The following is a 144,179-nucleotide window of genomic DNA, read 5'->3' on the forward strand; positions in this document are numbered from 1 at the left end:
CACTACGTTATTTATTTCGCCTGTTTTATTCTTAGTTCGTACCTACGCCGCGAAAGCAAATAAAGAAATGTATAACAAGCAGCTGAAAAAAAAAGGGACGCATTCTTCTTTTTTCATTAGTTTCGTCTGTGCTTCCGCTTTGTTTGTCGTGAACTCAACACCAGTGGCGACCACCAGCTATTCATTTGCTTCTTTCCATTTTCTTTCTTTTTTTCTATAAGCACCGCAACGATCGTCGTCGTTGAAAGTTTTTTGCTAGCTTCTTTGTTTTATTCGCCGTTGTTCGCTTCTCTTTCCCGTTTCTTTTTATTTTCGTCGGGAATGGCGACACCACTTTTTCTGCAAAGTTCGGTAAGTGTTTGCACGGTCATTTTTATCCTTACTTTTTGTTTTGCTTTTATGCTCCAGCAGCTCGTGCGCTTGCTCTGGTAATATTAACATGTTGTTTTTGCATGTTTTAATGATTACGACGTAGTTCGAGTAGCTAAACGCCTTTTTTCCGCTTCCCAGACGCGTTCCAAAAGCGTGTGACCCCTGAGAGGCGTTTGAGACCGCTAAATAAACTGCTCTATCTTTGTTTATGCGCGCGTTGTTATTCGACTGTCGTTGCAGTTGCGATCAGTGGATTCCCCTTTGCAAGCGGACTGACCGTAATAAATTGTTTCTTCTGTTAGGGTGACGAAACGGGGCTTGTAATGCTCGAGGACGTCGCGGAGCCTATACTTTTCCATTGCGTCGACTGCTTCCGTAGACTCCGAGTCCGCTAGAGGCGCCACTGTCACGTTCGCCGCCGCTCCTATGGCTGTGTTCCAAAATTTACTCGATCCGACTCCGGAGTAAAAGTTTCGTACCGTGGCGTTCCAAAACTTACTCGAGCTTACTCGATGACGTCAGAACTCGCGTTCCAGAAGCGGGTTGTTTACTCCGGAGTAATTACTCGCGCTACCCTCCTCGATCGGGGGGTGAAGTTGGATAAAATCGAGTAAATACGTCACGTGATCTGTTCGTCGTCTGCTTTCTGCGCCGACAGCCGTCAAAGCTCGCTTGCTCCGTAGGTTTTGGTGGCGGACGTTCGAAATGACAAAGAATTAGGTGCAGCATGTGTGGTTATTGCGATTTGCTGTTTTCAACGCAGGAATTGACTGCATTACATCCAGACCGTCAACCTTCCCCGGGAATTGGTTTCTTGTTATTATCTGAGTGCGAGCGTAAACAGGAGCGTCTCCGGATCCTCGTCCTCGGCGTTGGGGGAATGCCATATTCTCACGTTCAAGGCCAAAAATGTTTGAACTGGGTATATGATAATGTAGTATTTTTGTTTCCTCCTGAGTGTGTGTAATGAGAGGATAACGTTTATAAAGCAGTGAAGGCTTCGAAAATTTCACTGTAATCACATTCGCGTCAAACCGAACGTGAGTTTCATATCATCCTGGAGAAAGCACCCTCGCGCTGTACCGCTACACCGTGTGGAATATATTTCTGCAAAACATAATTGGTGCAAATTACAATGCGTGGAATATTTGTGTTTAGGGCACCGTGACTAGAATTGCAGCGATCGCGCTGATTAATAAAAACACATTTTTTTATGTCTAGCTATAAGGAGTAAGTAATTTTGATCTCAATATACAGCTCAAAACGAAGGTGAGTAAAAGGAGCTGGTAGATCCACCTCAAAAAACACCGCGTCGTCATTAATATTACCGTTCTTCGCGTGCTTTCTCCATGATCAAAAGGATCGTCTGCTATTTTCTGCCATCGCTGCTGGGTTTTCTTTTTGCCGTCGCCCAAGACTAAGCCAATCCGCGTAGTATCCAGGTGATTATCCTGGCCGTTCCAAAATCGAGTCGCGGATCGTTTACTCGCGATGTCACGTGGTATTACCCGCTGACGTAGGAGGCAGGTTACTCGGGTAAGATTTGGAACATAGCCTATGTGTTTTCAGAGGAGTTTATATCGTATTTGGTGTCATGCTGTCGCCGGTCGCGACCCTGGCGGCGTTCCAACAGTTGTGGTAAATGTAGCAGACGCCTGTTCTGCTGCAGGTCGCTTTTCACTGTGACAGTTCACGGAAGCCAGAGAAGCCGGAAGTTGGGACGCCTAAAGCGACGCTGTGACGACAGCGACACTCGCGTTCGCTCGTGCTTTTCGCCAGCATTTCTATGGCCAACCGCCAGGATCGCGACAGGCAACAGCATGACACTCGCGTCATTTGTTGCCACCTTGGGACCACTTTTGATGTATGGGGGTATGGGCGGGATAGGGCGCTAAACACACCAGTCGAAGACGCGATCGAGGCACCATAGTCACACCATGGTGTCCATAAACCACGTGACCATGAACGCTCTCATTTTAGGCGCCCCCTTGATCGCCCAAGCTCTCCTCGCCGCGGTACGATCAAAACCGCTCACGCAACTCGGTAACCCGAAAGCTATAGCCTATTCTCGCTCTCGCCCCCGGCCCGTTGACCTTCCACCGTGCATGCACCTGCGAGATATTTCCGGACGACGGTGACCACGGCGAGTGTCCGTAGATCGCCGTCACTAGAGCTGGCCGCCAGCGGGTCGAAGTCAAAATGAACACCTTCCAACATCTTTTGATAGCAATCACCCTCATCGCTGCTGCGATCAATGTCGAACACTTTGACAAGGCGAGCGATGCCGTAGACGTAATCGTCACGGACCGCGTGCTCGAAACGTGGAAGGTAAACGGGGAAGCTGAGGCTGGAGACGCCAAAAGAGCCAAGTCTGTGAGTGCGTGCAAGGAGACACCGCGCTAGAGGCTGACTACGTAGCCAGCCTCCAGCTCCGCCCGGATCTGCCCCTCCGAGGGACCCGCATATAAAACCGATTTATCCACGAAACTATCGCGCCATTTTCAAAACAAATTTAGCAGGAATATAGGAATGTGCAATGGGTCCTAACAGTATAGTTATCTCATATTTTATTTTTGGCGTGTCATAACCCCTTTAAGGACTGGCTGCGACCAGTCACCGGAGACGATAAAAAAGCAGCGTGCAAGTGCGAGATCCGCGCTCATCATGCCGGCCTCGTTCAGCACATGGCAACAAAACAACACGTGAGGAATTCTTTTGGCCAGTTTCCAGTGCACGTTTGACTACCATAGGTTAAACCTATGGTAGTCAAAGCTCAAGCTGGCATGTTACTCAGCGTGCCATGCCACTATTCGGCGGATAGTGGCATGGCACCCTGACTTCGATACCAGAACTGGAGCTCAAGCTGGCATGTTACTCAGCATGCCATGCCACTATCCGCCAGATAGTGGCATGGCACCCTGACTTCGTATTTGAGCGAGTTCGCCTTCGTATTTGAGCCAGTTCCCTTCCTCATTTTATTATTAATAAACTATTTTCAAGAACGCATACATTTATTGAACTTCCGCTTTTTGGGGCTTCTTCACGAAGGTCACGCCTTTTTTTGGGCTTGGTTGGGGATGACTATTTGCTTATTCGCTCGGCCGCATCTGGCCACCCTGCCGTATACGTGCGCTGCGAACATGCAAAGAACGAGAGACGTCAAGAAGCTAACGCCGCATCGATGAAAGAGAGAGAAAGAGAAATGTCGTCTAGACATCCAAATAAAAAAAGAGTGTCGACGAAATGTAGCATGCTCTGTCGAGCATCGACTGTCGAAGAATTGATAGCCTGACAAAGAGACGCACGGGGACAACCCCAAACCACTCCAAACCAAACCAAGCAAAGCCATGCCAAACCAATCCAAAAGAAACCAATGGACCTTTTCCAAATACCGACGGCACCAGGCGGTGGCTCCACAAACTAAAAATCGAGGAAGTGACCTACCTGCGCTACCAATCGATAATGGGAGCTACGCTACCAGTTGCTTCGCTCTCTGAGCAGCGTCGCGTGCCCAACGCGACTTTAGAGAGGAAAATCCGCAGCGTCCACCCAAACGTCGTGTTTTTCTCTTCATCCACTTTCTTTTTTTGTGTAACACAATTATATATATGCTGCAATTAAATGTTTTAATCGTCGATTTACAGCCTCATTCCGAATTTCCTCGATTTTTCGTGCAGACTTCCACCGCTTGGCATCGGGCGCTCGCGCGTGCGCAGAACGCTTCTCGGAAGAGGTCCATTCAAGGACGGCTGCATGTGTCAAGGTAATAAATGCTGACAGTATTTTATAAAGGCCGAGATGACTGAAAAACAATGCCGGCCGATGATTCCTTAAATCGCACCCTACTCCGGCAAGCACAGTCGATCAACAAAAGCAGAAGCAACTCGAGTGAGAAGAAAAACTGCTTCCGCGGCCTCTGCTCATAGAATAGCATACGACTGACGGACACCACTGCCAGCAGGGCTTGTGATGAGATTTCACACCAGAAGTATGTCACGTGAAACCACCACCCTACCTAATATTAACGCCCTCTCAAAACAGAAAAAATAAAAAGGTCGATGCATATGTTTACTATATATATATATGCTGCATAAACCTCCGTAAAACAATGTGTGGGTGGAACAAAAAAAAAAAAGAAACGGGGGTCATGAATGTAGTAATAGTTTGTGTACAAATGAGCGAGGTATACACAGCGAGGCGATGCTCTAATCATTGCGACGTTGTTTGTGTAACCTGTCGGAAGGCGCGTTTGTGTTTTACCGCCGCCCTTGTCAGCAGGGGAATGTTCAACACACCCACTTTCGTCCGCTTGCATTTAGTTTCTTTTGTAATTAATTCAGGTTAACGAAATTTGGTAGAAATGTGCGGAGCATAAACATAAACATAGCACATTTCTTTCGTATTGAATAAGCGGTTCAGAAGTTTACTGTTTTGGGATAGTTTCCCCGCCGCACGACTCACGCGAAAACTAACCGACGGCTTGCGAGAAAAAAAAAACACGAAGAAAGCAACCTGTAAGCGTGATGACTTGCGAGTGTGAGGACCTGTGAGTAAGACGAGCTTGAAGACCTGTGTGAGTGTGAGGACCGTGAGGGGCTGCGAGTCTGAGGACCTGTGAGTGTCAGGACCGTGATGTGCGAGGACATGCGAGTGTGAGGACCGTGATGTGTGAGGACATGTGAGTGAGATAAGCATGATAACCTGCGAGTGTGAGGACCGCGAGGAGCTGCGAGTGTGAGTGCCGCGAGGACCGTGATGACCTGTGAGTGTGAGGACCGTGAGGAGCTGTGAGTGTGAGTGCCGTGAGGACCGTGATTACCTGCAAGTGTGAGGACTGTGAGGACCTGAGAGTGTGAGTGCCGCGAGGATTGTGATGACCTGTGAGTGTGAGGACCGTGAGGACCTGTGAGTGTGACGACCTGTGAATCGGATGACCTGCGAGTCTGATGAATCATGATGACCTGTGAGCTGAGCGTGAGGACCTGCGAGTGTAACGACCTGCGAGTCTGATGACCTGCGAGTCTGATGATTTGGGATGACCTGTGAGCGTGATGACCGTGATGATCTGTGAGCGTGACAACCATGATGATGGCAGCAAATGAGTTTTGGTTTTGTGTTGAACCGTGAGGGTGAGTCCGGGTGACGACCCTATTTTGAATAAATCGTGATCGTGAGTGGGCGTGAGCTCCGATTGCCGAAAAAATGGTGATCGTGAGTTTGAGTGAGGACGGCTTAAAATGCCGACCTATGAGTACAACTAGTACAGCTTTGCTGGTCTTCCTTCTTTACCAGAGTGGAAAGACTGAAAGTTTTTTTTATGAATAGTATTGATATTTATAATATAGAAACGCAATCACTTTTTTGTGTTATTTTGTTTTCTAATTAAGGAAAAGGGGGAAACCAATATTTTGCATCCCCTTACTTTATTTATTTGCATTTCATATATTTGTGTCCAAATTGGTTACTATGCAACTTTTAACATAACTTTCATTTTGTTTTAGTTGCACTTCCTTAACTTTGACATTCATTTGATTTTCATATATTGCTGTTAAAAGTTGTTACAATTTTTCTTTCGCATCATTTTCTCTTTGTATATAGATGCTTATTTTGTTGAAGTTGTGTGTATGGAACTTTGTTGTTTGTTTTCCTTTGTATAATGCTGTTAAATGTTGAAAGTATGCACCCTTTTTGTATTTTATTATTCAGCATACCTTTCTTTTTATATGTAGTTCACTGTTGTATCCATGAATAGTCGTCCTGCATGCATGCCAAGCTGCTTCCGGTAGCTTTCTGTCTGGTGCTCCCTTGACTCCGAAGCCATAAATAAAAATGATTAAAAGTGCACGACATCATGACATTCATCCATCAGCCTGTATGTGTTCTTTCATTGGCTAAGCCAATCAAGTGCAGTGAATGTCCCGTGACTTGTGCTTTTACTGTGTTCGTGGTTGTATCCGTTTTAGTCTTCATTTGCGCTCTGACTCAAGGCAAAACAAACTATACGTTGAGTAGGGATCCTTTGAAATACATATTTGTGTCATTTTTCTTTCATCCCACTTCTCCGAATATTAAAGTCGATCAACAATAAAATATTTTAATTTTTTTGCTTCACTCATCTCGGTGCAAGCACGGCGCAACTCTTAGCTAAAACGGCACTTTGGTGCGTTGATTTAGCAAACTTTCGCTTGTGGCGCAATTTGGCACAGCACTTCCGTCCCTGCATCTCGGAGAAGCTCTGGAGCACTGCATACGCAAGTTTGCAGGAATTCGGCGCAGTTTCCCATCACAGTCACCAACAAAATGGGAACGACGGGGAACGTCTTTCAGATGCCTGGCCTCCCGCACGAGGTGCACGCGACGCCCCGGTGTTGCCAAAGGTGCTTACGCCGGAGGTGGGACAACTGAAGCTCCTCCCTGCTTTTTCTCATAATGTCAGCGACTACAGGGGTATGCGGATTGCAAGTTCGCCTGCTTCTTGCGCAGGGGTTGCGGTGACGTCGGAACACCGAGCTCCGATTGGAAGGATAGAGGGTAGGCCTTGAGGCATCTAGCATTGAGGTCGACCCACTATCCTCCGATCAGAGCTAATCGGAGCTCGGTGTTCTTGCATCACCACAACCCCTGCAAGAGAAGCAGACAAACTTCCGCTTTTCATTGACGTACATCCATGTAGTCACTACGGCGCGATTCCCACGGAAACCCCAAGCTGCCCTCTACGACTGTGAAAAGAGTGACACAAACTTGCGTTTTGTTTTATTTGGTGTTACTGAAACAAGGTTAGCAGGTTTGTTGCAGGTGTGCTACCATCATTGACAGGTCGAGGTAGAGTACTAATCCAACCCGATATACAATGGAGGTAAATTAGCACTATGCAGACCTCTTGCACGACACGAAAAATACGGATTTTCTGAACATCACAACTCGTAAAGGCATGCTTTCAGTCAAATATACTATTCACGATGGCACTTCTGGACAACCTCCAACTGTGTAAATATTTAACGTAAAAATTTATTTGCTTTTCCTCGGTCATGATCTAGCTTTCCGAAAATCTGAAACTAGAATGATTTGGTAAACGAAAGCTTAATCTCTAAAAATATTCTGGGTTCTCTAATACATAGACGTTCAATGAGGCCAAGGATTTATGAAATTTGACAAGAAAAATACCCCAATTTGTAACGAAAGGTACCTACCGACCACGCTAACGAAATAAAAAGCATTTGCAAGCAAATTTCCACAAAACAGTTTCTCGCTCCTTCACAAGAGCAAGCAGGAAAACAACATTACTTATGCTTCTTCATCTTCTTCAGTAGTGCCCTTCAAGAAGCCATTGAACTTGACTAAACTATGCTGCGTCAGGGCTGCAAGGTAAAAGTGGTGTCATCATGCAGATGGAATGGCTGCAACAGCGCAGGACATCGGGATTGTACTGTGATGATTCAATTTCACCGAGTTGCAACGGTTGCCAGATGAAAACGAAAACGCTCGCAAAAACCAATTAGTTCACAGGCAATTGCATCGATGCTGGTTGGTGCAGCTATCTATTTTCTTTGCGCACAGTAAGGTGCAGGCAAGCTGAAATTTATCACAATTGCACAAATGATGGTAGTGCAGCTGCCCCATTTGTGCAATTGTGATAAATTTCAGCTGGGGCAGCTGCACTCCCTCCCCCCCCCCCCCCCCCCCCCCGATCACTTGTGAACAATAAAATCTCTGATATTCGAGTCCCTTATTCAGAATAACTTGACAGTAACACTTTATGGACAAATTTATTTGTGCTGAAACATGGTACAATGTGACAACAGCAAGAAAAGCCAAAAAGCAAAGTCCAAAGGGCAGGTCACACAAAAGTGAGGTTACATCAATCTGGCAGATACAACTATGCTATCCTGCACTGCGTAACAAGCTGTCAAAATAGTTCTCTCTGCATTTCGGGGCAAATGCGTGACTTCTGTAGCCGGGTGGGCTATGCAACTATGCAAAAATAAAACTACATACAGTAAACTCCAATTTCTCGGGTCTATATAAAAACTCTGCTGCCTCAATATCGTGCCACTGCAGGGCTAAAAAGCGGCTTTCTTACGGCCTTCGCTCCAGCCTAAGAGCAACATCTTTTTTCTAGCTGTGTGGGGGCGCAACTACGCTGCCCTTTCCAGTGCCACCAGAGCCATCCTGGACAACTATTCCGACCACCACGATTGAAAATTTGTGCCAATGTCCTCGTATAAAATAACTATGATGTGCTAAATTAAAATTTTTGTACTTACTGTAAAAAACGTTTGTTTATAGACTAGCGTCTATTGAGAAGACAAAGAGGTGTTACGCATAAGACTGCAAGCCTGCGGCGTTATGTTCCATGGGCACAACTAGTCTGGAAATTCCTCCGCCTTGATCCCAGAGCGAAGAGGCCAACACGGGGAGATTGTGGTGCCTGGTCAGGAGGAGTTGATGTGCTGCAGTGAGGGTAGGGTCACGATGACCCTACCCTTACTTCTATCGAGCCGCAGTCACGAGCGAAGGCCATAAGAGAGTGCGCGCCTACGCAATCTAGCCCAGCCGTGGTTGCGCAATGGCTTGGACAGGGTATGACAGTGAAAGTCGGTTGAGCGGCCAGCCATCAAACGTAACAGCAACGCAAAACTCACTAGAGCTTGTGGCACAATTCACACGTCATGTAAAGCAGGTGTTGCGATTTCACAGCAACCTAACCATTTTGTTCAGTCTGGCCTTCTGTGCAAATATTGCGGACGCTATCCACAAGCCTCGCCGAGCATCGAGCATCCAATACGGCAAACTGGCCAGTGAGGACCACACACTGATGCTTTTCAAACATTCGATAGTGCGGCTGGCTAGAGACCAGGAGACCACATGCTTGGAGACACTACACCTGATCAAAGCACCTTCATTTCGGGATAATGTTCATCTGGCATGGTCTGGGGACTGAAGCAGTTACAGGTAGAGCAACAATACCAGATCGCAGGATGCTTCAAAATGTTAGTGACGGGTCGCTCTGGTAAGCTAGCGAGTAACGTTTCTCGCTCGACAGGCATGGTATATATTTCATATCAGTATCGGAGCATCAGCAAAACTTGAAGCAACATTGACAGACATATGGCATAACCAGATAGTTTCAGAAAAAGCAAGATATCACATTTGACCAAGTTGCACACTAAGTTCTATTGCAACACAACTTTCTAGAGTATGCTCGAAGCGTGTGCATTGACAGATGAACACTGGTTCAAGGAAAGTTTACAGAACATAAAACATAGCAACATCTCCAACAAAACATGCTGAAATGAACAAGACCGTCGTATGTAAACGAGATTCTCATACAGGAACTCTTTTGGGGAAATATTAGTGAACTTGTAGCGCGGAGGCGACCAGCGACTACAGAAAGATTTCCAAATTCTCTTCGAGAGCACTTGCAGTTGGTGGCTCAGGTGGCTCAGTTCCAGTAAACCTCAAAGAAACAATGAATTCCAATCTAAAAGGTTGTCATTTATAAAAATGACATCTCTATTCGAAAAACAAGAATCTCATTTTAAGTTGGCAAACAAAGGATCAGAAGAATGAAAATCACCAAGGCTCGTCGTACAGTAATGCAAAATGATCATGGAACATGACAAAAGAATGCATTCAGAAATTAGGAAACACTTTTAGATCAAACATTTTACACGAATGGAGCACCGCGTTTCATTGTAAAAGTTCTTGAAAAGACAAAAAATCGGAACCCCACCCTTCAAGTAAAGCAATGCTCAATGCATCCCACTTATACTAGAATAGTACAGTGGCATCTCGGTAATTTGAACCTGAGGGGGACCAAACCTTTGAATAGTAATGCAAACTCTGAATTACCAGGAGTTTCTTCCCTAGAAACAGATAAGATGGGACACGCATGTTAGTTTGAATTAACAGAGTTTGAATTAACGAGATTCCACTGTACAAAGAAACAACATACAATTTGCTTACAGCAAAAAGCTCTAAGTAAGTTTTGCACAATTTTCATGTTGTTTCACTGGTTTGGCAGATGTGGGCTGTCACTTAGAACTCATTTTTAGGAGGGTAAAACTTCAACGATTAATGAAAGGAGTGTCTAAAAAAGAGTAAGATATAAAGAGTGGAATTTCAACATCCAGGTTGCACCACATGGCGTCTACCAAAAGAATGTTTTTAAATTCCCCGATTTTCCCAGGTTTTTGCCGGACTAATTTATCGAAATTCCCCGACAGACCCCTAAGAAGAGAGGGCGTGTGTCTTAAAGTGCAGCTTTTATCTGAAAATATTGTCACACCTGACAGCTTCTCCAGTTTGAACTTTGAAATGTTCTCGCCTGAGCAACAAAAACGAACTCGGCCACCAAGCTAGGAACGGCCAGCAGAAATGGTTTATGTACGAGTAAGGGAGGAAGCTCGAAAGATGATCTCTCGCATCGTGAGGCCATTAGGCGGAGGAGCTGCCCGCACCGTTCAAAGATGCAACGATGGCAAGGGGAGAAGTTAATCTTGGTGCATGTTTCGAGAGATAATTCGGGTCGAATGTCCGGGTGGCCTCAAGACTCTAATTTCTGAGCAGAAGTTTGTTTCAGCAAGCCAACAGAGTCGCCTTCAACGTATGTCACGAAACGCACATATAGATTTCTGTTGCTAAAAGAAAGAAAAGCACAATTTCCCTGTTCATTGCTAACCAGGGTAGAAATAATTCCTCAATTTCTAGATCTGCCGAATTCCTGGTTTTCTAATTGGTAGACACTGTGACTGGATTAATAGGAACGACGTGCATTCGTTTGCTAGCACCTCTCATAAACATACAAGCATGCGAAGAAATAGCTTCCCGAAACTATCGGCAGGTTTTTTCCGCTCTACGCTCGTCACGGTAAATGTTTGGTCACACCGAAGAACCCAGAGAGACAGCACGTGATTCACGAGAGTGACGCGGAGTATCACGCACAGACCCGTGAACATGGCGGTGAATGTGGTAAAAGAGTGAGGGCACACGGCACCTGAGACGATGAACATGCGCGAGAGAAAACGTGTCTCGAAGGGAGGAAAGTATCCGGGTAGGCTTGCAGGGCCGAGGAGACGCTACAGCATTCCGGGGCCGTCTTGTTCCTTGTTGCCAGCCTTCTCAAAGAACATGTAGTCCTGGGGATCAGAGCAGAATTAATGAGGAGAGTTGGGCTAGTTGGTATTCATTGATCATAATGTAAAAACAACGCAAACCAACACGGACGAAGGAGAAGAAACATGCAGATGGTACAAGCGCGGACTTGCAACTGAAACTTTATTACTTGAAAAAAGAAAAAGAAGAAAATAAGGTAAAAATACACACAACAGGAAGACCGAAAAAGGAAAAAGAAGAAAATAAGGTAAAAACACACACACCAGGAAGACCCCTGGGGTCTTCCTGGTGTGTGTGTTTTTACCTTATTTTCCTCTTTTTCCTTTTTCAAGTAATAAAGTTTCAGTTGCGAGTCAGCGCTTGTACCGTCTGCGTGTTTCTTCTCCTTCGTCCGTGTTTGTTTGCGCTGTTTTTACATTATGATGAGAGCAGAGACGAGACACAACACATGTTGCCAGAGTGCTCAGGTTTCGTACAAGGAATGCATTAAAAAAAGGAAAATGCATAAAAGGAACAGAATAGTGCGACGCAAAGGTGTAAATTAAAAGTGTATCTCACTGATTGGTAGACTTCCGCCGAACTAAATTAGTGGGAAACGTTTCACCGCTCAATTTAGCAGAGAGTCTAAGTTGTTTCGGTAAATTCCACGAAATCTAGCAAAATTAGAGAAATGATTATAGAGTAATCCCTCCTTATAACGAAATCGCTTTTTTCAAATTATTGCTTTTATCGAAGTTCAACATGGTCCCGACCGAAATGCATGCATTTCGAACAGGATTATTCCAAGTGCATTGGCGGCCGACCACACTTATTACGAAAGCCAAGATGCCGAAAGCACAAGAGCCTACACAGACGCGTAAGGAAAACGTCAAACAAGTAAACGGAAGAAACGAGTGACGGAGGGCAGGGCGCTGCTTCCGATGCCAATGCGCCGACGCGGGCAGTTAGTAGTGGGAGCAGCGTCTACGTTCCGACGCTACTCACAGCGCACGCAACCAATGCTGCCCAACTCCTATCGGGATCAAGTCAAGGGAGCGGTGGAGTTTGGAGGAAATCGTCCCTTCGGGAGCCCCTAACGCACGCACTTGCACAGGTGCCCCTGCAGCATCCACACGCACACGTGCATCGTATGGGAGTGTTTACCAAAAGTTGCTTAGATCTGCGAGGTGGAAAAAAGAGGCCGGCCCAAGTCTGAAATCACCAAAGAATTCGACATTCTGGACCCGGCTAGTCAACGCTGTCCACCATTTTACGGAACAAGCAAGGCCTACTCGACGGGTTCCAGAAGTTTCTCGTGCAAGAGAGAGCGCGCCCACAAGCCGAAAATGAAAGATTGTCAACTGCTTTGCACACGTCGGTCTTTCTCTGGCGCGCATGCCTGCCGAGCCGGTGCACGATTCCCAGAGCTGCAACGGTCTCTACAGGAGTGTGTGAAAACATGTCGGCGAAGTCACCGAGGAACTCATTTGTTCACGCTTGTTGATGCGGGTGTTCCCGTCGTTGCACCTGCCACGAATGCTGCAATCGTAGACCTTGCGTGCGGCCAGGGAAAACACGAAGTGACGTCAGAAAGGCATTTCGGGAAACGCCGATGAGTGCGGAGACACGAAACGTTTTATGGCTGCTTCGAAACAAGGTGGAGTGCAGCAGCGGTCACAGTGTTTTGGAAATGCCTGGAGCAGTTCGAGGAGTACTGATGCCCGGATGAAATTAGCGGCAAACTCCACTTAATTATTTGTTTTACTCGGTGAAGCTGCCGCTTATTGTTCATAACCAAGGATTGTTTGATTAAATATATGGTCAGAGTGTCCCTCAGTGTTCCAATCCACCTCGAGGGCTGCTGGCACTGTTTTTTTGGCTCTATCCCTTTTATCAAATGACTTACGGTATATTGCACTTTTTTTTCCGCTCCGTTGACTTCGTTATAATGAGGAATTACTGTACGTGCGTGCTTCGGTGTGAAATTGACAGCTGAGTAAAGTGCCAAGTGGAACCTAAGCAACGTCCATGCCTCAAGCTTTTCAATTTCATATCCCTGGAAGAAAATGAGCTACGGCACTCACATAAAACATAGTTTCTCGAGTAAAACCCGCATCAAAATTTACCACGAAATCAAACGCTAAGTAGGGGGCATGGGTTATACACGAATTTCGGTGGGCAGTTCGGCTTCACAGCAACGAGCGCGAAATCGAAAAAATAGATTCCCCAGACTCCCTCTTCTTCGGTCTCTCATAAAAACTTCTTTCTCCAGACTTTCCTTTTTTTTTTTCGTGGGGTAGCCACTTTTTAATTGTTTTTGCGAACCAAACGGCCTTATCGAGCCATCGATACCTTATCGAGCCATCGATTCGACGGCAACGCACGGAGCATCGTTGCCATCGAACGCACGTTACCGTCGATGGCAACAATCTTCGCGGCTTCCAATCTTTTCGGCAATGAATCCAACCGTCGTCAGATCCGTCGCCGAAGAGATCAGAAATTGAGCGGCAGGCCGAAATTACAACTGCTACGACGCTGATGAGTCATGCACGCGAGAATGAAGGAAGAAGAGCCTGCAAACTGCAAGTTGCGACCGAAGATCGTCTTGCTGTCCGAAGACTGGCGCATTCACCGAGCTGGAAAAAGCTCACGAGAATTTCACCGAGGAAAGAAGACGTCACGGTCACGCCGTATCGACTGAGATCCGGCGCAACCGCAAGCTTTCCAGAAGAGATGGTGCGGAACAGTTTCGTAAAGTGCCGCATCAGCAGTCGCCTTGACGGCATGGATTACGACAACGCCTGCGATGGTGAAGGCACTTCGGATAGCTGCAGCGACGAGTGTATTTGAAAAAGGCTTGAGGTACACCTAAGCACTTTTTACGAGTTGTGAATGCAAAAGCATGCAAGCCGCTCGTCCGCTCCCTTGTTTCGTCTGCTGCGTATTTTTCGTTGCCGGTCAGCGTGCGCGCTCCCCTGGGCACGCTGACCTTGGACGCTCCATGTTAACGGTGCACTGACAGACACGCAGCGTCATGGAGCGAGCTCTCGTTGAAACTGATGCGCAGTGATCAATGGGAATCTCGTGGACGCGCGCCACCCAATGGGACTGAAGCCAAAAATCCATCAGCTTTACTCCACTCCTTTGGGATCAGGGAAATTGGGTGCCATTGTCTAGGCTTTTCACGTGGCTTCATGGCTGGGAGCTGGCTTCACTTGGAGAAAGGATTTAAGGTGCCGTTTTCGCGCTTCAAACTGATGATGTTGGCTTGCTCTATGGGACAGTTAATGCTTTTGCATTAATAAAGGTATTGTTTCTAGTGAAATCCAGACACTGCTTTGTGTGGTTAATGTGGGTAACGTGTGAGGTTTTTTGTTTTTTTTCTTAGAGTAGTAAGTTGGGGGTGCGGGTTAGAGGCAGGTGCGGGGCATACGCGCGAAAATACAATAGACGGCACAATGCACCAGCTTTTGTGACGCAAAAAGGAGGCAGACTCACGATGAGGAAGAGGGCCCCCAGCAGGACGGCCTTCATGTGCACGTCCAGGTCCATGGGGAAGCTGATGCCGAAGTTGTCCGTGTCGGTGAAAGCCTCCTTGAGCAGCCCCGCCCACTGCTTGCTGATCTTGCCCACCTCCACCGACCCGTCCTTGGACAGCACCTGCGAGGGAGAGGACACGCCAGGATGATGCGTGAGGTCACTGGGCCTACGGTTCGCAGAAGCGCACTGCTTGACGGCAATGACGACAATGATCAAGGGCTTCGCGTCACAAAGGCCTCATAGGCCGTACTGCGCCAAATAAGGTCATATTCACCTTCGGTAGACAATGATAATTACGGGTCACACGATGCAGGAGCTTAGTAAGCAGTGCGGTGAAAAACTAGATTAAAGCAATTAGGGCTTCATGTTTTCAGGGATTTTTTTTTTTTAATTTGGGAGCATTTTTTGGTGGTCTAGATTGGGCACTGAACAAACATTGGCATTCATCGAGGCTTGTGTTGAAGCGAATGGGACAAAGGCACAGGAATCCTCAATATTCGTTGAATATGCACGTGACCCTAGTAGCCCACCTATAACAGCCCCACTTAAAACAAACATGTATAACTAACAATTTTTCATCCTGAATATACTTTGCAAGACTCCTAAAGAGGAGGGTCCAGTTCCAACTCCCTTTTCCCAACAAGAATCTCCATGCGACACCGGTCTTCAAAACAATAGGGCAGCCTATTGTTTGAAGACCACTGGCTTCCCTGAGGTTTTTTGGTATTGAACGAAACACAAAACCCTAGATATTATCTTCACAGTCTGTAGATAATGATGGTCAAGGGTCTGTGGCTTTGTAGGATAGTACTGTGCCAAACTGGGTTATATTTAGGGCTACATGTTTTTGGAGTTTATTTTTTCATGAAATTCGGAGGGTGTTTTTCGGAGTTTATTTTTTAGCAAACATTCGGTGCTTATCAGAGTTTATTTTTCGTAAATCCCCAATTATCCGGAGTTCAGATATAAACTTCACAGTGTTTCCTAATAAAAAATAATAAATAATAACCGGATGTAAACGTATGCCAGATCAAAAATAAAACGGGCTTGTTTCAATTAAGATTTCTTCAGTTGAATTTGGCATTGGTGTCATTGGCAATACTAATTTGTCCCACGACAAAAGTTGCACTCAAGTGTGGCTTCGATAAACGTCGATACCTTAAAATCAATAAACTGCCGGAGGTAGCCGCAAGGAAGCTCGTAGTCATCCCATCAATCTATCCCTTGGCCACGCGAGGTGTAGTGGTTAAGGATGTAATAGAGAAGTTTCAACTGCCCCTCTTCCCTATTTTATACAATCTCTATGGTCCATGCGCTTTCACTGTTACCCCCAGAAACATACCCTCTCCTTTCTCTAAATCCCAAATCTCATGGCCCAAACTGGAAACCAAAAGAGTGGCTTTTGTCGTGACACGAATGGTACGATGACCTGTTTCCCTGAACCAACCTTGACGAGGCAAGCCGTAAGACCCCCTTTTGACAATGGTCTGAGGCTTGAAAGATGATCATGGTGTCATTCTCCCAGGACCATTAATTCTGCGCTGCTCAAATTGTAAAAAAAAAAAAATTATTTTTTTTTTTTGCTTGGGCAGAGGTGTGGGGGGGGGGGGGGGCATGAGCACATAATTTGGAATTTATGGTATAAATCCAAATTGACAGATATTTTACCGGCGGATGTCTTTCCGAGTTTTTCGGATTTATCCGAAAATACGGAGCCCTAGTTATAATTGAAGAAAGAGTACCATATTTATTAGAATATAAGTCTACCTTCTTTTTCCCGGAAATGTCAAATTAAGGGTCGACCTACAATCATGACCAGAGAATTTTGCCTACATTCGTGACTAAATTTCGCAATCCTACCGAGCGCATGGAGCTGGAGCTGAGTCACTGAGCCGGCGTCGTCGTAGCAGCGTAGTGTCGTGCCGCTTCTTGTTTCAGAAAGCTTTCGGTGCACAAAACAATCGAAGCAGCGGCAGCTGGCAGGCCGCCACTCCCGTCCATCCCACGGGTGTCAGGTTTTGCGGCTGGTGCCGCTCATGAATGCCCCTCACGATGTAAGATGGGAAGGGGTACCCAATGCGCTTCGCACCTCACCCCCTCCCCTCCATCCCTCTACCCGTTGTGGACGCGCAGCAAAAGAAAAGAACGAGGTTTCGCTTCTTGTTGCTCACGGCGGCTAACAGCAACTCCCAGCGGTGCTCCCTTCATTATATTTGGTCTTTCGTCGCTTCGCCCGTCTCCACCTTCTTTTGTTTCTCGTTGTTGCCATTTTGCAACGGCGTCAGTGAGGTACCGTTGCGAATTTGCGAGGATGTCGACGAAGCCGACAATTCTTTGTTGTTTACGGTTTTAATGGCGCAAGAGCAACAATGGCCATACTGCGCCAAACAAGGTGAATCAATAAAAAGGGGTCAGTTGAACTAAACTGTGGGGATATAGTTCTATAATTTGTTTAAAAATCCAGTATTTTCAAGAAAATTAAAAAGACATTTGAATGAAATCAGCGGACGCTTACCAAGTAACAAGGCAGGGTGAAATGGAATACAATATTTGAAAAGATCAGGAAAAAATAATTTGTGCTGCTGCCGAAGACCAGGACAAAGAAATAAAATATGAAGAACAGACAAAGGTTCACCGCAGCGCTCACAGGATGGAGGTTCTCCACCAGAAAGTAGGTGGCTATGAGTGAGGTAAGTGTGGCCGATTCTCAGGCGGCATAAGAGGACCTCGTGGAATCTATTTTTGTCAAAAGATGTTTCCCAAATACCAAGGTCTGGCTTGATGGTGTGAAGCTTATTGTTCACCTCTGAATCCCATTCAGACTGCCACGATCGCAAGACTGCAAGTCTTGTAGGCATCTTTAAGTCTTGGTGGGGGATGCGTACATGTGACACTGGGAGATTTTGCGAAGAGACGGCCAGTTTATCTGCAGCCTCGTTGCCAGCAATGCCCACATGGCTAGGAATCCAGCAAAACCTAATATCGTGCCCATCCTGTAGGCCCTGCTGCACCTTAACACGCACAGTTAGGGTCAGCCGATTCTTTGTTGATAGAACAGAACACACAGCCCTAACAACACTCTGGGAATCTACAAAGATGATGGCTTTCTTTGTTTTACTCTGAATAATATAGTCAAGCGCCATCATGACCCCGTATAGCTCGGCAGTAAAAATACTGGCAAGAGTGTTCAGACGAGTGACTTTGGAAAAACGAGAAGAGTATACAGCTGCACCAACAAACGTTGACGACTTTGCACCATCAGTATAAAAATGATTATAATTTTTGTATTTTTCCTCCAATGCAAAGAATTCCTGCTGTAAAATTAAAGGAGAGACTCTTTTGCTTCCTGAATTTTGTGAAGCACCATTCACAAAAAATGGGTTTGACATTCCATGGGGCAGTATGGTGACGAAGCCGACAAAGCTTCCGACGATGATGACGTGTCCTGCATTTTCTCTTCTGTCTGTCCTTGTCCCAGTCATGCTGCAAGTTATGACGAACTGTTATCAACTCGCCCAATTATCCATTTCACTAGGTTTATATATCCAGTATACTAGAGCTGGTGTAAAAGGCCTCTGTCAGCAATGAAATTGAGTAAAAACTCTTTACACATGCACCAGATTACGGCCGCCATTGCCGACCTTCTCTCGTCTTATCCATATGCCGAATTACTGAAGCAGGCGCTGAAGAGCCTCCACAAAGGCCTATGCTGGAGACAAGGGCAGAGTAAAATCTAAGTTGGCAATAACCTGTCCCTAACGACAATGCTAAGTAAACGAAATAATAGGAAACAAAAACCGAAGGTTGGTTATGGCAGTGCCCTTGCACAGCTGCCGCAGAGCGTAGATCAAAGGAGATAAGAGGGTGCTCTCCCATTAAGAGAACATGTGCTCTGCCTAGGGATGCACGAATGGTGCTTCAAAGTGAACAGCACAGCATTGTCTCTTGCTCCAACACTAGAGATAGCTTCTATAATTTTCCCCAGCGCTGTGAAGGCTATGAATGCCGAAGCGCTATTCGATTCAACACCCTATTTGTTTAATTATTTAATATTAATTAGACTTGCCCCAAGCAGAATGATTTATATGAAATGCATAGGTTCAAACTCATATTTGTGCCATAAAATTATTAAATGAATCAGATCACTTCATATTTTGCAGCACGAAATATAAAATGATTTCCTGGCGCAGAAACCTTCGCATGCTGGACACAGTATGTGCGAACTTGGGTACGCTCTCCGTCAAGGGCAGTCCAAACGGGACACACCAAATGCTGTGCTTGGCAAAAAAAAAAAAAAAGAGCTGATTTTTCTTTTAAAGAAAAGGTTAAAGTTGCAGCACATGCATCAGTATTCATTTTGGACATTAACACAAACAGCATGGCTTTCCTCCTCACTGTCGTCTCTTCCACTTTCCTGTTTTTGGGAGATTGAGGACTGACGACAACGGCGGAGGCCTTAACCATAGCCAGGAAGAGTGTGGGATTGGCTGTCCATGTGACAAGGACGCTCTAAGCCTCTGTTTAAAGATGCAAGCGGAGAGCAGCTTTTCCCACCAGCAAAAGGAAATGCACAAAATTAGACTGGAACTGGAGGGATACCTCCACTTCCAGTATAACAGATGCTGCGACTGTAGAAAACTTGTCCTCTTTGGACAGCTCTCTGGCGACCCAGCTAGAGACGCCCCTCGTCGCACCCACCTTGAACTCGACGTCGCCGCAGATGCTCATGGTGCAGATGGGGCCCTCGATCCTGAGCACGCACTCGCCGGCCGCATTCTCCACTCGGAACTGGGGTGTCAGGATGCTCCACTCCTGGACCACCCAGCCGATGGGGCGTCCCGGCGGGGCGGACACCTCCAGCCTCTGCACGCGCGGCGCACAAGCGGATTGTAGCGCGGACTGCAGAAGCTCACCCCTGGGAGCACCTGTACGCTCCGTTTCCCCTTACATCCGGTCGAGGTGAAAGCCACGGGCCATCCCAGCCATAAAAATCGAAAAGCGCAAAGTATGACGACAAGAGGTAAAACGAGACTGGACAAATGCTTGTCAAGACAGGAGGTGCATGTCCTGCTTCGTTCTACCTCTTGTCCTTGTCGCTTTTCAATTGCTATGATGAGTAGCCAACTAGCCCCACAGTTAACTTTATTCGAATTTCATCCCAGCCCATTCAGCACTGCGAACGGTGCACTAGTGACTATGCCTTCCGTACGTCACGGCGCTTCCTCTCCAAGGTCGCAGGAAACTCACATGGCCTTGGATTGGCTCCGACGGCTCGGAGCACCCGCTGCAGCCAGACGTAAGGCAAAACAAAGTATAGAGTCGAACAGCCTCACCACTCCAGTTCCGAAAACGTTGAATCGTGGGAGAGAAAACCAACATCTGGGACCTGGTGCCTTATGCCATGGTCCTTAGATTAGCATACCTGGTCTGGAATCCTTTCGCCACGCTATGGGAAAACTTTCCCAGGGGACGAATTGAAGCACAGTCATTAGGAGTCAACCAATCAGACCGCCCGGTGAACCTAACGAATGGAAGTGGGTTCGGAGGAGCCGCTGCATCTACTCTTTTGTAGAACCCCACGGAAGTGTCAGAAAGATGCGACGACTGGAAACGTGATTTATACTCGAAACCTGGGGGTCGTATTGTTCCAAAATAATCAAAATGCTTACTAAGGAGGCTACGTCCGCTTTAAAAACAAATTACCATTTATTTTCTACATTGATCAGTGCCGCTTGTAGTGTCAACATTTAGTAGGGTGGAAGCTGCTAAAGTTTCCAGACTAGTAAGTAGTTGATCCGAAGACCATGCTTATACATAACTCAACATTAAGCTTTGCGCCAGACTGCTGCAGTTCACCCATTCTGCGTTTATCATTGTGCCCGGTGTTTGTGAAAAGAAAAATCTGCATCTTCCTCGTGGCCGCAAAAATAAACTATGCGCCACCCAATGCTCAGTCTCCTCTCAAACGTAGCACTAGCAAAGTTTCAGGCCATACCCTTATCTCATTAGAAATTTGTAACAAAGTTTTTGGAACTATGAATGAGAAAACAGAGCCCGCTTCTGGGTAGCAGATGCCACTCAACTCCCTGTATTCGTGGGCTTCATTGGCCGTCTGTCCTCGGTGGAAATTTCTAAAAAATCACTTATGCTTTTGGATTGGGTAAAGTTAAGTTCTGAAACTGGACTTTGGTTCCAAATCCTGGCGCTACATTTGAGTGGGAAGACCAAGCACTTGGCAATGAACGGTTTACTTTTGCAGCGAGAAAAACACCCTCCTTCGTTTTACCAGACACCAGGTTTATTTCTTATGCCAAGCAATGGCAGAAAACTTAAAAAAAAAAAAAAATATATATATATATATATATATATTAGAACATTGTTACAACTGATCTGATTACAGCAGATATATAGTTACATCATATACCAATTTGTGAAGTTTGGTTGGTCTTCCTATCTCATTGAGCCAACTCCACTTATTAGATTCTGTTATGACATACATTCAGATATAATGGACTAGTATATGAGAGTTCATAAGCAGTTCATCATTCCATTATAATGACTGCTGCTCTTCAGCAGCAATCATTATTTCTGACATTACCAGCTTTGGTTCGGTAGCGATGGCATTCATTTTGCGCACTGCTGTCATCAAACTCTGTGCCTCATGAGCCTCGTATAACCCAAAGCATGCGGTGATGATGATCACCGGTACAGCACAATAAAAAGTCACTACGCTTCAAAGTTTACAAGTTTCAATAAACCGGTTCTTTGCTAATATTCATTCAAATTTCGTCAGTCTCAACTGTTAGAACAAACTCCGGTCATAATCCATGTCAAAGTCCATAGTAAGTGTGTCGGCATTCTGAACACTCCTTTTGAAACGGACCAAAATCTTCATTCACACGTGACGTCACTTTACCCTCTTGACGTCCCATGCGACGTCACGAGGGTCAAATTTCCCCGCTAAATTTGGCAGGAAAATTTTCCAGCTAAGTTTAGTGGAAAAATTTTCCCACTATATTTAGCGGGAAAATTTTACCCTCGTGACGTCACCCATGACATCACATCTGACGTCACACGTGATCCTCCTCCTCCTCCTCAAGAGCTGCACTCTAATTCGGCATTACAGGGAATCGTAAAATTCTCATTTTTTTCTTAATTATCCAGCAGGAGCGTGTATAGTGCTTGCAAGCTGTTTAGATTCAGAAGCATCAAATGAAAATAGTGAAGGCGAAACGTTGCCAACTTTCTTTTATTTGGTTTAATTTTGGCCCGCCCACTTCTGCGACATTTCAGTGAGTTCACCATTCCTAACCGGAAGTACTTCACCGAGATTCTCTGCCAGATGACGAGCCCTCATCCTTCAAATTTAACACCAATATGTGCATCATGTGCACGGAGCGTCTAATTTGAAAACTATGAACAGCTCAGCAATGACAAACAACATGCAAATATAACATTTACAGTTCGTCAAGGACCTAACAAATTTCAACAACTCCCACAGCCAGCGCAGTTTCATATTTAGGCGGGCGCTTTCAAATTTGTAATCACCGCTGCGCACAAACGGCAACGACCGTCAAAGACGCGAGAATGCGATGACTCTAAACTTTCACCGTGCGTTTAACCAAAATATGTTATAGCTAGGGTGTGTACTTTCCGGTGTTTATTTGTGAGAAAAATCGGCGGATGTTTTTTGGTGTTTATTTATTTTCAAAACACCGGTGTATTTCGGTGGAACGTCTCACGACGAGGCTGAAATCAGTGAATATCGGTGAAAAAAAAAGCGATTTATCACAGACAGAGAGTTCCAATTTTATTCGCATAGTTCATACACTCTTCTCTAGGAAGCAACTATTTCTAACACTTGGTTATCTTAGTAGATGCAAGCATACTTTCATGCTTGCATCTACACGCAAGGAACGTGCTGCCGTCATGGCAGCACGTTCCTAGCGGTTCGCAACCCGCAATTATGAAAACGCACGCTCCTGTACGACACGGACGTTGGCAGTGTCTTCCAGGAACCACAGCAACCTCTGAATACATGACTTGCACCGACATCACTTGGCCAGACACAATGAGGAAAAGGCACGTGAGAGCCTACCCTCCACTGTGTTAATTTTATCCCAAAAGGGGGCCATGGGAGACACAATAGGGGAAAGGCGTATGGCTTAGCTTCCACTGCGTTCACTACACGCTTTTGACCCCCAGAAAGGAGGGCGGACTGACGCCACCTGCAAGCCATGTATAAACACTGGAAGAATGCAGGATCCACGAGATAACACGTTTGACGAACCTCTGCGGGGAAAGGGTTTCGCTAGGTCGGAAACTAGCAACGACCGGTGTTTTTCGGTTTTAGCCAGGGCGAAAATATCCAACCACCGGTGTTTTTCGGTTTTAACCGATTTTGTATTTTCGTCACCGACGGATGTTTATCGGTGTTTTTCGGTTAAAACCGGAAAATGCACACCCTAGTTATAGCCCAGTGTTTAATGAAAAAAGTCATGTGACACTCGAGCGCTACACACGGGTCAAGGTCATAAGCAATATAGCCCCATAAGCATTATACTGCTTATGTGACCCGTGCTTTGTTTCACCTTAAGTCCAGATGCAATGCAGACTATGCTAGGAGCTGATGGGACCGATCGGACGGCGTCATAAGTGCACCCTCGTGGTGTTCGTTGTATTTCTGTACGTGTCCCATTGTCGCTCAACATATCATAAACAGAAGAGGCCCAGTGACTTGTACTTTTGACGCTGCTCAACAGACCTGGTCCCATTTGTGACAAGTATGTAGCGCCCCCCTCCGGTCCGCCCGCCTGTGGCCGCCAGCCTCGGCGGGCAACATTGTTCATCGCGCCCCAATAAACGCCGTCGAGCACACACTGCTCGGGTCAGTCATCGTCCACCCTCAACCAGGCTGCGTGTCGTCTCTCCTCGGCGGGTGCTTCGGCCCCCTTCGTCCACGTTCTAGAAAGTTCGTGACACTGGCGACGAGGAACCGTGGCACTGGAGGCCACCAACGTGCACGGTTCGGCCCACGCCGCCGAGAGAGTCGGAACACCGCACCCCGCTCCTGTCGCCATGCCGCTGTACGGGAGGCTCGAGCCGTTCGAGGGAGATGGGTCCGCCTGGCCGGTCTACGAAGAACAGGTCCACGTGTTCTTCCGGGCGAACGACACGCCCGAGGTGAAACAACGGGACATCTTCCTGGCCAGCTGCGGGACCCGCGTCTTCAGCCTCCTTCTCGACCTCCTCAAGCCGGCCACGCCGCACGTCAAAACGCTGGGTGAGCTGCTCGCCACGCTGCGCTCGCACTTCAGCCCGGCGCCGTCCACGCTTATGGAGCGGTTCCGCTTCAACAACCGGAGCCGCCAGGACGGGGAGACCCTCGGGCAGTTCGTCGCTGCGCTACGAGGGTTAGCGAGCACCTGCGCCTTCGGCGACCAGTTGGACTCGCTACTCCGGGACCGGTTCGTCTGCGGCATCAACAACTCCGCCATGCAGACGAGACTCCTGGAGCTCCCCGACCCCTCGCTGGACGACGCGGTGAAGGCAGCGCTGGCGATGGAAGCAGCAGCGAAAGACGCCAGCGAGATAGCGCGTGCGGCCGGCTCACCGTCGACGGAAGCGGCGGTGAACAAGATGGCGGCAAGGAGCGGTGCCTGCAGCCGCTGCGGTGCTGCCCACTCCCCCTCACAGTGCCAGTTCGTCCAAGCACAATGCTTCACGTGCGGGAGAACTGGGCACCTCGCACGTGTCTGCCGAGGGGGGAGGACGAGCGGCGGCCAGCAGCAGCAGCCTGGTTCAAGCCCGGGTTCCAGCCAAGCCCGCGGCCAGGGTGGTCGTCGCAAGAGAACGCGGCGGGGACGAGCGGCACCAGGCCCGGGTTCGTCTTCAGCCAGGGTCCACGTCGTGGCCGAGGACCCGCAGATTTTCGACGTGTGGCACACCAACAGACTTCCATCGTCTGTGCCACCATACTTGGTGTCCGTCGAAATCTGCGGCCACCCCATCACCATGGAGCTGGACACGGGGGCCAGCGTGTCGGTCATGCCCGGGAATCTGTTCAAGCGGACCTTCCCCGGTGTGTCCATCGAGGCGTCTGACGTCATGCTGCGCAGCTACTCCGGGCAGCTTTCCCAGGTCCAGGGTCGGGCCCAAGTCAGCGTTCGCCTTGGCGACAGGGAGGCAATCCTTCCCCTTTACTTAACCAAGGGGTCGTCGCCGACGCTGCTGGGCCGAAACTGGATTCACTCGCTGGGTGTTCGGCTGCCGGAGTACCAAGAAGCTGCGCTGCACGTGGTGCAAGACGTCCCGAGCCTCCTGACCGACTTCCAGTCCCTGTTCCAGCCGGGGGTGGGCACCTTCGCCGGCACGACGGTCGGCATCCACGTACCCGAGGGAGCCCGGCCTCGGTTCTTCAAGCCGTGTCCGCTGCCGTTTGCCCTGAAGGACGGGGTCACCCAGGAGCTGCAACGGCTGCAGCGAGAGGGAATCCTGGTGCCCGTCAAGTCTTCCGAGTGGGCTGCACCAATTGTCCCAGTCCTCAAGCGAGACGGCCGCGTCAGGATCTGCGGGGACTTCAAGGTCACCATAAACCCCGTCGCTACCGTCGAAAAGTACCCGCTGCCTCGGGTAGAAGATCTCTGGTCGGCTCTGTCCGGGGGACAGAAGTTCTCCAAGCTCGACCTTCGAGATGCCTACCAGCAGCTGGTGCTCCAGGATGCCGCCCGGAAGTATGTCACCATTTCGACAACCATGGGACTCTTCCAGTACACTCGCCTACCGTTCGGCGTGACCTCAGCCCCAGCCATCTTCCAGAGAGAGATGGACAACCTCTTCAGGGGCATGAGGCACGTGGCGGTGTACTTGGACGACATCCTGGTTACCGGTACAGACGACGGGGACCACCTGCAGAACCTGCGCAAGGTCCTGACACGACTACAGGACGCCGGTCTCAAGCTGAGGCTGGACAAGTGCGTGTTCCTGACCCCCAGCGTGGAGTACCTGGGACACATCATCTCCCAGGCTGGCCTGGCCCCGGCATCCCGCAAGATTGAGGCCGTGCTCAAGGCGCCGAAGCCCAAGAGCAAGAAGGAGCTTCAGAGCTACCTCGGCCTCATCAACTTCTACAGGAGGTTCCTGCCCAACCTTTCGACGCATCTGGAGCCGCTGCATCGACTGCTTCGTGACGGTCAGCAGTGGGCCTGGAAGAAGGAGCAGGACTTGGCCTTCCAGCACAGCAAGGAGCTGGTCATTAAGGCTCCAGTGCTTGTGCACTTCGATCCGGCCAAGCCTGTGGTCCTCACCGTGGATGCGTCGCCGTACGGGGTAGGAGCCGTCCTGTCGCACCGGGGTCAGGATGGTCAGGAACGCCCTGTGGCGTTTGCTTCTCGTCGTCTCCATGCGGCAGAGCAACGCTACAGCCAGCTCGACAAGGAAGGCTTGGCCCTCATCTTCGGGGTCCAGCGCTTCCACCAGTACCTGTGGGGCCGGCAGTTCGAGGCAGTCACGGACCACAAGCCGCTGCTGGGGCTGCTGGGACCTGACAAGGCGGTCCCAGTGCAAGCCTCGCCGCGTGTGGTACGCTGGGCCTTGACGCTGGCAGCCTACAGGTACAAGCTGGTCTACCGCCCTGGGAAGGACCTGGGACCTGCTGACGCCCTGAGCCGCCTGCCCCTGCCGGAGGTGCCTGCTGCCGTTCCAGAGCCAGCTGACGTGTTCCTGCTGGAGCGGGCCTACCCGGGGGTGCTCACCAGGACTGCGGTGGCGCAGGCGACCAGCCGGGACCCGGTCCTGTCTCAGGTGGTCAAGGCGGTTGCCCGAGGGGAGGAGCTGCGTCACCAGGCCTACAGCCACAAGACCGCCGAGCTGAGCTTGGAGCAAGGCTGCCTCCTGTGGGGTTCCAGGGTGGTGATTCCACAAAGCCTGCGGGCCAAGGTGCTGCAGCTGCTGCACGCGGGGCATCCTGGCATCGAAAAGACCAAGATGGTGGCACGGTCGCACGTTTGGTGGCCTGGCTTGGACCAGGACATCGTGCACCAGGTGCAAGGCTGCCAGGTCTGCCAGGAAAACCAGCGAGCCTCGCGCCACGTGGAGATCACCCCCTGGCCGTTCCCACAGAGGCCGTGGTCCCGCCTGCACGTGGACTATGCGGGACCCTTCAAGGGCCACTACTTCCTGGTGGTAGTGGACGCCTTCTCCAAGTGGGTGGAGGCACTGCCAGTCACCAGTCCCTCGGCAAGCGCGACCATTGCGGCTCTGCGGCAGGTCTTCGCGGCGCAGGGATTGCCGGACATTATCGTGTCTGATAATGGTCCCGCTTTCGCCAGCGCCGAGTACCTGGACTGGCTGCAGAGGAATGGAATCCGCCGGATGCTGGTTCCGCCGTACCACCCCGCTTCCAACGGTGCGGCCGAGCGAGTGGTCCAGACCATCAAGGACAAGCTCAAGAAGAGCCAGCCCGGGGATTTCCGTACTCAGGTGGCCCGGGTACTGTTTCAGTACCGGACCACACCGCATGAGGTCACTGGCCGTGCCCCCTGCGAGCTTCTGCTGGGCCGGATGGTCAAGACCCCCCTGGACGTCTTGCATCCAGACCTCCGGTCCACGGCGCTTCTGAAGCAGCTGAAGCAGAAGCTGGCTGCTGACCGAGGGTGCCGTCCCGGGCCTTTGCCGGAGCCGGGAGCGTCGGTGTACGCCAGGAACTTCCGTCCTGGCCCACCCTGGTCTGCCGGGCGTGTGGTTTCACCAGCGAGTGCCTCGTCGCTGCTCGTCCGCATGCCCGACGGGACCACCTGGCACCGGCACGCCGACCATGTCAGGCCTCGCTCCGGGACCTGGCTTCCACCCTCGGTCGTCGCTTCAGAGGACCAGCCTGCAGGGGGCCCAACAGCACCAGTAGCGGCCGGCGGAGCGCCATCCCCCCCGGAGGCGACACGCGTCGCCACTCCTCAGGCACCACTTGGACCGGTGCCAATCCCTTATCCGGTCCCTGCAGCTCCACCGGGTGGAGCGCGACCGGTACAGGCAGCGCCCGGCGTTGCCCCACCTGGCCCATCGACTCCAGTGCCCAGGCGGAGTACGCGGCAGCGAAGGCCACCTGACCGCTACTCGCCTGGGTGATCTTCGCCGTCGACCAGCCAGGACTTGGTACGAGCAGACGCCGAGTTGGTGTCGGCCGTGTGTTTTTTTTTAATATATTTTGTTTTCAGAAACAAACTGGGGGGGAGGGATGTGACAAGTATGTAGCGCCCCCCTCCGGTCCGCCCGCCTGTGGCCGCCAGCCTCGGCGGGCAACATTGTTCATCGCGCCCCAATAAACGCCGTCGAGCACACACTGCTCGGGTCAGTCATCGTCCACCCTCAACCAGGCTGCGTGTCGTCTCTCCTCGGCGGGTGCTTCGGCCCCCTTCGTCCACGTTCTAGAAAGTTCGTGACACCATTAGCTTGTAGCATCAGCTGCGTCCGGACCTAAACTGAAACGAAGTACAGATGCCAGGGTGTCGCACGACACCCTGTCGTGACGCAGTGGGGTCACGTGACCGTGACGTCACGCGACGTCGCGTGACATCACACACACAGACATACTATGTGCCCAGCTCATTCGCAACATGATCTGTGCATCTCTGAGTTGATCGGATACGACCGAGACGCGCCTAAATGTTTTTGCATGCACCGTCAAACTTGGTGTTTGCACCCGATGATAAGCGCCGAAACGTCTCGGCGCCGACGGGACGGGACCGTGCCCTCACCTGAAGGCAGCAGGGGCAGCAGCAGGAGGTGCAGCGCAGGTCTCGCTGGAAGTGCAGCACCTCGTTCCCGCTGTTGTCTGCCACCTTGATGTCGAAGGGACGGGCGGGCCCGCAGCAGTTGCGCGTGCAGCAGTCTGTGTCTGCGGCAACGCGGACGCAACCTTCGCTCAAATTGTGCGACCGCTAAAAGCTGACGACGGTTTTGGGGGGGGGGGTTTATGGCTCAGAAGCTACAAAGGCCATCTGTGACGAAGTGCATTGAGGGATAACTGTACCATGGGCCAAATACACACCTTTAAGCAATTAGCTTTTGTGAAGACCATCGAGGCTTGAAATTGATCGTCGAACGAGATTTAAATAGTATAAAAATTGTATCCTCCTTCGAGCAGTCCATCATTGCACTGTTTAATAAATAAAAATGCAAACTACTTTCTTTGATGTGATATTTATCGTGATAGATTGTTTTCAGTGTGTCCCTTTATGCCTTTTTGTTGTTGTATTTTTGCTACGAATTTGATATTTAGCGTTGTTTCTGCTTTTCACTTTCTTCAAGACCTGTCTGTCGTAGACTATTTTTCTCTCATTCACATTTTTTCAGTCATTTGGACACTAACTGTAATGGCCCTCGAGAGAGAGGGTTAACAGTATTTTCAAATATATAAATAAAAAGGGTTTCACAAAAGTTTAGCCTGAAACCAGGTAAACCTCGAGTTTGCTTAGGAAGCCAATGTTACACTCTATTCACTCGTAAGATGACGGTGCGGTGGGAGCTAGATGCTTGCCAGAACAATCAAACATTCCCTTTCGTCACCTAATCCCGCACTCTGCATGTCGATATGGGCGGGAGCAGGACAAGGTGGTGAAAGATGGACGTGCAACTGGGCCGACGGGCCCATAGCTTTCGCCACAGTGTCAGCTCAGGGATGAATGGAGTAGAGCAAGGAAGTCTATCATTCGGTCAGAAGGGACTACAGGAGTCTCTTCCAGCAGATCTGGTTTAAATGAGATCATTAGGTGTTAAAAGAATTTTGGAAAATGAATGCAACGCTTCGACTCAGGGTTAGGACAGGAACAAGATATATAAAATATTATGGGTATACACGAGTAATCGCGATTACGACCACGCCACCCGAGAAGGCAAAAGAAGGCCGCCATAGATCACCAAAAACAGAACAGTTTTGCTTTTGTCGCTACATTAGTATAAGCAACTCCAGTAGGACGTTCTCAGAGGGAGACGTGCATGATGTACCCAAGCATTGCCTTTCACGTAGAGGACAAGCACCACAGAGCATACTGATTGCATCACAACTCACTGTAAATTAACAACAGTATCTGTACAGGAAAATAATTGCAGATACGTCAGGTGCATAAATGCAACGTGAAATGGATCAATCTGCACTCCGAAGTCTGAGATTAAGAATAAAGGATAAAGTGAGTCAAATAGCTGCTTCCTTTTCAGGGCTACAAAGACACTACACGCAAGCTTGGCGAACAATGTTATTGGCTATGAGTCATTGTTGCATTCAAGCACCGGAGCATCTCAGCATTTGTGGAATTGCGCTCCGGCTAGAAGTCACCCATTGAAGCCTTTAAAGCAGGAGCGTATACACAAAGTGTCACAGGAGTGCTTGCCTTCAGACCGGTTTCTTTACATGCAAGCCATCAATGTTTGGCTCATCTCTTTTGGCAGATGGAACGGACATATAGAATTGAGTCGATATGTTTTCGAAGAGGCCGGTGTAGAGAAACGTACGATTCGGAAAAACATAAGCACCGATAAGGTTTTTGAGGGCCGCTAGATGAGACAAAGAAATCCTCACACAAAAACCTATCTCCCCTGGACACCCATGGCTGCAGAGAACTAGAGTCGGCTCCCGATGATTCAAAGTCGCTTAATTGGAATTGTCGATTAATTGAAAGTGAGGGCCCCATTAGTTCTGCATCCAATCCTGTGGAAAAAAATGCTCGGTAATTGGAAGCGAAAAGTCTAAAATATTGGACAATTAGAAGTTAATTTTCAATCGAAAGCCTCGAGGCAACCGTAATATCTGATAAATTTGCAAGTTTTAAAGTGCAAAAATAGCTTTGCGCACTGCACTGGTATCATTGGCATCGCAGCCGACAACAGCGCCACAGCTCATGAGGCGGCAAGATTGAACAGTCAAGACCGGCGCAAGCTGCACGTTGGCACAATGGCATCGTTTTTGTCTCTTCCCGCGTCTTTCCTTGAGTTGGTTCGGGAGTGCGCTGGGCTCGTTCCACTGATGGTTCCACGTGCCGCATTTCGGATGCAGTCGCGACAATGACAACTCGCGGATCGTATCGCACGCTGGACTTGGCCACGAAAGTCAAGATTTTGAAAGAAGTTGAGAAAGGAGGCGCCGCCAAGCAAGACGGAAATATGGCATCAAGCATAACACCCTCTCAAACTTCATCAAGAACAAGCACTTGATACTGGCTGCTTTTGAGAATGATCAATTCAAGATGTCTCGAAAGAGAATGTGCACCAGTGACCACCTGGAGTTAGAACAAGCGCTGCTCCTTTGGATTAGGGAAGCATGAAGCAACAAACTACCCCTCAGTGGTGAAATTGCTGTTTCCTTGTCATTGTTGCTGAAAGCCTTGTCGCTTGCAATGATGTTAGGGATCGACAACTTTGTTTCTTCCAATGGATGGCTGACACGGTTCAAGCATCGTCATGACCTCGTTTTTAAGAGCGTGAGAGGAGAAAAGGCGTCAGTCAGCCAGGAAACATGCGCGACGTGGAAGCAAGAAAAGCTTCGCGAGTACATGAACGAAAATGAGCCGCAAGATATCTTTAATGCCGACGAGACTACAATTTTTTATTGGATGTTACCAGAGAAGACTCTGACATTCAAGAACCATGATTGTGCTGGAGGAAAACATAGTAAAGACAGGGTGTCTGTTGTGACTGCGGCCAACATGTTTGGCACTGAGCGATGTCGCCTGCTGGTGATCGGGAAGACGGCTATGCCTCAATGTTTGAAAGGCATCAGAACGCTTCCTGTGGACCACGCATCTAATAAGAAGGCATGGATGACGTCAGACATTTTTCAAGACTGGCTCAAAAAAACTGGATTGCAAGTTTGCATCATCAAACCGCAAAGTATTGTTTCTTGTGGACCAGTGCAGTGCACAGATGAATGTGCCGTCCGAGTGCCATCCGCCTTGCTTACTTGCCAGCCAACATGACATCGGTGTTGCAACCCACGGACCAGGGAATTATAAAAAATGTAAAGGTGTCGTACAGAAAACACCTTCTCGAACGAATGATACTGTGCATGGATAACTCCACTCAGTACGAGGTAAGCCTTCTAAGTGCCATGCACATGCTAGCGCGAGCTCGGGGACACGTTAAAAAAGAAGCCATTGCCAACTGCTTCAAGGCCTGTGGTTTCATAGCAAGTGCTTCAGGGGTGATTCGTCTTGTCCAACGGAGGAAGCAGAGACAAGTGAGCTTGACGACAATGGTCTTGTACCAGCTCTCGGTGACGCCCAATTCGAAGAGTATGTTGCCATGGACAGCACAGTGGAAACAAGCGGTGCGCTGACGGACGTTGAAATCATTGAAATTGTTCGGCCACGCAAGGCTAGCAACAAAAGTGACATTGACGACAACGTTGAAACTGAGCCACAACCGCCGGCTGCTTATGTAGCTGCGCACATTGCCCTCGCACAGCGGTTTTCCGCAGCAGAGAACAACGCTGAAGAAGCATTTGGGCACATCTACAGTCTGCAGAACTTACTTTCCGCAGCAAGATTCAGCAAGAAGCAGCAGACGGCAATCACCAATATTTTTTTCATAAATGAGTCAGTTTTCAAACTAATAAAAATAACCCTTTTTGTTCCTTAGGGTTAATTGGAAGTTTGTTTAATTCGAAGCTTTTGGCAGTCCTCGTGAACTTCGTATTGACGGGAGTCGACTGTACCGTAACATACTTCACATTGTTTTCGAGATGTTGATCAGAGATAATATAGCAAGGGTGCAGGAGAGCTGGTGAATGTTAACCATGTTGAATGAACCTGAGACTGGGGCAGAAATAAACACGCAAGTCGAAGGAATAGGAAAGGACAGGATGACGTCTCCTGTTCTGTCGTTTTCTGTTCTTTCGACTTATATGTTCATTCCTGCCCCAGTCTCAGGTTTATTCCACATGGTTTCAAGATGTCTTCCACAAAGGCCTTTTAATTCCCAGATTGAGCATGTGAGAACCGATGGCAACAATTGAAATTGACACAACTTATAAGAGATAGGAGAATGAAAGGGTGGAATGTTTTTAATAAAACTCAGTGCCACCGACACAACTCATTCATTATCTGTTTAACTCATTTGTGGGGCGACGAAATACTCTGTCCACATTAGAACCTGGTCGGTGTCATCTGAAACACCTTTTCTAAACATGATAGTCGAAAGACTTTCATGTTTAAAAGTGGAACCAAGGGGAACCCATGCATCCCACTATTAGAACTGCCAAAGGGCACAGAGAAGCGTCTTGGGCCAGGAACTGAGCACGTCAGACTTGCCTTCTGTGGCGTGGTAGACCTTCTGGCCCATGCTGTTCTTGATGGTGTACTTGTTCTGTGTCTCAAACCCAAGGAAAGCTGCAAGAAATTGAGACGAAAGGCACGGTTCAGGCACAGGTTCCCGCACAAAGAGCCAAGGCTAGCCATAGCCAAGCCAGCACCATTGGCAATAGTAGCTCGAGTCACTGCATATTCGTAACATTATACAAACAGCCTTCGGAGAAGGAGAGAGTGTGCCCCAGCGTTTGGCTAGATACCATGCACTACAGTAAAAAAGGCAATCCAGTTGCACAGACAAAAGAATTAATTCAAATTCTGGTGTCACAGGCTGTCGTCTGCCGTCAAACACTTCTTGGTGGCATTTCTCGCTAAGCTCCGAAAAAGATAGCAGGTGTTGCTCGTATTAGCAGAGCACAACGCAAAAGAGCTTACGACACCCCATTTGGAGGAACAAAATCCTTGAAACTGCAACTCTTGCAGCTATTGGTGGTCTTGCTGGAAAATTGGACCACTGGAAGAAAGTTGGACAACTGGAAGAAGTCTTTGAAGCACATCCAGTCAATGACAGGTTGAAAGGAAGACGAGTGGGTTGTCTAAGCTGAGGGCTTAGAGAATGTTTAGTTTCTTTTTTGGCTCCTTTCTTACCAAACTTTAAGTCATGTACACCACCAAAGAACCTCTTGGGTTTTTCTGTCATTTCTGTTTTACATTGCTTAAAGGAAGAAAAGTACACGATCCTCCGTAAGAGTATGATAGGAATATGGAAAATATTTGTTCATTGTAAATTTCGTTAAAATCGGGGTGCGATGATGGCTTGATGTCTGCGCAGATTTAGGCAATGTGCACTGCATGAAACACATTTGTGCCTGATTTTTGTTTGAATAGAATATTTTAGCCACCCGGTAGCCAGTTGTTTTCAACCTAAACTAAAATTTCGGTTAATCAGGCATTTTAGAATGCCTAATTAATAGTCGTCCTTGAATGGAGGTATTGTGCTTCAAGCACGAAGCAGTTCTGGAAGTAATGACCTGTCTCCATGTCGCATGAAACAGACGAAAACATGTGTATTCCCTTTTTCTTAATTTCTCGTAATCGACAGAACCGTGGAGCTGCCGGCATTTCGACCTATGTTCTTAGAAAGGAAGTTATTCTCCTAGAATAGAATGAAAACACAAGTAAACATAGCAATACAAATTAAAACTATTCTTCGTTCCACCTTTTATTGTTATCTTTTTTCCAGGAAGTACCTCTCATGCGTGAAAAACTAGAGGGATGAAGAGGGAACAAAGTGTGAGGTGGTGAGCAGCCGCTTATCTTACCCGAAAACAACACGTCTCCTACCCACTCAAGTTTTGTTATGTTCTATGATTTAGTACCTAACCATAATATTGGTGAAGAGGCAGCCAGCGGTATGAATTCTTTTTCTGCCGATTCGACAACGGAGTGAAAACAACTCAGAAGCAAGAGTAAAACATTTACGAAGCACTGTAATGCTCCAAAATTTGGGGAAATGAAATTCAATGAAACGGCATCAACCGATTTGATGAAATGGTGCTCGATAAATCGGCGTTCGATGAAATGCACTTTGATGAAATGGTGTTTGATGAAATGTCAGGTACCCATTTTCAGCACACCTTGAAATCATGGGACACAGTCGCTGACCGATTTTTCGGATGCCAATAATTCGGACTGGTTTGATATTTCAGACCTAAAAGAGGAACCGTGACATTACCCAATAGAAATAGTGCATATTCACTCCCAATGTTTCGGACAGCTTGAAGTCTGAGAGTTCAATTTTTCGGACAAAATCTTCGCGAGAGATCAGCGGGAAACACGACCGAGAAGCGGCCATTTTGGATTCTATGTTGGCTGTACATGGATTGACTTGTTTTGGCAGCGCTACTTCAGGACTGCTAAGTCTTACTGCTAGGTGACATTGCACGGCTATTTTTCTGTAGCTGTGCACCATTATCATCAACATTGCTGTTATTATTTTACTTTCTTTATTCGCCACTGCAGTTGTGGGCTTGCGCCTCTCATCTCTATCTCCCCTCTGTGTACCGTGTTTTTGGACTATGCTGGCTTGGATGTCATTGCCTCATCTGTTCTTCCACTGCCGCAATGTGTTGCTAAGAAGCGCAGAAAGTACTTGACTATAACGCTAGAAAAGAAGGCAGCAACTCTCAAGCTAGTACAAAATTGCCAAACACAAATGGAGGCATAACCTGAAGCAGGCACTATTCACAGCTTTTTCAAGCGGGTGTATCTCAAAACGTCCCATTCGTATTTGAACCTTGCACTTTTCGACCCATTCTCATTTGGTCCTTCTCATAAGATCCGAATCGTGTTTTCCGCAACTGGACTCATTCTCATTTCGCCCGTTCGTACTACGACTGAATGGCACTAGTTCGGCATGCTTCTAACGTCGTTATGCCTTCGCGGCTTTTGATGAGCCTTACCTTGCTTGGGCCCCCAACATACCATCAGATATATGTTATGTGTAGAGGTACGCACTAAGAATCGTGCATTGACGCCTGCTTTTCTTCCTCTACGCAAATGAGAAAAAAAAAGAATGATGAACATTTAATTTGGAAACTTTGAACAGAAATAGCATACATAATAGCAGTGGTTCTCAACCATTGATGTTTCGCGGACCCCTAGTAGAAAGGCGGAGATGATGGAGGACCTCGTTCGGGGTGAGGGGAATAGGAAGGTATAGGTTATCATGAGAATGATTTAATAAATGGATATAACTAATTGCTAGTGTGAAATGGAGTTATCTCATTGACATACACACGAGAGTACTCTCCCGAAAATTGGAACGTCTCTCCTCAACGTGAAGAAAGACAACTAATATTGCCGTGCCCGACTGATGAGACCGGGCTTCGCGGACCCCTAGGATGCCTTCGCAGACCCCCTTTTGAAAACCACTGCATTTTAGAAGTGGTGGCGTTGTCCCAAGTCGAGAGACCTCAAACAACGTTACATTTCGGAATATGATCTGGCTGCGATAAATAGTTGGTCTGTTTTATTGCCGGCTAGTAGCTTTTCACGACGACCTCGACGCACTGTTAAAATCCTTAGCAGAGAGAGTATGCCTGTAATGTGGCCCACACACACACACACACACACGCACAAATTATATCAATGTATTAATATTACCCTAAAAAGACGATTCAAGTGCGACGGGTCAAGGCGAGATATTTTTGAGAATGGATGTTTTGAAAAGGGCCAGGTGAAAAGGGCGAAACGAGAACAGGCCCAAATGAGGAGGGTTGTAATGCGAAAGACGAAACGGGAAAGGACCAAATGCGCCAGTCCAAGAGAGAAGATCTTTTTGAGAATGGTTGTTTTGAGAAGGGCCAAGTGAGAAGGTCGAAACGAGAACGGGCTCAAATGATAACCCCCCTTTTCGAGCCTTCTTAGACGTAATAAAGGCAAGTTTTTTCAATCTGCTGCATTTTTTGGGCTGCTCCATTATTTGGAGGTTTTTTTCAGTCCCTGCAAAGTCCCAAAAATCGGTCGGCGATTGTACAGGCTGTCACGAAAGAAAATTTACACGGTCTTTTTCACCGCAAAAATAAACTAGGCATCGCCGAACGCTCATTCTCCGCCCAAGGGTAGCGCTAGAGGTCAACCAGATGCCAAAGTTTCAGCCCGATCCGATAACTTAATTAAAAGTTATAAGTGATTTTCTGAAAATTTCAACGGGAAAATGGTGGCCGACGGAGTTTTCGAACACATGGGGCTCTATGGCACCAGAAACCGAAAACGGGCAAAAATGGGCTCCATTTCATATTGAAATTTTCAGAAAATCACTTATAACTTTTGATTAAGTTATCGGATCGGGCTGAAACTTTGGCATCTGGTTGTGACCTCTAGTGCTACCTTTGGGCGGAGAATGAACGTTCGGCGATGCCTAGTTTATTTTTGCGGTAAAAAAGACCGTGTAATTTTTTGTTTGTGACACCCTGTATATAAAATGAAAGTTTAAACCCAAGCTAGTTACTTTTTGGGAGTCACTGCGACTAACTCAACACACTCATAAAAATATGGGTGAAGGGTAACTCTGTTACTTCTTCGGAGTAACCTTGGTAATTCTGCCATTTGCAGCAGTGAAAACGTTGCTTCATTGCAACATGTTATCATTAGATCATGCCAGTGCACGACTTGTACTTCTTCAGATTGGTCACGTGTCTTCAACCTCACGTTTGACCGTTAGGGGTGGCTATGGAAAGCGCACCCCCAGTTGTGCTCGCTGCTGGTTGTCTTTAATTATGTTTCTGTTCGAACATTAACTCAAACCGGATGCCTTCAAATACAACTCACGGGCCCTCATAACAATTGGGCACGTGCCAAGGAACAACTCGGTACGACAATCACTTTCGGACCATCCCTAATTTGTCGCGAAAATCTACGCCCGACGCCGAATCGAGCTAGCAAGGTCTCATATTTTTTAGACGCTTCGGTTGCAGTCGCATGCCGGCCGTGGCTTTTTAAGGTGAAAGCCTCATATGTCTCATCGTTCAGTCGACCTTCAAAGTCCTTGAGCAAAAACACGTCGGCGTCAAGGTATCAAAACGTTTACGTGACCACTCGGGCAAGTTAGAGGCAAACGAAATTAAGAGGGACGAAAAAGCAAATTAAGAGGAATTTCATTTAATTTAATTAAAGTAAATCATGTGTTTGTTTTCAATGCATCGGCACTTGGGCTTTCGCCTTCAAGTCGTCTTAGGGCTAACATAAGAGAGACCCTGTGAATTTTTCTATGCTGGAATGGGCATGGCTGCAGCGGCAGGACTTGACGGTACAGGGATTTGGTAGAGTCGGTACCTTCGAGGAGCTCCACCTTCTGCTTGACCAGCAGCTGGTCGATGGCAGTCAGGTATTCCAGGCCCGGCGGGCAGTTGGGTGCTGCGGGGGGTGCTGCACCGTAACCTGCGCCTCCACGTGGAGGAGGGTGAAACACATTATATAGCCTGTGACGTCAATTTGGACTATGAGTAAGGTTGTGGGTACTGACCACAGTGCTACAGTTTTAGTTTCCAAGCTTCCGCACATTATTTGACATTTTTCTACCATGTCTTACCCAGACTAAGTCTCACGGAGTCTTTGAGAATGAGATTTGTACAATTGATAAGTTGTTGCATGTTATCAGTAAGTACCGTAAAATCCCGAAAGGGCACCCCCACCCGATTCATGACCCACCCCCTTTGTTGTTTAAATATCTATTTCAGTCACTCTGCCGATACATTGCCCACCCTCCAGAAATAGCGATTCCCAAAAATCAAAAACATGCAAGTACTTATTTTTTGAGGCTCTAAATTTTCTTTTACAAAGGGAAGAGGTCACGTTTTTGTGGATAAAGTGGTAAGGGGGCAAAACATGACAAAGGTTTAAGGTTGCTCTTTCGGTGCCCCGCATCCGATCGTCTCAATTGATAACCGCAGAGGAAAACTAGGTCAGACAGACCTGGCCATCTCATTCCTCAATCTGCCAGTGAACTGTGAAGACATTCACATGCAGTCTCAGGATGAGCTTCAGCTACACCATCCGAAGAAGGTGGAAATCGTGGAGTGGCACCACAAGAATGGTCTCAACATGAGCAAGACTGCCCACCACTTCGAGGTTGACAGAAAGCGTGTTTGGGAATGGAACACGAAATACCTAGTACTCGTGCAGCAGTGCCATGGAAAGACCAAGCTAAAGAGAATGATGGGTACTGGACAACCCGTTTTCAGCGAAGAAAATGACGACGCATTGATGGACTTCCTGGAGACAGAGATCAGCTGGTCGAGCCATCAGCAACCGGCTTCTCCAAGAGCACGCGCGACAGCTAGCAGCACAGATGGGTCTGGGCAACTTTCAAGCATCGTGCCAGAACATTGCTCGCTGGAAAAATGCCACGACCTGTCCATGCAGGTTGGGACAAACGAAAGTCAAAAGCTGCCCACTGACTACGCTGAAGCGATTGCAGTCTTCAGAAAGGCTGCTTCGACTCCTATGGAACTGGTTATGACCATAGCTTTGTGCGCACCGGCAGCGGGAGTCAACTTTCCAGCGTTGATCGTGCTTAAAGATCCAACAGGCCGGATAACCCCGAGGGCATTATTTGCACTCAAGAATCCAGGTATGTTGTTTTTAAACTTCCTCTGCCGTAAATATAGGTAGCTACACGCTTAGAACTACGCAAGACAGCAGTGATGTGATTGGCCTAAGCCATTTTGGAGCACCTTTCGGAGCAACCAAAACAGTGTTTTGGAGCAGAAAAAGTGGCTTTTGGAGCAGCCAGAACAGTGTTTCGGAGCACCAAAAATGGCTTTCGGAGCAGATATTCTTAGAAAAATAAAAAATATTTTTTTTACGTGCTGCACAAACGAAGGGAACTTTGGTCGCTGAAATAAACGAATGATAGTCAAGTTCGACCACCTAGGAGTGCTTCAAGATGTAACTGAAATGTCAATGACATGACAGATTTTGCAATACTTCAGTTAAATGATACCTATATATGTACCCACAATAGATAGATAAGAACCAAACTTCACATATTCAAATTTATTTGAACTAAACTTCACATAATACAAATTGTTTGAAAATGACCAGCTTAGCAGTAAATATCCCAGCATTAGGTTGACTAGTGATATAATATAATAAATGGAAGCAGTCCCCGACTGATGAAACACATAGCTACTGGAGTGCAATGCGAAATTGCACACAAGAAAATGGTGCTGTACGACTAGTGGGTACTTTTTGCTTTTCATAACTTTCAGCAAAGCTGCTGCAAGCTTCGCTTTGGCTTAGGCTAGTAATGAATTTCCACTTTTAATGTCTCCAAAGAGACATTGAGACACCCCACAAGTGTACAGTGCTTTAGGCCAGAGTGTCGAACCGATATTTTTATCGGTTCGGTTCGGGTTCGGGTTCACGGCTTTCGGTTCAGTTCCGGTTCAGTTCCGGGGCGCAAAAATAACGGTTCAAACCGGTTCGAACCGGTTCGAACCGGTTTGAACCGCTAAATTGAGAATATATTTTCTGCGTTGTTCTGTCAATAGGCACTAATTAGGCCATGAAACTAACTGCTGTAAACAATCTGATTTTTGCGAGGACCTATTTTTGAGAATTTTGCGAATCGCCTACAATTCGCGAAAAATGGGTCCCGCGAACAATTTCGGTAAAATGTAAACAGATTGAAATTTATAGTGAGATTCCACCGCGTCGAGAAAATTACAACCCACGAATTATTCCAAAACTTCAGCTTTGACCTAAATCGCAAAATATTGAGCCCACGAAAAATAAGTCGTTTACAGTATATAGTTTTCTTTTTTTTATCGTTTGTTCAATCCAGTTTTATTTTCAGGTACGAAAAATTATAAAATTCTGTTATTTATACCTACACAACAAGAAAGGAAAATTTCCATTAACATACCAAACGTCGTGTTTATACGACTCAACCTCCCTTCGTTTACCAGAGTCACATATACATTGAACCTGAATCGAAATGTTTTCTCGAAGTGAAGTAGGTTGCCTAAAATACCCGTGACAGGTTCAACTTTGTATCGCAGTATTAGATGTTGAATCGTGGTTTTGCCCTTGAACTAAGAAATTAATTACAGTGAATAAAATCATGAAATGGGCACCTCGTCGCCATATATACCATAAAATGTGTTTTACGGAATACGTTTCACAATATATATATGACGACGAGACGACTGATCTTAAGGCAATATAATTTTAAAAATGTCACGAAAGTCACGGGACAAGTCCTTCCACTCTATATTTTATAAAAACACTAAGCGACAATCGCAATGCTTGTTTTTTCTAACTAGCATTGTTTGCTCTCAGCACCATGATGCGGGCGACGAATCATGCGAAAAGGAGTGGCTGAAATTGTTCACTCTAACCTATGAGCACCTTCGTACTGAGATCGAATCTGACCTAAAACAGTGCTTACCCATGCGAACATTTTCTATATTGGATAAACTGGCATAGCCTGGTTCTGAGGTTTGCTCTTGACAAAATGCCGGTCAATTTAATTTGCAAATAAGCATCACCCTCTCTAATTGATGATTTTTGTCAAATAGAACAAAGTGGGATTTCATGCTCTACTCAATTCGGAAGCTACTTAATTCGACACTTTCTGAGAGTTTAAGTGTGCAATCGTCATAGTTCCATCATTCGTTCCAGTAAAAAAAGGCGATAATAAAAACACATAAAAAACGAAATAATAAACTTCTATATATTTTAGAAGATATATATGCGTGAGGAACACATAGTTATTTAAATTAGCTTCAAAATAAAAAAAAACAACATTATTTAAAGCTTTTCTAAATCACCTCTAACGTGTCTATAGAGGATAAAAGCGCCGAAAAAGATTTGCAGAACATCTTTCAGATAATTTAAAAGTGCATTTACTTATATATCTTTGAGGTGAGGATCTTCTATTTATGCTGCCAAATCTTCAGACAGGAATTAACTATATTCGTATTTTCATCGATAAATTTGACTTTATGAAGTTCACATAACCGCCTGAGACCGACACGGAAGGACGATACTCGAAAATACGCCAGCTGTTGAGTCTTCGGCAACGTGCTTTTGTTAGCTGTTTTGCAGTGTAAAATACTGGGTTGCAGGGTATGCCAAAAAAACACTGTGGTCACATGATATATCGCAAGGCAAATACACGAAATGTGCAGAAATAAGGAGATGACACGCAATTTTTTCTAAATAATCCCTTACACAACGCTTTACTGCAAAGAGATGCAAAGAAATGCATAAAATGATATTCCTAATTAAACATAGATTCCTCGCAGGGCAAATGAAGATTTTTAGAATCCTAATATAAGTCACTTTTGGGTATCAGCTTGCCTCAGCTCGAAACGTCGCGAGATACTACTAATGTTATCTTAGGTTTTACGTGCACTTGTTTTGGGACCTTACTTCACGACTCTGTTCTTTATCAGTCATGTGCTGCAACATTTCATTGGGCTGCCGTATATCATCGCGAGACTGCTATAAATACTACACAACTTTACACCTTGGACGTCTACTGCTAGTGTTGCGAACGTCGCACTTCACCAGAAAGCTGAAGTATTTAACATGGTTTGCACGTGACGTAATCGCACTAGATACAGGTTGTCATTGCGAGTTGTTCTTGCTGAGAATATCAAATCCGATGGGGCAAAATGCACGCTGCAAAATTTTCGCGCTCAGTGCAAGCTATGTATTTGAGAGGCACACATTTTTCTTGTTGGTGCATCGTCGTTAGACACGGCGCGAGTATCTGGCGCGGCGAAAACGTTCTTTCTGGCAAGAGTGTTTTTACAAATAACAATTGTACCAACACTAGGGCTGGGCGTCGATTAAACATTTTAACCCGATTAATCGCCACCCTTTAATCGATTAATTAATCGATTAATCGGTTGTGTTGATTTTTATATTATATTGAAAAGAATGCAACCACTTGGCTTGCCTTTGACGACTTTTCTTACACTCTGGCGCACGCCGCAGAGGACGTTTGCAATTGATGATACATATAGTTAAACCTAGAGCCACTAAATGAGCTGCGCTTAGAGTATCGGCACTCCGTTCCCCGGCATTGTTGTGGACGCCGAAATTTAGGCTCGTGCCGATCGTCATAATTCAAAAGTGCGACATCCTCAGCATTAGATTCGGTGTTAGGAAGGTCACGCAATATTGATTTGCTGTGTCACAAACTGTTTAAACATTTGTGGATGGCAGAATGGCGTTTCCTGTGATTTCAGATATAGCTTCAGAGAACTGGCAACCATGATTATAAGACACAATATGGCCAAATGTCGTTAATTTTAGTTTGGGCAGGACGACCTGCCCAAACTTTTTGTTTCGGCAGGTCGTCCAGGATAGAGCCGTGCGTGCGTTTAATCGACCTCTTTTTGGATACTGATTAAAAAACCGATTAACCGGCTAAAAAAATTGATCGCGATTAAAGCCTTAATCGATTAATCGGAAGGTTAATCGATCAATTGCCCAGCCCTACCAACTACCCATCTGTCACTATCGTTTCCAGGCCACGCTTTCTAGTCTGCGCCGAAAGTGCGCGGTAGAGGAATCTTTACGACACAGTATGCTTTAAAACTACCCCCCTCCCCACTCCCTTTTTTTTAGTTGCTCCTCAAGATACTTTTTATTCCTCAGGGATTGCCTGCTCCGTATTGAGTGGTGTTCACTCGACAATTATATCTGTGTCGCTCGTTAACAGTAATTCTTCCTTGCTTTTACTTTGCACCAAACTGTGAAGGTTAAACAAAATACAGGGCGGTCGAAACTTGGAGAACTTGAGAACGACACTCCTGTGAGACTTAGAGCGGCTGCCAACGTTTGGCTATCCCCGTGAGACCACTAGGATCTTTCTTTTCAGCTATCCCTCACGTACACACTAATAGTTCCATGTAACGTCGGACTAATACGTCACATTTAGACCCTTTAACACTTCTATTCTCGGTACAACTTTCTGAGGCAGTTCAGCAATAACGAAAACATGTTTGGGAGCCTCAATGGTGTGCATACATGTAAAATGGGCCGTGCAGCATTTTTTTTACCTTCAGTTCAATAAATACCGCCAAGTTGTAATCCCTGACGTTGATAACTTGCAAAAGCATCCATTAGTTTGTTCCTCCGAGAAATGAAAGACAGTCGAAAGAAAGAAATGAAACAGCTTTCCCCTCCTCAACTCGCAATTAGAACTATCAGCCACGTGATCTGATCCTAATATATGCACCGTCAGTGTTTATCATAGTCATAAGCAGGGTTGGCAAAGCGAAGCATGGGCTAATCTTTAGATATAGTTTTAGTTGGGCTATAATGGGGCCCGAGCCCCACTAAAGCGACAAACACAAACAAACGACAGCGGCTAGCCTTAAACCAGAGTATTTCGCGATTTGACAGGCTTTGTAGAATAAAGAAGGCTATGCTCAAACACGAGTATCATGCACACGATGGTACCATTTGCAGGCTTGTAAACACTCCTGCTAACTTCGCGAGCACCGAACAACTCAAAGCCGTATAAAGGTACCATCGCGAACATGCTGCATGTGTCTGAGGCTTGTCGCTTTCGTTTGCTTCTGCTTCTAGCTCTAGTGGGACTCGGGCCCATCATAATCTTTGAGTTGAACACGAGCCGTTACCCGAATGTTTGGCGATTCTGGTTGTCATGAACCAGAGCATTTGACTCGGGATCATGACAATCGGGTACATCATGGTGTGACGGGACTCTCAGTGCGAAGTTGTGATGTCATGTGACGTCACGGTATCAACAACGTTAATAGATCTAGCGACGTCCTCAATTTGAATCGACTTTACGCGGTGAGTCACGTGACGTCACGGGGTCACGTGATGTGACATTACTTGACAGCATGTCTTGACATTATGACGTCACGTGACGATGTGACACATGGCTATTTATAGTGCCAATAAGAAAGCGCCGCAAAAAAACAGGATTTATTATACATTGGAATTCTGTATATGACGATTTGATCAATACTTAGAGGAATTCACGTGCCAATTTTTTATTCCCAAATAATAAATTTGTAATACTAACAAAAAAAAAATTACCGTGAACCGTTTTAAACCGGTTACCGTTATATTTTTTTCCGGTTCCGTTCCGGTTCAGTTCCAAGATGGCGGCGAAGATTTCGGTTCGGTTCAGTTCCGGTTCGGCTAAAAATAACGGTTCTGTTCCGGTTTTCGGTTCGGTTCGGTTCCGGTTCGACACCCTGCTTTAGGCGTTGGCGAAAAATTTTGAAAAACTGCTTCCCACCGTTTTACCGATTCCCGACGTGCCAGACTTTCGTCAAAAGTAAACCTAAAACAGTGGATTGCAAGCGTCCCGGCTGGTGCCTCTGTCGTGCAATGATGTTCGCATGCACGTCAAGGCAACTTCGGCAGGCTTGGAGCTGCACATGCTTCGTCGCGCAAGCGAAGACGGCTGCTCGATCGAAACCGAAACCATGCCACTACGCTCAGTCGCCAACTGGTCTCCAAAAATGTATGTAAAATGTAACTGCCCAGCATGCGACAAGAAATAGTTCAGCGGCGCGTGCTTGCAAGGCCGGCAGGCGAAGTACAAGCTAAACATACAAAAAAGAAAAAAGAACCTGAGCGCATTGATGCAGGACATTGCGAGTCAGGGTAAAACGTTCTTGGAGCGCTTTGTGCAACGACTGAACTCAAGACACAAGCGTGCTGTGCGGGTTGAGCGTGCAGACATTGCCTTATTTGCTTTAGCTCACTTCACCAACTTTTTTGCGCGACAGATTTTTCATGTACCGGGGTCCCTCTCAAAAGAAAGTCAACCAAGAGAAACCTAGGTAATCAATACTTAGACACAGCAGCCTTCGAACTAATGAGGAATTTTTTGTAGTAGCGTATGTTTTAAACAAGAATTGGAATGTTGATGAACATGCAGCTGTCCTTATGTTTCAGCTTAGGAAGCTCCATATCTGTAGCGACGTGCGGACTGGTAGGCAGGACCAAATATAGTTTTCCCACGGCCGTTGCTTGCAAAAGCGAGTGCTTCAGCTCAAAAAGTAACTCCTGCCGTGCAAAAACGTAATTTCGTTTCAGTGTGACGGCATGGCTGCTACCCAGCACATTAGCATAGGAGCGTCCGCACACGCCCGCCATCTATCGTTGTAAAACTTACAAAAAAAAAAGTGCGAGACGACATTCACGAGACGACGAGAGCGCGAAAGAGACGGCGGGAAAAACCATGCGAGACCGGATGGGCGATTGATGTAACTAGCGCAAGGGTGCAGGCAAGCTGGTTCAATACTGAGATTGGAGTTTTTTGCCTGTCCTATGTCCCTTCTTTTCCCCGGCTCCAGGGTTACAATGTCACGATTGATGCAGAGTACTTTGTGTCGGGTGGCCGCTTGCGCCACCTAGCTCACGCATACTCAGTTTAGTTTCAGTTTTGAAAGGCGACCAAAACTGGTCCTTTGGCGCAGGCTTGGCGCAGATTACCCATATTCTGGCAAAATGTAGCAGGATGTAGCAGGTTTAGCCCCTTGGCGCAGTTTGCCGCAATTGGCGCAGCAATCACATCACTGAATACAGAAACAAAAACTATAAAACCACCCCACCATAAACCGCCCCCTCAAACTTACAAAAAAAAAAAAAAAAAAGTGATTGTGGTGCTATTAGTTACCCTAGAGCAGAGGTGGCCAAGCTGCGGCTCTTCGCTGATTAAAGTGCAGCTCGCGGCCCCCTCCCTTAACCTACCCCCCCCCCCCTTTCCCCCGCCTCCCTCCCGGACACACGAGCACTTCCCCCAAAACAGAAATGGTATGCATTTTAAATCGAAAAACAGGTTGCGGGTCGGTAGTGTTGTGCTACTGCTACCTTACATTCGGCTAGATTGAAAGTAGATCGAGTGTTATTTATTGCTCTGGACAAAATCGTCCCCCCCCCCTGAGCGACTCTTGGAAGTTTCGTGGTTTTGTTTGAGGCTCTTTGGCCGGGTCAGCCTGGCCACACCTGCCCTAGGGCCACACCAATTTCGTCTTGCTTCACCATAGTCACAAAAGATGGTGCAGCCACTGCCCCATTGCAATGGTCAGGCTGTTAGGTACGCCCAGGGGGTAGGCCGCAGGTATCCACCGGCTGTGTTTGAGACCTGTTGCCTTTGTGCTTTCTTACCGCATGCGCTTTCTTTGTAAGTCAATCAGTTCCAAGTTGTCAATTACTTTTGTACTGGTATTCGTTTCAGGAAATGTGCGGGTCCCATCATCTAGAAACGGGTGGATGACCTCTCCCGTCCTCCATGAGTGGATGCACAGGGTCTGGGGACCAAATGTTAACGACGCGTGAAGGCTCCTCGTGCTAGACCAGGTGCCGATTCCTAAAACCGAGGCTGCCCAAGTAGCTCTCTACACCAGGGACGCAGACGTAGCCCTGATACCAGGCGGCTGCGCATCAATACTGCAGCCCGCCAACATTTTGTGGATAAAACCATTCGAGGGTGCTTTGCACGAGTGTTGGGGCGTGTTCTACCGGGCGGGTGAGCTGACTCCCAAGGGAAATCCCAAGAGACTGTCTAGGCAGAACGTCGTAGACTTTGTGGCAGAGGCGTGGGCCTCCCTCTCTGAGGAAACGGTGCGGCGGTCCTTCAGGAGGTGCGAAATTTCAACGAGCCTCGATGGCACGGAGGACGGCGAACTCAATGACTGTTTGGCGTCGGAGTATGATGTGGCAGAGGCGGGACCCAGGGAACACCAGAGCCTAGTGGACGAGGCCTTGGACTTAATTTTTGACAGCGGCAGTGATGTTTCCTTTCATGGATTTAGCGACGAGGATTAGCAAGAATAAAGGCACAAAGAAACCTGCCGTTTCTCATATTTTTTGTGGTTTTTGGAGTTGACTCCCAAAACATGACTTTCCTCACTTTTTGCTACAACTATCCCTGGCAAAAAGGTGGTTGCCCTTTCGGGATTTTACGGTAGTATTTCCACTCAACCCCGTTGTAAGTTTTAAAATTGGCAGCAATCACATGACACAAGAAAAATAACAGGCTCTCATCCAATTACTGAAAATCTAACAAACCAAAAATGACCAGATGAACCCGCATAAGATGAACTGCAAATAGGGCCTTCGAGTTTTCTGAATTACTCTGAAAACACTGAACTCAAACTATAAATATAGGGTTTCCAGTTTTCAGTATTTAGCAAAAAACAGGAATGAATGTGTGCCGAATTAGTTTTGTGAGGATCAGTGGTAAAGAATAAACAAAGAAAATTAAACCTCCCATTTGTCTACAATGAGTATCATATTCCTAAAACCTTCTAAAACACTGGACAAGGGTTGGTAGTAAAAACGGTCAAAATAATGCTGCATTCTTTTAGGATAGGCAACAAGGACGACTCAAGCAGGCAAAGAAACATTTCTTATAACCAAACCATCACACTTTTACTCGGGATTATGCACTTCCACCAATTCTTTAAGCAGGGGTTGCACCTATATGAAAAACACTCAAACATTTACTTTATATTATTATTACAGACTGTGTCCAAAAAAAGGTGCAGCCAGTGTATTTTTCTGTGTCTACACTTTGAACCTTATTCTCAGCAAAAACAGAACAGTTTAAGTTGGGGATCGTTTAATCAAAAATATAAAAGAAAACTTGGTTGTACCTCACAGTTAATTTCCCAATTTTGACATCAGGATTTTTCTTACTGGAGATTTAACTGCTCAAAAATGCCTTTTTTTTAACTCGTAAGCATTTCTGAAATATTAGACCGAAGCACGAATACACTTTTCGATTTCACAAAGTTGTTGACTCTTTCTTCCTGAAAATATCTTCAACAGAATCTTGTTCCCACGCATTTCTGCTGAGAAATAAATTGAGTAAGTTTGTACTCCATTCGAAATACCATTCATGTATTTCAAATCAGAACTAAAGCTTAATATTATTATTATCATTATGAAGCTAAGAAAGCAGACTTCCAAGGCAAATGCAGCAGTGCCATCCACAAACATATTCCCAAGTATTACACATGAACGTTGGTGACATAGTGACATACTGCCGTGCAAAAGCCCTCTTTGATGCACCAGTTTGTCTCGAGTCATGTTCAAGGAGGTTTTGTAATGTGCACCTCACACGGCTTTATCTTTTTTTTTCTATTCACTTCTAGAATTAATGCTGCAAGACCACCCGGGGTTTGGGAAATCCGATAAAATTTGTCCACCGAGAGCCGAGAAAATCAGAGACGTTTGTAGCTCTCCGTAATCCTACGGGACACACACACCATGCAACTGACCCTCCTATACAAGAATGGGGACTCCGACTCTAGAGAACAAGGCTACAGCGCCGACTTTTCTACGACTCCCACCGGAGGCCAGCACGGGACACGAATCGGACAGAAGTGCCGCATCGGCGATAGGCCGGGACTCGCGTCAAATCACCGAGGACACTAGTCCCTGACGAACGCCGATGCAGCAATCGCGTCTGAACTGCGTCCTGCGCCGGCCTACAGTGGGCGACATAAAAAAGCCAGCACTACGGCTACGGCACTCCAAGTACTGTAGTCGTAGTGTCTGACCGGTGCGTTCGTCGAGTCCCCCAACCTGGTCCCTCGATTCTTGCCCGACGTCGTTGAAGCATCGTGCTGCGTCACGATCTCGGCAGTTGCGCAGTGGTGGACGTCAACGCAGCAGACGCCCATTCTGCCGACTAGTTGAGGGAGACCAGACACGAGATTGGACGCCGCAATGTCTATGGGGGAGCACGCCGCTCTGCAACGCCACCGGTAACGGCGTCCCCGTCACATCGCATGGTGGAGCGCCGCCCGCTCCGACCCGTTCTAATGCAACCGCAGCGTCTCGGCATGCGTCCACTTCTTCCAGTGGCTGCGTTTCTCGGTTTCACTCCGAAGTAAAAGTTTGGCACCTCGACATGTTCGAAATCCGCCCATGTCTAACGTTGCTCCGGAACTGTTTTCTGTCGTCTGACCCACAGGAGTCGCGTGTCCTGTAGTCGTGAGCAGCAACAACGGCAGCAGCGTACTGCCACTTTTTTTTTTTTTGTCTGCATCAGAAGATGTTCCTACGAACCGTTTGTGCATTCGACGGTCGGGAAATCACTAACAGATGACATTCACCATTGCAACTAATCGATAAAATTTATGCGACAAGTATTTTTCATTCTTTTCATTATCAGATTGTTGCTCTTTGCTCGCTGATGGATCGAGTAGACATACTGTGATAGAGACAATCGCGGCGCTTTTCGACGGTGCATGGAGAGGATCCGTGTTCTCATTTTACAGGTCTTGAGGGAAAAAATTTACGCCAACCGTAGTCCCAAATGTTATGTATAGTGCCGAGCCCAGGTAAGCTGACATTGATTAGAAAAGTTGGCTTCCACACATGATGTCGATACCAGTATGGTCGTGCTCTATGCAAAATGCTTCCGCTTCAAGTCGCACCATGGTGCCACTAGCTGCGTTCCATTTACCTGCACCGATGCAGAAAAGTCTAGGGCAGCGTACTTCCGGTCGTATCTCAGTGCACATACTGGAATTAGACTGCCCTACACTTTTCCCCATTGGTGCAAGTAAATTGAACGAAGCTAGTGTCTCAACACACGCCTCCAATAGCAACCCTTGCGTCCTCTCTTCTTTTCCACCGGCATTTCTACGACCAACTGCCAGGAATCCGACGCCCGACACTCCGGCTCCTGCGACATAGTTTGTTGCCACTTCGGGATTAGTGTTCATGGGTGGTCGTGCATGGGTGTGGAAGGACAGTAAACACACTGGTTGAAGATGCAAGCACTGTACCCCACCCTTGTAATCTGGGAGGTGCTGAGCAGACGGAGCGTACTGACTCACCCATTTCGGGGGCAGGATAGCCTCCCTGCGACGCGGACGGGGGCTGCGTGATCGGCGGTCCCCCGTATGCCATGTCCCCCTGCGGGGTGGGGTAGCCCATCCCGGGAGGAGGGTAGCCTTGCGCCGGCGGTGGATAACCCTGTGCCGGAGGTGGGTAGCCCTGGGACGGAGGCGGGTAGCCCTGGGTCGGAGGTGGGTAGCCCTGCTCGGCCCCAAAGCCCGGGGCTGGGTAGCCCTGGGAGGGGGGTGGGTAGCCCGGAGCGGTCCCCGGTTGGTAGGGCGAGTAGCTCATGCTGGCTTGAGGGACAAGCGAGGACAGATCTGAAAGACGTAAAGATCTGCGGTCGGGCAACTGGTGCAACTGCTACCGAACAGGTGCCGGCTGCAATATTGTCTCCCTGTGCTTCTTGGGCACTTCTAGGGACGGCAAGTGAAATTTCGCCACACTTGTCCCGACGTGAAGACATCAACCTTGACAAGAAAAGGAAGAGGAACTCCTGTTTATGAATGACACACTCCTCGCAGGGTTCCAATGAGGGGAACTAGAGAACAATTTCTGGAGGTTGTGAGTTTCCCTTTTGTTGGGGTGCCACTAATAACACAGTTGGTCTGTGGGCCCATAGAGTGACATACTTAAAGGGGCCCTGCAATCCTCTTTACGCATCTACCTTTTTCGCGATTTCCACGTCTCTTGGGGTGCGGGCAAGCCAGCGGGCACGGAAAGAGTAACTAAATATCAATGTGTCATATTTTAACCGGACGACGCGGAAACCTCCTCCACCCACGGGGGCGACCTGCAGTGCCGAAAGCGCTCGATATGAGGAGACTTTGGTCCTGGGCTTACTACTGGTCAGAGCCGCTAAAAGCTTTTTTGTCAAAGTACAAAATATAAGTGGCACGAACCGTTTCAATTATTTATGAAAGTAGTTTTTCTTCAGTATTTGAGGTCAGGAAAGAAACAAATGCACTTTATAAAGTATGGAAACAAGAAATGACCCGTCGACATACCCGCCACTAAGCGGTGGAAAGGGCGGCGCATGTGGTCGAGGATCCAACTGATTCCGAGCGTTCCAAAGGCCTTCGGCTAATTCGGTGAGCAGGTTTGGCGGTATGGCAGCACGAAGTGGCTCCCGTTCCGACTGATCTTTACCCCGTGTTTGCTGTCGTTTGTGGCCAATGAAGTGTCATGCTGAATTAGTGTTTAATTGCAAAACAAATGCAGTGCGAGCGGCCCTGGCTGCCCGTTTAATACAGCCTATCCAACACGTGGTTTAGTGGCGCCCTCTCGAGCCGTCGACACGGAGTGCGGCAGCCATGAGCGCTCGCTGAGCTCACTACCCCTCCTCCAGTTCAGTCACTCAAGCGACCAAGGGACGTCATGAAGGAGGTTATTTTTTGCTTGTTCTTGTAACTTTTAATTCGCCTATAACTTTTAAGATAAAGCAAAATTCGAGAAAAGGAAAGTTTTAGTAAGTTACTACGTTCAGTGCGCTCAGGTTCGCTGCAAACTAAAAACCAGTAAAAAAGTCCTAGCAGGGACCCTTTAATGACTCAAGTGCCAACACGCTGTGCCCTCAATAAAGTCAGAAGTATCGGCGATGTCTCAATCTGACAGGATCACCGGTCGAACTTCGCGCTGTCGCAAATAGACAATCACGGAAGGGAGAAGAGCCTCAAACAGAGCTCAGTGGAGCAAGGCCCTCCCCCGGCGAGAGCCCCCGGCCGTTTTTTAGGGCCGGCATAGATAGCCTGCAAGAATGGACGCGCGCGAGTTGTCGGTAGTAGGTTCAATCCGCGGAAGGGCGGACGCGTCCAAGTATCAAGGTCCCGAAGGGTGTGCCTAAGGCAAGTCACCCGAGAAGGGTGAGGGAGAGCCATCCACAAGAGAATACAGCCTCAAATGACATCTGGGACGTGCCCCGACATGGCAATGCCCAACAGCCTGCCTAACCCAGGCCCAGACAGGGAGACAACTCATTCCTCAAAAATGCCCTCGACTTCATGAATTCAATGCACTCTTATTCGGCGTTCTGTTCAAGCCACGTCATGAATTTCACCCACAACTTCTGGTGCGGTAGCGATTTTTGGACATTCTGAATGTGGTTTATCCCTCGTGTGCCTGTGGCCAAGCTTTAATCCCAAAAACTTGTGGTGGAAAATAAAGGTGATGAAGCTCCAAGAACAGCACCCAACCTGGATTCGATTGCCTGCAGCAGTTTTTTCTTCTGTATAAAAGAAACCTTGAAGACTGGTTAAATTTTGATTTCATTCATCACACCAGCAACACCGGCCGCCCACGTTCACACACAGCAACCGAATTGCTCCGACTTGCCATCATCATCATTAAATTTGATTTTTCTTTCACTATTTAGACGCCCAGCTACGCGCTAAAAACGCGTTCTTATGTCTTTGAGCGTCGTTGAGAATACTAACTTATTTTTCTGAAACTGTTTATTTCCGAAAACGATCCATGCCAAATCAGAACTAAGTCTTTAGCTGTCATCATCACCACCACAGGGTGTCACGTGAAAATATTGCGTCTTTGATTGGCTGCAGCCGCTTCAACGGTCTTCGAATTGCTCCGAGTTGCTCGCTTGTTCGAGCCGGACCCGATCTCAGCAATCCCGGTCGATCTAGGGAAAGCTAGGGAACAACCCGCCAGCAATCTCAAAATTGCTGGAAAAGTTGCCCCGTCTGAAGCAGGCCTTATTAATTGTCATGATTTGGTGCATTTCAAACGAAGATTAATACATAATATTGTGGCAAAAGGTGCCACTGGCGGTGGCGCCTTTCGCGCAGGCGACGGGCTTTACTGGCGTCACACGAGAGCGAGCGAAACAAGAGACCAAGCAAAAGAAACGAAGGCATGGAGAATACACGGGAAGGCATGGAGAATACACACGCACACAGACCGAGATCTGGGAGCGGGGCACCAGAGCCGTGCGGGGGACGACTCATACCTCGCAGAGCTCCGATAACTCGTTGACTCGCACGCCGCCGAAAGATGATCAGTTATTGTTTTCTTATAGTTCGAGGAGCGCTGATTAGCAGGCGTCCTGTTGCCTTCCACGTTCATTCGCGCGCACTCCTTTGAAGTGCGAAATCTGGGTTTGCCTCGGCATTAAAACAAAGCGAAATTCACTTTTCTCTTCTCTTCTTGCACTTTACTTTGACGCTTGTTTTTTTATACTGCATTTTTACTTGTAAGTCCCCCTTTTACTTGGTCTTTGTTCCGATGCTTGTTTCCTGTGTTATATGTTTTACATTCAAGTGGGTTAAGGTTACAAGCAAGCTAGCGAATTCCCGCTCATTTCCTTTGACTTTAGTCTCTGCCTACTGTGTTTCACCTTGTGATGGACCGCTGCGGACGCTACGAGTCACCCCAGGCAATCCAGCACCGTGAGGGGGACTACACGCACGGCGCGTTACTGCGCCCCAGGGTCATGCGACACTCAGAACAGAAGGCAGTGGATTGGTTTCGATGGCTCTCTTGCTGTCTGTTGCGGTCCATCATAAGGTAAAGTAGATTGTCGCCACCGCTCTTGTCGCGTGACCGAACTGACTAGACCTGCAGAAAGACGGTTTCGTGACATGGTATATACAGTCTCTCGTGCTGTGCCGTAGAGGTTGTACTTTGTCAGAGGATGTGTTCTTGCCACTGTACATGGAGTCGCCTCCAGCAGCGTACTAGCCGTATTGCTGTGCAGGTATTTGAAGGGTGGTTTCATTTGAATTCGACCAAGCTTGTCGGGGTCGGTCCTCAGAATTATCTGTAAAAAATATATGTGAAATCCCAATCCCTGCGATGAACAAAACTGCCTTTCAAAAAAAGTAGAAATATGTAGTTCGAGAGAAAAAAAATATGGAACGCTGCCGAGTGAAATGCGTGGAAATCGCGATTCCATTTCTGCTCAAGTTTAGACGGTCTTTACAAAATATTGAGTTATCACTTACTCCTAATACTTTTTATACTATAAGTATGCGATGTGTGCTTTTGTTAGAGGTAAATTATAGTTTTTTACCATTTTTATTTATTTTTATATAAAATCGCAAACATGCCACCCAGAGCAATTTCGACTAACATTGGGATAGCTATATCAAACGAACGGTATGGAGCTATGTCATGAGACGTATATCAATACGTACCCACTTAAATAACCTATTGATTGGTATGTGTTTCTTGTTTATCGATTTTATTGAACACTATTGATTTCACCCCAAATGTGTACAAAAATTGAAAATATACAAATTTTGAAATAAATTTTTTCAAAAAGGCCATTTTTTATTTTCTTCTAACTTCTTTACTTCATAGCCCATAAGGTGTAGAAATAGTGTATACAAGTCTTGGGTGTAATATTTTTGTTGTTTTTTGGTGACAACCAGTTAAATAAGCCAATTTTAAGCCTATCACTCAATCCTTGGTTCAACTATTCTGGCTTCACCACAATGGTACTGGCGGCCTCAATAATAACAATCGGTTTTAGAAGCCAGTTCGTCATGATCAGTTTGCCATTATATGTGCTCATGACGACTCCTGGAACATCTGACACACGTTACGGAGGGCAAAATTAACCATTCATGTTAACAGTAATGCCACCTGCAGTCTGAGAGCGGGACAAGCTAGACATTATATTTTGAGATTTGGCGGGTGAGTGTTCTTACCGATTAAATCGCTGAAGCAGAGTGCGGTTAAGTGAACTTGAATATGCAACCTATATGTTACATACGATAGTCCGGTTTCTGAGAGAAATGAAACCCCTTAATTATTATTGCAAAAGCCGTTATAGCTATAGAAAGAACAATGATTAAAATGTTCTTATTGCTTTGTCATTTTGCCCTCAAATTTCATGGCTAAAGGAAGCTTCTTGCCATTTCCTTTACTTTGAAACACAAACAGGAGCGAAATTGGTAGGAATTAAGAACGTAGAGCTCCAGAAAGCGGCAGCCGGCGTTTCACCAAGAGAGTTGGACATCTGGTTGTAATTTGTTTACGAAGTTTAACAAATCACAAACAAAATATTTCTGACAGCCACGTAGAACTTGAACACGACTCCTCTTCAAAAAAAAAATAATAAAAAACTGTTTTTTTTTTTTTTTTTCTTGCATCAAACGGGGTGCTAACATAAGTAGCACTCAGTTCTTCATCGAACTGACTCAAACGCCGGTCCCTTTTGATCAGCGCGAGGGAGAGCAATGATTGTCTCAGACGATACATCTGAGACAATCATTGATAAGCTTAGTTGACCTCGTGCTTCCGACCGAGGCTGTTTATCGGATCGGTTCGCTGTCCCCAACTATCCTTCTCTGACCAAAGGACCTCACTGCGCAAACTTGTCTGTCTCCGTCTAGTCAAGGTTATCTAGAGGAGGAAGCGAACAGAGTAGAGTTTTGACTTTATCATGCCGATCTCCTGAACTCGCGGAACTTTGTTTACGCAGGGGTCGCAACGCATCTTAGTTATGATCACTGTGATTTTTGGCAGTTGCCGGCGAGACCAGTCTCGGGCACGCAAGCACCACACCAAAGAGGAACTCTCTGTCGGCGTCTATCTCTTTTAAGTTTGTCTATTTGATTTTGTACGTGTTTCCTAAAGTTTGCAGTCCTCATTTATCCCGCGATTGTATTATCGTCGTTTTTCGCTATTTATTACTTCCCTCCCCTTTAAATGAAAAGACATACAGCGCGCTCTATCTCGGTGATGGTTTTCAGCGATTATATTCAAACAGTCGTCGATACTAAAACAATAAGAAGATAAAAGCAGAAAGAGAGAAATAATAAACAAGCAAAAGATCGCGGCAAGGAATAACACACGTGTTTGAACTTAAAATTAGGTGACCACTCGTATTTCTCACGTCCACGTTTCAGTCATGGCTGCAGTTTACAGCGCCAAAAGGAAGTCCTGGGGGGCTATGTTGCGCTTTTTGCACTCCCAGGAGACTTGGAAGAGGGAAGTGACGTCAACGACTAGAGCAAATCAGATTGGATGTTGACAGAAGAAAACAAAATCAACATCCAATCTGCATTTGCTGCGTTGTTGACGTCACTTCCCTCTCCCTAGTCTCCTGGGAGTGCAAAAAGCGCAACATAGCCCCCCTGTGCCGACTACTTTGAGAGACATAAGCGAGTGATGTACCGCAACCGATATTTTCGACCCGTAACCGACCTCAACGTAGAAGCATTGAAAGAATCCTGTCTCCAACCAAAGCTGCTACTGTTCTGTCGACGGATATGCTCTGCCAGAACTGTTTTCGACGCACCGGTGAGCAACTTTCAGCGTGTACGGTGAGTGACCCATCTTCAAGCTCTCCGGCAAGCTTCATTGAAGAACATGAAGTAGTAGGTGACATTAATGAAGAAATATCTGCTAAAGGGCTTGAGACAACCTCCTTGCGGATGCCGTCTGTCATAAACCCGAAGAGCCGTCACTCCTATGTGGCAAGAAAACAGCGGGAAGTGGAAGCGTCGTACAGCAGACAAGTACTACGTAAAAAGTTGGCTACAGCATATAGCCTGGAAACGGGTGAGTCAAACTCTGGGACTGAATCCTCCTGCCTTAACTGTGACGGGTGGTGGGCAAACCTCAGAAAAGCCTTTGTCAAGACACCGTCGTACCAGGAGAGATGCCAGCTGCTCACGCTTGTGCCTGCAAGTGTAACTGTTAACGAGGTCGCACATTTAATCCCGGAGGCATCGAGCTACGTACTAAAAAAGGCCAAGCGACTTCGTGAACAATTTGGCGTATGGGATCGTCTCGAACCATACCAAGGCGCTAAGATAGGCGAGGACATCGTGCAGTCAGCCACGCGGTTTTACACCGACGATGATTTCGACTGTTCCCGGCAGAGCCCCAACAAAAAGGACGTTGTAAACATTATGAAGGATGGAAAACAACAAGCCGTTGTCAAGCGCTACATGACCAGGTCCATAAAAGAAGCCTACAAGCTGTTTAAGAAAGCTAACCCGGACTCCAAATTAGGATTGACCAAATTTTATTCGCTGCGACCAAAATGGGTTAAGCTGAACCCTGACCAAACCGTGTGTGCATGCGTGTGCTGCACAAATTTTGATTTGTGCTTATCTGCCCTCAACAGCGTACGGGAAGAAAAAATAACGGCTGAGGGTATTGTCGCTCTGTGCCTTTGCCCAGACTCAACGCCCAATTGTTTACGGGGCGAATGCAAGAAATGCCCTAGCATTGATCGACTCTCCTTACAAGAATTACAATTGGTTCCAGATGAGGAGATTAGATTTTGCACGTGGGAGAACGGCAATTTGGTGAATAAGACTGCGGACTCGAACGCCTTTTTGAAAGAGATGCAAAAATGGGCCACAAGGTTTTCTACTCACGACTTCATCCGTAGAAGTCAACGGGAAGCTGTTCGGATTGAGAAGAGCAAGGTGACCACAAGGCATATTGTCATGAACTTTGATTTTGCGGAAAACTGGACGGTGACCCTGCCACACGAAATGCAAGAGCATCACTGGCACAAGCGTCAAATCTCCGTGTTCACATGTGTTGCGTCGACATCGCAAGGTCTCAAATGTTTCGGTGTCGTGTGTGAAGACCTGTGCCATGACACTGCCCACGCGGTACTCGCTCTAAGGTGCATCGAGGACTGGCTGGAGAACAACATTCCAGTTTATACGTCATTAACGTATATATCTGACGGTGCACCAGCTCACTTTAAGAATAGATTTCAGCTCTACGAGTTCCAACGAGCCGGTCTTCCGAAGGTGAAGTGGGTTTTTTCTGCCTCAGGACACGGCAAGAGCGCCTGTGATGGAGTAGGGGGGCTACTGAAGCATCAGGCGACGGTGCACAACCTCCGTTTGCCTGTGGATGAGGCCATACAGAAATCAACGGACTTTGTGCACAAGGTGGGAAAGTGTGTAAAAAATGTGACTCTCCTAAATTTAAAAAAAGACGACGTGAGTGATTTCCGCAAAACCAAGAGAGCCGAATGGGGATCCATACTGGTTCAAAAAGGCATCCGCCTCTCACACGTGTGGCAACTTGAAAAAGGTGAAGTGCGTCTTCAGCAAACTGCATAATCGGTATTTTAGTGGCTACTTATTGTTTCAAAATGTGTGACTTTGTTAACTATGTAGGCAAATTCCAGACGTTTCGTAAAAGCCTCTGCATGTATAGAAGGGGGAGTGTTGTGCACCATGATCAATGTCTATATATGTGTATTTTATTAACGTGAATACATTAGTAGTTAAATCGAGTGTCTTTTTGTGTCATGATACCAGCTTTTTTGTTTTTCATTTTGTCAGCTGAACTTTGTATTACGTGTGTAAGCTTATAAGCAAAATAAAACTATCTACATAGCTCAAACAGCAAGTTTGTGCAAAAAAAATGTCCATCAGTGGAAAACAATTTCCATGATCACAGAAGATAGGTACTGAGTTGCTTCATGAGTGATTGTTTGGTGTTTATATTTAAATTACACTTATTTATGTCACACTGTGCGTGAGCAATTTTTAAGATGAGAACGTTCACCTGCCAGAGCTTTGGACATGTCGGCTCGTCTCACAAATAGACTGAAGGTGGCATTACTGTTAACGTGAATGTTTAGTTTTGCCCTCCGTAACGTATGTCAGATGTTCCAGGAGTCGTCATGAGCATATATATTGGCAAACTGATCATGATGAACTAACTTCTAAAACCGATTGTTATTATTGAGGCCGCCAGTACCATTGTGGTGAAGCCAGAATAGTTGAACCAAGGATTGAGTGACAGGCTTAAAATTGGCTTATTTAACTGGTTTTCACCAAAATACAACAAAAATATTACACCCAAGACTTATATACACTATTTCTACACCTTATGGGCTATGAAGTAAAGAAGTTAGAAGAAAATAAAAAATGGCCTTTTTGAAAAAATTTATTTCGAAATTTGTATATTTTCAATTTTTGTACACATTTGGGTTGGGGTGAAATCAATAGTGTTCAATAAAATCGATAAACAAGAAATACAAACCAATTGATAGGTTATTTAAATAGCTACGTATTGATATATGTCTCATAACATAGCTCCATACCGTCCGTTTGATATAGCTATCCCAATGTTAGCCGAAATTGCTCTGGGTGGCATGTTCGCGATTTTATGTAAAAAATAAATAAAAATGGTAAAAACTATAACTTACCTCGAACAAAAGCACACATCGCATACTTATAGTATAAAAAGTATTAGGAGTAAGTGATAACTCAATATTTTGTAAAGACCGTCTAAACTTGAGCAGAAATGGAATCGCGATTTCTACGCATTTCACCCGGCAGCGTCCCATATTTTTTTTCTCTCGAACTACATATTTCTAATTTTTTTCAAAGGCAGTTTTGTTCATCGCAGGGATTGGGATTTCACATATATTTTTTACAGATAATTCTGAGGACCGACCCCGACAAGCTTGGTCGAATTCAAATGAAACCACCCTGAAGAATACAGTAATCTAGCTTATTTCTGCGCCACGCACGAACTGGACATTTTTATGGTCTTATGAAACAAACACGCTCCCCGTGTATGTCCTAGAAGACAAATGCAAAAATTTTGCCAAAAAAATTTGTGGATTTAAGTTTTGCTGTTTGTTGCGAGCCACGCGGTCGAAAGACCGACGTTTTAAACAAGCATCGACATATCAAGGGGCTTTCTCGATGTTTGTATAGAATGTAAACAAACATTTTGTGCCACCAGCGCTCCGCTTAGTAAAATCAGTGCTTTTTTTCGACATTTTGCATTTCATTGCAATTGTCTATGCATTTGATAATGCCAACTTTACGGTGCTTATGCCGACAACACAATGTAGCTGTCAAGTGCCAACTTTTACGTTTAGGAATTAGAGGAATGGAATGGAACGATTCAGCCATTCCAGGAGTGGGAATGGGCCCAGTGTCTCCATTCTTAGGAGTTGGAAGGAATTGAATTATCGTTAACTCTAATTCCCCGGAATGGAATTGGAATGGAATGGGGGTGCCCATTCCGCAACACTGATATATATTGTCACGAACGACAATTGATGAGGCGACGAAAACTGAAACAAACTAAATGTTTAATGGGGTGAACTTGTGCCCAAAACAAAAATAAAGAAAGGCTAGTGCCGCAGGTGTCAATAGAGGTGTGATAGCAGGATCGAGCGCTGGGGCGAGACTGACTTACGCTCACCATGTAGACGCATAGGCTTCTGGAATAATCGGCAAGGTACATTCGGGGCATAGAAAATTGTAATCTTCATTAAGCAACAAGGTTCTCGAATTTACTAGAATGCGACATTACAGAAAAGAAAAAAGGTGTATCCACAGCCAGGCATCAAATCTCGGCCTTTAGCGTGGGAGGCAAGCACAATATCCGTTGGGCCACGGGCGCACTGCGTACTTGGCCAGCGGCACGCACGGCAATATGGCAGTGCTGTACGCTTGGCCTTTTTATGCAAGGTTATGGAAAGTGAATGCTTCTGTTGGCTAAAAAACAAGAAACAAAAACACACTTTTTGTGGGAGCACTGCTTGTGCGACAGCTCAGCTACAGACGATGCAGTCCTAGGGGACACACTTCAAGTAGAAAGGTATTGTTTAACACCATTCTCGTCAACATCCTGATAACTATTAAATGACCCAGAGTCACATACACTAAAGGTTCAAAGATTGACGTTTTTAGATGTTGCTTCCTCACCTCGAGTAACTCGATTAGAGCAAACAAACAAGCAATCACTGTCATCATAACGTTCCTGTATAATTTTGCAACGGCACTGGAATTGCACCACTGTTGCGACTATATCCGTTTTCTGTTCGTACATTTCGCAACCTCGCCTGCCACTAGCCCAGTGGAGCTGGTGGTGCGCCTACTAAATAAATAAAAATGGATTCGCGCGACGAACCGAGGTACCCGGAATGTATATTTTGCGGGATTACTCCAAAGGAAAACTATCGCTTAAAAGCACTGGCACCAAAGCCCCCGAGCAACATGGCAGGGTGAATCGACGAGGCATTAGGCGATACGTGCTCAACCGCAGCCGGTGCACGGATTTCTCCACGAGCACAGTACCGAAGGGCGGAAAAAAAGGACGTCCCACGATACACGCCGGGCAAGTCATTAGCCCGCCAAGGTCGCGCTATTCCTAGGCAAGGAACGCCTCTCTCGACGGATGCACGACAGTCTGGCTCGCTGGTATGCCGAGACTGGGCGGTCAAACGGGGCTACCGTCGCAGCCAAAGAAACAGCGGACGGCAAGCTTAAACAGTGGGTCCAGCAGTTTCTTTCGCACGAAAGGAACATTCCGCGGAGGACTCCGAATTAAACAACGAGCCGGCGTTAGCCTAATAGCGCTCCCGTGAAATAAAAAAGGGGTCACTGAGGAACAGCGGGATTGATGCGCAGTATCGAAACGACCGGAGTGGCACGTCGTGCACCGGCAACGCGCCCCCCATTTTCGGACGTTCGGCGGACGGATAACTTACCGCTCACAGATGCCGCACGTACGGAGTGTCGGCGAACTCTTGATGTAAACAAGCTACACCTACGGTGACGGGTCGTGCCGGCGGACGATGAGGGACGTTGGGTAGCGGCCAAGACACGCGTAGGGTTGCGACTGAAAAGAAAACAAACATGCGAATGCTGCGAATGAGCGTGATGAAATGGCGCTGAGTCGATCGGGTTACTGAGAGGTTTCGGCTTTGGGACTTTTAAGTTTCGGTTTCGTAAGCGTTGTCTGGTTGTGTGGGTCTTTTATTCAGATTTCGGCTAAAAATATTCATGAACAAGCCATGTTCTAGGAAGAGAGATTTAGGATTAAAAATAATGCCATAGCTGCACCTTTTTTAAATAGAAAAATTACAAATTGGATTGCGTAAGTGTGACGTCATGAGTCCAAACAAACCGTTGCTAGGGTCGTTGTTATGGACAAATACATGTGACTAGGTTTCGCTACGAAAGCCCGACCGTTCAAAAATCACGAGTAGGATTTAAACTTCTAAAAATCACAGATATAGAAAGCTTGAATGCCATATATGTTTCAACAGAAGTATGCCGGTAATCGCTTCTTTCTGAAATATTTATGACTGCAACTTCCGGTCCTCTAGATGCCTGCAGCAGACGACGAATGCAAGTAGTACGCCGTCTGCAACACGCCCGCCGGCCAAGCCGGTGCCGGCGTCTGAATCGTGTGAGTAAAGATGATATTCTGATCTTGCATTTGTTTGAAATAGAATGAGTTTCAGACACTTATAAGAATTCATAGTGGGGTGAGAAACAAAATGTGGTTTATCGAAAGTTCGGGCGTCGATCGAGACGATCGTCTGCTAAAAGTGCATTGCACCCGTGAGAAAAGCACTTCCGGCGATGATTGACATCCCACATTTTGTTTACGCTTTGTACCTGGTTGTAACCGTCGCGTGGAGAAAGATACTTGCAGTTTCTCCAGATTTCCGCAAGACCCCTAAGCGCGAAAGAACTAAATAAAAAATAAATAAATAAATAACGTGAGTTTATTGCAGATTGAACTCGCATCGCGGGTGCGATTGACGTCTTGATTTTATGGCACTTTCACCCATCTGAACTAAGCTGCAGGTTCTTGACAGAAAAAAGTGCACATTGCGGTGGCCTCTACGGCCATGGCGTAGCACTTGTTTTTGTCGCCCGTTGTAACAGAGGCCAGCAAATCTATCGTGTCGTCTGCTACCAAAGCAAAGCGGAGTGTAATACTTCAGAAATGGCTTTCATCGCTGCAATACGACACTGAGACGACAAGAACATCTTCATAGTTAGATATCAAGAAGTCAGATTGCTTACGAAAATTCTTTACTTACTTGTAAGCAAAAATCTAGCCTCATGTGGAGTCTCCTTGCATTAGTCCATAGCAACGTCCCTAGCAACGGTTTGTTTGGACCCTGACGCCATGTTGTGACGTAGTCACTTACGGAGTCAATGGTGCCTGGAACCAACTGCTGGAACCCGTTGCTAGATCCCTGGAACGTATGACTTGAACGCTTCTCCGGCTTGTGTGTTTACCGCGTCCAAAAAAATTGGTCCCTCAATTTCCGCCTGATGACGTCATACAAGTGTCATGCTGTCACCGGTCGCGATCCTGGCGATGTCCCAGCAGCGGTGGATGACCTGCAGCAGAACAGCCGAGGACCCTGTTCTGCTGCAGGTCGCACTCCATTGTGACAGTCCACGGAACATTCGGTAGCCAGAAGTTAGGACGACGCCTTGACGACAGCGACACTTGCGCTCGCGGCGCGTGCTTTCTGCCAGCATTTCCACGATTAACCGGCAGGATCGCGACATGCAACAGCATGACGCTCCCGCTTTTGTGACGTCATTTGTTTACTTTCCACTCCGGGGCCACTTTTGTTGTACGGGCAGTAAGGACGCTAAATAAAATTGCCGTGGCTTCGCTCGGCTATGCCAGGATATACGTAGCGTGAGCTTATGCGCACAAAATGAGAGGCGCTATCAAGCGGCTCCGGTGCAGCGTCAGACTTGGCTACTGCGCAGCGGAGGCGCACAGCTGGGCACGCGGCAGCGCCAGTGCGTCTGCCGCGGCTATGACGTCACTCCTCTGGAGTGCGCAGACCGGCGAGGCGGGCGCTGTGGCGGCTCCGGCGCAGCAGCTGTGCGCCGTGTGACGTCACTGCTCCTCGCGCATGCGCAGCACGGAGCACGGCTCATTATGCGAGCCACGCGAAACTGCTCAACCTCGGTCAGTGTAGCTCACGCTACAAAACTAAACACACCAGTCGGGCACGCGCTCCAGGCAACTATTCCCACTCTGCGAATGATGCGGCCGGGCACCGGACGGCAGGTTGGAGCGTTGCAGAGGCTGGGCGGCAGCGTGCTGAAACTGAAGACACGTTTTCTGCCTGTTCGCCGTCATTCACCGAAAAAAGCTTTTTTTGTGGAAGCTTGTGTAAACGGTTGTAGCTGCCTTTGAGACTGGCAACAAGAAAGAATAAAACAAACTCGGAACAAGGGACGACGAACATTTCTTCCAACTGGCAACATGAATCAGCTTAAAGGGACACTGACAGGGTATTTATGCTCGCCGAGGTTTTTAGTTGTACGTGACATATGAGAGCTCAACTACCCAGAACAGAATTTGCGGCTCGAAATTCGGTTTCTTTCCGCCCGAAAACCGCCGATCAAGAACTGGCCGGTTCGAGTCTCGCTCACTCTCTTTTCCGCGGTCACGGGCCGTTTTCTAAGGTATCGATGCGACCACCAAATTTAATCAAAGTCGTGGGTCACAGAAGGCACACACTCATTATTAAAAATAGAAAAAAATATGAAACCCATTTTTTGTGGCTTCTAAAAAGCTGCAAATACGTTGATTGAAAAAAAAAAGTTCCACAGACAACCGGAAGCATTCTGTGCGTGCGTCGTTTCGCGTATCGTGGGACTCGCAGGGACGCGATGGCAGCGGACGACGGGCGTGGGACCTCTATTTCAGAACTGTCGTTCGCGGTACCGGAGAATTTTGTCTGCCTTTAAAAGAGAAATTTGGGACTGATCAAAAGAATTGGTCTTCATCCCGTACGACACGCCCGACCACCAAGCCGATTTGCACGAAGACGTCGCCGAGCCGTCGCTCCCTTCTCGTGGCTGAAGACATCGCTCGCGCAAACGTCAAGCACGACGTGTCTACTTCGAGTTGAATATGTACGCGTACAATTTCTTTACAAGGTGAGAATGTCGCCAATGCGGGGTGCATCCCGACTTCGACCCGGGAGTGCTTTTGCTAAAGGAAAATCGGTAGCAAACTTTCCAGCTTACAGTTTATCGGCTGGATTATTACTACGGAAAGAGATCCACTAGTTTCGATATGCCCCAGTAGCTCAGTGGGAAAGACGTCCGCTTTACACGCCGTAGTATCGGGTTCGATACCCCGTGGCACTTTTTTTTTTTTTTTTTTTATGTTTTTCGATGTCTACATTTCTTTTTTTTTTTTATAATTATCACTGAAGGAAAAAAAATGAAACAGATGTTGTGGACGACACGTCGCTGAATTAAATGGTATGGGATTTCCTTTTTGACACCTGCGAACTCAATGTAATCACTTTCCACAAAATGCAAGGAGCATATAAATCAGGTAGCGTCCGCTTTCCGAGGTGCCCGTAAATGGTCTACAGGAATTGCAGCCAGCCATTGGTCCCGATCCCGTTGATCTTTCGGAAACTCTGTCGCACAATGCCACTTCTGTTTCGGACGCAGGACATGTCAGCCAGCTCTTCACGCAACATCTTGGGTGTATTCTTTTCGGAGCCGATCAAAATTCACCACGGGCACTCACTACTCATCTCCAACTCCTCAATATACAAAACAACTCATCTTGGAGTACAGAACAACGAGCGGAACATACATAACTGCAAAAGAATCCCACGGCAAACAGCTCCCGTACGCCGCATGTCGTCTGCTACCGGGAAGGAGAAAAAAGAAACAAAAAAAAAAAAACACGGTCGGGTGTATCCACGTGACTTCCGCCACTCGCTCTCTTCTCTCCACTTCTCCGACCTCCGTCGGGTTTCGGTTTCGGTTTCGAGCAGTTGCGTCTTTTGGCTTTATTAAAAAAATACGCTACTCTGTTGCAAAATATTAATTGGGTAGTCCTCCGACACCATAATGAAGCGCCTGGCAAAAAATTAAAAAAAAAAATTTGGAGGGTGTCAGTGTCCCTTTAAAGGGACACTGACACCCCCCAAAAAAATTTTTTTTTTCATTTTTTGTTAGGCGTTTCCTTATGGTGTCGGAGGACTACCCAATTAATATTTTGCAACAGAGTAGCGTATTTTTTTAATAAAGCCAAAAGACGCAACTGCTCGAAACCGAAACCGAAACCCGACGGAGGTCGGAGAAGTGGAGTGAAGAGAGTCAGTGGCGGAAGTCACGTGGCTACACCCGACCGTGCGTTTTTTTTTTTTCTTTTCTCTGTAGCAGACGACACGACATGCGGCGTGCGATTCTTTGGCAGTTATGTTTGTTCCGCTCGTTGTTCTGTACTCCAAGATGAGTTGTTTTGTACATTGAGGAGTTGGAGATGAGTAGTGAGTGCCCGTGGTGAATTTCCATGATCGGCTCCGAAAAGAATACACCCAAGATGTTGCGTGAAGAGCTGGCTCACATGTCCTGCATTCGAAAAAAAAGTGGCATTGTGCGACAGAGTTTCCGAAAGATCAACGGGATCGGGACCAATGGCTGGCTGCAATTCCTGTAGAACATATACGGGCACCTCGAAAAGCGGACGCTACCTGATTTATATGCTCCTTGCATTTTGTGGAAAGTGATTACATTGAGTTCGCAGGTGTCAAAACGGAAATCCCATACCATTTAATTCAGCGAAGTATCGTCCACAACATTTGTTTATTTTTTGTTTGTTTCTCCAATGATGATTGAAAAAAAAAAAAAAAGATATGCAAACATCGGAAAATGTTTAAAAAAAAAAAGAATAAAAGTTTCACGGGGGATCGAACCCAGTCCTACCGCACGTGAACCGGACGTCTTTGCCACTGAGCTACTGGGGCATCTCTCTTCTGGTGATCTCTTTCCTTAGTAATAGTTCAGCCGGTAAACTAAGTTGAAAAGTTTGCTGTCGATTTTTTTCTAGCAAAAGCACTCCCGGGTCGAAGTCGGGAAGCTCCACGCTTTGTGGACATTCGCACCTAGTAAAGAAATCGTACGCGTGCATATTCAACTCGAAGTAGACACGTCGTGCTTGACGTTTGAGCGAGCGATGTCTTCAGCCACGAGAAGGGAGCGACGGCTCGGCGACGTCTTCGTGCAAATAGGCTTGGTGGCCGGGCGTGTTGTACGGGATGAACACCAATTCTTTTGATAAGTCCCAAATTTCTCTTTTAACGGTAGACAGAATTCGCCGGTACCACGAACGACAGTTCTGAAATAGAGGTCCCACGCCCGTCGTCCGCTGCCATCGCCGTCCCCGCGAGCACGACCAACTCCACTTCACCCGGAGCGCGCCGCGCGCCTACGGGGAGCGCTGTCCCCGGATGCGGCACGCCTAGTTTCGCGCCACTCTACTAGATGGCGCCACAGCTCAGCTGTAGACAGAGCCGGCTGTAGAGTTCGGGGGTTCGGGAGCAGAACGAAGGCTGAGCTCTCCGCGCGGCCGCAAATTGTCGATGAACGACTTACTTCCGCCTCATTCTTTTGATAAAAATTTCCTGAACTGAGAGTCTTTCCATCAGAGACCCCTAAAAGAGGCAATATGCGATTTAATGTACATTTTCGTTCAGCCTGGGCAAAAAATATAGCCACAGATCTATTGGAGTTCACTTGAAATTTCCTAAGAACTCGAGGGTTTTGGTACTGAGGGGCTGATGAATTTTCAGCATAAATTTTGTGAAGCAAGGTTAGTTCTAAGCGTGCTTTTATGTTAACTTGATTGGAAAATAGGTGTTGTTTAGTGAACTACTCAAACTGAATAATATTTACCTTTGCTACTGACGGCTCTTATCCACTCGTCCCGGATCCTTGTGGTGGGAAATTCATAAAAGCTGACTCCCACTTCCTTGCCCCGTTCTCACTTGCAGAACGGTACGCGGCAGTGCGTTTTCAGGTAAGATCGAACAACCATGTCCAGTGGCCATTTTTAATTTTGATGAAAAAAAAATTATTTTGCTGGCTTTATGGCCAGAAGAACAAACCAATCCTTGTTTTCGGAAAAAAAATTGCCTTTGCGAAAAAGTGAAAGGGCTGAATTCCACGCACAACGTCCCAGTCCTTTGCTTTCGATTAGTTTCACGTTCGGCAGTTTAGTGTTCAGTGGGGCAACCATCTCTGACGCCGACTTGATCATGACTTGGTGGGCCGTCGGAGGCTGTACAACGTTCTCTGGAGCTTGACACGACCCTAGATTTAATCACTGGCACTGGTGCCATGTCAAATTGCGGAAAAAATACACCTCGCTGACGTGTATATGTGGCTCTGCAGCTCATGTAGTTGGTACTTGTTCTTTCTGCACCATCATTTGTGCAGGTCCAATGAGCATACCTAAATTGGATTCGACGATTCTCCAAACCATTGTATTATAAATTAAGTTACAGACAATTTCATTCAATCGCAATTCTTTCTCTTTTTTTTTTATGGATCTTTATTTTTTACGCGTTGTGCGGCCTTCTACGGCAGCGGATCAATTGGCGCCTCACAGGTTCATGTTCTGCCGCGTCCTGCTTCCTATATCATGTTACTGTTAAGGTTGTAGGCTGATCTGTTTGCAAAGTCGCTCCGGTTGCTTCATTTACGTCGCGTAGACGGAGACGCTACACGCCAGCTGTTGAAACAGGCACAGCGAAGCATGTTGGTGGCGCACCTCGATCGCTCGGGCCCATGGGCATTTTTGGGTCGGTTCTACGAAAATGTATTACGAATTTTCCCTTCAAAACTACCGTCCACCTCTGTGCTGTCAATTTGTCTTTTCCTGACCACCCCGTAGCATTTTTACGCTTTTTTTAATACTAATGAAATGGTGAAGAGTGGGTATGGGCACGCCCCATTTATAGCAACCGCGTTAGCGTCAATTTGGCCATGTTTCTCGCTTTTCAACTCAAAAGTCACACAAATATTGCATCATGTTTTTTGTACACTCTGTTAGTACATAGTCATACAATACACTTTAATTTCAGACAGTTTAAATAATATTAATGATGGTCTTTTTTTTAAATGATTTTCAAAATAATGCATTTTTAGTTAAATGCTTCTGTGTGAGCAATTCTTGTAAATTTCTCCCGCTAACCAGGACAACAATATTTCATGCAAATATTAACTACATACAGGGCAACACACTGGCAAAGTTTGAAGACCTCAGTTTTTATAGATATGGAGAAAAATATTCTATAACCCAGAGCGTTATTGCGCAATGTGCCTGCCGTGTTTGCGATTTTTTTTCTCTAAACAACTACCCTAATACTCGGTGATTAATACTTTTTGTCAGTTCTTCCTATGCCTAATTTGTCAGTGAATGTTTCTAGGCCCGTAGCCAGAACAGTTCTTTGGGGGAAGCCGCCCGAAATGTCAACATCGCGCGATACGCAAAACGGGACGTGACTGAGGGGGCGCTTACGAATGTTTTTCGCAAAGACACTTTTTTTTTTTTTTTCCTAAAACAAGGATTGGTTTTATTCTTCTGGGCATAAAGCCAGCAAAATATAGTTTTTTCACCGAAATTAAAAATGGTCACCGGACATGGTTCTTCGATCTTATCTGAAATGCCCAGCAGTAGACCATTCTGACTCTTCTCCTGTGAGCCCGTCTAATACCCCTGTCAGTCGGGAAAGTAAATGTCATTTTGATCGAATGTCATTCACCGCTTGGCAAATCGGCTCTTGATGCTGGCTCTGCATGTGGCGGGTGCACGCGCAGCGTGGCGTATTAAACACGCAAATTGGCCGATCTATAATGTCATTTTGCTTAAATGCCATTAAACGTGCCCATCTGACAGGGGTATTACATTCTTCAATATCTGACCACCGACACGCGATTTCAACTGCCGCAAGCGTAGAAAATAACTTAGCCCAAAAGCAAGAACGAGACAAAACACGCGTAACAAGCTCGGAAATAAGCAAGAACGAACGCTTCCCGAGGCTCCGAGCAATGCTCCGAGGCGCACCAAGTACAGCTGAGACGAACGACGAACGCACAGAAAGCTTCCGGTTGTCTGTGGAACTTTTTTTTTTTTTCAATCGACGTATTTACAGCTTTTTAGAAACCACAAAAAATGGGTTTCATATTTTTTTCTATTTTTAATATTGAGTGTGTGCCTTCAGTGACCCACGACTTTGATTAAATTTGGTGGTCGCATCGATACCTTAGAAAACGGCCCGTGACCGCGAAAAAGAGAGTGAGCGAGACTCGGACCGGCCAGTTCTTGATCGGCGGTTTTCGGGCGGAAAGAAACCGAATTTCGAGCCGCAAATTCTGTTCAGGGTAGTTGAGCTCTCATATGTCACGTACAACTAAAAACCTCGGCGAGCATAAATACCCTGTCAGTGTCCCTTTAAAGGACACATGCAAAGATAAAAAAAAAAACACATTTGTTTAAAAAGCTTAGATGAAAAAAAGGATATCATAAAACGATTTTACAACGAAGAAAAACAATTTTTAGAGCTACATTTACAGCGCTATACGAATTTGTATTTGGCGCCCGCGGGAGCCGCCGCTGGTCACATGGTAGGCCTGTGCGCCGCCGCCCTGCATCGCCGCAGCCGCAAAGTCATGCCGCCGCCGCAACGCGTTTCTCCACGCCGCCGTCGCCGCCGCCGCAGAAGTTCGTCTGCTTCGGGACGCCGCCGTCGTCATCTGACCGGCGCAGAGGCCTATCGCGTCTGCTTGCGCTTTTTCAGGAGTTTCCTTCGGGCTCTAAAAGTGACTTATTCATCTTAGTTTTTTGTAATACTTCAAACAAAGATGAATAAGTTACTTTTGGAGGCCATAGGAAGCTTCCGAAAGAGCGGAAGCACCACGTGACAAATATGGGCCCGTCACGTGATAAATAAGGGCCACTTTTCCGCGGCGGCCGCGGGCGCCAACTACGAATTTGTATAGCGCCGTAAATATAGCTCTAGAATATTTTTTCTTCGTTGTAAACTCGTTTTATGATATCCTTTTTCCATCTAAGCTGTTAAAAAAAAAAATGTTTTTTTCCTTTGCATCTGTCTTTTAAAGGACATTCCAGCGCTCATTTTTTAGCTTTAACGTGTTGCATGTTGCAGCATAACCTCAAAAATACCAGACTTTCGTTGAAAGGCATAAGCTGATTTTAAAGAACGATCTTTCAATGTGTACCTGGTGGATGCATGTGGAGCCTATTTGGGAGGTAATCTATCAACGTTGGGGATCTTGTTAGGAAGTTATGACGTAGCAAGCTCCATCGGAGCAACGCCGCTCTTTCGCATTTCAACATTTTCCTTCTTAGCTTTCCTTCCGCGTATTGTACCAAACAGTCCAAGAAGACGGAAAGGAGAAACTCCCCTCTTTCTCACCATTTAGAAAGTGGAGACACATAAGGGCGGACCTCGTTTGTGCACCCGGATACAGCCATTCTCCCCCTAGAAGATTAGCGCGTCGCTCAAAACTCGGACAAAAGTTGCTGTTGATACCCCGTTCAGCCCTAAGCTCACAGCGTTGTGGAAGCTCCGTGCTCCTTGGGCCAGTCACACGCTCGCCACCCCACGGGTACTTCGAACGGCTCGGTTGTAACGCCTTGACGCTATTGACACCACCACATCGCTGACAACGCCACCAAGGGCAAAGCTCATAACCACGCCAGCATTGCTACGTCACGAATGCGGGGAATCTTTCCTTTCTGTTTTTGTTTGCCCCGAATATCCCATGACGCACTGCGCTCTCCGCTTCTCGTCGAGCGCTTGCTCGAGTGCACCGTTTGGAACGAAACATATAGCCAACTGTTCAAAATACAAACGTGCGATTATCATTACGGTTATCATCCGTTATGCTTGACTCATTTCCGAACGAAATTTGAATACTTAAATTTTTGTTTTCGTACCCCTTTAAAAGCCCCACGTAGCACGAAAACGTTCTGACAACACTTCGGGAATGTTCAAAAGAATATACGCAACATTTTTGGAATGTTGCAAATTTACGTAAAAACATTCTATCAAGGTTGTCAGAATGTGGTGCAGGCACTTATCGCTGCATTCAGAGAATGTTTTCTCATGGACATTTTTAGAACGTCCTGAGAATGACATAGAACATTACCAGGGCATTCAATCAACAGTCAAATATCCTAACAAGGTTCTAAGAGCGTTCTCATAACATCCAAAGAACTTCTGTAACTTTCTTCAAATGTTGCAAAATTTATGCAGGGACATATCCTTTCAATCTTCTCAGAACGTGGCGTGAGTAAATCGCTACGTTCATGTTCACATTCATTCTCTGAGGACTATTTACAAAGATACCACAATTACGGCTTGCTTAGGCTCCAGCCCCAATGAGGCGCACTACATATATGAATGTGATAAAGATCCTCACAGGGCGATATTTATTCATCGAAACAGATTTTTAGAAGGCGCAAGCTCAAGCTAGCCGCTTTCCCAGCGCACCAGCCTGAGCACGTACTAACGAAAGTTTACTCCTACCTGTCACTTGTCAACTTCTTTCATTCAAAATGGGCTGTATACATAACAGATTACTCATACCGAGCTTGAGAACAGATACACATATTTATTTATTTATTTGTTTATTTATTTGAAAATGCTGTCAGCCCTCTCTTGAGGGCTATTACAGGGAGAGTATCCATCGTTGTGATGACACATAAAAAAAAGAACGCAAGAAATTGTCAATGTAGCAGACACTGCTGTTCGAACAAGCAGTGACAACAATGCACAACCTTGGCCCTCTAAACAAATAAACAAATTGAACAAATTAACCCACATAATTGCAATGGAATCTTCAAAGGAGGACACGGTTTCCAAATTTACAACACCATTGGGCAAGGAATTCCAAGCCTCAACAAAGAAAGACTGTTTAAAGGTATCTATTCGGCTTTTATGAGTTTGACATGTTTTTGTATGATTCAATCTACTTGATCGTTTTGAGCTGGATGAGAGAATGTATTTATTCGGGCTTAAATTTAGTTTGTCGTTGATCATTAAATAAAGCAATTTCAGACGTGCGACTTCTCGCCTTATGTGCAGAGGTTCTATGTTACTAGCTCTGAGCATTTCCGTTTTGGATGCTGTCTGTCTGTAGCTAGAGTAAATAAAACGCGCAGCTTGTCGCTGGACCTTTTCTAGCCTATCAATGTCTTTTTTTTGTATAAGGATCCCAGACGACACTACCATATTCCAAGATGGGCCTAACGTATGTTTTATAAGCAACCGTTTTGATCTCTTTAGTTGTATGTTTTAACTTGTGTCTCAAAAAACAAAGCTTTTTATATGCCGATGTGCAGACGGTGTCAATATGCTTGGTCCAGGCTAGGTCTTTAGAAAACGTGACACCAAGGTACTTAAAGTGCTCGACATTGCTCAACTCTATGTTTCCAATGCAGTATTTAAATGGCAAAACGCTTCGTTTCTTAGTGATATGGCAATACACGGACTTTGTGTAGTTTATTTTCATATCCCATTTGTCACACCATTCTTTAATGCGTTTAAGATATTAATTTAGTGAAGTTTGTCGATTGGTTGAATTAACAGCTGAGTAAATAATACAGTCATCGGGTAAGAGCCTTATATGAATGTCTGATGGAGTCTCATGTACTATGTCATTTATATATATTAAGAACAGCAATGGGCCCCAAGACAGAGCCCTGGGGCACGCCCGAGTAAACTGGAAGAAGGTTTGAGGCGTGGCCGTTAATTTCTACATAATGGCTTCTATTAGTTAGATATGACTCTATCCATCCGGTAATCGTTGAGTGAATTCCGATTGTTTTAAGCTTTAATATTAGTTTCCTGTCAGTCATCCCAAATTCAACTGGGAAATACCTTTTCCAAACTTTTAGACCCCCGGATACAAAAAAATCTGGTTAATTCAAAACTGCCCCTCTACATACGCAGTGAGTGCCAAGTTCATTACCAAGTTTTGAAAACGGAGTGAATGCCAAGTTCATTATCAAGTTTTGAAAACCATTGCTTTTCTCCTACACCTTATATCACATTCCTCGGTAGACTCATATAAGATAAAACTGGTCCCTTACGCTAAGTCACCGGAAACTCCACTTAATTTGCATTTTTTGGCACAAAGAGGCATAAAGTGGATGGTGTTTCGAACCACAGGTTGCGTGAGAGCTCCGTTCGGTTGGCTTCACCTGCGAAAATTCTAGAATGTTCGCAAGCGAACGTTCCAAGAATGTTGCGCATATGAATGTTCGAAGGGGAACGTTCCGAAAACATTGAGCACGAATCTTCGCCAACGAACGTTCCTAGAATGTTGAGCAGTTTAGGGAATGTTCGCATACAAACGTTCCCAAAACGTTCCGAATGGTGTTTTAACGTTCCTTCAACATTCAAAACATCCAGGGAATGTTCGCACGACATTGGGTGCTACCTGGGAGTACTGGGAGTACTGGGAGAACCGTCATGAAAAAAATGAGAAAAAGGGTGCGCAGTGTATTATGTGCACTGTTGAGCCAAACAAAGGCAGATGTAACCGGAGACGGCGGGAGGGAAGCGCCAGGCGGCGGGCAACGGATATGTACGCCTGGAAGACTGGGGCGCGGACCAGACAGAAAAAGAGATAAGGGTCATTCTATGTCAAACGTTCCAGGCGTTGCGCTCGATCACCTTCGATTTCTAAGAGAAAAATTCATGGCTTTTTGCCGCATTGTCCGTAGCCATGTCGTAAAATATTTCTGGCGAACAAAACATTTTTGATGGCATGAGCGCGCTTTTAGCTTTTAAAAATAGCGTGAAACTAAATATCACTCCATAATTTACAAAAAAAAAAAATCAGCTTTTTTATGAAACACTTAACAATATTTTTCATAAATCTGCGTGGCTTTCGACTTGCAATATGGTTGGGCTTGTGCAGTTGTGTTTAATTTAAACATATTTTTTAAACACAATTTTTTTTAATTTTTAGCATTTTTGTTATTTTATTAAAAATATCTAATTGCTCCGGGGACTTAATAGAACTTTTTACCGGCTGCCCTGCAGGCATATAATCTACAGGACAATGTTTAAACCGCTCAATTAAATATCTCGCAGTTAAAAAAAATCCTGAAGTTGCCTAAAAGTGCGTTTTGACGCATAAACAGCCGTTTATTTCACTCTGAGGTAGTCCAAGTAAAAATACAAAACATGGTGGGTTTGGAAGAACAATCGATTGTCTTTTGATTCTGAAAGTTTGATCAAAGTAATTTTCGTTTAAAGCGAGAAAGCAATTCTTGAATTTGAACTCTCGCACCACAACCCGGCAGTTCCGTTACTGCGCTATACTCCGCGACAACTTTTCTTGGCAATGCAGTGGAAGGTGCAGGCCCGCGTCCCCTCTCCTATTTTGAGCGTACGCGGGCTCTCCTCCTTCCCCATTTCCGGGGAGAAGAGGAGAGCCTGCGTACACTCATAATGGGAGAGGGGACGCGGGCCTGTACCATTCCACTGCATTGCCAAGAAAAGTTGTCGCGGAGTATAGTCGAATAACGTCGATTGCCACTGACGTCATGCTGATGTCATCATAGCGTGCAGGAAGCTATGTGCACTAAAAGAAATACTACGGTGGTTTTGTCGTAAGCGAATATTGCTAACGGTGGTTTTCTCGTACGCTATTTTAACCGTACGACACACTATGACCGAAGGCAATAATCTAATATCTCTATCAGGCGGGCACCTAAAGGACTTTTACGCCAAAGGCCTTTAGAATTTTCAAAGGACCTTTAAGTTCTGCCATGCCAGACAGTGCAAGGAAACGTCACTTAGACGATGTTTACAGCGATTAAAGTCTCGTAACTCGTTCAAACGTATAAATCACGTTCACGCCAGAAATATATTATTTTGGGGACATCAATAAGTTTTTTCAAGTTTTCCTTAAGCAAACAAAATAATAAAAAAAGATAAAATCGTGACTTCAGTCGAGTGATTACAACGAAGTCGATATTAAGCATAAGCAAAGTTTTTTTTTGGCAATTGGTGGCAACCCTGGGCGTCTCCCGCTCGCTCAGTCCTAACGTTGTTCAATGCTCCCGCTCATTTCCGTGCTTCTGCTACGCTTTTCCCCTCTTCGGTTCGGCGCCGTGCTCGCGCTTGAGTTTCATGGCACGCGTCGGAGGTCGTCCAGCCGATCCTCCCAAAGTCGTATCAGCGCCCAGGTCGCCTCAACGCTCCAGAGGAAGTGCGGTGACCACTTCCCAGTCGTGGACGCTCCTCGTCGTTCGACATATCGCACGACGCGAGGGTGAAATACAGAAATATGAATGTACAAAAAACTGTTAGCAATACACATATAAAGGGTGATAAAATATAAAGTAGAGAAATAAAAGCTAGATAACTCAGGTTGCAAAGGAAATTGAGAGGAGGAAACCCGAAGTGCCGAAGCGGACGATGCGAGCAGGCGAGCAGCGGGACGACTACGCCTACTACGTAGATAGCTGGAGCCGTGAGGACAGAAAACAATTAGTAGAGCGAGGTCTGTATATAGTATACGTGAAACACGGACTTTTTCAATAATAAATATACAAAAATATCGATTTTAGATATCAGTACAATCTTTTATTTCAATTCGCTCTAGTGTAGACCGCGGATGACCAGAGTAGGCCTTTAGCAGCCGTAAAGGAGTTGCGGGAACTCAGGTTCACGAAAAGGACCTTTACGCTGAATGCGATTTGAGTTGCCGTGTGGCACTGCCTAAATGACATTTACACTAAAGGTCCTTTGGCGTAACGGTCCTTTCAAAGCTGCGTGTTTCCTCCGTCTGCATTGCAAGACACCCAAGGTTCAGTTGAGCAAACAGACGACGAAATACGAACCGCTGGTGCGTTCCAGAGGATGAGCACCAGCACTGAATGAGCTTCGCTTGTGACAGTAAAGCGCCGTTCACACTATTACAACCGAGTACGACCGAGAGAAACCAGACCGGTTTTTAAGCCTTTTGCGACTTCTTAGAACCGGATGCGCGGCAGCGGAGCTGGTCCTAAGAGATCGCAAGAGGCTTAAAACCCGGTCTGGTCTCTCTCGGTCGTACTCAGTTGCAAGAGTGTGAACGGGCCTTAAGAAAGAAAAACGAAGCACGTCTTGATCCTATACGCCAAACACGGAGACGCGCTGAATGCGTTCAGAACGAGCGTGCTGTGCGTGTGACGTCACGTTCCTATGGCGTCACGCGACGTTGTGGTGTCACATGACCGCGTGACGTCAGGTGACATCATGGCGTCATGTTTTACCGGGCCGACGTGACTCCGACACTTCAAGGGAATCCTGACGTCACGTAATTCTGATGTCACGTGACCTCGTGACGTCACACGGTTCGACGTCGAGTTCGGGTGTCCCTCACAGTGTCCGTGATGTCACGACTTTTCGGTGTCGCGCGACCTCTGTGTTCGTCAAACGATCCGCCTTCTCATAAAACGCAGCCTTATAACATCAGAACTTTATTTGAAAGGGTGTTGGTTTTTTGGGGAGGTGCCAGCTGAAGAATATGAAGCGCAGAAATATACAACCGCTGAAATATACAACGGGCGGTTGTATGTTTCTGTGTTTATTAGTGGTCAGCTGGCACCACCAAAGAATATGCACCAACTAGCTCAGCTCCAACCAGTAGTAGGTGTTGATTTGTGTACTACAGCCGTCCTCTCTGCGACAGCGGCGGAGATGGTGTCGCATTTTTGTTCTGAACGTTTCACTTCGACACCGGAGCAGCCCGGGCCTCGCCGACCGCACGTGGAGAAGGAGTACGGCGATCGGACTCCGACCTGCGCCAAGCCGCCAGCGTGGCGTGGGAATGGTAAAGGAGTTTACGCATATCAAATCGGATTCTCGTTCTTGTTGCTGCAGCAACAAGAGCGAGAATCAGATTGGATCACGCAACGCACAGAAGAAATTAACCCTTCCCGCTTTAACGATAACTTCAAAGAAGGGGGGGGGGGGGGGGGGCGGTTTTAAAATTAAAAGAATTTTATCTCGTAATTTTTACGTTGTTTATCGTGTCCCGGAGGATAGAGAAAACACCTCCTTCATTAAAAAATGTCGTGATTCCGCTGCATAATCGCAAAGCAAAAGTCGAGCTTTTTCCTCACCAGCAGCCGCGAGTGGCGGCCGAAGGAACTACGGCGAGAACATTACATGACCTCGCTCAGCTCTATGCTGCAGCATAACGCCCGCTCATGTCAGCAGAGAGAGGAAGCATCCTCCAAGAGAGCGCACGTGAACCTACATGGCACCCCTAATTACGTAACTAGAAGTGGGACCAGGTGTGACCCTGAAAACTGGGAGTAAGTTTAGGAGTACGAGAAATGCCAATATTATATTTTTCTTTTTTAACACGGCAAGCGAAATCGGTTTTCTGTTCTTTACTTTAGAGGTGTCAGAGGGCCACTTTCACAACTTTTTCAACGAAGTCCGGAAATCGTTGCACGCCCCCCCCCCCCCCCCCCCCCCCTTTTTAATTCGCATTTATTTATCAAAAAAGTTATCCTGTGAAACTAAATGTGCGTAATGAATTTCGTACCACTTGTGCGTGTGTGTGACAGTCCGAGGAAATAATAAAACGTTCTTAATTGATTGCTACTTCGTAGCTATCTTACATCTGTGAGCGGCAAGTTCGAGCCGAGACAGCTGCGTGGTGTTTGCAAGTCGCGTTGCCGTCTTGCCGAAGGATTGGAATCAGAAGTGGGCTTCGTAATTTGATACGAGAGGCGTTCACAAGCGTCCCTGGTGCCTCGTCGTTGCTAAAGAAGAGGGGCCCTGCCAATCGTCGCCATCTTCGTGTTTGCTACGTGTTGAAGCAGTTACAGGTATGCACATTCTTTGCCGTTTCTTGCTTTCTGAAAAAAGTGAACGAAAGAACCCTTTAAAAAAATCGCTTACAAAGACAGAAAGAAACAATGCTGCTCGCGTTATTTTCACTAGACTCTTGTTTGTGATCAAAATCAATGGTTGAATAATTGTTTGTAAAATGGCGGTAAAACGCTCTTTTTGTTTCTTCAGAAAATACCGCCTACAATGTTAGGGTATGCACGACGTGCATAACCTATAGTAGCCACGCGTTTGGGTTGGCAAGGACATGCCACTTTCTAAGTTATAGGCATTGCTGCTAGGGAGTTTTAGAATAGGGGGTCTTTATGCTTGGGTCACCCAAGCGGCTTGGGGCGTCGCAGTGCGCATGCGCAGAATGTCTGTGCTTGCGCAGTGTGACGTCTCAGGGTGCTTGGTGAACCCGAAGCGTTGGGACTCCCTATTCTAAAACTTGATTGTTCGTCTATTCCCTATATTGCAGCGATTGGAATCGAGTCACTACCCGAATGCTTCTCAGTGCATCGATTGTCGCGAGCCCAAAGAGATCGAGTGCGCACTCAGTGCTCGTGTCCTGCCTATGAGCCGCATTTGAAGCACGTCAACGTAGGGTCCCACCCGTGACCACGTCAATCATGTAAACCCCGTGATTACGTTGCTAAGTTTTACGAAAAAGAGACTGAAAAAAAAAACCTGTTTTCTTCTCTAAATTAAATTGCAGTAAAGCTTTTTCTTAGACAGTGGCCGTGCGTACGAGTATAATTGAATCATACCATAGTGCAAGCAAGCCGACGAATTAACGGGAGAGAAGGGCGACGCCTCCCCCCTCCCAGCCTGAACCCATAACTCCTCCCCTGATGTAAGCTTGTACACTCTACATCGCATCACAGAAGCCGGCTTGTCACGTTGTCGAATGTCGCAATCCTGGCTGTTGACGCTAGGTTTCCCAACAGAAAGTACAAGTGAACGAGACTGTCCTTGTCGTTGCGGAGAACCAACTTCTATAAGTGCCGAAGTTTCCGTGGACTATGGAGCTGGAGAGCCACCGGCAGGAGAGCAGGTGTCTGACACACACACCAACGCTGCTGTGACCAGACTTGTACACGTTACTAAAAAATAGTAAATAATTACATTTACAATTACTCAAGGCTAAATTGTAATTTATTACAATTACAATTACACTTCCATGAAAGTAACTGACCGTTACCCCAAAAAAGTAATCCGTTACTTTCGTGGCGTTACTTTTAACATTATTGTCCTCAAGTAAGAAACAAAGGGAAGATGGTTATTCAAGTTCTTATTGTTGCCACCTGTTCCATTTAATGACCTTGAGTATTTTGAGCAACAGGTGGCTCTCCAAAGTCTCGTCAGACGTTTTGCGTTATTTCTTTCTCGATATGTCGACTGCTACGCTGAACACCATTTGAGCTGAGGCACTGGATGAGAGTGCCATATTGTTCCTCACGAATGCTTCATGCTCTGCATTGAGCTTTTTCAGCGATGCAAGGGAAATACTATTTACCTCGAACATAGAGCAAAGCTTCGTCGTTCCTGCCATTGCCTGCTATTCGAGAGATTTAGTAGATCCTTCCTATACCTCCGATACCCGTGATAATGGTACACGATAACGATATGATGCATATGCAAAGACGACGGCGAAGTATCGGATATCGTAATTGGAGTCATCGTACCGATCTACTAAAATTCTCCATTGTCTAAATCGCGAAGCTGTAGAAGTCATCAATAGCAAAACATAGTTGTAACAGTAAGATGATAATTAAATAATAAATAAGGTTTGGCCCGATAGTCTTCTTTCTTTGGTTCTGAACAGGTCGAACCTCACTTGAGACGTTGGTGAATAAAAAAGTTTCCAGTATATAAATATAAGTAATAAAAGAAAAAGGACACTCATAACAATAATTAATTAGAACGTCGGTTAAAACAACGAAATGTGAACGCACGTTTGCCGTGTGTACCTTTCTTAGTGCCGTTCAAAAACGCACGGAGCACGAACCGACTGCAGCTAACTCCGGTGTTCTCCAGATTGACGTCCGCTGATGCCACGGGCAGCAAAAGGGTAGAGTATTAAGTAAGCCGCACTATGGCCCCACTCACGAATTTCACTCTCTCCTTAAGCCCAGAATATCAAGTCTACGTCAGCCACCATTATGTCTTATTTGTAAAAATATCTGCTTGAGATAAGATGCGTCCTGCTGGGGCAAAAGAGGAAGAAGAAGAAACAAAGACTAATACCATTTTCTAAGTGCTCGTAAAAAGGTGACTCACAAAAAGGGTAGGGTAGGCGGAGCGTTGTCTCGTGTTGTGACATTATGAAAATGGTCGTAGTCACTATAACCGCGAAGGACATTGTTAATTCTTTTCAGTGCACTTACCGCTTCGAGCTTCTCGAAGAGGCGCACAATCACTTGGTGTCCTCCTCTCCCCGTCTTCTATCGCAAAGAAAAAAATAAAGGGATAAAAAAAAGCGGAAATAACTCGCCACCCTCCCCCTTTTTTTGTAGAATTGATTATTTGGATTTTCTGACATTGTTGTTAGGGTCTGAAAAAAAAACGAATAGATTCAGGGGGTTGGTGTTGCAAAAAAAAAAGGCTTTGGAAGGTGTTGCAAAACAAGGCTTTGCTTACAAAAAGTGGCTTGGCACTCTTCAGTTCCTGAAGAGTGCCAAGCCTCTTTTTGCGCTGGTCAATTCGCGTGACTGCGCTCGACTTTACAAAAATAAAAAAAGCAGAAAAAACAAACTTTATTTAGAATGGGGGGGGGGGGGGGGGGGGGTTCCGACAAAAAAAAATGTAACGGATTACAAGGAATCCGTTACGTCAAAAATGTAAGGGAATTACTTTAAAATTACTCTTGGCAATATGTAATTATTCCGTTACTAAATTACTGATAAATGTAAGGGATTACAAGTAATTTCGTTACTTGTAACGGATTACGTGCAAGTCTGGCTGTGACCACGATGAAAAACCGCGCTCAAAGAGACAGGACAAACAGCGCGTGTTTGTCCTGTGTTTCTTCTCTTTGTCCTGACCCCTTAAGCGCTGTTTTAATGACGTTCGACGATCACCAACTAGCTTGAAACTAACCTTTCTCCTACGACACCGCCAAGAACGCGGCACGCGACAACTTGACACTTCTTTGACGTCATGAGGCGGAAATCATGGAACCACTTGGAACGTAGTAAACACACAAATAGAAGGCAGATCGCGAGACACGAAGTCAGGTGTCCTACCGCGCACAGTGAGGGCGATGGCTAAGTAGCCGGCGAACAAGGGCTGCCGCGTGCGGCAGGTAACGCGGCGAACCGCTGGAGGAGAACAGTCAGGGGCTCGCAAGCCCATTCCAACTCGAGGCTCACACGCTCGGTCAGGGCTTAAGACAGTGCGCCGGAAGCCGCTCTGTTCAATGAGGGCTTCGTCTGCATCCCATTGGGTTGAGGCCAGTCTTAGGTAGTAACGCGTTACTAGTAACGCGTTACTGTAATTTCGTTACTTTTTTTGGTAACTTGTAACTGTAACGAGTTACTTTTTGAAAAGGTAACTTGTAACTGTAGTCCTATTACTTTTTCTGGGGCAACGATGAAAGTAACGACGTTACTTTTGTCGTTACTTTCCAGTTTTTTATGAATAATATATCACTGAACGAGTACAATTTAGCCATTCTTTGCGCTGTCCAAATTGTCTGTTCCGACATTTCGAGTGTCAAGTTATTTTTTGCTCAAACTTGTGAATACGTTCTTTCTCGCCAGTCAAGAGGCAAATATAGCCAAGTGTAGATTTGGTAAAAAAAAAATGTAGTTATCTTTAACACGCGCTTGTACTTTGTGACTGAACACTTACATCTTAGTTTCTTGAAGAACTATTTCTTTTGCGGTGTTTCTTTTATCTGCGCAAACGGTTTTCAATCAGGTGAATCAAAGATGAATCTCCAATACACGCGGAGGGCACTGCGAAGGATTCGTATTTTGATTAGCGCCACCACTCCGCACTGCGCATGTTTCGTATTTTGATTCGCGCCACTACTGCGGTGTAGTGTCAACAGTCGAGGCAAAATTTACTGCTGTTTGCGCGGGGTTTGTTTCTGGCTTGCCGGGTACGAGCTGAAATATGTCCAGGGACTCTATGAACCCAGCGCAACCATCAACGAGCCAGCAATATGCCTGTGTTACCAAGGATATGAATGTTGATAAGAACAAAGAAGAACTACCATGGCCGGCGTACAGAGAGTATTTCGCTGTGGTGGAGGTGGTTACTAACAACTTGACCGCAGAAAACGGCACTCTGTTGCCTCAACACCTACCCGGCAATCAAAAACCTGTTCCGCAAAACAAGACAGCAATCCCATCTAGCGCGTTAGACGAGCGCCTGTTCAGCAAGGGCAGGGACGTCTTCGTTATCAAACAAGGGAAACTTTCAGACACTAATTTCGAGAAGCAACTGCTGCTAAGTTACAATATGAAGTAAAAAGCACACTTTTTAATTTTATGCAAATAAACTTGGTGAAAAGCGTTTGCTAGTTTTTCCTAATTTTTTTGTGTTATAAAAAAGTAACTGAAAAGTAACGTCGTTACTTTTTAAAAGTAACTGTAACTGTAACGAGTTACTTTTTTGTTGCGGTAACTGTAACGGTAACTTCGCTACTTTTTTCTGAAAGTAACTGTAACTGTAGCGAATTACTTTTTAAAAGTAACTTACCCAAGACTGGTTGAGGCCCCGACGCACTCTCGACCTATCGCACAAGAGTTCGTTGCTGTTGCCGAGGTGGTCATTAAGATCGGGCCCTGCGGTTGAGAGTCTAAACCCCGATATGTTTATGTTCCGAGGAAGATCTACTGGTTCTCGGTTTAGGCGAGAATCGTCGAAACGTGCCCCGCCAGCAAACGTCCTTTACCCCGGAGCGCGGGCAGGAGCCCCAGCGTAAACGGAAAGCGCGCCTGGGAAGCCGTCTCGTGGATATTCCCACGATGCCGGGTCCACGCCGGCGCGTATACAACAGTTGCGCCCGGTGCCTCTCGAGCCGAAGTCACGAAACACTGGAACATGACCCGAAGTCTTCGAGGAAGTCGTTCGAGCTTGAGACGCGGCCCAGTTTACGAAATGGCGCGCCAGCCGATGATAGCCGCACTCCGGTGCCTGCCCCGAACGCCCGCGTAGATTTGTGTGTCTGGAGCCCCGGGTAAGAGGCAAGGCCCGCGGGCAATGACCCCCCGTGGGGGATATGCAACTCCGTTCGTAGTAGACGGAACAAAGTAAGACACATGCAAGCGCTAAAGCAAAACGAATGACCGAGGCTCAGCGCAACATACCGATAAGCTAAAACTAAACGCCGTCTCGGCGGCGCGCGAAATTTGCCACCACCTCTACACCGCCGGGCCACGCGTATTGTAAAGAGCGCCACGTCGGCTGCCTGCGGGGCCATGTGGTTGCCGCGGGTGGCGGGACACTGCCTGGTTGGCGCTAGTTAGCACCTCGCCGGTCCCGACTGGGACCCTAACTTGACGTGTTTATGACCTCTTCGACTCCCGTTCGGGGGACGCTTTGCCCGATGCTTGGGCACGGTACCTTGGTTGGTTAATACGTTTATTGAATATCTGCCTTCTGGCTGGAGGGCCTCAACTTCGTGGAATTCGGAAACGAGTTTGCCAGACGCCCCAGTTGAGCGCTTTTGGTATTGACTTTGGAGCTGGGGGAACGAGTGTCTTCGCCGCTGTGACGGTCTTTTTTTTTTTGTAAGCGTGTGAGTGTATTGCGATTGTAGGGGAGCGGGTGTGTTATCCCGCTCCTCAACAATTCTTCCGCCTGATTGAGACTGTGTCTGTATTATCCTTTCACTTATGTCCCCATCTTACTATAGCCTTTATTAAATGTTTCTACTGCTTTGTTCGTCAAGTGCCTTGTCTTTGTACCCCCGTCCCTGGAGCCCACGTCCGAACCCCCGTTGCGGTCTACGGCGAGTGCGCTTCCCCTCTCGCTCCGCACCGGACCGTGGCATTTTCTGGCGTCCGCGACAGGATGCCCGTTTTTCGAGGGACCGCGGGGCAGAGACGAGTCTAACGAAAAGCTTTTACTCTTTCAAGTCGTGCACGCATTGTTGCCGGAGTGACGGTTGACGTAACGCGGTTCGCGTAATAGTTCCGGCACTGCTTGTGACGCAAAGATGGAATGGGAGAGGTTGTTGTCAGTGGGGACTCAGCTGGGGTTGGCTGGGGACGACTTAAAAGGTGTGGATGGATGAGGCCGCCCAGGAAGGAGCTGCGAAAGAAGCTGCCGATAGAGACGCTGCGCTCGACGCAGCAGAGAGAGAACGGGTTTTTGCTAAAGAAGCCGCAGAGAGAGAGATTGAAATATTAAAGCTTAAGATTCAATCGGAAAAGGAAGGAAGAGTCAGCGCGGCCAGTAACGTGTCCGAAGAAAGGCGCGAACAAGAAGGGCAGAGCGCCCTGAAATTGAGTCCCAGTAAACTCCTGGTCGCCTTCGATGAAAAGAAAGATGACTTGGACGCGTATACATTCGTAGGTTCGAGGGTATAGCACTCAGTCAAAAATGGCCCGAGTGCCAATGGGCTACCGCAATCAGCACATGCCTGACCGGAGAGGCTCTCAGCGTATATGGACGCCTAACGTCGGAGGATGCCGCGAATTACGGAAAGGTGAAGGCGTCTTTGCTGAAAAGGTTTCGGTTCACGGTCGACGGATTTCGGGACAAGTTCCGAGAGGGGAAACCGCTCGACGGTGAAACCGCTACTCAGTATGCCGCCCGGCTCGGACACTACTTTGGTCGCTGGGTTGAACTGTCGAGCATCGCGAGAGATTTCGAATGCGTCCGTGAGTTGGTCCTACAGGACCAGTTTCTGAGGGGATGCCACCCAAGTCTGGCCCTGTATCTGAGGGAGAGGAAGGTTCCGAGTCTCGAGGCGTTGCTGGAGCTGGCCGACCAATATTTGGAGGCGCAGTCTCATGGGAACTTATGAGAACCCCGAAGGAGCGAGGCAGAACCTAGCGTGCGGGAGAACGCTGGGAAACAGGAGCCGAGGCCGGCGGTGAGGTGCTTCCTTTGCAACAAAATCGGCCATCTGGCGGCTCAGTGCCGTAGCGGTTGCAACGCTGGGAACGTGCCGACGTGTCGGAAATGTGGCCGCAGGGGGCATAGAACCGAGTTGTGCCGAGGCTCCAACGGCGGGAGGCCTCAGGCCTCGTGAGTGTGTGCTCCGAAAGAGGGGCCAACGAATGCAGCAGACGGGAACCGTTTCGTGGAGCTGAAGAGTGGGGAAAAGATTCCTGTCGTGAATGCCGCTGTGACCTCGCGGGCGGAATTCCTTGTTGAGGGAATGCCCGTCGTAGAGGGAAACGTAGGGAGGAGGAAGATATCCGTCTTGCGCGACACGGGCAGCAATACGGTAATCATCAAGAGAGACCTGGTTGACGACGACCAGATAACCGGAACTAGGAGGCCCGTTTACCTGGTTGACGGGACCGTAAAGATGCTCCCCGAGGCGAGAGTTCGGGTATGAACACCCTCCTTTCGGGGTGTGGTGACGGCCCTCTGCATGGAAGAACCATTGTACGATCTGATTCTTGGGAAAATCACCGGAGTCAGAGATCCCGACATCCCCGTGGTGGAGACTGAGGGAGAGGACGACTCACCCGACGTTGACGCCGGCGGAGTTAAGCCGAACGCCCAGAGTGAAAGGGACCTGACCTCAGACGGAGTGCAAAAGCCTACGAGTAAGAAACGGGCCAAGGGCCCTAAACCTAAGAAGGGTCACAATACAGCGGGGCAGTCGAGACGCGGAATAGGAAGAAACAGAAGCCCAAGCACCAGGGTTTGAAAACTCCCCGGATAGAGGGAGAGGGAGTACCCGTCAATACTCCAGAGTTCAGACAACAGCAGAAAAGTGACAAAACTTTAGCCCCTTGTTATCTCAAGATCGGGAAGAAGATGGAGTGCAAAAGACGGAACGAGCTATTATGAGTTTGTGCAAGAGAATGGACTTCTCTACCGCCTGTATCACGAGAGGTCAGGAAGACAGACGCGCCAACTGGTTGTCCCCGAATCGCACGGAGAACAGTGCTCGAAGTGGCACCTGACAGCATGATGGCTGGACACCTTGGAGGCAGGAAGACCTTGGAGAAAGCACAGGCCGAGTTTTTCTGGCCAGGAATGAACGCCGAATGCAAGCGCTTCGTGGCCTCCTGTGACGCCTGCCAGCGAACCAGCCCAAGAGGAAACACCCGGAAGGTACCGCTTAAAAAGGTACATGTGATTGACACGCCCTTTCAAAGAGTGGCGATTGATATCGTGGGGCTGTTGTCGCCGAGGTCCGACCGGGGAAACCGGTACGTGCTTACGATGGTTGACTACGCGACGCGTTATCCGGACGCCGTCGCCCTGCCCAGCATCGAAACACAGAGAGTTGCCGAAGCCCTGGTCGAGATGTTTTCTCGGGTTGGGGTGCCAAAGGAGATTGTCAGCGACAGGGGCACCAACTTCACTTCGGAGCTCATGAAGAAAGTGAGCCGACTCCTCTCCGTAAACCAGCTTCATACGACTCCGTATTACCCCATGGCGAACGGCCTGGTGGAGAAATTCAACGGCACCCTGAAGCGAATGCTGAAAAGAATGCGCCAAGAAAGACCCAAGGATGGGACCGCTACCTGGGACCGATCTTATTTGCTTATCGCGAAGTGCCACAGGAGAGCTTGGGCTTCTCTCCATTCGAGCTGTTGTTCGGACGTAATGTGCGCGGCCCTCTGGCCGTTCTGAAGGAGCTCTGGACTCAAGAGTCGCTACCCTCTGAGATCAAGTCAACGTATCAGTACGTACTGGAGCTTCGAAACAGGCTAGAGGAGACGTACAGGTTGGCGCATGAGGAGCTCAGACGGTCAAGCGCGAGATACGAGCGTTATTATACAATGCCAAGTCCCAGAAGCGCTCCCTGCAGCCGGGAGATCAGGCACGGATTTTGCTCATGCATGAGCACAACAAACTGCTCATGCAGTGGAAGGGGCCCTACCCGATCGTAACCAAGAAAAACGAGGTCGACTACGAGGTCGATCTGGGACATGCCACCCGGCTGTTTCACGTCAATCTCCTGAAGAAGTACGAACTCCGAGGACCAAACACGACCACGGCACCCGCTGTCGTCAACTCGGTCATTGCAATCGAGGACGCTGAAGACGAAGAGGGGCTTCCAGTGATGCCGCTGCGTCGGACGGAGAACGCCAAGAACGTTCACATTTCGTCTGAGTTGAATGCCGAGAGAAAGGAGCAAGTGTGCGAACTCACCTGCGCGTACGAAGGCATCTTCTCTGACGTTCCCGGAAGAACGGACCTGTCGGAATGTGACCTGCGGCTAATTGATTCTCATCCAATTCAGATCCGGCAGTACCCCCTCCCTTTCGCCGTTCGGCAAATTGTAGCCTACAACTTCCCCGTGATCGTCGTTAAGAAGCGCGACGAAACTCACCGCCTCTGCATCGACTTCCGTAGGCTAAACGACGTGCTGGTGGCCGATGCGGAGCCGATGCCCCGGGTGGACGAACTACTCGCCTCTGTGGGAACCAAAAGGTTCTTCACTAAACTAGACTTTGCCAAAGGGTACTGGCAGGTCCCACTAACCGAAGAGCTTAAACAGAAGACGGCGTTCTCAACATCAACGGGGCTGTATCACTTCAAATATATGCGCTTCGGCATTAAAACAGCCCCAGCGATCTTCACCAAGGTGATGCGAAAGGTTCTCGAGGGAATCCCTGGGGTGAGCCACTACTTTGGCGATGTCCTAATTGCCAGTGAAGGGTGGGAGGAACACCTGGCTACTCTGAGAGAAGTGTCTGAGCGAATCCAGAAGGCAGGCCTTACGGTGAAGCCAAGTAAGTGCGAAATTGGCTTTCGCGAAATCACGTTTCTGGGTCATCGCATCGGTCAAGGGGAAGTTGCTCCCGTCCATTCCATCCTCGAGAAGATCAAAGATGTGCAGAGGCCAACGACCAAGCGTCAGGTTAGATCTTTCCTGGTGCTGACGGGTTATTATCGTGATTTCATCCCTGATTACGCAACCATGGCTAGCCCGCTGTCAGACCTCACCAAAAAAGGGACGCCCAACAATGTGCCCTGGCGCGAGGGACAGGATAAGGCGTTCACGGGACTAAAGAAGAAACTCGCGAACCCGCCGATTCTGAGGCTACCGAACCTCGATCGTCCGCTTGTGCTCCGCACAGACGCGTCCGACCGCGGTGTCGGAGCCGTGCTCACGCAGGAGCACGATGCCGTCCTCCACCCGGTGGCGTACTCGAGTCGCAAGCTGCTTCCCAGGGAGATGAGCTACGCCACAATAAAGCGGGAGAGACTCGCCCTTGTGTCGGGGATTAAGCGCTTCGACACGCTTCTTTATGGCCGACCCTTCACGGTGCAGACTGACCACCAGCCGCTTCAGCATATCAAAAGAGGAAAGCACCTAAACGGCAGGGTGCTGCGATGGAGCCTCCAGCTTCAGGAGTACCAGTTACGAGTGGAATACATAAAGGGAGGAGAGAACGTCGTCGCCGACTATCTGAGTCGCGCTGAGTAACCGCTGATCGCGGCGCCGGCGCTACCGTCGTGTGACGACTTGTCTCGTAATGTAAATTAGAAGCTCCTCTATTGTATTTCTTTTTGTGTAGATTTCTTGTACGTCTGCTGTATGGCGTAACAAGGTGCGCGGCTAGGTTAGTATATTTAGTGGAAGTATACGTATCTGCGACTGTTCCAGGAGAGTGTCAGTTTTTCCGCGAATTTATTTGCTTCAGTGTCGTATTTTCTTTTGCGATAGTACTGTTGGTCATAGTGTTACCTACATGGAGAAAAGCGTTCCGATTCCACCTATTTGATCTTGTGTTGAATGTTTTGCAAATATGCTTCTTCATGTGTCTGTGCCAGCTGTGTTTATGTCAGAGCGTTTGAGTTTACTTTTTCTGCTACGGTCCAGAGTACATTGAGATATATGCCAGTGGTAATTTTTGTTTTTGTGACGTGGAAAATATTAGCGCGTTAATATTCTTAAGAAGGGGGTAGTGTCACTAAAACCGGCCTGGTCCCGCCGGGCCACGCGTATTGTAAAGGGCGCCCCGTCGGTTGCCTGCGGGGCCATGTGGTCGCTGCGGGTGCTGTGACACTCCCTGGTTGGCGCTAGTTAGCACCTCGCCGTTCCCGACTGGGGCCCTTACTCTAGTCGTTTATGGCCTCTTCGATTCTCGTTCGGGGGACGCTTTGCCCGATGCTTGGGCACGGTACCACTTCGTGGAATTCGGAAATGAGTTTGCCAGATGCCCCAGTTGACCGTTTTTGGTATTGACTTTGGAGCTGGGGCAACGAGTGTCTTTGCCGCTGTGACGGTCTTTTTTTTGTGTGTGTGTGTGTGTGAGTGTATTGCGATTGTAGGGGAGCGAGTGTGTTTTGTTTACTTTATTAGGAAAGAGCGCCGTTCGGTTGAAACTGGGAAACGGCGCGGCAGTCGACTTGGGAGGTTCGAGAGCGCAACCCGCTCTTCCTGTCGGCTCCGGGCGTAGCCTCGGGCACCGCGGTAAAGGGGAAGGCCCGTCTGGAGACTGAACGTCAGCTACTTCTGTGCTCCAACCCTGTGCGGCCTTCCTCTGCTGGACTGCCCCAGTGCGTCGACCGTCCGTGACGCGACAGCGTCTAAAGCCAACAACTCCCGCCTCTTGCGCACCGCGGCCACGTCGAGACAGAGCCCGTCTCAAGCGACCGACCTCAGGTGCGCCCAAGCCTCTGCGAGCCTCGTCGTGCCGGACTGCGCCAAAGTGCGGTATTGTTCCCATTCCTCTTGTTGTGCATTCTCTGTCTTGCCCATATCTATAAAGTATCTCTTGTATTCTTCCGCCTGATTGAGACTGTGTCTGCATTATCCTTTCACTTTTGTCACCATCTTACTATAGCCTTTATTAAATGTTTCTACTGCTCTGTTCGTCACGTGCCTTGTCTTTGTCCCCCCGTCTCTGGAGCCCACGTACTGTGGGATAGCGGGCGTCCGAACCCCCGTTGCGGTCTACGGCGAGTGCGCTTCCCCTCGCGCTCCGCGCCGGACCGTGACAACTTCATATATATTGTAGACGAGTCTTGTCAAAATCGCATAGTTGTTTATTTCATATAACAACACGAAAAACTTTTCAGAGTCTATCCATTACGGGCCTGAGGTATCAGTATTTTGTAATCAAATGAAGTAATTTTTTTTTTGTCTGTGGTCTTTTAATAGAGGTACTACCATTTTCGATTGAAGCGAAATTTGGTAAATGATGACCCACATGCACTTCTAGCGCCAACAGTATAAAGATATATAGAGCAATGTAGTGCATGTTGAGAAATATTATCTATGAGTTTTCCGAGGAATTACGTGTATTCTTGCAAATTCCAAGCGGAACACTGCGTATGTTGGTGGTACCAAATTTCAGTTTCCTCCGAAATCATAACTTTCTTTGCTGCTGTCATGCGAAAAAAATGTCTGCGATATTTTTCGTTATTTTAAGATGGGTAGTGTAACAGAATGGATGCATACTATAGAAGCATATGCATATATCTTTCGCGTTTCCGAGGCCTATCTCTGTCTTTCAGAACTATTCAGCTTCCCAAACCTCATTTTAGGAAAACAAAACGAAGAAAATTGAACGTTGAGTTTGCCTTTGCTACAACTGAAAGGATTTTTAACTAATAAATCAACCAAGATGCTAGCATTCACTCACGTGAATGCTAGCAAGCAAATGCTAGCATTCACTCACGACCAGATGTAGTGTGTAACATGGTATGGCGGGGAACGCACCATATGGCATTATTGTAAAGGCTATAAAAGCAACGAGAGAAAGAAAACCAGTCCGGAGGAGCGAGGACACCTGGATCCAACGCCGCCTGAGTTGAAGGGAAACAATAACTTGGGGAAGGGGGGCGAATCGTGGTGGTTGCGGCCCCCACGACCCAATAAGAGCGTCGGAGCAATCACGTGACAACACCCCATGGTGGGACGCCTTTTTTGCACGTCGTAAGAGCGCAGTTACGTGACAACAGGGATCACGTGACCACTACGTACCTCCTCGCCTTTTTCACCGCCCCTCTCCCGACCCAAAGTTTTTGATTGTATTATCTTCCTTTCCGGAGTTTCTCCCACCCTGCTTGTGGTTTCTATTTTGTGGTGTTGCGTTGTCGGGGCTGTAAACTAGGTTGCGTGCAAGGAGTGGAGTCGGGGCATCTTCTGCCGCAGGATTATACTGGCTTACTTGCACGACTATATACAATTAACCGTCAGCGTGACAAGGTTCAAGGAAGTCACTCAACAGAGCACGAGAGAGCACACACATCGGAGCAGTTTCAAAATGCCCATCTTGCCCAAATTCTTAGGTAGGGATTTCATGACTCATTGTTTGCTGGCAGGCAATGCCCGCTGCCAACCGTCTCCCTTGACTTGGCGTACACAATACACCCAGCCGGCAAAGCTGTCGGGATCGAATGAAGTTTTGATCGAAAGACGTTTTACCGAACGCCCACGTTACACCGAATGACACTTTAGCGAATAGCCGGCCGCCGCGAAGCGGCCTGTACGGGTAGGACAATTAAGTGGGTTCACATTTCTGTAATGAGCCGCCGCAGACTGGCGCCGCAAAGCCGAGTAAGCGCAGCGCGGGGAGGGGGGGGGGGGGGGGGGGGGGGGAGGGTAACACGCGCCTTTGTTGTTCGTAAAACGTCGATTCGCTCAAATCTCGCTGTTGGCTAAAACGCCATTCGATCATGTGATATGGACCCGACAGGCTACCACAATCCGTTGCACCCGAGACTGGCGGCGGTTAACTTGAAAAATCAGAATGACTCACACAGTGAAATTCAACACAGTTCGGGGCACGTCTGCGCCCGTAATCTTGCACGGCTCACGGGTACGTCATCCGTCGACGTGAACGTGACCCGCTGCCCCAGAAAGGAGGCCAGACCGTGGCCTCGCTGTGCCTACTCAGGCTTCGTACACCCCTGACTCATCCCTCAATCACCCGATACTCATTCCGAGAGCGCCGTTTCTCGAGGAGCTTGCATCTCTGCCGGCGATCTCGGGTTGCTGTCCACTCAGGGCCTCTGTTTGGATGACGCTAGGGAGAACTTGAGAAATGCCATCCATGCGTCATAGCGTCGGTGGGTCGGCAGGAAGGACCGGCACAACAGCAATGCCACCATATCGTAACAGTCTCTCTGCCGCAGGGAAGTTGGTCGCGAATGGGAGGGGTCAGCAAACACTCCGACGAGGGATCGCTGAATAACTATTGTGCTTCGCAACTCAAGAAGGTAGGGCGAGAGTAAGGTTGGCCAGGGAAAAGGGAACAGACGGTGCGCTAGAGAGGGTAAACGCTTGACCGAGAAAACACGGCAAATGAGCGCCCAGCAGTGAACACCCACCATTCGCGACCAACTTCCAGTCAGGGATCGGCAAAATACATGCAAATATGTATCGAAATACAAATACAAAATACTTCATCAAAAATGTATTTAATTACGAATCTAATTACATTTCCAGAAAAGTATTTAAGTGCAAGATACAAATAGAACCAAATGTATTTGATCTCCTCCAAATGCTTTTCCAAATACATTCCTCAAAATTTGCGTCAGCGACTTCAGGGCACCGGCAACAGGTTTCTTAGTATCTCATTTTAATTTTGCATCGCACACTCGGGAGTTAGCGTACGAGGCTCTTGTAACGTAATAGAAATATAATCACAAAAATGTTATAAGCTTGGACGTAATAGGTTAAAGAAGTACAGAGCTTCAAGCAGCTTTTTTCGTCGATTACATTTTAGTATAGAGATAGACCAACAAAGAATCGAGACGGCCAAGACGCACAGCACTAGCTAGAGAATTTTTTTTATTGTTGCAACTCGCACCAGTTACGAAACTCTGGACGACCCGCACATTTAGAATGTTCCAGGCAAAAATATGGATGGAAATCAGGCTGGAAAGCATCACAAGTTGTCACAGGCACTTATTTATCCAGTCTGCCTGTGAACGTCGGTTTCGTCACTATTCTTTCCTTGGACTAGCACCGTAATCACAAAGTCCCTAAACGCTCGTGCTTGATTGAGAGACACTGCATTCGGTGCGGAACGTAGTTTTCTTCCTGCTGGGGACAGTAACAATAAATTTAAGGGATGTATTTTCGCCCACAAAATTGTATTTAACTACAATTGCATTTGAAGTACCCACGTTTTAGTATTTAAATACACACGTCAAATACATTACCCAATTTGTAATTAAATACAAATGCAAAATACACAAAGTATTTGAAATACGTATTTCAAATACTTGAATTTGAAATACTGCCCATCCCTGCTTCCAGTGAACACCCACCAGGCCAACAGCTGTCTATGGTCTCATTAACAAGCACAACGTTACCACTGCTCTGTACTCACATAGAACGAGGAAACGCGCGAAGCGAAACCCGATACAATCCGCGATGCGTCCCTCCTATAAGAGAAAAAAAAAATGCGTTGCCAGCAGCGGCGTAGGTTTTCCATTTTCCAGGGGGGGGGGGGGGGGGGGGCTGCGCGTTATTTTTTCGCTGGAGATTGAAGCTAACGAAAACACGCTGGAATTCCATTTCCCATGTATTTTGTCAATAAATGCAACGTGCGCGTTTTGTTTACATGCCACTACTAGAAGCTCGTTACATGGCACTTAAACAGCGCGTTTCTGTAAGGATCATGGCCCAGGCCCGGGGGGGGGGGGCACGAGCCCCGTTGCCCCCCATAGTCTACGCCTATGGTTGCCAGGCTACATCGGTTACTCGGTAAGGTATACTTTCTCTTCCCGACACTTGACGAGTGTCTGCTCGTGCCATCCGGGTTGGGATGCCAGCTTGCCCTTCTTAGACTTCACTTCGAAAGAGTATTGTTGCAAAGCAAGGCTCCAGAGAAGGAGTCGGCCGTTTTAGGGCGCCATGTTCTGCAGGGCTGTGCAACACTAGAGCGCACGACGCAAGAGCGCCGACAGTAGAGCGTCCGTTTCCGCACACAAGAAACAAACAAAAAACATTGAAGCTGATCTAGCTTAATTAGCTCTTTCATTTTAACTGAAAAATTTTACCACTGACTTCACTAATCTTTATTTTATATTATTTTAAAAGGTTCAAAAAGATAAAAGCAGCATGTAACACGCTTCCCCGTATTTCGGGGTTTTCAACATCAATTTCGGGAAAGGAGCTCTCGTACCAAGTGTCATACGTCTACCACTCATATTGTCAAAAATGAAAATTGTAATAAACTCTTAATTCGCAACCCGTGGCAACAATGAAAATGAGATATGCGTTGATGTCAGTGTAGCGGAGAGAAAGCAGCCGGTGCGGCCTCCCGACCTCCACGAACATTCTGCTCCGGAAAAATCTTGCCTCTCAATCAGTCTGGATTCTGCTTGCAAAGCTTCTCCCTTTGAAACCTGTATGGTTTAAGGGACACTGGTGTGGTGTTTAATTCACCTTTTGTCGCTAGCACCCTATTCAAAACGGGCGGCGGAAACAAGTTCACCGGAAAACTGACGGTAGCGGAGAAAAGCTCACCTACGAAATCTAGCAATCGATATAACCTTAACATTCAAAAATCGGGTGAAAGTTTTGTTTAAGTTCATATTGAGAACGCTCTTGTCCGCACTTTGCTTTCCGTTGATGCTGCGTTTTTGATTGTGTATGCTCTCGTTCAAACCCAGAAGAATGGCTTGATTCCTTAGAGAGAGTCGTACCCATTTTATTTTATTTTTTTCTTAAAGGCATATTTAATCAGTCAAAAATCACCAATGCTCCGACTCGATGAGTCGCACAATATTGTTGTGTCTGTGGAGCCGGGGTTACATCATACATTTTGCGGTGTTCGCTCAACTGGGGTGCGCTCTTATGCCCCGCGTTCAATCGTTCTTCACCAGGCATTCCTTCTATGCCTTATCGCTCTTCGCCAGGCATAGATGGCATTAACACTACAATACTGAAAATTTCGCAGCCATTTTCTGGCGACATACTAGCTTTGTTGTATCAGCAATCCCTCGAAGAAGGGCGTTTGCCGACTGACTGGAAGCACGCAAAAATTATTCCTGTTTACAAGACCGGTGACACGTCATGCCTAACCCAGGCAGCACAAAACGTCGTGGAGACGTCGAGAAAAAGTCCCGGACGTCCGTGACGTCCCGCATGACTTCGATCACGTTTTTTCGATGTTGAGGTGACGTCCTTATATAACGTTCCATTAGAGTCCAATCAGTGACGTTGTGACGACGTTGTATTTCAACTCAAACGTCGTCAACGTTCCCACGACGTCGATGCACGACGTTCTCACAACGTCCAACGCTCACGTTTCTTTGACGTTCAACTGAAGTTCATAAATGACGTCCCATTATCGTCCTGTCCGTGACGTGCTGGCGACGTCACGTTTCAACTTTAACGTCGTCATCGTCGCCACGACGTCAAGACAAGACGTTTTAGCAACGTCGGACACTCACGTGTCTTCAAAGTTAAAATAAAGTTCAGGGTGACGTTACATTATTGCCCCGTCAGTGACGTTTCAGCGACGTCGCGTCCACACCTAAATGTTGTAAACGTCATACAAGACGTGCAGGCAACGTCGACCACTCACGTTTTGTTCGACGTTTTTAGATTTTTCAGCTCAATCTCCAGTCACAGAATCACTGTGGTCAAGGTGACAGTGCTCAAGAGCCGCAAACAAAACTTAATTTTTGAGAGGTTGAGAAGTTTAATTATTTATACATTAATTTGCGTATTTCAAAATGCTATTAATTGCACATCGATGACGCTAAAGAGGACATTTACAAAACTCAATCTACACGGAAGAAAAAAAATAATATGAAAGCATGTTGGGAATATCATTCCTTTTAGATTTGCTTGTTATAATTTTGGTTTGTTTAAAATATTGTTACGGGTTTAATTTGCGAAGCCCATGGCGTCTATAACGGATCGAATTGTACCATTCTTGCATTTTGCACGCGCGTTGTCGTTTTCCATGGGTCCTGGGCCCTGGCACTCGCCTCAGGGGCGCCGCTACACTATCCCCCCTCCTGGTGATTTCAGGCCTGCATCCTTTCCTAGGAGCATCCATACTGCTCCGCGACCACCCGAGATTGTTTTAAGGATCGTCAATTTCTCTTCGTATTTTGTAACCCATGCTCACCTGCGCACAACCAAAAAATTCGCATCAACATCACAGTTCATTCATAACACCAACTTCCAGCGCCTTTGCGCATTCGCTAGATCGGGGCGCAAAGTCTTGTCACTTGACTGTCAATACAGATCTGGCTTTCGTTGCCACTGGTGACGTACCCAAACGAAAATCGCATGCCAGCACACACTATATCAGAGCACAACTTCACTGCACACTTGCGCATTTTTGGAATTGACTCAAAAAAAAAAAAAGAAAAAGGCCCGGCAATGGCGAAATCTGGTAGATACTGTCAACGGTTTGTGGAAATTGACATTCATGATGCCAACCCTGAATGGCCCAGATGACAGTCCAAAAAGCGTTCAAGCCCAGTCCGCACTTACGTGGCGAAAAAAAAAAAAAAAACACAAAAAAAGAAAGAAAAAAAAGAAGAAAAAAAAAACAGCCGGCCCGGCGCGAGAGAGAGGGGGAAAGGTAGGCAGAGGAGATGCCTGTGGCATCCATGCGATGCGTCGGGAAACTCGGCAAGAAGAGGGCGAGAGAGAAAAGTGGGGGAAGATAGCGACGACGAACAATTGACAAGCCTAAGTTCCGGGTGCACGTATTCTTTCAGTCGCCAAAATATTTCACTGAATGTTCTGTTCTTCGAACTGGCCCAGAGAGAACAGCTCTGGGACCCGGTCCAGCTTTTTTCCGAAAGCCAGTCACTAACTAGCACCGGCCGTCACGTCTACGGGTCTACGAGGCAGGCTGCTATGTCGCCGTGATTTTGTTTTTCGAGTCTGCATACAGTATAAGTGCTGCGATTGGATGAGTCGTTCAAGCCGCCTCTATGAAGAAGTCGGTAATCGCCAAAAACGCCGTCGTATTCAGTCGCGGCTCGAGGACCTTTTTCAAGGCCATAACGCTTCACACATTGAATCGTACTACTGCTCGGATCAAGGTGCCTGTGAGGATATGAATGACGCCTCCCAGAGACAAGGGGCAGTGCACATAACGGCGCGTCAAGTCCAGTCTCCGATCAAGACCCTTCAGACGCCTCCGACGATCCCAATCAAGAACGCCCAGCGGATGGGATCCCCCTTCTGAAAATATTCCCGTGCACGCAGCGAGAGTACCAGCTACGCGCAATGGGGCGGCTAAAGCACGCGCGTTAGGGCATTAATCAGAAGCAGAACGAGGTAAGCGGTGGAAAATTCCGCATTGTCTCTTGTTCATTTATTTACGTGAATTTGTTTGTTCTTTTATATCTTTGAGGCTGGCACATCCAGGGACGTGTTTTGGAGGCGCTCCGTATTGTATCTCGTGTCGGAAAATGCTCAAATAAACAGTTCGTACCAAACCTGTGTTTTAGTTACTTCCTTCGTACTTGCATGATAGCAACTTGCCTTCGCAATAATACAAAAAAAAAAAAAAATACGTGTGTGTGTGTGGGGGGGGGGGGGGACACAACGTTTTTCTACGACGGCTAGGGCACGTAATTTGGGAAGGTTTCTCGACGTTCTGTGAACGTCGTTGGTAGTCCGGATGTCGTAAACACACGTACCATAAACGTCGAGGGAGGACGCAACGGCCTACTAAGACGTGCATGTGACGTGCAAAAAACGTCATTTGGAACGTCCCCTCGACCTTCTGTGCACCTTTTCTCGCGGACATTTAAAGGTTTCATCGACGTCGAAGGAAGGTAACGTCCGGACCTTCGACGTTTTACGACGTCACGTTACAGACGTCTTCGACGTTCTTTCGACGTTTTCTTCACGTTTATGTGCTGCTTGGGAAATAACTACAGATCTATATCGTTAACGAGGATCCCCTGTAAAATTTTAGAGCATATCATATATAGTGATATTAATAATTTTGTTTTGGAGCATAACATTCTTTTTGAGGGACAACGCGGCTCTAGAAAAGGCAAATCGTGCGAAACGCAAATTTTCGAGCTTTTACCGATCTTTATGAAAACGTTAATTCGCTCCAACAAACCGACATCATATTTCTACACTTTTCTCGGGCATTTGACTGCGTACCACCACCAGCGGTTATTACAAAAACTTGAAACGTTGGATACGGACCCCTCACTTATATATTGGATTAGACAATTCCTTACGAATCGAACTCAATCCGTTGCAATTTCTAATCAGTTGTCATCAAGCACTGATGTTAAATCTAGTGTGCCCCAGCGCTTCGTGTTGCGACCCCTTTTCTTTTTTATATATATAAATGATCTCCCTTATCGATTCGACTCTTCGCAGACGATTGTGTGCTGTATGAAAAGATAGCACATATATCCGACACCTCTATATTTCAAAGCGATCTGAACTCTATTGCTTTATGGTGCAACAGGTGGCAGATGCGAATTAACATTAATAAAAGCAAATTTATGACTGTGACAACAAAGAAATCATCAATCAGCTGCAACTACGCTATCAATGGTGCCCCTCTGGAAAAGGTAAATACAGATAAATATCAGGGTGTTTTCATTTCCGATAGTCTTAGTTGGCACGATCATATTACCTATACATAGTTGGGAAAGCAAGTCGTTTCTTGGGATTCATCAGACGGCAGTTGTATTTAGCTCCCCCTGAAACTCGTTTACTAGCTTTAAAGTCCTTTGCCAGATCTCGGCTTGAATACGCCAGCATCATACGGTCTTCTCACTAGGATTACTTGATTGCCCACATAGAAAAAGTTCAAAGCAAAGCCGCGCGGTTCATATACGTATAGTGACTATGGTGAACTGTGATCGGACATTTCAACGAGGTGCAAGAAAGAAGACGGGATTCGGAAAGAAAAGAAGTACGAGACAACAACGAGAAGAAGAAGAGGCGGTTGTAACAACATGGACGAAAGAGCCGTCGACGCAAACAGAAACGACTGGGCGCAACTGCGAGGGACAACCGGGCCGTATCGTGAAGACGATGTTCCGTTGTCCCGAACGACTCCCAGCGGCGGCTGCACCGACCATAGAAGACATCACCACATCGTTTCCAGGACGTCCCCACCGTCGTCGTCAGGTGACGCGAAGTGAAGTGTTCCACTCTGACCTCCACTAACTTATTTGACTTGAGACTCGCATTTATTATTCAGTGGCACATCAAATAGTTGTTTTATGACTACCCTAATGGCATTCTGTATCGCGTAGCGTATTTCATGATTTTCTTTAGATTTGCATCGCTATTGTTTTTCAGCGCAACTAGTAAAACTCACACAAAAACAGTACTTGCCTCGTCACTAATTTAATATATCCAAAGAGAGCTTGACCTCGAATGTCGAACCCCATCTCAGTGACTGCTTACCTTACACGAGCGTTTCGGCGCTGAAACAAAGGGCTAATTTACCCTTATTAGACGCCAGGCGCAAAGTCTCCCGTCTGACGTTCATCCGCAATATTTGTTACTTTGTGTTAACCATAAGGAACGCTTATTGCCTCCCCCTCATCGCATCTTTCCCAGACATGATCATTTTCACAAAGTTTGCTTACCAAATTGTCGCACTAAGCAATTTCGCAACTCGCCACTACCGCTTGCCATTACAGAATGGGAACTCATTGCCCCCCACCACGTTGTACATGTAAAAGATAAAAATGAAATCAAATCCATACGTCAACGTTTGTTCCACTTTTCCCAGGGATGAGTTATAGAATGGTGTCCTTTTTGTTTTTCATGTGCAAGATAGTTTAATTTTTTTTTTTGTAGCCTGGTTGGCACGATGCTTCCTGTTTTTGTACGAGTGTTCTTCTTTTGAATGGGCATATTGCATTATTTTTGAATGTGTACGAGTGTACGTTTTCTTGAGTGGGTGTATTTGTATTGTTTCTTGTCTTTAAGGAAATGTATACGAAAATTATTGTTTTAATATTTTTGTCAAAAAATGTGTACTCTCCCCTCCTACAATGCCCGAAAGGGCGCTTTGAGGTATATTAAATAAATAAACGAATAAATAAAAACGGGTCGTGCGCTCTCGTGTCGCGCGTTAACTGGTCATGCGCTCTCGTGACATGCGCTCTAGTGCCGAGCGCGCTACTGCCGCAGTGCCCTCGCGTCATGCTCTCTAACGTCGGTCTCCCGTTCTGCAGCCACTGGAAAGGACAATGGTCCGTTTCTACGATGAACCTCGAACCAGCGAAGTTGCAGGCTAGCTTCTGCACTGCACACACTAGACAAGCATACTCTTTTTTCTGAGGCACTGTATGCCTCCTCACGAGTTGCCAGCTTACGACTGACATACATACGGTTGCCACCTGCCCGGTGTTTGATCGGCCCGGCCGGTTTTTTAGACAGCGGGTTTCTTGCCGGTCCGTACTTAAGACCGTCCGCTATTGGCTGGTTTTTTTGGCCATCGTATCGCGATTATTTTTTATGCGTTTTTTAAGGGACAATTTAACAAAAACTACGGCAATAAATATTTGTCAAAGACAATACAAAAAAAGTTTAAAATTATACAAACACTGCGAGGACACGCAAGTGGAGTGAATACTCGGGCGAGCGCGCTTCCTGAGACGGAGGAAGGGGAGGAAGATGGGTAAGCGGGACAAGGCACAGGCCCGCCCGATAGCTGTGCGTTCTGGGAGGTGCTGGTTTCCTTAACGACTGTCGGTATCTTGACAAGGACACTCAGGGCGCTTTGTCCGTCAGCTGAGATGGACGGCGTATGCGCTTTCCCCTTCCACTACGCATGGTATAATATTGTTGTTGTTACTTAGAACCAGACCTGTACATAATCCGTTACAAGTAAGGAGATTACTTGCAATCGGTTACATTTATCAGCCATTTAGTAACTGAACAATTACATATTCGCTAGGGTAAATGCAAAGTAGTTCTTTTACGTACTTACGTAGAGGGTTCGTTGTAATCCAAAAAACAAGCAAAAAAAAAAAAAAAAAAAAAAAACAAGCGGTAAAGTTGAGAGCAGTCACACTGTCACGCGCATTGAAAAGCGCAAAAGAAGGCTTGGCACTCTTGAGTTCCCCAAAGCCTTTCTACAACACCGAACCCCTGAATCTATTCAAATCTATTTTTTTAGACCTTAACAACAATGTCAGAAGATACAAATGAGTATTTCTTTAAAAAGAGGAAGTGTGTGTGTGTGTGTGGTGGGGGGCAAGTTATGTACGCTTTCTTTAGTGTCTTTTTTTTTTTTTCTTTGCGATCGAAGACGGGGTGAGGAGGACACCAAGTGATTGTGTGCCTCTTCGAGAAGCTCGAGGCGGTAAGTGCACAGAGAAGAATTACAGTGTCCTTTTCGGTTATTTGTGAGAAGATTCAACCATAGGGGGCGCAGTTTCATTATCGTCATCGTCATCATCATTACCACAAACAATTGCTGTGTGGCAAACACCTCCGATGTCCGCACTCGCCTAAGTACGCCACATCGTTTTCGCTCGTTGCATATTTGTTTGTAGCGACATGGTACGCACTTGCTGCGTAACGCAGTGCTCGAAGCACGCTTTTGAATCGGCACCGCGGAGGACTGCAGCATGTACGCGTCGGTTCTAGTGCAACGCTGCACTCGATGACATGATGGAAGCTGAGCACGTACTCTCCTTCAACGAGACCTCGCTTGCTTTCGCCGATGTCGTCCATGATTGTCGCAAAAAAAAAAAAAAAAGGAACTGACAAGTGAAGTGCGTGTTTCGTGAATCATTCAGGAAAACACGAACGCCGCGCCGGCCACGCACGGATCCAGAGCGCGAGGCCGACACGACGCGGGTGGTCCGGCACGCCCGCGCGTGACAACATATTCGCTTGTTTTGCCTTCCAAGGGAGCTTAGATGACATTGAATGCAAAAGAGAACGAGATTACTTCTATCTAGAGCAGTTTATGAAAAAAAAAATAGGGTTAAACACCTTTCACGAGCCCCGCGTCGTCATCTTCCATGACAGCGGATGCACAAATGACTGCGCCGCGGTCGGAGGCAGAGGTGGTGGCCCTAATGAAATTACTGTAATTGAATTCCTGTAATTAAATTACTTTTGAGAGTAATTTATAATGTGGCTCATTACTTTTTGATGCAGATAATTTAGTAATGTAAGGAATTACCCTAATGGCGATAATTGTAATTAAATATGGAATTACTTGTTGGATATCATCAAGCATGTTTTTGTTTTTATTTGCCAGAAAAAAAGCAATTCTTGCATTCGCGAAAAAAAAAAAAAGCTTTTTTAAAAAATAAAAAAAAGAAGCGACAAATGCGGTCTTCGTTTGTGGCCGCTGGCTCGTGTAACGGTGGGACTGGGTGCCTTTATGTGCGCGCTGCTTGAAGGCACTCTAGGTCGGACTAGAGGGTCCTACCAACTAAATCCTGTTGAGTATTTGTTGCTGGGACCAAGAATTGGCTTCCCCAAACATAACATTTGTACCCCTTGAAGATTACCTTGCCCCGAAATTCACACGAAGGAGACAGCCCACAGGAATAATAAATAGAAAACCAATCCGAACTCAGACGCATCCGTGGATCGACAGCGTGCGCAGTATAGATATTTCGAAAAGAAACGTGAAGCCACAACACAAACACACCCAAGGTCAGTACGTTCGGTTTGGGAGGGCATGTCGGTTCGCCTTATCTGTTTTTGGTTTTGTCCACTGCCTTGGTGTGGGGTTGACAGTTGCTATCTGCAAATGCAGAGCTGAGTGCATCCTTTTTTTACAGCAAAGCAGTTAAGGGCTAGTTTCCCCAGGATCGTGTCCGCCAGCAAACGAATATCGACACAACACTCTGAACAGTTACCGCCGTTGCTCATAGATGGAGGAAACCTTTCCAGCCTTTCCACTCTGGCTTGCCGACTTGGGGCCGGCCGTTATTTCATTCCCACCATAGTAGAGTTTCGCTGGTCATCCTTCTTCACCAGAGTGAGAGTGTTTTTGTTTAGTTCCACCTTTTAAATATATAAAACAGTATTTTGAAAGTAATTTGATTACTTTTATGCGGTAATTTGTAATTGTTATTCATTTTTTTTTCGTGTAGTGGTAGTTTTTAATGTAATTTAATTACTTTTCAGTCGTTTCTAGAAAAGTAATCATAAATGTAATTTAAATACAATAAGTGATTAGTTTGGCCACCTCAGGTTGGAGGGTTTGTTTGCCACACAGCGTTAGTTCTAGAGGTGGCCGCTAGGGAGCGCCACTCCTCGATTCCACGCGTTGACGATAAAGCTGGCGCCATCTAGGGACGACGATCGTACTTTCGGCACTGTTGGCAGTGTATGGGCCCGTGACGTTACGAGCGTGACGTCACGGGCAAATATCCCGACAGGCATTGCGCCACGTCGATGGCTGCTTTTGAAGCGCTCGCAAGAATCCGTCGGTTGGGACGAAAAGATATCATAATTTACGGATATCCAAGATCACATTTCACCCGTTTCGAAGTGTTGCGGGGATATTTCAAGTTTCGATTTTATACTCCTTTAAAGGCGATGCTTAAGCGTCCTCCTGTAATTTATTTTAACGGCAATCGAGCTCGTGCGATTGCATCTCCGTCAAGAATATATAAATAATAAGGAATAAATATATAATCTTTTTGTTTCAATTATCTTTAAAAAATAAAATGACGCCACATCTCCCTATCCGCTCCTCATTTTTCCGAGAAAAACCTGGCTTTTGAACCCCTGATCTTTATGACAATTTGCTGTATGGCGCTTCCCCTCTTAATCGCTAAAGCGCGAGTGAGGCCACCGGAAGTTTCGCATTGGCTATCTTGCGCCCATCGGATCGACCTTTCGAAGCGTTGCAGACTCTGGGCGGCAGCGTACTGAAGAGGCGCTTTCTGCTCGTTTGCCGTATTCGCCCAAAACGTTTTCTTTTAAACATTATTTAAACGGTAGTAGTTACCTTTGAGAACCCGTGAAACATTTTACGAAGGCGCAGCACCACAGCAAAAAGGCACCGCTCGCCGAACGTAAATCGCGCGAAGTGATCAAAGAACATGTCTCTGACCGCCGAAACGTTGCGTCTCTGCATTCGCGCGCTTTGATACCTATCAAGTATCGACGCCGTGGGGACGTGTTTAGCGAGTGCAACGTGTGTGATGATGTATGTGCCTCTGGAGCAGCGTTTCACTTTACCCTAACGACTGTATTTGTAACTTGCGGCACTCGCGGTCCAGAAAGGAGTTTGCTGCAGTAGCGACGGAAGAGGGGGGGGGGGGGGGGGGGGGGGTATGGCGTTGGCGGCGCGTGTTTTGTTTGCTAAGCGCTTCTAGCAATCAATTCAGTAGAAGGGAACAAACATCTTTATTTCTGTAAAACGCCCCCCTTGTCACGAGCTCCTGTGTGTATTTTAACTTCTTTCTAGTTGCTTTAATTTGGCTCATCGTATTGTACATCTTTCGTTTCTGCGTCCGAGGGCTTCGTAGAGTGTACATGTGGTCTTGGGTTGCTGATGCTGATGACGGTGCATCAAGGGTGTCACTTATAAAATTAGAAGTGCCCGCGTACATGAGATCCCGTGTTGCTGATCTGGATGGTTGTGCATCGCGGGTGTCACTTGTAGGATTAGTAGTATCAGCGCTCTTGCCACGGTCTGGTGGAGGCCATCTTCTCTGTGGTTGCTGAGAGAATGTCAAAAATATTAAATGCGACATTATTTAGAATGGCATGCATTTATGGCAACAGTACAGGTTCTGGACAGGAACGTAACATCTACAGAAACACATTGTGTCTGTCAGCCTATTGGTTTGGAGGATTTTGTTTTTAATTTGAATAGCGAATGGTGGGCAAGTCTTCCACGTCGGACAACCAATCAATGTACCTCAAGATACTTTAAACATGTACTCTGTGAATCATGCAGTGCAAGTAAACATATACTTGTTAACCCTCGGAAAATAACAATACAAAAAATATTACAATTCAGGGTTCACAATTTTTTCGTTAGCCAACCAGCTTGCCTGCATTCTATCTATCTGTCAAGTAACCAGGTTTCGGAAAGACACCACAATATCTGATTACTGAATAAGGGTGTGCGAAAAATGAAACTTCAGCTCGAATTGAACAGTGCCGAATAGTTGGCAGGTTACACCCCTAGAGTAGCTGGTCATTTCACCGACGAAACCTAATTGAAGTCTTGAATACAAGTGGTTGGGAAGTAACTGGCCGGCAACAACCCGGAGATAATGCAGGGTGGGGCTTTCCCCGCCGCTTGCCGGGTGACGTCATCCGCGCTATAGATAACTGCAAGATATCGGGCGGTTGCCCTTTTGTAGCGACGTTCTCCGTGTATCCAGTGGTACATGCGCCACTTCTGTCCGACGAATGCATTCGAAGCAGCAGGCCAGAAATTGCATGACAATCGTTGCGGTCGCACCAAAATTTGTTTTACTTATACGAGAACGCACACGAAGACGCAGTTCTACGTCCTAAACGCTGAGTAATGCAGAAAATTCGTTCCTCTATCGCTTCATTCATTTGCAATTCCCTCTGCGACTTTTGATAGGAAGCAATGCCAATTAACTCTTCTAAATGTGTACATACTTCTACGAAACAAGAACCGTGTTCGACCGAGAAAATGAAACTCGACTTTTAAGCCCGCTTAAATAAACTACGCATCGCTGAAAGGTGGAATTCAGTAAGAATGTGACGCCAGTTACGTGTTTCCTGGATCAAAAGGCACAAAAAAATGTTCTCTGTGTTTGACGTACACCTAATCCTAATGTTTATGAAACCGAGCTTTGAAATTGTGGGTGCCTGTAGCATTTATTCCAAAAAAGAAAAAAAAAATGCCAACCAACCAAAAATAAACAGTTATGGCTTTCTTATTAATCAGCGTTTTCGCTGAAATAAATGCTACAGGCACCCGCAGTATCAAATTTCGGTATGATGAGTATTATGCTTGGGCGGACGAAGGCTAACAGAGAAATTTTGTTTTTCTCTTGTACCTATTCAGGTAAAGTTGTGCGGTCAAACTTTCGCATTTTGTCACCACCGCTAACATCATATTCTCGAGGGAATTCGGCTTTCTGCAATCTGTAGTTTATTCAGGGGGGCCGAGAACCCGGGTTTAATTTTCTAGATCGAACCCGGTACATTCAATACCTAAAGTTTCCTCTTACTACAATTGTAGTGTACACTTCCTATTTCGTCGGCGTTGTCGCGCTAAAACTATGTTTAATATGCTATTAGCGAACTAAATAGATTTGGAGTGTATTTCACGAGGTTCTTTATGAAAGCACTATTAGGTTAGTATATAATTTCAGTGCATCGCTTTTTACAAAAGGCGAAAAAGACGCCCGAGGCTGTTTTTTTCGACGTCCACCAACCGAGCACTCCTGCCCCCCGCTTCTATCTCGACGACGTCCTGTGCTTGGCCGAGCAGGCGACTTACGAAGCGTCTGGGCCCGCACGTCAGCCGAGGCAATACCGCGGCAACGCCGGTTAACGTCACATCCCCGGCGGAGATAGCTGCTATGGTAACCATCCCGCGCCCCCCACCTGCCACCGCCTTATTCATTGCCCGAGCTATCGGTTCTGCGCCGTCGACGCGGCGGCTCCAGTAGAGCTCCACAGCAGCAACAGGTTTCACGGTAAGCTGATTCTGAGCTCCCTTGGGCTATGGCGTGTCACCGAATACGATGAAGCGCGGTGGACGCTACCCGCGCTGTCCGAATCAGTATTCAGTGACGGAAGCATGTCACGTGACTGCTCGTCTCGAGCGTCGGGGCGCCGTTTCCGACGGTCACGTGTCGTTCACATGGCATCGGATTGGCTTCGTTGCTTCGTAGCGTCCTTTGCGGTTCATTGTAAGGTGAAATTGAGCACGGAGGCGTTTTTTGTCGGTGCCGACAGCTGAAAGGCGCGCGGTGATGTGTAGTATAGCTGCACGGCTGACTGCAGCGTTGGAACGTATAGGCGTTCGCTGACAGTGTTAGCTTTGACAGCTCTCCAGGCCCCTTTTTTTTTGGAATACCTATACCGACGATTACAGAAAGAAGCCCTGGTTCAGACTATCAGTCAAACGCTACATTTGGCGTCCATTCTTCGAACTCTTTGACGTCGAGAGACAATCTTGCGAGGTCTGCGGTTTTGTGTCAACACTTTGCTCACCCGTCAAAAAGACACTTTCTAACTTATAACTTGGTATTCGGGGACCCAGTGTACTAAAGTTCATCGCAATCGTATCAAAAATAATCTGCAAAAAAAAAAAAATTAAAAATTCGAGATTTAAGATAAAAACAGAGCCTTGGAGTGCTCTGATTGATGAGTGCCGATATTTTGGCCTCAGGGGCTGTTATGAGCCTACAGCGACTGCCATATATCGTTAATTTTGCTGATTAATATCCAAAAAGAGTAACTGTCAGCTCAAGCGCGATAAGAGAGAAAATATAAATGAGAGATAAGGTTTCCTTTTGTCGGCATAGTGACCAATCGATTGCGGCTTCAATCTTATGGAGAGACCTCGGTAAGACTTGCTAACGAAAATATCTGCGTATGAAGGAGGAAGGGAGGGTGCCGTGTGTCTTGTTGCTGACAGGCAGCCATATTTTAATGGCGTATTGCATCGCCTGGCATCCAGTTGCGCCGAAATGTCAAGGGTCCCTATGTTTTTAGTCTATCAGCGGGCACCGCGATAAGGGAGATTGCAACAGGCCTATTCCAGAGGGCATAGTATTGAAGCACTCCAAGCAACTGTTCACTCGGCATTCCAACCGAGAAGAGAAAAAATAAAATATATTGAACGCGGCTGTCACCCGCACTACCACCCCAGGTAAACAAGAAATCCGCTCAACGTAATTCCCCTGTTCACTAAGAAAACAAAGCGAAACGTGACTGCTATCAACTCCCATTATTTGAGGTTGGCACGTAGCCAGGATTTTGTTTCGGGAAGGGGGCGGGGGGGGGGGGGGGGGGGGGGCGCCCATGACAAAATGGCAAATGCTGTATGAGGGGGAAGGGGAGAGGAGGTTCCAGCAAAATGGAAGGTTTCGGGGGGGGGGGGGGCAGCCCCATGCCCCCCCCCCCCCCCCCCCCTGGCTACGTGCCTGATTTGAGGATTAATATACCCCAGCACACAGAAAATCTCAATGTATTTTCCATCGAATGGCGTTAGAACGGCATAAGGGCCCCCCACGGTTTTGAGTCCCCCAACGAGCTTGCGGCGTCGGACTGCGCAGACTCGGTGTGACGCTTCAGCTGTTTTAGAGTGACCCAAAGCGTGGGGGCCCCGACCAGGTCAGCGCGTGCCATCTTTGGTGCAGTTTGGTGCACCCGTGGCACTTGTAGTCAGGATCGCGAGCTGAGTCGCCGGTCACCAAGTATCAGTCGATGAAAATGACATTGAATGTCAGTCGCTGACTCGGACCACGCATTTTATGTGGTCAGGGTCAGCGATATTAATACACTACCTACAAAGACATAGTCACCCTGGAGCTGCGTTGACGCGAAATGCTGCATTGCATTATATGCGAAATCTATTTACACTTTCGTTCAAATGTTATTCTTGTGCTACAAAAGGTCTTGTGTATGATCCAATGCGCTTGAAAACTTGGGGATATACTTGTTTCATCATCGCGTAATCTACAAAGGAAATGGCAAATCCTCTTGGTGAGAATAAGAGTATGTTTGTGCATATCTGTTTCGGTTTAAGTTGTGTCTGTCATTATTTAAAGGCCTTCGTAGCTTGAACGGTTTATCCCATGACGACACCTAATATTCCGCTCTTGGGCAGATTTGTTTGCAAGAACAGATCTACTTAGAAGTAACAACATTTAGCTCATATTGCCTTTCTCGGATGTCTCTCGAAATGTTTCTTGACCTGTTTTTACCCCTTATTGAAGGGCGAGGCGTAGAGCGCAACCCCGATCCCATGAGTAGTACAAGGTCTGAGTCACTGCCGAAGATAGTCTATTGTTCGCCAATTACACGTTGGCCAGGCAAGCGTGTTGAAACAATTGAAATATATCACCGAGGAACAAGAATCCAAAAATGACTCAATAGCCGCTCTGACATCGCGAGTTGGAATCACTGAACGTAAGCTTGCAAGTTGCAAACACAATAGGGAACTCAATATGTATGAACGCCAGGAAAAATGGGAATCCAATCTTTCTGAAATCGCCCTTCTAGGCGTCGTTCTGGTGACGCAGAAAGACAATCCAGTCAACCAAACCGGCCCTTCTCAGGGCTCCGGCCTAATAGAAACGGTTGTGGAAACGCACGCCGTACCTGAAAACTTTGCGTTCAGATTGACTCCGATACAATCAGTCGGGCTCACTGGATTGAGAAGTTAACCCACATAAGGGCAGGCCTGTTGTTGCAAATCTGCTCTTACAGAAGAAAGCGCAATTTGGGTCGTGCAAAATGTTTAGAAATACGAGCATTTCAGTGAGCGAGGGTTGCTCAAAGAACGTTGAAACTTTCAGAATGATGCCCAATGAAGTTAATAAAATAAAATAAACTTTATTATCAGAAAAGCCTACAAGTGTTACTGAAAATACCGATGAGCTTATGGCCAGTTAGCTATTCACTAACAAAAATTACACACTTAAGGGCGTAAATTAGGAGGTCCCAGAAATAATAGCCGAAGGGTATTACATCAATACCCATAGGATGCTAGTGAACACCTTAAAATATAACGCTGGTGATCTTAACGGCCTCCTAGAGGTATTTATCGAGCAACGAGCACCACATGCAGTTCTTATATGCACAAATGCAGCACAGACACAGACGCATTGAGTCAAGCACGAGGTAGGAATCATGACTCGGCAGTTTCCCTAGAATTTACATAAAGACCGAAGTTTTTCAATACTGTTGTTCATTCTGGGCAAGAAACGGTATGCTATTAATATACACCATAGAAAAAATAAAATCCCAAGCGAAACAGAAGCACTTGCTGCTCCATCGCTTATTACACTCAACATTTTAAAGATATCAATCCGCGCAGATGACTGCTCTATAATTACTAAGGTTACACGTAACACCTAATATGTATATCTCTATTCAAGAAATGTATCTCCAACTAAAAATGATCGAAACAGTCTGTATTTATTTGAGATTGTCACTATAACAACCTCGGATAAAGCAAGCTGGTGTTAGTGCGACGAATACCCTTCAAAAAGGGTGTTCGCCTCATTTCTCCCTAGCAGACTTTCCCTCCCCCCCCCCAGCACTCTTTCTACACCATTCAAAAACAAAGACTGTATAATGCAAGAGCACCTTATTTACGATTGAAAGGGGTGTGTTACGTCGAAGTTAGGGTGCTGAACGAGTTTAGTTTTGGGTGTAAGCCTCTGGAACAGCGTTCTTACACCTTAAGGGTGCAAACCGTTTCAGTGTGTAATTTGGGTTAATAAAAATAAGGCATATGAGGCGTAGAATGAGCGACACAGATTATTAAAAAGCCAGACGGAAGGGATGCAAAGCAAAATATATGTCAGATGTATTATAACAATTCAAGTTATACTACTTTTCTGAAATTTCGACGCAAAAAGTGCAGCATGCCGCTGGCCTTAGAGCACAATTGCTTCGCGTGATTATTCCATCTTAAATCAGCGCTTAGGCGAACACCTAGATATATTGCCTCAGTGCTAGGTTTTAAAGGATGATAGTTTAGTTTAAAATTGGTGCGACAATTTTACGTTTTCTAGTGAATCGAACATGGACACATTTGGACACATAAAGATACATTTTCCATTTATCACGCCACTCTGTGATCTTATATAAATCTCCCTGTGGGATTTGAACGTCGTCGTCGTCGGAGACTTCTTTGTATAAAACGCAGTCGTCAGCATGCAACCTGATACTTGATGTAATTTCATGCGTGATATCATTAATAAAGATTAGCAAAGGGAGAGGGCCTAAAACAGAGCCTAACGATGCTTATTCAGATCTTTGTGTCCTGCAGCGTGAGTTTAATTTATGACAAATGACTCTTTAAATTACCAAATGGAAAGCCATTAGGGTTTCTGGTTGGAATAACTCTTTTATCATCATGCTTAATTTGTAAAACCAAACTGCAGCTTGAGACGTCTCCCACACTATTTCTGGGAGTTCACATAACGCGAAACGTGTCAGGAAAACCTTACACCAATCAGATTGTAACTAATTCTAATGTAATGCTTGGATATTTGGAAATAAATTGTACATTAGCCCCGTCGTCATTAAAACCACTTTTGTACAAACTCTAGTTTGATCGAAACTTGAATACCCATCAGCAATCTGGGACCCCGGTCACACGACGTCTGTGACCACGAAGCTCTGAAAATTGCAGAGCAAGTTCCGTATACTGTAACTATAATCGCGCCGCAAGTGTCTCATCTCTAAAAGCCACGTTGTCCCCTCTGCACTCTTTCGATACGTTAAAACATATGTTGCGTATGCATTTTTTACATAATTTATGATTCGAAAGCTTCAGTAAGAAGCAAACTATCTCTTAGTACCTTATAAATTTCCACGCGAGTAGAGAATCATTATAAAGTCGGCATACCTCATTGTGGAACGTCAACTTGCATCATTTCCTTCATACCGAGTAAGACATCGGAGTGGAACCACTTCCAGCATCTTTGGTGAACAGGTCATCAATTAATTTATTTAAGGAGGAGTTAACTAATCATCATTACTAATATCACGTACCTAGCTAAAATATTTTCAAACAAATTTGCTTTCTGCGTTTTTACTTTTACTAGAGTGTTTATCTACTCTGTGAATTTGTATTTCCTCCCTTTTTGTAATGCCTTCTGAGCCTGAGTGCATTAAATAAATAAATTCAATGTTTGAACCATCGTAGATTTATGGTCTGCATATGTGCACGCATGGTTACAAAATTGAGCGGAAGTTCCCCACGAAAATTGCTGAGCTATAGATAAGAAAACTCGAATAGTTTCTTTTTTCAGTGCATTCGTCCCAAATAATACTTTCACTATAGATAATCCTTTCAACTATCTATCAAAGCTAGCTAAGGACAATAAAATAGTGTAGTTCCCTCTCAAGGTTTGTCCGGGATGATGAGAAAAGAGATCAGAATACTGAGACGGGCAATATAAGCATATATGTAAAACAAACAATGATAAGCGAAGAAAGAAAAGAAAGAATAAGTGCAAGCCGTTTACAACTGCCTGTAACGCCGAATTAGAGCCCAGCTCTTGAGGAGGAGATGGGAAAAGTACTGAGGGGGGGGGGTCACGTGACCCCCCCCCCCCCCCCCCCGCCTTTCCCGAGGTCTTCCCGATGTCCTCCCGAGGTCTTCCTGGGGGGTCGCGGTTACACCGACGGCGACGGCGACGCCTCTCAAGGCGGGAACGGGCGCCTAAGAGCTGCGCTCTAAAATTATCTTCGAAGAGCGAAATGACTGGTCACTCAAAATACGTTCGTCCTACGCATAGTCACCAGCGGGCCTTGGCTTGCGTCGGTGGTCCCATTGGTTGCTGGTGTCCTTGACCGTAGACGATGGGTCCGATGCCTTGTCACGGTGGATGGAGGCGGATATGTTTGAGATCGACCCACGATGCCGAGACGGAGCCGTGTATGATAGTGCCGGGTTCCTAGACACCGGAGCGAAGCCGGCGAATACTTGAGACTTGACTACGGGACCTCCCTGTATGCGAAGAGCAGCGCTGGGTCCCAGTCCTTTGGCCTCTCTTGGCACATTCACCGTAACATCTGTTTCGTAGTGCCGTTAAACCTCTCGACCAAACCATTACAGGTCGGATGGTAGGGAGTGGTATGCAGGTGCTTTATTGATTATAAACGACTTATTTCTTTGATCAAGTCTCACGTAAAGTTGATACCGCGGTCACTGAATGTCTCCGTTGGCCCCCCAGACCCCGTGAATATTTCTGCCAGCGCTTCGGCTACCTGCTGATATCCAGCGGCCCGCAACGCACCGCGTCTGGATAGCTTGTAGCCGTGTCCACCATGGTAAGGATATAATTGTTTCCTGAACTCGACATCTGTGTGGTGGGTCCAACTATGCCGGTGGCCAACTTATGGATTGGCGTCTCGATCGTGGGCATATTCCCAGTGGCGCCCTTGCCATTGGCACAGTGCGCTGAAAGACGTCGCACGCCCGGACATATCTTTTTGATTTCGCTTTGAATCTCCGGCCATAAGAACTCTTCTGCCACCAGGCCTAGTGTGTTCTTCATTTCTAAGTGGCCCTGCATGATATCATCATGTGTGATCGTCATCACCGTTGCTCTGAACTTCTTCGGAAGTACAAGCTAATTTGTCTTCCTGCCCAATGAGTACTGAGCAGTCCTGTATAACAAGTTAATTTTCATGACAAACTGGAACATCGTTCTGGATCTACGTTTCCTCGTGATCTTATTGATCTCATCAAAACACCTCTTAAGGGTGTCGTCTTTTTTTCTGCTCTCTATCAAGCTCCTCGGATGTTGCATCGACAATTGATGCCTGGGGTACATTCAGACGTGTTCCTTCGCTTTCCTTCGCCACACTTTGCGCGACGCTCGTGTCCAGAGCTGAGGCAACTTCCGTTAACTTTGTCTGACGTGACCCGTCATTGCTTTTTCCTAAACCGGACGTCTTGGGTCTGTCCGCTCGTACTTCGGGTCGTCGATTCATCTCTGCGCCGTCGTCAGGACCTCGCTCGTCAGCTTCATTTGTCTTTTTTCATCCAGGATCCGGGTCGTCTGCACTTTAAATCTGAGGAATGTTCCTTAGTACTATATCATACAATGAATCGCTAATACATTTCGATAAAACTGTTCCTGTATAAAATCGCGTCTGAATGGAGATCTTGGCTTCGGGCAGATACCTGACCGTCCGGTTCAATAGGAAGACACCACTCGATTTTCCGGTGAAGTTCTTGGCCGGAACCAGGTCATTTCTGACGACCACTGTGTTACACCCTGTGTCCCTGAGTACCTTCATTAGATTGTTCCCGAGCCGTCCCTCAAACACAGGCATGTTCTCTGCTAGGAACTTCGGAGCTTTCCCAAAGGCAGCGTTTACTACCGAGATCTTGTCTCTGCTCTTCAGCGTGACAATCGATTCGTCTGGCTTGTCCCGTTCAGCTGGTGGATTTGTACAAATGCATGAGGCCTGGTGTCGTCCAGCCGGTCCTGTTTCAACGCGCCGACGCTTTAAACCCTTGCGCTTTGCTCCAACAATTTTCTGCCCTGTGTCCCAATTTTCAACAGAGGAAGTAGCGGCTGCTTCTTCTGGAGTCGCACTTTCATTCATTATTCTAGTCTCCCATTCGAGTATCCCCCCCCCCCCTTCCCCCCTTAAAATATTTCTGGCTACACCACTGCCGTGACCGAAACACTTGGAAAGCGTCCTGGTATTTATACACGAACTCGGCTCTTTTACGCCACGTCGCGGTGGTGGCACGTCGGCCGCACTTCCGGTCTGGGGCTGTGGGCAGAAGTCATCATGCAGGACGTGCATTCCTGCGTTGTTTTGAAAGAAATCGGAAAAAAGCCTGCCTTCTCCTCAAAACGCCGCGACTGGGGCTGTACCGCAAGAGTCGGGAAAAGTTTGAAGGTCAGTCTTCGTGTATTTTCTGCCTGCTCGGTTCCTCCAAAAACGCTAATAAATGCCGTGCAAAAAAAAAAAAAAAAAAAAAAAAAAAGGAAACCAGACGCTGTTGGGCCACGACTGCTTCTGCGGGAAGCAATTTTGGTTCAATTTACGGATACTTGTTGTCGTCAGATTTATTTGTTTTGTTCCAACATGAACACGGGAAAACCGCCAAGTTGTACGGGCCACCTGCTGACTACGTTCAGTGCATCTTCAAGTTCAAACGGCTGCCGGTTCGTTCGAACTGTTGTCTGCTCGTTCAAACGACAGCGGCCCGTAGACCAAACGTTGACCCGGTAATTGCGACAAGTATGTACAGGCCCCAAAATGCTTTTAAGTATGAAGGTGGGTTGGCGTAAGCAGGCTCGATGTAAACAGTAGATACAATGAGACGTTGATCATTGTTACCAGTGGCCATCACCGACTTGTTATGCCTGATTCACTTGGTCCGATTCTGCTTGCGATTTCAGAATCGACATCGACCATCTCAGCAACGGTCCACGCTTTTGCAGCCCGAGCGACGTCGCGACTGAAAAGTGCGAGCGAAATCTCTTCATGCGAATCAGACTTTAGCGTACGTTCTGCGGCGTCCACGCGGAATGAATCACCGCATGTCACATTATTCACACGACGTTTTGCGGCGTAAGGAGCCTCGTTAATTTTACTGAGGCCGCTAAAGTAATCAAACATTGCCAGGAAGACATAAAATCAACAATCCAACGCGAAAATAAAAAGCACGGGGACTCACACCGATGCCGACATAGCCTTCCAATGGTTTGTTTATGGGTGACGGCGAGCTTCTTGCCCACACTCCATCGCGCATGCACGGCGTCGGTGGCGTCCGCTAGGGGCGCTCCGGTTTGTTTGTAAACATGAGTTGTTGTGTAAGAGATAGCAACGAGATAACGGATATTTACGACGAAAGAGGCATGCCTCGCTGACACTTCCGTGCAGGATGGTGCCTGGTTAACGTAAAATAAAACTATAAATCAAGATCTTCGCTTGAGGCGTAGGTTTTTTTTTATTCAAAGACAGCTGGAATGGACCTTTCACAGTAATATCGATTAAAGAGTAAATGATTCTGGTACCCTCTCTCTCTCTCCCTTCTGGCCCAGCAGAGAAGGAAGATAATTTTTTTGAATCGACCTCGAGGCAGAAGATAACCCACGATGGGGGCAAAGGCGAGTTTCTGGGAGCCGTATCCAATTCACAAGGGCTCAAAGGTCAAACAGGATGCAGCTGAAGTTTTGGGTGTCGAACGGTTAGGGTGGCCTCGAGCGCGCGCGTTGTTTTCTAGCCACTTAGTCTAGAACCCAGTAACGTGTCTAGGGGCAGAACATACTTGACAAAAGGTGGATTTGGAGTTTTTCGATTCTTTCCGATTTTTATCAAATTGAATCTGGGGTATAATTTTCGTGGTCCGTCGGTATTTACCGAGAACAGATAGCAAGCAGCATTGCGCATCGGACATCACGTGGGTGACATGCGATGCGCCTTCGCTCAGTCAGGGTCACGTTGTGGTCAGAGCCTCCTCTACGTGTTTGCAGTCGCTCAAAAGATCTCGATGCAATCTTTGTTATTAGGGCGACTGGAAAGCACGTGACTTGGCCTTAAGCTGAGTGCGGTAACAACTGTACTACTAAAGATGAATAAACGATTCCACGCCACTGACGCCGCCGACGCGAAGGAGAAAGTAGACCATTTTCAAAACCCCTTTGAGCTACAAAACCCTTTTGGCCACAAAGCATCTAGTGCACCTTTTTCCAGTAAGGAGCGCCTCATGAGGGTTTCGCCGCCTACTAAAAATGGAGGGCAACCAGCCTCGCCTTCTCCCATAGGAACAGATTAGTGTCGCAAGAAAACAGTGCCCCCCAAGAATGGCGAAAGGGCGGTCAAGGTCAAGGAAAAAGGGTGTGCGCGTGCGCGGACGCTTACTGGAAAAAGGCCCATTGTGTCAGAGTCCTCGCTGAATGCTGACACAGCACTCGTTCTCGGTCCGATCTGAGCTGAGTTCACATCAAACGCTGACTGCCCAAAGAGTGGCGAGCTCGGTTAGTTGGCGCAGCAGCTAGTAGATGGCGCGCTTTTTTTTACGCCCCCCCCCCCCCCCCCAATAATAATTACTGGTTACGCTACTGGCAAAAAGGCATCCTTTTGCGAGAACACCAGAACTTCTGATGTAAAATTAAACCGGACCGATAGAACACCACTTTTCCACAGAACACTTGGAGCAGACGACCACGCTCATAGGATGTCGGCGACCGTGGCGGGTTGTGCCGTTGCCACGATTGCCACAGCCGGTGGCAGTGTCGATCCTTACGCCATGTGTTGAGGCGGCGGAAACAAGAACCTTACCCTTGAGCGCAGAAAGAGCACATCGATGAAACATGGATGCCATCGGGTGTACCCGTCCTTATGGCCGGAGTGGGTTATTAACATAATTGACGTCGTCGTGGCGTCACCATGACTCTTGGGGGGCACTACCGAGACTTTCTTGAACGCCGCTAGCTTTGTTAGCCTGGTTCGGTGTCAAATGTTCGGTTTTGGTTTTGTTCCTGTTTGGTCAAAAATAACGATTTTGATCCGCTTTACGGTTTGCGGTCCGGTTCGGTTTGACACCTCGATTACATCGTTGTTGTTTTTTTCACTTTTGTAGGGGCAGCCTTCAAGATGATGAACCCCAGTCATGTACCGCCAGGTCTCGAGTATCTGGGGATGATCGACCAAATCATCATAAAACAGAAAGTCGAACTACTTGAAGGTAAAACATTTAGTGTGAAGCGCGAATAGAGAGGAGCTGATTTGTTTTCTCTATCCCAGTGAGCGTGCATTCATCGCTTTTAAATAATGTTGTTTGCACTCTTTCACCCACGCCGCGGTATTGCCAGAACCACAAACTACGGGCACATAAAATCGGGTCCGCGCCGTTTCGTCGAAACACGCTTCGTGGAAACACGTTGCGTGTAAAAGTTTACAGCTGTTTTATAGCCGCAAGTTTCGCCGACACTGTGACGTTTCGTGTACACGTTTTCCTGCGACAATTCGTCGACAACATACTCTTGCCTTGGCAACTAGGTGGGTTCGGTTAGATCACTAGCTTCATTCCATTCGCTCGAAGTGACTGAAAGCCCTGGAAGCCAGCGAAACCTAGGCGACCTAGGCGGCTCTGGTAGAGCAAAAAAAGAAAAAACACATTAGCAAACCCTAATTTTAGGCGTAAAGTCGACCTCGCTACTTGCCTTAAACAGCTCGCTTCGCTCAAGGAAAACGGATTATAATCTCAGGCCCGAGTTTGCACCAAGTCTTTTCGGATCCTGCAAAGGTTCGGCAAGCTAGGTTAACCATTTAGATGCTGACGGCCGAGGTAATTTGAATGCACGGAAACATGCTTTCGTAACTTGCTAAGCTGATGTATGCTTGTTTGGTCTATATCGTTTAACTTTCATTCAAACTGGAATATGTTTTTTAACAAAATAATTACTATTTGATATGTACGCATACAATTAACCTACCATTCAAATAAATATGATAAAAATGCATTGCAATGCGCACAGTCGACCAAATGTTTTGAGGCCTGTTTACATTGCAAACTGACTTTACAGACATTTCAATTATGGCCTTTTGAGGGAAGAAGGTAGACTTTGTTCTCGTGGTCATCAAACTATATATATATATATATATATATATATATATATATATATATATATATATATATATATATATATATATAGAGAGAGAGAGAGAGAGAGAGAGAGAGAGAGAGAAATAATGAAAATGGTTTGAATTCATATTCATTTCCCTTCCTTACTGCATGACGACTGTGGCTTATTATTGGCACAGGGACGACGAGAAATTATACTGTTTTGTTTGCTTTCCCACATAAATAATTTAATCTGATGCCTAAACCCATGTCTCCTGTTCATCTTTATTTCAGTTTTCACGGGATTTGAAACTGCCAACAAATATGCCATCCTCAACAGTATGGGACAAGATGTGTTTTTTGCTGCTGAAGGTACGTTGGCTTTGAAGCTAGAACCCATCTCAGTTTTGGGTTGCACCCTCAACGCAGAGTCACGATGGGCGGTTGATTTCAAATCCTGTGTGGCTGGCCTCATAGTCCTCTTTGTACCTGCGAATTAAGTCCGTCATTTCTTTTTATCAATACTGCGGAGCCAGGAGAATCGACCACATAGGGCCTTCCATGATCACGATCTGAAGATCAACTTTCCTCTCTTCTTGGAGTAGTTAAAGATGACAACGTTGTGTCTATAGTAAACACTCTTCTTGTGTAAAGTAGTTTAACAGTTGTCAAAGTCCTCCAGATTTTTTGAGACTACAGTTAAAGGCCGACGTACAATCTCGGCTTTCCTTCAGGGAAGATAATCTTCTTAGCAATCCCCTCTCCTAAGCTGCGAGAGGAGCCAACTTCGAACAAGGTAAACAGTGGAGAGACTATAGAAAAGGAGGAGGCGGGCAAAGGTGGAAAGCGCGAAGTGTACGTCGGCCTCTAAACAAGGCGAGCGAATATTTTTCAAAAAGGTAACGGACTGCGCCAACCTTGTTAAAGTTTCTCAGGGATGCATACTCAATTTTTTTATGAATGCGTGAAGACTTGCATAATTGCTATATTATGATTTTCAATTTCAAAGACTACCAATGCGCGCAAGGGCTGTATGTCCTTTTAAAGATTACATGGAGTAAACTCCCATCGTCTTGCGTTGATTTGATCAAGCAAAAAGCCGATTTATTCGAAGCGTGAATATATTTGATGCGTCCATTCAGGTTATGATTAGCTCATCACGCACAAGATCTTACTGATTAGATAAAGAAAACACTTTTAAAATAGGGCACTGCCCCGAAAGAGAGCTCAGCTAACGTTTTGCACGAGCGATATATGGATTGCTGGAGGTAAGGCGGCAACGGAGGGTAAAGAGTGATATTTAACGAATGGTTGGCTGAATATTGTGGCTCAGTTTTGGCCTCTACTTCCCGTCAGAGTCGGCTGTTTTGAACAGTTATCGTAGGTACTGGGGAATACATTCGGGAAAGTGCGTCATCGTGCCGGCTGATCTGTAGCTGGATAATTGCGATTCTTTAGAAGAGAACGGAGCATTGGAACATAGCCGGCGGGCTAGTGAAGCACTCTTCTAGCTCTGCACCAACTAAGCAAAATTATGAAGTGCCGGAACGTACCGAGGGCAAATAAATCTTCAGATTTTGCAGTGGTGTCTTTTTTCTGCTTTTTTGTTTTTGCTTTTTAGTTTTTTTATATGAGAGGCTTTGCTTTCCTGTGTTGTCGCGAAAGTGCATCATTCTCTTGGTGAGATGGAAACTGAGCGCGGTCATAGACCGCCCTATTTGCAACACCAGAAGAGGTGACGCCTCCCAGCGGAGAAGACATGAAGAAGGGAAGTATGGAAGCGCCGCGTATTCAAGTGTGCACCGAAAACTAACGCTGCCTGGTGACCTAAATGAAAAGGGATTATATTCACGCCGGAGTTCAAAATAGCGTGCATGAACACTGCCTGTCACTGTCGTGGCGTAGACGCCGCAGGCGAGGAGCTGCCACGCTGGCAGAAGCAAAATGCGCAAACTGCAAAACTGGCCCTAAAATTAAAATTACGTACATTTTCAGACAATGCACAACCGTGCACTACCCTAAAAGATAGTGAGTAGGTAAAGGTTGTATTTTGTAAATAAATGTGATGAGATTGCATTCGATCCAGTGGGAGTCATCTTCTGAAATTCGCACCCTATAAGGTATGTAGCGAAGGTGATAGAGCAAACGTTCAGAACCCTGGTCACGGGAAATATTTCTATAGATACAACAGTCATCATCCTACAATTTTATCCACAGCCAGATTATTTACTTACGTAAACAGGGGGCTGAAAACGGATTCCTGCGGCACACGCAGCACACGATTATATTTGCCGAAGCCACTCTATTGACACATTGTTTTTTTCCAAGAACTTCACCTTCGGGCCACTTCAAAAACACATCGGGAATGTTAGCAGTAGAAGCATTTTGCAATGACAGGGTATACAATACAAAATCAAAAGCCTTACAGGAGTTCAAAAATGTGCAATAAACCTGATTAATACAGTTTAGCGAAGCTACTTAATCAATGTCTCTGGTGAGCTTTATTAACTCAGAATCCCAAGAGTAGCCCGTCCTGAAATCGCATTGCCTTGTGTGAAAAAAAATTGGACTCTTCAGATGACTGACTAAATTAGTATAATGTGCTTTAACGTTTTACAAGAAGCGCCTGTTAAGAAAATTAGCATAAGCTTATAGTTTAGTTGTTTAGTCTCCACGTTTCAGAATATGAACATTTGATTTCTTTAAATCTAGAGGTGATTGACGTTTTCTTTCTTTTTTTTTTTTTACGGGAGTCTTTTAACAAGATTATTAAGTAAGGGCCCACTGTAGGTGTGCCCGTTTTCATGATGTGGCTGGAGACACCATCTGGGACGGGGGCTTAGTTCGATTTGGCCTTCTGTAATAGCAGTGTGAAGCCATATACAAAAATGTATCTCGTTCATTTGCGTACAAAAAATATTGTAATTTTGTAATTCACAATTAAAAATAGAAATTGCAATTTTCCTTTCTGCATTCGTACCTACCACATGGAAGAGAGCGACACTGTTGTTTTTAAATCATTGCGTAGCTTCCTTCTCTAGCTTAACAGATTTGTTAAAAATAGTTGTACACTAATCGTTTGTGCACGTCAGTTATACAATCAGGGGGACATAGTTAAGGGGCTAACCGTGACGATCAGCCGGCTAATTGGCTAAAGTATGTTAATTAACTTTCGGAGGATTGAAAATGAACATGGTTTTAATTAGAAACTTGCTGAGCGTCATGAAAAGCCACTACATCTGTGAATACTCGAAAAACTTGGAGCACGTGGAAAGCACGGTGGAGCGCTAAAATAAAATTACTCGTAAAATAAATTCATAAAATTACTGATTTAGTGATTTTCGATGACGCTCTGTAAGTTTCTTCTTGGAACCGTACGTTTATTTTCGCTAGTAAAAAATAGAATGAACACATTTTATTTAATTATTTAACTTATCGTGATAATTAGCGCCCCTATATTCTGCCCCCCTGGCCATATCACTCCCCAACAGAAAACAATTTAGTGTAGCTTTTACGGATTTTTGTGACAAATATTTTAAGCTTAAAAAGGAACACCTTGTATAAAAAAGTCAAGCACATTACCCCTGTAGTAGTCAACTCTAGTTTTTGTTTCCACAAATTGAAATATAAAAATAATTTACAAAAGCAACACCGCTATGGAGAAAGGATATGGTGAAAATATAGGTTGAACATACAAACATTCTACATCTGGCAAATTAAAATCGCCTGCAAGAACTACATACGTTGCTTTAAGTCTTCATAAGATGTTGTTTAATTGAAAGAAGGAATGTGCGATGATCGAGCCACGTCGTTTATAACATTATGAAAATCGTAGCGCTGGCGTTAGAGACGCCATCAAATGTCACCAGGTTACATCAGGGAGCATGGTGCAGTCTTTGTAACACAAGAGTTTCCGTAGTCGCGGGGAAACAATCCAGCCCATCCCAGGGTCCCGATTCAAGGGTTTTTCGGTGTGAAGATCCGCCCCTCGTTCTCTAAACTACATCTAGCGCCGTCAGTCGTCCTTCGAGTGACGACTCTAGATCCTGTTAGCTCCAATGACCTACGGTGACCTGAATTATGTTCCCGGGACGTCGCTTTTATGACCATTACAGCTGATATTTTCCACTCAAGTTACCACAAAAAAGCATTTCCCATCTCTTTCCAACTGGTTATAATGCAAGTAAATGCAAAGGGGCAAGGGAGCTGGACAAGAATAGCGAAAATAATCCCCAAATAAGGGGACAAGAGGGGCAAAGGACAAACACAAATCTCCAAACACAGCTAGGTGACTGGTGCGCGACCGAAAAAATCCACCTGGTCCGTTGGTAGAGAGCTCCGCTGGTCAGTTGGTAGAGCGCTCCACTGGAAATTCATTTATTTATTTATTTAGATAACTTACACACCCTCAAGGGGCATTATGTAAGGGGGGGGGGGAGGGGTTACAATGAGAATAAATTGAAAGTACAGAGCACAAAAACAACAAAATCAACCACACTTAAGTAGATATACATCAAGGGCCCCAAAAAGTAGTTAAATCTTGGCGAAAAAGAACTTGATTACGTTGACAAACAATGTTATCGGGCAAGTCGTTCCAGTCAGCAATAGCGGATGGAAAAAAAAAACGAGCAGAAAAACAAGGATGACTTACAAGAAATAAGTTTAATCTTATATGAGTTATCAATGCGGGCTGAAACATAAAACGGTTCAGAGAGAAGTGATGAGTGAAGTGATGGCGAGTAGTAAATTTTATTCAGAAGATATAGCTTTATACCCTGCCGCATATCTCAAGTGAATGAAGGTCAGCACGAGTTTAAAGGTTAGTTACACTGGTATAACGTGATTAATCATAAAAATGAAACGAACGGCTCAGTTTTGGAGTGCTTCCAGTGAGGCAGATAAGTAATGATATTGACGATTCCAAATTCTGCAAGCGTATTCCAGGATCGGTCGAACAAGCGTGACGTATGCTAGTCGTTTAAGACAAGATGGGGCAGAATTAAGGTTACGTTTTAAATAACCGAGACTACGGTTAGCTCTTGAAAGAATGTAATTAGTATGCATGTTCCATGACAGATCCGAGGTTAGGTGAACTCCTGGGTATTTGTAAGATTGAACAAATTCTAATGGGGTATCTTGAATGTGACAATGACTGGGGTACAAACAAGAATTATTAGGACGAATAAAACGAACGTGATTGCATTTAGATGAGTTTAAAATCATAAGTTCATATTTAGTAAGTCGTCTTGAAGGGCAGTAGAATCTGATGGGTTACTGATCCGACGACAAATTACGCAGTCATCGGCGAAAAGAGAAATTTGGGAAGTCAAGGAGTTAGGTAAACCGTTTATATAGATAGAAAAATGAAGCGGACCCCAGCACACTACCCTGAGGAATATCGGAGGTGACGGGAACAGGATTCGAACGGTGGTTGTTAGCGATAGTGCACTGGTTCCTGTAATGTAAAAAGTCTCTAATCCATTTTAATACATGCGGGTCAATATTTAGTGCAGATAATTTCCAGAGTAAACGCTGATGAGGAACGCGATCAAATGCCTTAGAAAAGTTGAGAAAAATAACATCAGTAACCTCATAGCCGTCCAAATTAGTGTGAATATGATGTAAAATAACAGCTAGCTGTGTCTCACAAGACAGTCCTTTTCTAAAACCATGTTGATAAGGTGAAAAGAAATGATTGTTCGCAAGTAACAAGGTTAGTATAGATCAGGGATAGGCAAAATACATGCAAATATATTTCGAAATACAAATACAAAATACTTCGCAAAAATGTATTTAATTACAAATCTAATTACATTTCCAAAAAAGCATTTAAGTACAAGATACAAATACAACCAAATGTATTTGGTCTCCTCCAAATAATTTTCCAAATACATTCCTCAAAATTTGCGTCAGCGACTTCAGGGCACCTGCAACGGGTTTCTGGCTATCTCATTTTAATTTTTCATTGCACACTCGGGAGTTAGTGTGCGAAGCTTTAGGAACGTAATAGAAATATAATCACAAAGAAAATGTAATCAGCTTGGACGTAATAGGTGAAAAAAGTACAGAGCTTCAAGCAGCTTTTTTCGTCGATTACATTTTGGTATAGACCAACAAAGAACCGAGACGACCAAGAGCGCAGCACTAGCTAGAGAATTTTTTTATTGTTGCAACTCGAACCAGTTACGAAAATCTGGACGGCCCGCGCATTTAGAATGTTCCAGGCAAAAATATGGATGGAAATCAGGCTGGAAAGCATCACAAGTTGTCACAGGCACTTATTTAGCCAGTCTGACTGTGAACGTCGATTTCGTCACTATTCTTGCCCTGGACTAGCACCGTATTCACAAAGTCACTAAACGCTTGTGCTTGATTGAGAGACACTGCATTCGGTGCAGAACGTAGTTTTCTTCCAGCTCTAGGCAATGACAATAAATTTGAGGGATGTATTTTTGCCCACAAAATTGTATTTAATTACAATTGCATTTGAAGTACCCACGTTTTAGTATTTAAATACACACGTCAAATACATTACCCAATTTGTAATTAAATACAAATGCAAAATACACAAAGTATTTGAAATACTGCCCATTTCTGGTATAGATTATGTATTCAGGTAATTTACATGAGACACTAGTTATAGATATTGGCCTCTAGTCAATAGCAGATGATTTATAACACCCTTGAAGACAGGAATGGAGAGGTCCCTGGTTCGATACCCGGACCAGGCGGAGTTTTTCGGTCGCACACCAGTCACCTCGCTGTGTTTGGAGATTTGTGTTTTTCCTTTGTCCCTCTTGTTCCCCTTCTCCAGAAATTATTTGCGTCATTCTTGTCCAGCTTGCTTGCACCTTTGCATTTAATTACATCATAATCATAACCTTAAAATTCAAGCCTTTCACCCTTGTTTGTGTTAGACTGGTGGCAGCTGATAAAACCTGTTTGCTCTACTGACGTCTAACCCCTGGTTAGCTCAGTTGGTAAAGCGCTCCACTGGAAAAGGAGAGGTCCCGGGTTCGATACCCGCACCAAGCGGATTTTTTCGGTCGCGCACCAGTCACCTAGCTGTGTTTGGAGATTTGTGTTTGTCCTTTGTCCCTCTTGTTCCCCTTCTCAAGGGATTATTTTCACAATCATTCTGACTGGCGCTTTTCTTCCCTCGAGTTTCATACCAAGGAGCCCTCGAACTAAGTCTTCAACAGGGGGCACTGCCTTTGCCGAAATAGGTGGGTTGTCCTAGAGACATTCCAAGGTGTTTGTTTCCAGACAGCGACTGCTGCACGAGAAACTGCTGTGGCTCCATCCGACCTTTCGGAATGAAGATTATGGACAACACGGGCCGGGAAGTCATGTTCATCGACAGGCCGCTTCGCTGTGACACTTGCTGGTTCCCCTGCTGTCTTCAGGTGGGGCACCTTCCTTGCCGCCTTTTGATCGCAGAGGCGCGCACCATCTTTCATATTCAGTGAGGTGTTTCCGAACTTCAAATGCGAAACTGGTTGTACAAACTTTCAGACGGCAGGGAGTATTGCCGCGGAGATCGAACCACAGGGGGCGCTTTGCTCAGCCTGTTTTCCACGGAGTTCGGCGTTTACCCAGCACAAGCCCTGTAGAGAGGACATCTTTATGTCATTTACCTCGATCAAGAGCGGGGCTCAGGTTGGAAGCGAGGGGTGCGTCCGCGTTTGGTTGGAACTCGTGCTCGGACCGTGCTTCACTGATTAGACGCGAGCCCCAGGTTACGCTGACGTGGCGTTCGGCTATGTCAGCCGAGCCCTGAGTCTGAAGCGTGAGCAAATAATTCATGTTGTTGTTGTACCTGTGGGTTTAGTTATCAACTTTGCCGCTGGGGGCGCGGCTGTTGGATCTCCTCCCTGGAGAGCTCGGATTGTAGATAGGGTTCAACTCAAACCGCGGGGAGCGTTCGAAATTAAATGGCGGACGCCTCCCGCAGAGATTGATCGCAAATGCGCATGCGCTGCATTGTCGCGTGGCGAGGAGGAAAGCAGTCGGAAAGGCGTAGGCATTTGCAGACGATCAACGCTGTCGTCACCTTTTCGCAGGTCGTGTTGCAAACGCGGCCTACAAACCACGTGACAACGATCGAGCAGTTGGAAACTCTCAGTAATACAGAAAGTTTCCAACAACTCCCTAAAAATGCCTGCCCTGGAATGCCGGTATTTGCGTCTCTGCTGTCTTGTTTGAGCTTGGTCAATCTACTAAGATGGCCAACCTGTGTTCTTTAACGTTTATGCTATCCTTAGATATAAAGACCTTATAAAGCTCATACTATTGAAGATGCTTGGAGGGGCCTATTTGTAACAAAATAACTTCTTGGTATGTTTACGCGTAGGTGGTTCTTGGAAAAAGACTAATAAGTGCGCTGGCAGCGGTGTTTGTGCAAGGTTGTGTATAGGCAAAGTAAAAGCAGCTAACCAATGTGTAAGCATAAACATCTAACCTAGGTATACTTATTCGTATAAGTAAAGCAGCTAACCTCGACGTGACGGCGCTTGCTTGGCTAACAAAATTCTGTTACACGTAGCTTGGAACACGCAAGGAAAAGCGCTTCGGATCTAATGCTTCTGGCTTTGGAGTAAAAAAAAAAAAAAACATTTTCCTGATGCAAAAAAATCAAAAAAACATTTGAAGTTTTTTTTTTTTTTTTGAACTTAGAACTGTACAATCAGGATTCTATTTTCTGCTGACGCAATAGACGCAGCGGTTGAGGATAGTACTGCCGGTGAACGCCAGTGCTATTGCAGTAACCGTACGGGGGTACGCCAGCTGATTGTTTACTAAAATAAGATAATGGAGCACAGTAGACTGCTCCTGGAGTAGTCATAAATGTACTAGAGACGCGAACCACTTCGCGGCGGCAGCAGCGAGCGGGCGTTAGATGTTCGGTACAGCCCATGGGTACTGCCCAAAAAATTGAGAATAGCCGGTTTGTCGTCTGCTATCGGGATCGAGCGCGTGCCCTTTCCCTTTTTTAGTCCGGCAGTTTCGTGTAAATGCAAGGATCTGTCAAAATGGCGCCGCTCTGGGAGCACTTGGTGGAATGGTTCATACTCGTGGGCCGCGTTAGAACGCGGAACACCGGCGTCCGGCACTTGGCTCTCGCATTCGAACGTGTTCGTTGAGTGCAGTCGAGACAAAGGCAGTTAGCTTCAGGTCTACCCACTAATCATTTCAACCAGAGCTCGACGTTCTGACGTCTCCTCCTCTTTCTCAATCTCTCGGCACATGTGCTCGATGTCGGGCTTTGATGGCAAGTCCCGTTGTCCTTCTCTTCTCAGACGATGGAGGTGATGGCGCCCCCGGGATCTCCCATCGGCTACCTGGTCCAGGAGTGGAGCATCCTCTACCCCAAGTTCAGGGTCGAGAACGCGGCCCACGAAACTGTGCTCAGGATCGAGGGCCCCGCGTGCCGGTGGCGCTGTTGTTCCGACGTCGTTTTCCAAGTAAGCAAATATGGTGTGCCTGGAACGCGTCTTGGACTGTCGCGTTTACTTGCGTTATCCTGTCCGTACATCAAAAAGTGGCCGCGAAGTGGCAACAAATGGCGTCACAGAAGTCGGCGTGTCGCGCTGTCGGATATCCCGATCCTGGCGGTAGGTGCTAGAAGTTCCGGCAAAAAGTATGATTGCTTTTTTGCAACGGCCCTACTCCCGGCTGCCGAAGCTTCCGTGGTCTGTCACACTGGAGAGCGACCTGCAGCAGAACGGGCGTCTGCCACATCCAGCACCGCAGCTGGGACACCGCCAGGATCGCGACCGGCGAAAAAAAACCTGCATGTGTGTTAACCGGAGCCCTTTTCTAACGTGCTCCAAATAAGCTTTGGCATATTGGTGCACTGCTGGTCAAAAAGATTACATGGAGGGATGTGCTCATGGGCGCTGTCATTGTGGAAGCGGGCGTTTTCTGCGACTTGCCTGCTAAGCCTCCTCATACCATAGAGCACGGATACTGTTTGATTTACTAAAGAATGTCATTAAGCTTGTTTTCAACATATTATTTTGCACAAAAACTACGTCTTGGATTCAAGATCACAATCTGCGATGAAATCACTAATTTCAATTTTCGCGTTCTGATAGAGTTCCATTGAATTCCTTCCGTCGAGCACGCACTCTGGCTGCTTCACAGCTTGAGGGTATTTTCAAAGCAAGATGCCAATTCAGGATTTTGCCAAATTTCACTCAACGAAGGTATTAAGAAACTACTTTCATTGTACCGTTCAGAGGTTTTTTCTCCGCTGGACTACCATTTAACATCGTGTGTCCGGTTTAGCAGACATCCAAAGGCATCCAAAGGCATCTGCGTCTGCTTTTGCAAGAAAGTTTCAAAGTAGTAAGTCATATGAACGATATCCTCATATGGTGCTACTGGAGAAGAATACAACGCGAAGCTTCGTATCGTGCTATAACGAGTGACCAAGGCTACGCTGACGCTTAACAAAACCAGGGGCCCATTTAACATCCAGCAGCCTTATTTCTACGTTATCTGCTGGACCACGACGGCATTAAACTCGATGAAAGCAAGACTAAAGCCTTTGTGAAGATTGAAAGCTTGAGATACAAACGCCAGTTGCAAAGAATACTGGAGGTAGCGGCATACCTTACTACTTTGTGAAAAACACTGTTGACATTTTTCGCCAACTTGTTTTTTTGCTGTAGAAAAAGCGGGGGTTTATTTCTCCACAACAATGAATATTTGACAAGTGGAAAAAAGGGGTATTGCCTCGTCCTGTATTGATAGTGTACGACCGCATGAAGCGTATGCGGTTGTCAGCGCAGACACTTCTCCTTTCAAACTTGGTGCAATGATCTGACAGCGACAAATTCGGAGGAAGTTAGCAGTCATTGCCTTTGCTAAAAGTTTGTTCTCGGAAGCAGGAAAGCGCTATGGGGAAATTGAGAAATAAACTCTTGCGTTAGTCTGAGATTGTAAAAAGTTCAGGGGATACTTGGTTTGCAAAACGTTCAAGCTGAAGACGAAACCGACGACAAACCGCTTGTTTTCATTTTTAAACATACCAATGATTTGACTGTGAAACTAAAACAAAATTTGCAACCAGCGTTCAAAAAAGTCGTCTTGTCGCTGACAATACTTTCCAGAGCACCTTGCAGACAGGAAACACAGAACTACAAAAGTACGATGATAATGCCATTAATGCAAAAGTGCAAGCGAGCTGGACAAGAATTCCGATAAGAATTTTCAGAGAGTGGGAACAAGTAAGACTAAGGACAAACAGGAATCCCCAAATACAACTAGGGGACGTTGCGCGACCGAAAAATTCCGCCTGATCCTGGTGTCGAACAAGAGACCTTTCCATTTCCAGTGGAGCGCTCTGCCAACTGAGCTAACCAGGAGTTAGACGTCAGTAGAGCAAATGGGTTGTATCAGCTGCCACCAGACTAACACCAACAAGGGTCAACGGCCTGCATTATAAGGTTATGATGTTAATGCAAATAATCCAAAGATGCAAGCGAGCTGGACAAGAATGACGATAATAGTCTCTGGAAAAAGGGAACAAGTGGGACAAAGGACAAACACAGACTTCCACACACAGCTGGGTAGCTATAGTCGGTGGCAGGTCAAGAACGAAGGGTAAGCACCGCCCACCTCTTTCCACTTTAGTAGAGCAAACGCTGGAGAGGAGGCGACCTCATCTCCACCGGTCGCTCCGCTGAAGTGGAAAGGGTTGGGAGGAGCTCCCACTTCGTTCTTGACCTGTCACCGGCTATAGTGCGCGAGCTAACGGCATTATTATTTTAATTTTAAAATGCAGGCCGGTCACCCTTGTCGGTGTTAGACTGGTGGCAGCCGATAAAACCCGTTTGCTCTCCTGGCGTCTAACTCCTGGTTAGCTCAGTTGGTAGAGCGCTCCACTGAAAGTGGAGAGGTCCCTGGTTCAACACCAGTGCCGGGCGGATTGTTTCGGCCGCGCACCAGTCATCTAGCTGTGTTCAGAGATTTATGTTTGTCATTTGTCGCACTTGTTCCCCTTCTCCAGGGATTTTTTATCGACATACAGAAGTACGTTGCAACTTTCATCTGTTACGTGAGGAATTCTCTTCCCGTCAAGGAATATTGCCTATGACTACAAGAAAGGATGAATTCGAATGCAGTTTGTGTTCAGTTCCAGAAGCTGAACAGAAAGGAGTAGCCATAAAGGCGGGATTTGAAAGAATATCCGAGTCTTTTTTTGAGTTCCGTCAGCAGCTGATCATAAAGGACAACTTGCAAGTGCCCGCGTTGTCTTCCCCGACTTGCGCAAAAATACAATATGTCTTAGAGCTCACTGCAACAAACGAAAGTACAGAATGAATGGCTACACAGACAAATCGCGACTGAAGGCCTTTTGAAATGACGCAGTATTACGCAAAGAGATTTTGTGCGAACCTCGGCGTCATCATCATCGCCCCTTTCCAGCGCTGACAGTGCTGACGCCTGACGGTGTCACAGTCACGTATTTTGGCAAAATTGCTTCGTATGTTATGCGGCCCTTAAGCTCATTGTCTGAAACTCAGTCTAGAAGCGACGTTTTGTCAACATTTGAATCTGAAACCCTCTAGAGCCAGCAGCTTTTTTTATGTTGGATACCCGACAATAATAAAAACCACGGTTTATGGACACGCATGGTGATCAGAAAGCCCCTTGCCCCTTTCCCATAGGGCGAATGATATGCCCATTAAGTGACTTGTGACTAACAATGCATCCACTAGCCCCCGTTATGTAAAGATTTTATTTGTAAAACGCCATCGCACGCACTTTATTTTATCTCTCCTCACACGTTTGTTTCCTCGGTGGTTCTTCATCATAGGCTTATATACAAGGTAATTACTCAAAGGAAAACTGAAGTTACTTCTGAGGTCGTCTATTCATAGTGATAACTCAATCTTCGGGTTATGAGCATCCTAGAAAACACAACATTACACTAATTTTGAACTATGTCCTTTATTCAGTTCGCCTGCACTCTTTCCCTTATGTTATTCAAGGATCGTGTCCGTGTGCTGTGAGTTTACAAGGACGTCTTGCCGTCTAGAGCTGGTCGTTTTTATTTAAAATCCGACGAAACATTTATTGGCAGTCCAGCAAATAATACGCTATTAAAAAGAAGCTTCTACAGGAAGCACTTGGGTGCTCCCTTTAATATATCTACACCTTTCTTTATACAGACGTTCTTGAAGTGTACGCTCATACTGCGATTGTAGTACTCCACTGACATCTTCAAGCTCGACAAGTGTTCATCGAAGCAAACACTTCTCGCTTCCACGTGAGCATAATGTAACCACTGTGGTTCATTTTTACGGCGGTCCAAAAATCATTGATAGAAATGCGCACCTTAAAAATAATGTACAGAAATAACTTGTAAACATTTGGTAATTAAATTTCTAATTATCAACTCATACTTGTGCGCTAGCATCCGGCGCCATCGATAACGATATTTTGATGAGCGATTTATTACCCCTGCCCCACAGCAGAATTTCATGTCATTTTATAAAGTTTTCATAATTTCATTTTAATTACGTCATTCATGTCGCTTCATTCACGTCAATATTGTCATTTCATTAAGTTGCTATTATTTCATTTAATTAATGTCATTAAGTGATTGGCGAATCAGTTCTCGATCCTTACTACGTGCTTCGCGCTCTCTGATTGGCCGATCAGATAATTTCATTAAATTTAAGTTACATTAAATTTTACCGTCTGGCAGAGGTATTAGTTTATCCTCACGTTAAAAAAAACAACAACAAGAAACTGCATTTGTTGAGCGTTGATTCGACGGGGTAGGTACGCACTTGCTAGTAACCGAAGCCATTGCAAATATTGAATGCTTTCAAGTTCAAATATAAACGAAACTTTCCCTTGTTAAGCAAAGTGGACACTTCTACATTTTCCAGGTGCTCTCTAAAGACGGACTTCATCAAGTTGGGAAAATCACCAAACAGTGGTCAGGTCTTCTGAAAGAGGCCTTCACGGACGCCGACAACTTCGGGGTGTCCTTTCCAATGGATCTCGACGTCAGCATCAAAGGCGTCCTGGTCGGGGCCGCCTTCCTTATTGTAAGTCACAGACTCCCCGCTGCGCTAACGCTCAGGGGAACCATAGACGTAGGGCTCCGGTCAAACAGCGAAATTATTGTCATATGCGTTGAAAGCCATTCGTGCTGAATCTAAATTGTTCGCTGTTAAACGAGAACATTTAATGTCATTATTTGAAAATTACATTCGCTACCTGCCTAGTTTGGCAGAACTCATTCGCAGTTTCTCTATGATTAACTAAGTAATCTGGACGACAGAGACGCGGAAGAGATTAGCACGTGGAATTAATAAAAAAAAGCAGACGACTTGTTGATATTTACATGCGTTACACATGCGCTGATAAATATATATGATTATCTGATATCTTAAGTACGTGTTTCATCAAGGAATTTCATATAGTAAACGACTTAATTTTGGGGGGCTCAATATTTCGCATTTTAGGTCAAAGCTGAAGTTTTGGAATAATTCGCTGGTTCTAATTTTCGCGACGCGATGGGATCTCGATGTAGATTCCAATGTGTTCATATTTTACCGGAATCGTTCGTGGGACCTGTTTGTTGCGAATTGTAGGTGATTCCTACAATTTGGAGCAACATACATAACGTTGCTCCAAATTTTACGCGAACAGGCGTCAACTGTTAACAATACAGAGCTAATAACTACCATCCAGAGTACAAACCGCGTGCTATCATATTTTAATAATATTTAGGACGATAACAACCCTGAAACTCCTTTCTTTTTTTGTAGTACGGGACTCAAATTTGTTACTATAGTGAATTAACCTTTAAGTTAAATGACACTAAAAGATTACTTGTGATAGAGCCCAAGCGTAACGTTAGACATAATGGAAATGACATGCGCTAGACATTAAATTAACGTTGCCATGTGGCGGAGGTATAGGAATTGTGTGAATTAAACTGAAATTTAGGACGATTTAGAAACGCGCTGTCAGTTTAGAAATTTCGTGCTGCAGGTTTTGAAAATATAGGCCTAGTAATAAATCAACCTGTTAGTCTGTAGAAAATAACATGGCAGCAAAAGCAGACATCACTGAATTTTTTTTCTCCTTATATAAACACTGTGATTCTTTGCACCCCCTTCAATACATCCAATGAATGCGTTGTCTTTTTGTATTTACTGACTTCGTCAATTTGATAACCCGGTCTTGGTTGTGTCTGCTTTGCGGTTGTATTTGCATGAATGGTGTAAAAGATTTAATGGGTGTGGATGAATGCAGTGTGTATACTGCGTATAATGAGTGTAATGTTGGACATAAAAACAGATTGCATTAAATTTTCATTGATTGTGGTGTCACAATATGTGCGCCAGTGCAACGAATATGTGACTGGTCGGGGGTGCTAACCCAAAGAAAGGAATGGCGTAGAAGCTTGTGCATTTTAGGCATGTTTTCTCTCTTTCTTTCTTTTGCAGGACTTCATGTTCTTCGAAAAACAAGGCAATCGCGACTCAGACGCCTTGTTTGGAATGTGTTGAATAGCGACAGCCACGGTCGATACAACGGCTCAGTCATTTTCGTCCCAAAAAGATGATGCAACTTATGTCACTGAATGCCAATGAAAGTCACAAAAACAGTGCCAACATAATTATTGAACGATAAAATACACAAAACTATTTTTGTTTTTATTTTAAATATTAGTAATAACGGTAAGTAACATGAATCTTACAACAAAATAAAAATGTTTTGAAGATGATGGTCAGTTATCACCAAACTGTTATAAAATCTTAATCTATTAAAAAGAAACAAATGCACATATCTTCCACAGAGATTTGTAGAGGGTAGGATTGGGAACTTTCCAGAATGCTGGCATAGGTTTCAGCACATTGACGTATACCTAGGTTCTTTTTTACTTTCTATGAAGTGTTATGAGTCCGATTTTGGGAACTAACGAAAGTTCGTGCATTGCTTTAGGTGCTCACAAAGCGTGCAAGAATAAAAAAAAAAAACAGCCTGGGTAGGACGTAAGAGTTTGGGAATGACAATAATTGCATTCTGGAGCAACTTTGAAGCGTCGGAGCGAGTGCTTCGGAGGACTGGGCTCGGGTTAGAAAATAATGTAATCATTAGGTGATGATTTTATTTTTAACGTAACCAAACTGAAATGACGGAAGTCATGCATTGAAGCAAATTCGGCTATAGCGTTTCAGAAAGATGACTACCTTTCTTGGCACCGCAGATTCCGATCACTCTACGCTTTTTTTATGTTTCTCCCTCTTGCTTCTAAGCCTGGGTCACAACGGCCCTCTATGAGTCCCTATCCTGATTCATGAACCATCAAAAAAGTCGCAGAATCGAGACCATTTCCGAAATTCTTAGTAGTTCACTCTGAAGATAAGCAGAAACTTGCTCCGCAACTGTTGCTTTCTGAAGTGGCCAATTTGTTTAAACATCGATTTGGTTTCAACTATAATGCCAGAAACTGCACCTTCTCGTCGAAGGTAACACCGAAGCAGAGTTACGGACTCCTGTGAATGAACCATGTTGATGTCCCCACTTCAGTAACGCCACGTCGGAGAATATATGGTAGCTCCCGAGGACAAGAACAAAAGGAGGAGAACTGAGTACCATTGTATGCTAGAGTAGAGCGCACAGTGGTACCCAGTTGTTCTTATTTTGTCTTTTTCTTTGAGCGCTTTCATGTATTTTCAAATTCAGCCTCCACTCGCCCAACAATAACCACTGATCACATTGCGCTCTGAACATTGAGCACGAAGTCCACTTTGAGGATAACGACTTTTACTACAGCCAGCAAAGCATTCTAGAAGCCTCGCTCGTCTGGCGCGGCTGAGGAAAAACTCATCACACTTAGGCGGGATGGCAAAGAGAAACCGAAAATGCATGTGATAATCATTTTGGAGCTCAACACACTTCCTACATTTGCTGACGCGGTCTACCTAAACTTCCGGATCGGACCGTGTGTTCGGATGTAACAACGCTGCCAGCGGTGCCAACTGTTCGGGCGCGGATCTAGGAGTTACTGAAGCTCTGAGATCTGCGCCAAGTGTGGATCGAATGTGTAACTTGGAGACATCCAACACTCATTTTGAACACTCACGTGCCTGCTCACATTAGAAGGAAAGTAAATTATATTTTGTAATTAAAAGCAAAAAAAATAATACTTATCAGAAAGCATAGGAACGGTTGTCTTTTGCTTCAAAAGGAACATTTGTCGACGTGGCGCTCCGGCGCCTTGGAAAACGAGGTTTGGGGCTCTTCGGGCCACAAACCTCCGGGAGCAGCAGCTTCCTCTACTTTTTGGAGGGAGTGCACCAAGTGCCCTTATCTCAAGACAGACAGTTAGCTTCGGCGCCTGTTCTTACTCCTATGTCTTACCCAGGGAGAAGGAACGACGTTGTCGCCCTAACTTGCTGGAGAGGGCCTCTTCATACATAAACGTGTAAAGATATAGATACGCACGAAAACAAAATGGGCACACCGAGAGATCGCGCAAGGCGCATAGAAAAGAACGAGCTCATGCGGAGAAGAAGGCAGTCTGCGGAGTACAGCTTGCGGCCGGCAGCGAGGAGTGGGCGCTCAAAAAACGGTCCGAGCCTAAGAATGGTGTGCAAGTTGCGGGCCAACGGAACCTCCGAGATTCATGGCGAAGACCGAACTTCTTAATTGCGTGCCGCATTTTCCGCAAGGGCCTCCACCATTCTTGGTGGAGAAAAAATTCCTCCACGTCCCCACCCCTATAAGAAGAGGCGACCCAGGGTTCCAAAGACCTAAACAATCTTGGCAGGACTTTCATTTCTGACGTTCAGTGCAAAGCGACCGCCGCCAGTGGTCTTTTTGACCTTTTCATGTAAATATTAGACGCTTATTTCTCTTAAGTGTTATAATTATTTTCTTGTATAATGCATATTGCTGAATTTTTGTGGAATCTCGCATGTGTTTATTTAACATCGTTATTATGATTCCGATCCTTCATTACAGAGCGGAACAAGCCCTTTCCAAAATCTAGTCTGGATTCTTTGATCGCTATCACCTTATGAGTGTATAACCTTTGTGCAATACTAATGACTGGTGGCTGACGACTGAATAAACGTTACATTTGATTTATTGGCAGAATAAACAGATACGCACACTTCGCTGTGCTAGGCAAAGCAGGGAGGCAAACACTCTTAGAAAGCACCTACCAGTTTGACACCGTGTACGTTTACACCATTGAAACTGAACTTGAAGATATTTTAAAGCGGAGGGTACGAGGCCTGTTTATTTGAAACGTAGTGCAAAGTGATGCTCGAATTAAATACTGCTGGTTCAGCTTATATCTTGGACCCACGGCCAAATTGTTCTAGTCATAATGTAGGATCGAAAGCCCCTTGATGGCAGGAAGTTTACTGAGGGATTTATAAGTCGGGGCTTTGTACTGGCCATTTTTTTTTTGTTGACACCATCAAGACTGATATAAACTGACAAATAGCTATGAGACGGAAAAATAACTATGAGATCCCTTTCGCACGTCACCAGCCGTTGACGTGCAAAAGGAGTGATGCCCGATGAAATGCCTGCATTAGTATGGTCAAGGTTAAGCTGTTATTTGAGTCACCAGATGACACTGAATTTCGGAAAGGGTATAATGCTCCGCCCCCTTAGCATCATGTTGGCGAAACTTAGGGAGTCATTGGGGATTGACGAGGTGTCGCTTAAGAAATGTTAGAAGGTCACCTTTCGTTCGTAAAAAAATGCGGAGGCTGCGATTTCAAGAATGGGAAATGTTACCGCAAGAGACAGACAATGGACGTGTCGGAGATTCTTTAGAAATACAAAAGTGTAAAAAAGTGACAGCCGCACGACCGCCCCTTCTTCAGGCTGAGTCTCATAGCCTGAAAGAGATCATAGGGCTTTTGGAAGCCATAGTCACGACAGCTCAAGATGCGATGTGCGCATCGTTCGAAGAGCGCTACACAGATCAGCAATTTGAGGATGACGCGATAATAACACCCTCCCGAACCCTGAGTGCAGGCAAAGAGGCGTCTGGCAGGGATTATACCTTACTCGGGGAGGCTTTGAATCCTTAGGGAAGTTTAATCTGCGCTCCAGAAACGGTGAGAAATTATGAGATACCGAGCGTTGAAGACGCAACCAATGAATTGGGGCTGTGGCTTCCAGCCAATGGTGCTGCTGAATCCCGACAACAAGATGGTGGTTTGAAGAACACCGAAAAAAAGAAAACTCCGATTGAAAAAAAAAACGATTGAAAAGTCCGTTGTTTCTGCAAGAGGACCACGGAGGCAAGTGTCCTAAGTCGTGCAGCTCAGATGAGGTAGAAGAGCGCGCTTCAAGGTACGTGGGCTTAGTCGTCGTACAATAATAACTGGCCTGAAATGGGACGCATGAAAGATGAGCAGTCGTCGGAGAAGGCTGGGCCAGAAGATGCAGAAGCAAGTCGAGATACGTTTTCAGATGCGGAAGCAAGTTCGGATACAAAGGCGAACTGGAAGCATTCCATGCTCAGAAGTTGGGTTCAAACCTGTTGAGGCAAGCCTAGCACAGATTGAGTGTGAAGCCAAGACGCGGTCAGGTCCCGCGCTGAGCTGGTCAGCTCGATAGCCCAGGTGAGGCGGTTAGCTAATTTAGAATTATAAGGCCAATTGAATACTCCGATTTTGACCGAAGATCGTACACTGCATGTTTGTTTTTCATGCAGAAAGAGACCCGGCAATTTTCATTGTCTAGGATATGTACGAAAAATTTAATTTGGATAAAGAATCTTCTGAACTCAAAGAAAATAACTTTAACCATTTCGTCGTTTACCCTGAGACTGGGGGGGTTTTTTGAAGAGCAGAAGAAACAGAAAAAACAGACAGGTCTCAAACTCAGCTACACGTTTATTTCAAAAACTTCCTCTTATATAGTTCGTTTTCGTCGTCAACAACCAATCACATACGACTTGTCCTTTGCACCGTGACTTTACAGGTTCCACTATATCACAAAAGAATCGGACACTCCCAACGTTTCCAAGTGAAAAGGTTCTAGCAGAAGATATGCCTCACAAAGCCCCAAGCAACTCTTTTGTGTCCTCACAATAAACAGGACAACAGCCAACAACAACATCCCACTCAAAACTGGTCACCTCCAAAATGGTAGAAAACAGACAATACACACCGGTACACACCACAGACAATACACACCAACAAAGCCTTTCAGAATAACTAACTAAAAAAAAAAAAAAAAAAAAAACACTTACAATTGTAAAAATTGCTTGCAGCGGTTCCCTATTTGCATGGAAGGTTGACTAATGCAATTTCCCAACGATCTAATCCTAATTGTTTCTCTTACCACCCTTTTAACATCGTTCCTTTCCTTAACAACTACATCCGTTCCAGACCAATCCGTTGTGCAGTTTCTACACTCCTCCAGATGCTTAGCCAACTCCGAATTTGCTGCATTATTTTTAACATTCCTTTTGTGTTCTGATAAACGATCGTTTAAACACCGAGAGGTTTGGCCTACATACTTAAAACCACACGCCAAAGGAACCTCATACACCACGCCTACGCTACACGGCACCGACTTTTCCCTATGCGCCTTCTGACAGCCCCTCTGAGCCGTTTCAAAAGGTGTCAATCTATCTAACCTAAAATCCGTGCTGAATACGACATCCACGCCATATTTTTTTGCACATGCTCTAAGATTGTGGGACACCTCGTGAAAATACGGAACCACAGCGTACCTATTCCTGATTTCTTGCGTCTTCCCCCTTTTCTCCCTGCACTGTAGGGCAATCTGCCTTTTGATGTACTCTTCCCCATATCCTGCCATTACCAGTCTTTCCCACTGGTTTTTTAGTGCCTCCGGTCCGAAATGCATGCATGATCTCACCGAAGCATTACTAATCAAAGATCTGATTACCCCGGCTTTTACATTTTTCGACCATGGACATCAAGGACCTATATTACTCTTTAGAGAAAAGCAGACTAATGAATAGAGTGAGGATCGCCTTGGAAGGGAACCTTATTAAGTTTCAATCAGGAACAGGAATAGCGGTGGATAGTTTTCTTTCGGTGCTAGACCTTTATTTACAGTCAACGGTATTGGAATACGAAGGTCGCAATTTTGTGCAAAAAGAGGGAGTTTGTATAGGTTCGTCTGTAGCGCCTTTGTTAGCGGAAATTTACTTAAACACGGTGGACCAGCAAGTGTATGACAAGGTAGAGGAGTTGTCTCCAAAGTGTTTTGTGAAAAGATTTGTGGATGATATCTTAGTTTGCTCTGTTCAGGAAGGATTGGACCAAGTTTTAGAACAAGTAGTAAGGTCAGCGGCGCCAGAGTTGAGATTCACGTTAGAGAGGCCAAGGGGCGAGGTCCTGCAATTTCTCGACCTGCGTTTGCATTTGGAACGAGGTCTTTGTTGGGAGTATGGGAAGGAAAACCCAAAACCGGTTCTGTCAAAGAATAGCTGTCACTCGAAAAATGTAAAAGCCGGGGTAATCAGATCTTTGATTAGTAATGCTTCGGTGAGATCATGCATGCATTTCGGACCGGAGGCACTAAAAAACCAGTGGGAAAGACTGGTAATGGCAGGATATGGGGAAGAGTACATCAAAAGGCAGATTGCCCTACAGTGCAGGGAGAAAAGGGGGAAGACGCAAGAAATCAGGAATAGGTACGCTGTGGTTCCGTATTTTCACGAGGTGTCCCACAATCTTAGAGCATGTGCAAAAAAATATGGCGTGGATGTCGTATTCAGCACGGATTTTAGGTTAGATAGATTGACACCTTTTGAAACGGCTCAGAGGGGCTGTCAGAAGGCGCATAGGGAAAAGTCGGTGCCGTGTAGCGTAGGCGTGGTGTATGAGGTTCCTTTGGCGTATGGTTTTAAGTATGTAGGCCAAACCTCTCGGTGTTTAAACGATCGTTTATCAGAACACAAAAGGAATGTTAAAAATAATGCAGCAAATTCGGAGTTGGCTAAGCATCTGGAGGAGTGTAGAAACTGCACAACGGATTGGTCTGGAACGGATGTAGTTGTTAAGGAAAGGAACGATGTTAAAAGGGTGGTAAGAGAAACAATTAGGATTAGATCGTTGGGAAATTGCATTAGTCAACCTTCCATGCAAATAGGGAACCGCTGCAAGCAATTTTTACAATTGTAAGTGTTTTTTTTTTTTTTTTTTTAGTTAGTCATTCTGAAAGGCTTTGTTGGTGTGTATTGTCTGTGGTGTGTACCGGTGTGTATTGTCTGTTTTCTACAATTTTGGAGGTGACCAGTTTTGAGTGGGATGTTGTTGTTGGCTGTTGTCCTGTTTATTGTGAGGACACAAAAGAGTTGCTTGGGGCTTTGTGAGGCATATCTTCTGCTAGAACCTTTTCACTTGGAAACGTTGGGAGTGTCCGATTCTTTTGTGATATAGTGGAACCTGTAAAGTCACGGTGCAAAGGACAAGTCGTATGTGATTGGTTGTTGACGACGAAAACGAACTATATAAGAGGAAGTTTTTGAAATAAACGTGTAGCTGAGTTTGAGACCTGTCTGTTTTTTCTGTTTCTTCTGCTCTTCAAAAAAACCCCCCAGTCTCAGGGTAAACGACGAAATGGTTGACTTCCACCAGCTAGCCTGTACTTTGACTCTTTTCTCGTTAAAAATAACTTTGTTAAAATACATTTAATTTTTGTTGATATTATGCTCTAAATTTCTGGATTTTTCAATAAAAGCCATGTAGTTAAAGAAAACACTGTGAAAAAACGGTTGTGCAGCACACAAGTTTAGGTGGGCGCCTAATTACTTAATAATTTTAAACTAAAATAGAAACATTGAAAGACGCCACATCTGAACCAAAATAGAAGCTCCAGAAAGAAGAGGCTATGATATTTCTTTATTTTATACTCAACTTAGAGTTGGGTGTTAACTACAATACTCCTGTTCTTTGTTCTCTTAAAAATAAGATTTGAATTACTTGTATTAAATATTCAAAGCCTTGTTGTGTTGGGTTTCAATTTTATGACGAGATCTCCAGTTTAAAAAGGAACGGTCATAGTGAGAGCCGGAAAAAGCAATATGGGCAGCGGTGCCCGTACGTTTCGAAACAGTCAAAGGTTCAGTTCACCTCATCTGTTCAATATATAGAGAAAAATTAGAAAAGTTAGTTTGGTTGTTGCTGAGAAAATATTTTTAGGAGTCTCCGGCCTTGCCTACAGTCGCCCGCCTCGTAGGCGACGCACGGCGGCGTTCGACAGCGAGGTGTCAACGGTGTGAGAGGCCGCCGCAAAGTTTTCAACGTTCTCCTGAAAACACTTTTTATTCAGTTGAAGTGGACGTTATCTTGACATCCAAGTATTCGTATTTTCTTTACCTTACGTAATGATAGTGGCTTCTTAATTAATATCACCGTACTTGTGCCGTAACTGGCGACGAACGCCGGCTTGCATCGTCTGCGTTCTGAGTGTATAGGCCTCCTGCGCTGAAGCTTTGAACAGACTGTAGCGCCCTCATTTTGGGTAGTACAAGCTTACCTGATTGAGCCTCGCACTACTTATGGCACGTTGGTTGAGCTTTTTTAATTCTGTCTGGTGCTGAAGAACGAAAAAACACCTTTGGACGCCAGAAATTGGCCAGACTCAACGCCGCAAGACAATTGAAAGTGCCAAATTCATGACACCACCGCTAGGGTACGCGTCTCTTATCTCTGGGTGGTGACGTCCAAACACCTGTGTCGCGACACTTTCATTTTTCTTTTTCTTTGTCATGTCTACTTTGCAACCCGTAAAACGGCAGTTGTTGGCTCACGCTCTTAGCACCTTAGCTTTGACGGCGTTCGAATTTTGTTGTTTCTTTGTATTTTCATCGTGATCTCGCGCACTACACCAGAGCAGGCACGCTTCTGCATGCATGACAGTTTGAGGCGCTAAGGTTTGTACTGCCCAAAACAATTACTAATAAGTCCCTTTTCGCAGCACCCCCTGGGCAACGCAGGAGGCCCACAGGCGTGCATAGTGCGCGTCGACCTCGTCCGTCGTACGTTGAAATATAAAAACAATTCGTAGAGGATAGCTCTTCACCGATGCGAAATAATCACCCTGATGTCATTTCCGAATTAAGCTTAATTGTATTTTGATAGGACTAAGATGCATTGAAGTTTGTCGGCGCATCCACCAAGAACGGGCTGCAGAGATAATGACGACATCATGGAAACGACTACGTCACTCTGCTAATTGTCATTGTGGGCAGGGCTTGCGGCAATCGTTTTGCACGCAATATTGAAAAAGGGAGAAAAAACACGAAAACCGAATATCAAAATAAGAAATACTACCTTTTCGCAAATTCTTGAAATTGGTTAAGCCTCTGATAGGCAGTTGGTGTCAATACAGCAATTGAAACACGAGCCATTAGATCTTTATTTAAAAAGTTAATCAACATTTTTGTTAACAAACCGACTTACCATGACGGTTTTTCATTTAATGTCCGCCGTGCCTGACATTTAGATGGCGAAGACGGAGCCCGTGTAACTTTCACCTTCACCGACTTTAGTGATTTTAGAAGTCGAGACATGTTCCGCTGGTCTCCAGTATATTCTTCTAGAGTCTAACAAGCTGCATCTGTGCAGAGCCTCAAGGGTGTGAGGCGTCCGCCGCGAAGAGCGAGATGTTAGTTCCAGCGTTAGGCTGCCTTTGGTAACGTGCTTGTTCTATCAAAATGCGTTTAAGTTCAATGGGAAATCGACATCGCCCTTATCATTTCGCATCGGTGAACAGCTATCCGGTCTGAATTGTTTTTATATCTGACCATAGGACAGACGAGGT

General features: G+C 46.2%; 2 protein-coding genes across 2 annotated transcripts; one reads left to right on the forward strand and one right to left on the reverse strand.

Moving 5' to 3' along the window:
• Positions 1–8,122: 8,122 nt before the first annotated feature.
• LOC8040108 (phospholipid scramblase 2) lies at positions 8,123–62,255 on the reverse strand. The gene is made up of 8 exons (XM_040214112.3): positions 62,116–62,255; positions 50,663–50,983; positions 38,136–38,240; positions 33,303–33,380; positions 28,758–28,897; positions 19,705–19,869; positions 14,965–15,126; positions 8,123–11,510 (listed from the first exon to the last, which is right to left on the reverse strand). Exons 2-8 carry the CDS (start codon positions 50,952–50,954, stop codon positions 11,451–11,453), a joined length of 1,002 nt encoding a protein of 333 aa, XP_040070046.1. The 5' UTR covers positions 50,955–50,983; positions 62,116–62,255; the 3' UTR covers positions 8,123–11,450.
• A 45,439-nt stretch (positions 62,256–107,694) lies between these two features.
• Positions 107,695–135,128, forward strand: LOC121834231 (phospholipid scramblase 1-like). Its single transcript, XM_042287985.1, has 7 exons — positions 107,695–107,775; positions 118,383–118,487; positions 119,661–119,738; positions 126,633–126,772; positions 128,666–128,830; positions 133,274–133,435; positions 134,846–135,128. Exons 2-7 carry the CDS (start codon positions 118,397–118,399, stop codon positions 134,906–134,908), a joined length of 699 nt encoding a protein of 232 aa, XP_042143919.1. The 5' UTR covers positions 107,695–107,775; positions 118,383–118,396; the 3' UTR covers positions 134,909–135,128.
• Positions 135,129–144,179: the final 9,051 nt, after the last annotated feature.

Source organism: Ixodes scapularis, unplaced genomic scaffold (genome assembly GCF_016920785.2).
Source record: "Ixodes scapularis isolate PalLabHiFi unplaced genomic scaffold, ASM1692078v2 ptg000822l_1__unscaffolded, whole genome shotgun sequence".
In the NCBI taxonomy this organism is placed as follows: Eukaryota; Metazoa; Arthropoda; class Arachnida; order Ixodida; family Ixodidae; genus Ixodes; species Ixodes scapularis.

Excerpts from the sequence above, each read along its gene's own strand:
- LOC8040108 (XM_040214112.3), bottom strand. The coding sequence starts at position 50,954 with ATGAGCTACTCGCCCTACCAACCGGGGACCGCTCCGGGCTACCCACCC. Across the intron at positions 33,381-38,135 it reads GAAGGTGGAGCTCCTCGAAG|CTTTCCTTGGGTTTGAGACA; the intron begins GTACCGACTCTA and ends AATTTCTTGCAG. Across the intron at positions 15,127-19,704 it reads GCGGCGACGTCGAGTTCAAG|GTGCTGTCCAAGGACGGGTC; the intron begins GTGGGTGCGACG and ends TCTCCCTCGCAG.
- LOC121834231 (XM_042287985.1), top strand. The coding sequence starts at position 118,397 with ATGATGAACCCCAGTCATGTACCGCCAGGTCTCGAGTATCTGGGGATG. Across the intron at positions 126,773-128,665 it reads GGTTCCCCTGCTGTCTTCAG|ACGATGGAGGTGATGGCGCC; the intron begins GTGGGGCACCTT and ends TTCTCTTCTCAG. Across the intron at positions 133,436-134,845 it reads TCGGGGCCGCCTTCCTTATT|GACTTCATGTTCTTCGAAAA; the intron begins GTAAGTCACAGA and ends TTTCTTTTGCAG.